General features: G+C 40.6%; 1 protein-coding gene across 4 annotated transcripts; it reads right to left on the bottom strand.

Annotated features, from left to right (window-relative positions):
- Window positions 1–45140: 45140 nt before the first annotated feature.
- On the bottom strand, window positions 45141–125506 carry Nrip1 (nuclear receptor interacting protein 1). Of its 4 annotated transcripts, XM_027412401.2 has the most exons (4): window positions 125377–125506; window positions 105957–106034; window positions 85919–86039; window positions 45141–52416 (listed from the first exon to the last, which is right to left on the bottom strand). In XM_027412401.2, the coding sequence occupies exon 4, from the start codon at window positions 52058–52060 to the stop codon at window positions 48542–48544; it is 3519 nt and encodes a 1172-aa protein (XP_027268202.1). In that variant the 5' UTR covers window positions 52061–52416; window positions 85919–86039; window positions 105957–106034; window positions 125377–125506; the 3' UTR covers window positions 45141–48541. The 4 variants fall into 4 exon arrangements, with proteins under 4 accessions (XP_027268202.1, XP_035300267.1, XP_027268204.1 ...); XM_035444376.1 differs by lacking the exon at window positions 85919–86039; XM_027412403.2 differs by lacking the exon at window positions 85919–86039 and having other exon boundaries at window positions 105957–106037; window positions 125377–125391.
- Between the last annotated feature and the right edge of the window lie 18673 nt (window positions 125507–144179).

The following is a 144179-nucleotide window of genomic DNA, read 5'->3' as shown; positions in this document are numbered from 1 at the left end:
CACACACACACACACTAGCCAGTTATAGTGATCTACTCCTATGACTCTAGAACTTGGGACAGTAAAGCAGAGAGACAGCATCATGACTGAGTCCATCCCAGGCTACACAGTGAGTTCCATGGTAAACCAGACCATCAAGGGAAACCCTGTCTCAAAAAAAAAAAAAAAAGTAATGTTTAACCACTCCATTTTTGCTCCTTTTATAATTATTTTAAAGTGAATTTTAGTTTAAGGGATGAATGATTTTTCTCAAGGAAAATGATAACTGGGCTCAGTCCCCTGAGAGCCACATGGTGCAGCAACTGGGAGTACACAGACATTGGGGAACTGTTCAGAAAAGAGCTGCATCTTTGACGAATCCTCCAGAATGAAAAGGGCAGATTGAAACAATTAATCATAAACAAGTCATTAAAATTAAAAGTGTATTCTTAAATAGTTTCTTGATTAAGAACAAATGCCTCATTAATCTGGAACACATTGACTTGAGCACACAAGTAAAGTCAAGGAGAGTAATGGCCGACATGACACGGAACACAGCACACTGTGTGTTCCCATCTCAAGAGCTTGGGAGGGACAGACACCACAGAAGGTCACTGGATACGGTGACTGAACAGAGAGCCCAGTATTGCCAGAAGCAAAAATGTAAAAGTCTAGCATAAGGTGACCATTTGATAACTAAAACACAGGTACTTTGATCTCTGTAGAGACTCAAGGCATGTTTCCTTTCCTTTAGACAGGAAAATGAATCCAAATTCAAGATCTAAAAAGTAAAAACTAAAAACCATGCTTCATATAAGCAATGAGTCAGAAGTAAAGTATGAATCCTTCCTACCTCCATCCTTTTAAGTTCTAGCTATATAAATAGGTGTTTAAAAGTCAACGCAAATAGCTTTGAGGACATTTTTCACATAATTGAGCATGGATGTTCTTTGGACCATACTAAAGGTAGATTTCTGAAAAGTCTATAGTAAATAGTTACTCATCAATATGAATATAAAATCATGTACACACTTTAAAATTTTTTTCTTTATCCTTGAGACTTTTATACTTATATACATACCTTTGAAAACCTGACTGAACATTAAACACAGATCTGATGATGACTCCAGTCTTTTTGTCTAAATGAAACAATAAACTGTTCTACAGTATCAAAATGTATGGACCATACTTTGAAAAGATACAGAATTTCATCTTTCAGAATATAGTACTATGAGAAAATGGACTTTTTCCATGTCAACCATTACAGCATTACTCAGGACACACCAGACACCCCTGAAAACTTAACCTTCACACAAATTGAGGCTTGGAGTCTTCACACTCAGCCTTGGGACTTCCTATTCTTCAGTGACCCCCTCATCCACATGTCCTCTCTGAGAACAGGAGTCTTCACATTATAGGATATGCCCATGAAGGATTATGGAGTTCTCAAATGAATACTATACACAAGTATTTCCCAAATGCCACTCTCAAAAGTAAATGGTACAAAAATTACCACAGTATTTTTACATCAAAAAAATTCTTCTGAAGGACAACACATTTTGACATAATTTTCAGTTATATTCCAAATATATTTCAATTCTATTGTATATAAATTCTAGCTACATTCAGTTATATGCAATGCGTATGTATATAGTACATTATTTTTACTTAAATAATTAACAATAAAAAAGTATTTACTGGGGTCCAGACCAGGCTGGTGAAATCCACAGAAACAGCTGACCTGAACAATGCAGAGCTGTTGGTCCCCAGACTGATAGCTGGGAAACCAGCATGGGACTGATCCAGATCCCATGAACGTGGGTGTCAGTGAGGAGACCTCGGAAATCTATGGGGCCTCTTGTAGTGGATCAGTACTTATCCCTAGCATAGGAATGGACTTTGAGAGCCCATCCCACATGGAGGGATACTCCCTGAGCCTAGACACACAGTGGGGGGCCTGGGCCCTATCCCAAAGGATATGACAGACTCTGAAGACCCCCTACAGAAGGCCTCACCCTCCCTGGGGAGCAGAAAGGGTATGGGATAAGCAGGCTGTTAGTTGGGGGGGGGGGAGGAGACAGGGGACTGGGATTGACATGTAAAATAATCGTCTTTCTAATTCAAATAAAAAAATTAAAGGCATTAAAAAAAGTTTACTGAAACAAATAACAATAACATTTCATTACAGACTTCAGAATAAGGAAAAGAGATTTTTTTTCCAGAGAGAAGAAAATGTGGTGTGAAGAATAATAAGAGAAAGATCCTTAGCACACTAAATGAGTTATAATTATACTTTGTTTCCTGCAACATTTTAGCCCTGTCTCCTTCAGGGCTTGAATCTCAACATCAGGATGACAAAGAAGAGGACTGTCAAAGGAATAACAGAAGTCCTTCTCCTCTTGGTTTAGATATCAACTCAGCATGGACTGGAATACACACCTCTGCTCAGGAAATAGACAAGCCAGTGGAAGGTATAAGAGCAGTGAACTGAAGAGTGGCTTCACAGCCTTACCTTCTCAGGAGTACTCAATCGTGCAATTAGAACAATTTGTAAACATTGCTCTACCTAGAGATAAGAAGTAATTCCAGAACTTAGCACAGTGTCCAACAAAAATTAAAGATGAAATAAACACTGAGCAAGTAACTAAGCTTTAATGAAAGGATGAATAAACGAGTACATTTAGAAAATGTAAACTCTCTTTAGAATCCTGGAGACTCTCGGCTGGCCTGGGGTCTTCTACAAAGGAGACATGTGAATGTTCTCTGCCCTGTTTTTATGCACATGACAAGGCTGATTCTATATCAGTCTTGTTTAGAAAGGAGAAAGGGTTGGAAACCCAAGTGTCTTCACAGTGGTGGCCTTAGAGACTTCATCTACAAAGCTACTCAATAGGGATGCACAGTCTTGAGTTTCATAGCTAAGGAAACCCATCTCTACTGAGTACAAGGTAGTGATTACACTACCTTGTGATGTACACAGGAATCAACAGACATCAAAGTTAAATTCTTTCTGGCATTCCCATTATAACTTTTTGCTTTCAATTACTCACAATTAAATTGTAAAATGGTTTTCTTTTCCTTTATTATAAAGTTCTCACCTTGGAAGACATATTTTTCTTATTGTTTTCTCAATTAAACTATGTGCTGGCCTTCAGAGTTTTTATGGAAAACAACAATTTTTTAAAAAATGTCTAGAACAAAATTAGAATATTAAGTTACAATAAATTCGTACAGGCGGATCTCTGTGAGTTAGAGGCCAGCCTGGCCTACAAAGCAAGTTCCAAGACAGCCAGAACCCTTATACAGAGAACCCTGTCTTGAAAAACAAAAAACAAACAAACAAAAAAAAAATCAATGGCATAGTGGTTTTGGATAAATCAATCAACTTTCCCCCTTAAAACTCATTTCTCTGGAGTTCTTTTGAATTATTTGAGAAACTATGAAATACCAAGTACAATAATGAAACAAAACTCTTTTTTCAGAAAATCCTACCTAATGCAGGTTTTTGTTAATGTCAGGGAAAACATGGGCCTGGCAATCATTTGAGTCACTCCTAATGAACTGATCCACTCTACCAGAGTACTTTTACTTTCTGAGCAGCCTCATTTAATGGATTTATGGGTTGAAAAGAATAACCCTAACCCTTTTCAGCTTTAACAGAAACTGGGAGCAACTGGTGCAAACTTACAGCGAATAAGGGCCTTATAGCTAAAAGGGGTTTAGCTCAGTGGCAGAGCACTTGCCTAGTGCATAAAAGGAGTCACATTTCAGCCACTAAACCACTAAAAGCATGCAACACTGCTGTGCTCATATCTGAGGCCTCTTCTAGTTCTTGCCCCACATACAATGTTGATATCTCTATGCCTGACTCTCCTTATTCATAAATCCTGTGTGAGAGTAACAAAAGCTAATTGAAGTATGGCACAGAAAACACCCATCACATCACCCGTCCCTCTATCAAATCAAGTACAGTGGGAAGTATTGTACAAATGTAACCTTTTCCCTTTTCAGAGATAACTCAAGCCTAATGTTCAGTATTACAATAGAGAATGCCTTCGGAGCATCCCGCAAAGTGCCTGGGACATTGTACTTCTGTCAACAGACATGAAATCAATGAATGAACAAGGGAGAGAACAAACTAAACCACCACTTGTTAGTAGGGAGCCTTTTCTTCAGTGGTTACGTATGCTCAAGGATCTTTACCACAGTCGCATCCATCTAAACTACTGTGTTGTATGAACAATGATACATCCTAATTCTGGCTGCAGCTGACTGTACGTGAGACAAACACGCAATGGACAAAATGGCTCCTGTATAGAAAAGACAACAACTTGTGGCTTTTGTACCCTGGCCACTCAGTTTGTCCTTCTTAGGAACCAATTCCAAAAGACCAAAGGGCTGTGGCTGGTGAACTGTGAACCCTAGAGCCTGAAGCACTGCAAACTGAGGGCAGCTATCTAAAAGGCATGAGTCATCAATAATTAAGTAGAAGAGCCAATCAAATACTGCATGACAAGAATAAATGCAGATTAGGAAGCAAAGTCCACGAAACACGTGTCTAGAAATGGATCCATGTAGAGAAGGGAACCAGACATGAGAAGATCTGATTTAGTATTGCAATGGTAGTTCATTTTCATCTAGATTTCTCTCAAATTTGAGCAGATTTTATTCACTATGGCTAAAAGAGCCCAATCCAAGTGCCCTTCGTTTCACGAATAAATTTTTTTTCATTGTGCTTTATAAATTTCTTCTTTCCCTCTTTAGTTAACTTAAATACTGGTTCTGGAGTTATTTCTAAAGTCATTTAGCTATTTGCTTAGTCTCAGAAAGCTCACACACTCTCCCAGGAGCTTATAACCACAAAAGAAAAAGATTATTGTTCTTGTGTCTACTCAATCCAAGTTTTCAAATTCACAAATTTTAACTTAAAATAAAACTATCAATAGAATAAGAATACAATAATGTCATGTGTACCTTTGGAGAACATGTTTTGGCTTAGCAGCTAAAAAAAAAAATTAGTTTTAAAGTATTATTTCACTTGTCCTGTGGAACTTTTGGGTGAATTTATCAAGTACAACATTTGTACATTGCCCAAGAAGCACTAGAAAACTTCTGAAAAGGGCTCAAGGGTAGGGTTGTTTCAGATCTACAGTGCAAAGCCAAGGTTGGACAGAATCTTTCTACACATAAACCATCAAGCTGTTGGGTATTGTTTCTTTCCTTTTGCTTTGTTGACACAGCCTAGGGGCTTTGTTGGAAAGCTTGCCCCAGGTAGGCTTCAGGTGTTTTGTGTTTGCTTTGCTTGCCCAAGGGTAGGTACACAGTGGTTTCCACTTACAGTCACGTGAATGCTGTGGGTCCTCTGAAGTAATGGTTGCTCTAAGAAACTCAACGTTCATCCCAGGCATCCTGGACCCAGACCAAACAGGTGAGTCACTGAGGGAAGAAGCCACCTGGCCCTGCTGCCCCTGGGTTAGTGCACTCCCTCCTGGAAGGTGTCATTAAGGAAGTGCATCAGGGTGCATGCTTGATGAAAAGATAGGCCCCAGAGTCCTTCCTTCTCCCCAGCATGTGGGGGTAAGAGGCAAAGGCCTCTTAGCATATGAGGTACATGTCCACAGGCTCAGAGGAAGTGAGCTAAAATTTTAAGAGATATTTTGCTGACTGAAACACCAGGAGAAAACAGAACTCTGGTAGTTCTGTTCTTAGAATACTTATTCCATGAAGATGTAGTAAAATGAGAAAGGCCCAGTGAGTGGCTTGTTAGGTTTCCTGCTTCAGCTCAGCCCCAAAGCATGAAAACAAACATCTCAAATGGACAGGTAGCTTGAGGTATCTGTGCTACACTCAAAAAGGATGTTTCTGTCTCACTTGATAATTATGTACATAGGTAGAATCCATTTGCGTCTATACTTTTCGATACAGCACTCAAATCTAGTACTCCCCCTCTCCCAAAGAAAGCATTTTGGAAAGGTACTCAAGAACTCCAACAGCTCAAGAATTTTGTATTCGCCGTTTCCAGAACGGAGGACATCATATTATCTCGGCAATTCCTACATTTTCATCTTCTGGAGTCCTCTCAGCGATTCAGACATGTCACTTCTACTTTCCTATTCTCTCTTCCCTTTTCTATATGCAGGGGTTTTCCTAGCTTTCCGGAAAAAAAAAAAATTAAGTGAAATAGGGCATGAAGGCGTCACGTAGACACGGGAGATGCTCCAGCTGAGTGAAAGCAGTAGGTACATGGAACTTAATCACTTAGGTTTAGTAGGGAAGAAACTGCTGCTCAACATTCAGTTTATCAGAAGGTAATGAAGAAAAATAGGACAAACTCCCTTATAAACTCAAAAAATAGCACACTACAGTGTGAAATTTCTCTCAGTGAGTTCTTTCAAACTTTTATGGGAAGGTTCACACTGCAGATACATTATCAAGTATTTTTAGTCTTCTTTATATTTATTATTAGATCATTTTGTTACACATTCTGTCTCTTTAAAATTATTATTTTACAAGCTGGGCATTGGTAGCCCACACCTTTGATCCCAACACTAAGGAGGCAGAGGTAGGTGGATCTCTGTGAGTTCAAGGCCAGCCTGGTCTACAGAGCGAGTTCCAGGACAACCTCCAAAGCAATACAGAGAAACCCTGTCTTGAAAAAACAAAAAAAAATTATTTTATAATTCATGATATGGAATTTTGATTACTAATATTTGTATATTTTTCTATGATCTATATGGAACTTTTCATTTTTTGTTGTATTTATATATTTATTTTTTGGTGCTTGTGTTCAAGTACAGGCCTTCTATAACTGGTATATATTCCAGATAAACTTTGAGAGATATAATAAAACAGCTTTACTAGATGTGGCAATTATCATAACACCTTTCTCCTAGAATTATATCAACTCAGCCATCTTTGCTTATACACAGTTTTGTCTGCCTATCATGATGAAAAGGACTACTGACTCAGGTTTTGTAGCTTCTAAAATAATTGTTAAATACAATATTAGGTTGTTGAGTGGAGTTAGAAATCCCTGAAGTCTAGACAGGACCTCAGAGTTTCATCTCTCTTTAACTTTATTATGCAGACAGAGAGATCCTATGCTAACCCTAACTACACAGTTCGCTTTCTCCAATAAAGAATATTTATTTTGAAAGTCCAGCTGCATTAAAGTTAAAAGTGATGGGAATAGTACAATTGCAATAAAGCAAAATTTGCAAAATGGAGTCAGAGGCTAGCATGAAAGACTCTTGGCTGCAAAATGGCAGTACATACATGGGCCAAGTTTCCTGTCGTATTTGTGCATCATGTAGGTACTTTCCTAAAGACACAAAGGGAAGTAATCTCTCTTGGAGACCATCTTCTAGCAGAGTTTTTCTACTTCTGCATTGTTGGCATCTGAGGCTGGCTTTGGTGGTTTGTATGACTAATGTCCCCCATGGGTCCAGGTATTTGAACACGTGGTTCTTGTTGTTGGAACAATTTGGGGAGGCTTAGATGGTGCTCCCTTGTTGAAGGAAGTCCATCCCTCGGGTACTTCAAGATTAAAAGGCTTCCAGCACTAGTTGTCTCTTCTTCACGCTTGAATTTGAAGATATGAGCTTGTTCCATGCTTCTACCCAAAGATGGACTCAGCCTTCTGGAACTATAAGCCCAAATAAACATTTTTTTTCTATACTCTGTCTTGGTCATAGGGTTTTACCACAGCAAAAGAAAAGTAACTATGGCACTGAGTAAGCCTCTGCTAAGGCCCAGTGGTGAAGACGGCATGTTGTGTGTTATAAGATGTTTTGCAGTACTCCAACTCTACTCATTGCCCATCTGATGCCATTGAAAGTCCCCTCTTCCCTAATATGACAACAGAAAGCACTTCTAGACCTGTGAAAGTGTCACTCTGGGACACAGCCCTCCTTCTGTGCTATTACCCCTCCTTATCTGGCAATTTCTGCTCTAAACTAGTTCTACCAATACTTAGAATAGTCTCCTGATGGTGGTTTTGTATGATAAAGTGGGATTTATATCATTATTATTTATTAGTCACATTAACTTGTTGTTTTACCACAAGTAGATTAGGGTCGATGAAATATGTTCTGATCATTGTAAGCTTTTACCCACTGCCAACCTATGTTTCCTTTAAGCCATATTCCACAGTTACCCAAAATATTTAGAAGTAAGGAGTAACATACAGATTATACACAATAAAAATTTAATATGGCCAAATATAGCCTGCACCAACTTTATAAACTACATCATAAAGAATATTTGCAGCATTTCATAGCACCAAAAGTTTCTGTAGAGTAAGTGGGTCAGAATTACCATCAGGAAAGCTGCACTCAAAATATCTATGGATTATTATAAGCCAAGCCAAAGCAAGAAGTGCTCAATTAGAGGGAGGAGGCATTCCTTCCAGACTGTTACAGTCTCACCAGTCAAACTGCATTTGCAGGAAACACAAATCTGAGTTAACCCTGTGAGCACCCAAAAACACTTCACATGTTCTGAAAACCTGACAGGACTTAGGACAGGCAGAATTATCAGATCCATTTTCCTCAGACACAGGTTTTAGTAAGCAAAAACAAACAGATGAACTCCAAATATCAACACTGAAAAAAAATTAGTCTTTACAGACTATAAAACATGTTAGGGCCTTGACTAAAGAAAAACTCTGATAGAAAATGAATTTTTTAAAAGTGCAGCTGCCTTTGCTTCTCCTTGACAACTAACCAAACAACCAATAAGTTTAAAAACTCACAATGTAAAACGTGATGCTCACAAGAACTAAATAATGAAGAGAATCAGGCTGAGTGGCAGTGTTGCAGATATATTCTCGAAGCTTTGCAAGTCTGAACACAGTCACTCAACATTCTGACGAGGAGAGCTTCCCACACATCCTGAAGGCCATGGCAAACTGTGTGGACATTTGCTGGTGGGTGCGAATCTAGCCTAATAGAATGGTAGTTGTAACCTCTGACAAAATGCACGCTGCCAGAGAAGACAGAAAAAGGACAGTCTTTTACTTCAAGTTAAAAATATAGGAATCTGGGAGGCTGTGGCACTTTGTCATCTTTTGCAAACCAGTGGCTTCCAAAGGTAGAGAAGAGCAGCCCCTGGCTGCTCAAGTTTTGATGTTTACTGTCTCATTTGAAACACACTCAAACTTTATTTGCAACTAAGACCTGAAAACGTTTTCTTAATAGCCTAACACTTGTTTCTTAACCAATATTTATTTTCCTGTGGCGGTACTCCACTCTTGTACTAATTGTTCTTGAGCGCAGTATATTTTGTAACAACCTAAGAACACACTGATCCAAAGCTGAACATTATAAATAGTTATAATCAGGCACATCAAAAAGTTGAAAGTAAGAGTGGGCTGAGACAAAAGTGGGAGTTAGAAAGACAGTGTAGGAGAACAGATAAAGCGATAAAATAATGAGGGAAAGAAGTCATTTTGTGGATAAGGTAGGAGAGAAGCTATTTCCTTAGGCTTCGGGGGTGGCGGATTTCCCACACTGAAGGAAAGGTGATACAGACTGTTCCATGCCCTTTCTGGGTGTTTCTGGGATTGTATTTAGGGGTGTAGGGAGAGAAGACTTAAAGGCATTGTTCTACTTTATTTATTCAGACACGAGTATGCACATATATGTGGAGGCCACAGCCAATGTTGGGTGTTTTCCTTAACTGCTCTCATCTTCCTTCTTTTATTCAGAGTCTCTCACCGAATCTTGACCTGATCAATTCAGGGATACTAGCTGCCCAGAAAGGTCCTCTTGTCTCTACCCAGCTAGTGCTCAGATTAAATACATGCATGTCTCATGAGACCCGGCTTTTTACGTGGTGCAGGGGATCAGAACTCAGGTCCTCATGCTTGTACAGCAAGCATCTTTATGATGGAGCCATCATGCTAGCCACCTCTGTTCTTTTGCGGCAGTGTGTGGCTCAAACATCAAACAATATTTTCAGTAGCTAAGAAAAGGAGGGATTCCAAGGAGAGTTTGAAAAAGCTCAAATGTGACAAGATAATGTTCTAAGATTCAATTAAAATTAAGCTCTGTAATGTGAGGCAAACCCACCCTATACAAACCAATCCTCAGATTTTTTTGCACACTCCACCATTCATCCTTACTATATCACCCTTAACGTGAAAACCTTTCCACCTTTGTCTTCTTTTTTTTAATTAGAAAGAAAATTATTTTACATGTCAATCCCAGGTCCCTTTCCCTTCCCTCCTCCCCTGTGCCCCACACCCACACCCACCTATCCCATACCCTTTCTGCTCCCCAGGGAGGGTGAAGCCTTCCATAGGTGGTCTTCAAAGTCTGTCTTATTCTTTGGGATAGGGCCTAGGCCAATCCACTTCTGTCTAGGCTCAGGGAGTATCCCTCCATGTGGGATGGTTTCTCAAAGTCCATTCCTATGCTAGGGATAAGTACTGACCCACTACAAGAGGTCCTATAGATTTCCAAGGTCTCCTCACTGACACCCACATTCATGGGGTCTGGATCAGTCCCATGATAGTTTCTCAGCTATCATCTGTGGACCAAGAGCTCTCCCTTGTTCAGGTCAGCTGTTTCTGTGGGTTTCACCAGCCTGGACTGGACCCCTTTGCTCATCAGTCCTCCCTTCTCTGCATCTGGATTTCAGTTCAGTTCAAGGTTTAGCTGTGGGTGTCTGCTTCTACTTACACCAGCTGTTGGATGAAGGCTTTACAATGTCATATGAATTAGTCATCAATCTCATTATCAGGAGAGGGCATTTAAGGTAGCCTCTCCTCTGTTGCTTAGATTGTTAGTTGGTGTCATCTTTGTAGCTCTCCAGACATTTCCCTAGTGCCGGATTTCTCTGTAAATCTATAATGTCTCCCTGTATTATATTATCTCTATCTTGCTCTCTTCTGTTCTTCCCTCAATTCAACCTCCCTGTCCCATCATGTCTTCACCTTTGTCTTTTGGCTGTGTGGTTTGAATAGGAATGGTTCCCATAGGTTCATATACTTGAATGCTTGGTCTTTAGTACAGCACTACTGGCCTTGTTGGAGGAAGTATGTCAGTAGAGATGGGCTTTGATTTTTAAGAGCTCAGTCCTAACCTCATGGGCTCTCTCTGTCTGTCTGTCTCTCTGTCTGTCTGTCTCTCTCCCTCTCTCTCTCTGTCTCTCCCTCCCCCCCCCTCTCTCTCCTGTCTGTGGATCCTGATGTACAACTCTCAGCTACTTCTCCAGCCCCATGATTTCCTGTATGCCACCACGTTCCCTGCCATGACGATAATGGACTAAACCTTTGAAACTATAAACAAGCCCCAACCAAATACTTTCCTTTATAAAAGTTGCTGTGGTCATGGTGTCTCTTCATAGCCATCGAATAGCAATAGCACACTAAAGACAGTGTGTTTCAAGTATCTCCAGGATATGAGTTTACAGATTCCTATGAACAACACCCAAAGACAGATCTACTTTCTTGAAACTGAACAAATGGAGCAAAGGAAAACAGAAGTAGAAAAATATCAAATTGTACATAAACTATTTTGTGATTAAATCCTAATTCAGTCATTCTAAGTAGCAATTGACATAACCTAATAGTTCGGAGAAACCCTCTCTTTACGAAATTATTTCTTGGGGCTAGAGAGATGGGTGGGGTGGTCACATGCTTATGCTGAAAGCATGGGAATAGGAATTTGACCCTCAGCATCCATGTAAAATCCAGGTGTGGTGTCACATGCTTGTAATTACAGCAATGAAGAATAGAGACAAGCAGGTCACCTGCTGCTCTCTGCTCAGCGACCCAAGCCCAATACCTGAGCTCCAAGCAAACCAGTGAGAGACATTGCCTCAAAATAAACAAGGAAGATAGCTCTTGAGTAATTTGCATGAGTTTGACCTCTGACCTCCACATAAACACACACGTGTGTGAAGTCCGTATACACAATATTATACACAGATACATAATTTCTCATTTCAGTGTCTCCTTTAGGTATGAATTTGGTATTGTTTCTGAAAAATCTGCCCATTTAACATTTTTAATTTGTAATGCCTATCTTGTGTTGTTTCAGTAATATGTCCTAGAGTCCTTAATCTTTTTTCTTTTTTTAACAACTATCACTTTATAAGCATCTTCCTTTTAAAACACAATCTGAAAACTCTTGGTAATAACCTCATAAGTAACAACTATCCAAAACGGCAGAGAATAAGCACATGTAAGTTTTCCTTTTATGTTTACTAAAAACATATAAAAAATATTGACATTCATAGTATCTTCTTGCATTAAGTTCCTGGGAGTCACTGGACATCGGATGCTAAAAGGGCAAAGGGAAGAGACAGATGAGAACAGCTATGAAATGCTGGTGAAAACATATGGTGTCCATCTTGTCAGCATACGGCTCCCTGGTATTGTTGCCACCTTCCCTGTGCTTGGAAAAGCTGGAAGGAGCCACTGGGCAATCTGTTGTCTGGTCAGGAGAGTGCCAGAAACAGGTGGTGCTGACCTCACCCGATCCTTCTCCCTTGCTGAGCCCTGAAAATCCTGTGCTCAGATCCTTGTGCTCCTAAGGCATACTGAGAGGAAACCCAAGAGTGAGCAGTGGCCTGTCACACCCGAAATTCCTTTTTACGATTTTCTTAATTGTGTGGTTTTAGAATTTTAAGAAAACACATATTTCTCCAATATCATGCTGACATCATACAAGTACTAATAAGCAATACATTTTGTTATTTATGCATCATTTTTCTCAGTCTTTACACCTTTAGATTTCATTTTTAAAAACCTGCTGAGTTTTGTTTTCTTTTTAATTGAGAGTATATCAAATGTATAAATGATTTTAGGGACACAGCCACCATAACAAGTTTGAGTTCTCTAGATTCTGAATACAGGATTTGTTTGGATATTTTAAATATCTCTTGAAAATACTTTAAAGTCCACCCATTTTTTAAAAAATATTATTACTACGTACTTAAGGGATTTTTAAAAATGTTACTACAAGTTTTTTTTTTTTTTCTGCTTTTCCTTTTGCTATGGTGCCAGGTCCTCACTGGCTCGTAAGCAGCTGACCACTGAATTATACTCCTGGCTTTTGCAAATCAAATTTGTGTGGTATGCATTGAAAACTGTCATTTTAAAATTTGGTCCCCATTTAGCAATAGGAAATAAAACTGATCTTAAGTATTAGTGCTATCTTAAGACTTTCCAAATTTATCTTTATTAATATGTACATGTGAATTACATTGATTTCTACACTCCTATGTGTCATGTGAGAATGAGGATATGTTCAATCCTTTCTAATGTATGTCTGTCTTGTGGTTCCTTTACTAGACTCCTTTCACTAGTGAGAACTTTATTTCAGCGTTGAATACGTGTGGCAACATGAACATTATCTATAGTTTTTAATTTTTTTCTTTCCTTCCCTTTTTTTTAAAATACAGATTCTGGCTTCCTCATGGTTTAACTTCTATTTAGTCCAAAGAATTTCTTTTAATATTTACGGTGGTACAGATCTACAACAAATTCTCAACACCTCCTGATTTTATTTTCTTGTTCTTTCTCTTTATTTATTTGCTTGTTTTAAAGAAAACAGGGTTTCTTGAGTACTCTGCAAGAGGGATAGGGCTGGGATGTGATGAGAGTCCTGCCCACCTCATCCGTCCTTTTTCCTTCAGAAACTATTTCATCTTCCTCTCTGAAGGTCACCTTTACAGATACAAAACTAAAGTCTGGCAACTTCTTTTTCAATCATCTCAGAAACCTTGCTCAGTTACTTTCTAGTGTTTATTCTTCCGGATAAGAAGGTAGCCATTATTCTTATCACTGTTCCCCACACATAACTGTCTTCGTAAACTGTCTATTTCTAAGATACTCTGTTTTTTCAGTTAGCAGTCATTTTACTATGATGTACCTAGATAAAATAGCTTTCTACCAACTGAACAGAAATTGGTTGTACTTCTTTAGTGTCTTTCAACCACTTTTAGAAACACTTTCCTCATTCTCTCTTCGCATATTTCCTCTACTCCTTCTCTCTTCAGGTTTGAGGTAGGAATATTACTGAATTACCAGACTTTTGATCCATAGCTGTTAGATAGTCTGTTCCATTGTTTAACTGTTTTTCCAACTGTGTGTCACTTAGGTGATTTCTGCTGATCAAAACCCAAGTTCACCAACCCCCTGTCTACATTCTGTTCACTTGTCATAGTCACTCAATGAACAGTTTTTCATCTAAGTGGTTTCATCTTCTCACTGAACTATACAATGTTCACATCCAAAATAAAACTCCTTTCTGTTGATACATGTTTGCCTTTTCTATATTAACTATACTAATTGTCCTGTGTGACAATGTCATCTTTGGGGTATTTATTTGTTGTTTTGATGATATAAGTACACAGTGAGTGTACTTATTTTCAACTTGCATGTATATTTTTTCTTTTGTTGTTTGTTTAGTTTTTTTCTGAATAAAGTTAAGAAGGAACAGAAATGACTAAAGGAAAACAGTATTTCTCATAAAAGAATCATGTCCTTTGTCATGTCTGAGTGGAGTTTCCTGAGTTGAGTCAGTCTGATGTTTAACAAAACTATGTTTGGACTTTTTTTTTTCAGCCTTAATAAAATTCAGTTTACCAAAGGCTTAAAATTATGTGAGAAATGGAGACAGGATTTTCTTCAGCAGCACCTAGAAATTCCAGCACAGATTTCCTTGTAGTAAGGGTGTATGGTAGGAGGGTTCAGGGGTACATGCTGTCCTTGTAGTGTGGGTGCGTGGGGGAGGGTTGGGGGTACAGGCTTTCGGAAGTATGTCAGGAAGTTAGAGGATGCCTTTTGAAAGCCAGACTCTCTTCTCCAAGGATCCAGGTCAAAATGAGGTCATCGTGTATTCAGGATGTGCCTCTGCCCCCTGAGTCATCGAGCCAACCCCATCCTAAGTTTTATTCAGAATCTAGGTTTCTGAATTATGATGTCTCCCTTCTTCTCTTCCTACTCTCTTTCCCTCCCTCTCTCCCTCCCTCTGCCTCCTCTCTCTCTTTTCCCTCTTTTCTATATTCTATAAACCCTCCAGATTTATAGAATTTATATGTATTTTACTAGACTTTTTTTTGTATTTGAAATGTTTTATTTGCATTTCTGCCAGGTCTTCTGACTTTTAATTTTGGACCTACCCATGACTGATTATCTGACTTGAATGAAGCCAGTAAGCTTTCTAATCTTATTAATAAAATAAAATAAAAGAAGAACCGTGATTCTCATAATGGGAATTTTAAATACATTAAATAGCTAATATGCAGATAGAGGAAACACATGATGTTCTGATTGAACTGGATCTGAAAAAGGTCAAAAGTTGATATTTTGGACGTTTATTCTTCTCCCCATCATTACTGCTTTAAAATCCAATCCCGTTGAATCAATTGCTTAGTCAGCAAAATTTATACTATCTTTCTACTGTAGCTCATCACCTTGTAAGTAAGGAAATACTGTCATTCTTATTTATCGTATAGAGTACAGGAGCAATAGTTAAATGAACACTGTATGGATTACTAGATGATTTTATTACTTGCAATTTTAGTGACCCCCATTTATACATATGCTATTTTAGTGGATATAAATTTTGAGAGGCAGGTAGCATGCCATTGTATATCCTTTATGATATAGCCCTAAACACAGGTGAGAATGGAGGGAAAGAAGGAGTAAGTCTATGAAATCAGTATTCAGCATTACTTTATCAGCTATCTACAGTGATCACATCTACTGTCTTAGCTATAGAGAAAGCACAAAATGTCTGTGCTTTCCTTGTAACTGCAGTTAAAAAAAGAAGCTTGCATTGTTGAAATTAGACCATATCCACTGCCAAAAGTACATGATCCGGTGGCTAACATGTAATGATGCTATTTCTGAAATCCGTGTTGTAATTAAATGTCAGAGTCTTGCATATATTTCAGACAACTCAGCATTGAAGTCAAGTCGGGTCACTGATAGAAAGTTAGTGGTCAATGATCCCATTAAGCATGGGAATGGGAGGGGATGCTCTATATTCAAAATGACTTCATCTTCTCTAAGGATAAAACCACCACATAATCCCAAAGGATACATCCTTGTCCTCATGAGAACTCTATTAAAAATTAATACCTCTACCAATTACAATGAACTGGAAGGAGATTTTGCTTTTATTGTGGTGAAACTTTATTATAATGAGAACATTGCTAGGAAATACCATCTCAAAATAGCAGGGTATAAGGTCAAGAGAAGAATTAAAGTCACCTTCTCTTCACCTTATTGTCTTACAGTTAGATGGAAGAAAATATCTGTGAGCCAAGATCACTGTGGTACATGATTTGCCATGCCCAGAGTAAGACCAGAACTGGAAGCTACACGAACTCTTGAATCCAAGGGTCCTCCCTGAACTTGGAGAAAATAAAGTTTACTTTTTGTAAATCCTTCTCATAAGAATGACTCTTAAAAGAGGACAGACTGTGTTTGTATTTACATTTTCCCTCTCACTGGAAAGCTAACTATTTTGAATATTTATTTTGACTAACAAAACATTTTGCCTCCGTATAAAGTGGAATCGGTGAACCACATTTTTATGGGAACCTAGGGAGATGGGAAAGATGAACTATGATGCAAAAATCGAAGGCTTAAAGGAACGAAGCCCGTTAGCAACAGCTTGGAGACGTATGAGCAACTCATACAACAGTCAAAGCGAGCTAATTGGAAGCTGCATTTCGGGAGACGGCTAGGCCTATTCCTTCCTCTCTCCACTGTCTGTGTCTGATGACCTTAACAAGTGGCTAAAGAAGAAGATCACAACTGTGGAGGAGGACTTCTGTAACCAATTCTAAGAATCACCTAAACTTTCACATTTGGAGGAAACATTCAAAGTGTGGCTTATGAACCCTGGACACAGGCGCTGGTAATTTAAAGGTCATGTAACAGTGATTCTCAAATACAAAGCTATTGGCAGCCAAGCCAAGAGTCATCAACATTTTAAAGGCCTTGAAAAAACTAAGAACAGGCCCATCTCCAGGAAAGATGATAACTTTAGCAAAAGGCGTAAGAAGTTTAGTGTGTAGTTAGGAAGACTTGAAACTGTCTGTATGTAGAAGGATTTCTTAGGGATCTCAGTGCTGGCAAAAGGAGAACGGGGCAATGGTGTCGGGAACACACGCTGCCGGGGAGTGCCTGGCTTGAAACACTAAGCTGAGTCATGTTCAGATGGAGCAGAACCCATGGACAGAGGATTTAAGGAAAAACCCCCAAATCTCTACCATAGGAATTTCAGAAGAAGAAGGAAGAGAGTTTAGTACGGTGACATATACAACCAAATAAATATCAAGAAAAATATGCTCAGATGTGAAGATAGACTGGCTCTTCAAATCAGAAGCTCTCAGACAGGCTTTAAAAGAGGCAATTCTACATGTGCCATTGTGGACTTTCAGAGACTGTATCAATTGTCTTTTGTTGTCACTGTGATAAGTCACCATGACCTTCTTTGGTGGTGGTGGCACACCCCTTCGATCCCAGCGCTCCAGAGACAGAAGCAGATGGATCTCTGTGAGTTCAAGGCCAGCCTTATCTACTAAGCAAGTTCCAGGAGAGCCAGGGCTTTGACACAGAGACACTGTGTCTCAAAGAATAAACAAACAAAAATCCAAACAAACAAATGAAACAAAGCAACAATATAAAACAAACAAACAAACCAAAAACCCACCATGACCAAAGCAGCTTACAGAGGGATGGGTTTATTTGAGCTTATGGTTATTATAGATGATAAGAGTCCATCCAGGCTGGGAAGCATAGCAGCAAGCAGCAAGTCTGACCAGAGAAGGGAGCTGAGAACTCACATCATCAACTACAAGCACTTATCAGACAGAGCAAACCAGAAGAGGTGCAAAGCTTTCCAGCTCCAAGTCAGCCCAGAGTGAGGTATTTCCTGAAGCAAGGCTGAAGCATCCAAACTTTCACAGACAGTGCCACCAAGTACCGAACACAGAACCTAGAAGACAATAAAAGGTAATGTTAGAAGATGTTGGCGGAAAAACAAGAAAATTAGTTATAGCACATATATAAAAACAAAACAAGAAAGATCAGTATAACTTCCCAAGAATACAAAAGATAAGAAATAAACCGCTCCCAAACTAAAGGAGGAGTGGTTTTAAGCCTTTCCTCCTATGAACAGCCAAGTGGACAACTAAGTTAAAGAGTACCAAAATCTGCAGGCCCTCACAACTCATTTGAAATATGTGCATATTTGCATAGAGCCTGTACAAATCTTCCTCTGTCTTTTAAATCATCTCTAGATGTATTAGAGTGCCTAACAGAATTTAAATAGCTGTTATACTGTACTAGTTAGGAAATAATGAGAAATGCTTGCTACTGCCAAATATTTTCAATTCATGGTTGGTTGAACTCTTGAATGCAGAGTGTCTACTGCAGGTGATGACGCACAGTACAAAGGCAAAGCCTAATGGAAATAAAACTCACACTAAACACACTGTGGTAAAGGCTGTAGAAAAAGCATTTCCTTTAAGGAGGGATAGATACAGATATTAAATAAGCCTATATATCTATAGAAAAAAATGTAACTTCGTAAAATTAGGATTAAAACCTGAAAGAATAAGATGTATAGCTTCCAAATCAGTGTTTAGAAAGTTATCTTAGGAAAGCATACTTATATGATAGGATCATGTTTCCCATCTTTCTCTTATGCCTTTGAGATTGATGCCAAGTGTGGTTGTTTTCTGCCAAGAGTGCCTTCCCCCTGCTGAAGTGTTTGCTAGCCATTTGTCTGTTAAAGTGTATTATTTTACAATATACGCTGCACCTTGCCAATGCCAAGAATGCCCTGACAACTTACAATTCTCTGAAGGTAAAGGAGGTTATTAAATCTACCTCCGGCTGTCTGAGTCTTTAGCTTTCTTTAAACTAAGCTTAATCCATGGGTTGGCTTCAGTCTCCCATTACAGCTATTGCCAGAGAGGTGGGACTGGTCCCCAACAGGGTTATCAAGGTTTTGAAAGCATTCACCCGACACATTGTGGTACAGTCCCCAGACTGAAAGACACGCCCCTGGATAAGGAATATATCTTGGGATGTAGAATGTACTTTTCTTATATATCATTTTGATACATGAATGCACACATGCTGTCATATGCCCACACATGCCAAACTCAGAAAAAAGAAAATTACGAGTTCTTTCTCTTCCAGTGCATTTCCATAGGCAGTCATTTACAAAAGAAACAGCTCTTTCCAGGGCTGAAAAGACGGTCCTGGGAAAAGGGTGGACGTGAACAAAAGCTAGAGTTCTATGCTACTCAGAAATATTACTTTACTTTTTGGGTTTGTTTTCTGGTAGTGAAGACTAAACCTGGGGTCTCATTTATTTCAGGCAAGTGCTTTATTATTGAGCAATATCTCAAGCCCCAGTTTTTCAGATATCCCTGCAATATTAATGACAATTTTTCTGCCAATAGCTCTATAATTTGCATCAATTTTCACAAAATCCATAACCAGTGTAAAACAAAACCTTCCCTGTGCATTTAATGGAATAAACCAGAGAAACCAGTGGCGTCCAACTGAAAGTGGGTTGTCATCGACCTGCCACTCAGTTCTAGGTATGAGTGATACCTAGAGTTGACATTACTTGAGTAAAACAGAGTGAAGAGCGAGCATGAGTAAGCAGATATTTGGTTTATATCAGCACGCAGGAATCCCACAATAGAAGATCTGTTATGTATTGAATCTAGTCCTTGGCAATAAAATAAGAAAAATTGGAGACTGACTTAATTCTCCTCCCAGCAAGACCCTCCCCATAGGCCAAGCTTTTGCTGTATAACAACAACGCAAGATTAATCAGATAGCAAGAGCGCATAGGTGGGTGCCTTGCTTCACATAAGGGTGTCATGGGGATATGGATCTCTACTTCCTCCTTGACAGTCCCAGGAAATAGGAGATCCAGCATTGTATTTCAAAGGATACCAAGTGTTGAGTCTTTGGGTGTGTAGAAAAGGAAAGCTGAAGTTGGGGTGGGGCCCACTGATTTGTGGAAGCAGAGCAACCCTACACGGTAAATGTTTGCTTTGGAAGATGTCCCAAATGGAAAGGTGAAAGGGTTTACGCTGAGGGGAAAGTGAACAGGCTTGAGAATGTCTACTGCCCTTTATCCCACACTGCTCCACTGTGCAGAGATGGATGCACAGCCACACAGAAACACTCACATCTTATACTGCACAGCGATGCCTCACTAATATATATTTGTGACCCAAATCTGTACTGAGCAGTTGTCTGGATCTGACTATGTCTAGATGCAATTTCAATTAATCATTCATTATATTAAACACAATCTTTGCAGTGATCCCACTGAGACCTGCTATTCCCTTTTTAGTTTCTATTTTTAGTCATGTATGTGCGTGTGCAAGTGTGGGCTTGCACACATGCATGTGATGCTCATGGAGTTCAGAAGGCTATCAGATCCTCTGCAGCTGGAGTTACGGTGATTGTGAGCATACAGACATTGGTGCAGGAAATGGAACACTGGTCCTCTGCAGGAGCAGCAGGTGTTCTTAATTGATCCAGCTCTCCAGCCCCTATGAGCTATTTCTTTGTCTGTTTCGGTTTTCGAGACAGGGTTTCTCTGTATATCTTTGGCTGTCCTGGAACTTACTCTGTAGATCAGGCTGGCCTTGAACTCACAGAGATCCTCCTGCCTCTGCTTTCCAGTGCTGGGATTAAAGGCGTGCGCCACCAATGCCCAGCTGGTATGATCTATTTTTGATGCAACTAAATTAAAGCTCAGAGAGGTTAAGTCACTAATTCCAGTTCTCTCTACTACTAAGTGTAGAAAGCCACACAGTAAAGTGAGAAAGTAGCCTCTAGGAATTTATATATATATATATATATATATATATCCATGCCTACCTTAGTGTCTCAGTATTCTGAACTGCTTCTCAGCAACATTATGAAATTGTGAAATGACACAAATACATTGTTTTTAAAGTAGACAAGAATTAAAGAATGGACTGTTTTCCTATGGGAGCTATTGTTGCATCACAATTATAGAAGGGGAACAAAATAAACAAACAGACAACAAAGCCAAACTTCTCGCTGCTTAGAAAGGGTGCGGGACAGTTTTGCAATCATGGAACAAGTCTCATCAGGAGTGGCATCATTTATGCTCAGTTGCACCACTGAATCAAGTTTCCAAAATATGATGGGTAGGTTCCAAGATCCACTTCTAAATGTTTACATATTCATTTGATTTAATCTTTAAAATTGTACTTACATGGATGGAAAATTAGCTAATTAACTTAAGAGCCTCCCTTCCCCGGACATGATCTCTTTCAAACCAGCAGTACCTGTCTGTTAGAATAAAGGACAGGCACTTTGAAACCTGAATTCTCCTACTGCACGCCTAAGAGAAGGTTTTGTAATCACAGAATCCCAGGGGTTACTTTCCCCTCTAAAAATCTCATCTTCTAGCTCATGGAAGCTTCTATGGACATTCCTATAACTCCCATGCCTATTCTGATATTTAAAAAACAAACAAAAAAGAGGGATACAAACAGTATTGGTCTTGTGCACTGCTGCATTTACAGAACTCAGGAAGGGACCAGCTTTCATATCTTCCCTAAATGTAAATAAAAGATTATTCCTTAAATTGAAAACAAAAACAAAAATCCACACTAAATGTTTCAGCAGGAAGCTCCACAGGGGAATAGATAAATATTTAATCAATAACTGACACTTTTTTTTTTTTAAGGGAAAGACCTGGTAATGATTTCTGCTTCTTCCCATATATTTAGCTTTTAAAAAGTTTGAAAGACCTTTGTGTCTCCGACAGTTCTTGATTAATTCATGGAGTTAGTCAGACTTCTCCTTTTTTTTTTTTTTTTGACAAAATACCTAAAATAAAATAACCAACTTAAGAGAAATGAGGCCTTATGTTAGCTCATGGCCCCAGAGGCTTCTGTCTACAGTGACTTGGACCTGTAGTGGGGCAGGACATCACAGTAGGGAGCTGATAGTTGAACAGAACTCCATACCTCATACAGTCTGAGAAATAAGATGCTAGAAGGCCAAGGTTCCAATATCCCCTTCAAGTACCCGCCTGTCATGTCTTAAATTACTTCACAATGCACCACCTCTTCTAGCCTTGGGCTGATGAAGAAGCCTTGAATGTGTGAGTCTTGGTGGCCATTTAGAGCCAAACATAACATTTATCAAAGACTGACAGTTGCAAATAGACATATCTTACATATGTAGGAAATGTGCTATATCACCCTTGCCCTTGCTTCTACAGCCCAACCCAACAGATCACACTGGGCAACTCACATGCTGTTAGATGTATGCATTGTCTTTTAGTACTCTTGTCTCACCAGTAACTACACTTTATGGCATCTCCTTCAATTTGATCTACCATGGTCAGACTTTGCATACACACAAATACAATAGTGTTCTTGTTATGTTCAGTATTTTATAGGAACTCAAATAACCAATGCAGAATGGTATGGATTCTTCAAAGGTATTCTGACAAATTTCTCCACTAAATACAAATAGCTCAAACTTACTTATGATCAGCATAAACTCTCCCCCTTTCCTCTACATTAAAATAAAAAAGAGCTTGCCTGTATGTGCAATTGGTTTCATTGTATTTGTGAAGGATTCCTTAACTGATGGAGTCTCAGGTATGCAAAGTTCTTCAAACTACTTGTGAGGCAACTCTAACAGGATTAAAAGGAGATAATGGGATTAAGTCTCAAAAATCAATAAGTATTTGTTTTCATATAAGTATTGCCTACAACGTTACATTTTAATGAGGAATAAAATGTTCCTCCAGATCTGCATGGTAAAAATTTCCTGCCATCCATTTTACCTAAAGACTAGAATTTTATATTTAGTGATATTTATTTCGACTTTAATGTGTATGCACTGCCAAAAATGCTAGTACTTAATAACTTCTACTCCAGCATATTAGGAAATTCTCTTGCGGGGCTGAAGAGATGGCGCAAGAATTAAGAGCACGCATTATACTTGCAGAGTCCTGACATCCATACCAGGTTGCTGTCAACTGCCTACAACTCCAGATCGAGGGGATGCAAATCCTCTTCTAGACTTCCCAGGCACCTATATTCACAGGTGCACAAACCCTTGCCTCCTGCCACCACCACCACCACCACACACACACACACACACACACACACACACACACACACACACACACTTAAATTAAAAGTAAAATATTGCAAAACTGTTTCTCTGCCTTTAAAATATATTCAAGAAGAGGAAGTAAAGGAGGAGGGGGAGTGGAGGTGTAGAGACAATGTCTCCTACCCAGTTGAGGCAGAGCTCCCTAGAAGACCAGAACCAATAACCTGCATGCACAGAATTACGCAACTGTAAAGGAGGGGCTTATTGGACTGGAGGCTGGATGGTCCTGCAATGGCTGTTTTCACGCAAGAGAGGCAGCAAACGCTAGCAGCTAATTCAACCTGGAGAAGCATCAATGATGCAGCCGCAGTCTGATGTCGACAGCTTCTGTGCAGCCTCTCTGGTATGAATCTGCCTCAAAAGACTGAAGGGGCTGAAGTGATGCCTAATGTCCAAAGGCAAACCCAACAGGAAAACACGTTTGCACATGAAGAATGGAGCTCTCACGCTCTACTCATTCATCTTCTTTTACTCCACCCGAATTCCCAGACTATCGGGTACCACTGCCTGCTTTCATGGACAGGTCCACTTCAATTGCCGGTCTACCCATTGATAACTGTCATAGTCACATCCTGGGGAACAACTTACACAGATAATAATAAACAGCCACCGGAGCCTTCCTGCTCCAGAAGAAGCAATCTCTGCCCCCCATCTCCCATCCAATCCGCAATGAGAGAGAGAGAGAGAGAGAGAGAGAGAGAGAAGAGAGAGAGAGAGAGAAAGAGAGAGAGAGAGAGAGAGAGAGAGAGAGAGTACTCTGACTCTACCTTCCCTTCCATAGGCACCTGAAGCCACGCCCGGAGGGGCGTGGGCACTAACAACAATTCCCTGACAAGACCAGATGCCACTACACATGTGCCTTACTGATCCTCTAGCTATCTCTCAATGCAGCCAACTTAACAAGAAAGATCAGCCATCGCACCCACTTACATTTATCTTACTGCAGTCCCAATCCAAGAAGGAATTATTTCTTCGTGGGGTGCGCACAATCTTGCATTCCCTTTGCAAGCCGTTAAGTCAATATCAGGTGGCTTTCTCCATTGCCTTCAGTGAACCCCGAACTCACAGAGTGCCTAGGCTGGCAGACCAGCATGCTACTCTGAGGCTCCTTTCTTCACCGCCCTGGGCTGGATTACAGCCGTATGCTGTCACACCTGAGTTTTTGATCTGATTACGTGGGTACTGGCAATCTGAACTCAGGTCTTCCTCCTTCACCCGTAGAGGCTCTACTCACTGCCCACCATGTCAAACTATCTTTTTTTTTTGTTTTTGTTTTTTGTTTTGTTTTGTTTTGGGTTTTTGGTTTTTCGAGACAGGGTTTCTCTTTGGAGGCTGTCCTGGCACTAGCTCTTGTAGACCAGGCTGATCTCGAACTCACAGAGATCCTCCTCCTCTGCCTCCAGAGTACTGGGATTAAAGGCGTGCACCACCAACGCCCGGCCTCAAACTATCTTTAGAAAGCCCAACTCTGCTTCCCAAGAACGTAATTTCTCTACCAGAGCATTGTAATGAGTGATGGGAGTGCCCAGCCCTTCCACTTGCTGTTCGCAGAGAAGGTCAGATATTTTGAAATGCTAACCCAGAGCCTATTGCGATTCTGCTTTATATGTCTGAATGTGATGGTTAGTTTTGATTGCGCATGACTGCATTTAGAATCTTCCAGGAGAAGTGTCTGGATGGTATTCCAGAGAGTTTAACTGAGGGAGAAACACTCATCCTGGGTGTGTATCACACCAGTCCATTGGCTGGGGCCCTCGCCTGAAGGATTTTTAGAGTCAGTCTGAGTACCAGCATTCATGTCTCTGCTCCCTGGCTGTGGATTCAAGGAAACCAGCCTCTTCCTCTTCAAATTCCTGCTATCACACCTTTTCCTCCCATGATACCCCCACTGGGGGAGAGAAGATTAACCCTTTATCTTCATTGCCCACAGAACTAGAAGATAAACAGGGTTGTGGAGGCCACCTCACACCCTGATGGTGTGATACAGAGACTGTGATCCCTGTATCCAATCAAGCTGTGATTGGCCTACGGGCTTCCTCCCTGCTGCCTAGTTTTCACAGTCACAGAAAGTGCTATGTAAATCGTGTGAAGATTGAAAGTAATGTTTTAAGCAGGGCGGGGCATGGTACACACCTTTAATCCCAGCAGTTGGGAGACAGAGGCAGGCAGACCTCTGTGAGTTCTGGTCTACAGAGCCAAGGCTACATGGAGAAACCCTGTTTCTCCAAGCAAAAACAAAACAATAACAAGAATAGTTTTCTTGTTTGTGTTTCTAATATATTTTATTAACTATAGTTAGGTTGTTATAAGAATATCATAAAGGTTTGTAACAGATGAATGCACACGCATGTATATATTGCAATTCTAACTACTGATAAAAAAAAACTTTTGTCATTAAAAAAACTCCAATGGCAAGTTAATGTCATTAGTTTGATAATTCAATAGGGTTAGGGCAGGGCCACATGTCTCTAATATTTTCTTGCAGTATGACTGGTGCCATTCCAGGCATCATACATATAGTCAAGGAAAGAAGAATGAGAAAGGCTATTTTTTATTTTTCCTGGGAGGGGGGGGGATAAAAACTGTCTTTCCCTTAGTGACTCCTACGGATGTCTCACTGGTTTAAGCTTTGCTCCCCGGAACTGGATCCTAGGGTCAACCTCAGGTCCAGAGAGCCAGAGAAGGAGCATCAGGACTCCCATAACCATTCAGACCACTCATGAATCCTAAGTTTCAGGAGAAAACATGGCCAAGGGCTCCACTGAGCTGTGTCCCACAGGGATCAGGGAGATGATGGAGCATTGCTACCACCATGATCTCATGGATTTTGCAAGCAACTTGTTGAGTCAAAAATGACAGAGTGAGTGAGAAATAAAACTGTAAAGAAAGAGAGGAAATTTTGCTTCATTGAGGCTCACAGAAAGGAAGCAATTTGTATGCAATGCATTGCTGATAAAGGTACCGTAGAAGGCAGTTTAGGAGTTTGTCTTCAGATATGTGACATGAGACTCCCAGAAAAGGAGAGAGAGAGACAGAGAGAGAGAGAGAAAGAGAGAGAGAGAGAGAGACAGACAGACAGACAGACAGACAGACAGAGAGAATGCCTTACTTAAGCCTTATTTTTTAGGAGCACTGGCTCAACTTGCACAAGACTTGAATTCAATTCCCAACACCCACATACGACTAGGAACTGTCTTAACTCCAGCTTTAGGTTATCTAACATCCTCTTTTGGCCTCTATGGACATCAAACACACATGTGGTGCACAGACATACATGCAAGGAAAACACTCATATACCTGAAATGAAGCTATAATTTTTAATATTAATATTTATTTATTATGTATACAGTATTCTGCCTGCATGTATCCCTGCAGGCCAGAAGGGGGCACCAGATCTCATTACAGATGGTTGTGAGCCACCATGTGGTTGCTGGGAATTGAACTCAGGACCTCTGGAAGAGCAGTCAGTGCTCTTAACCTCTGAGCCATCTCTCCAGTCCCCTAGTCATAATTTTTTAAAAGTCTTCTTTATCTTAATAATCTTATAAGGCTGATAGACTGGAAAGGGGCTGATCTCCTGATGGTGGAGAGTTTGAATTCTGTATCTCCAAAGTCAACTTTTCCTGGACTATCTTTGCCTCTGCCCACCTTCTCTTAGCAGCTGGTTCCACCTCTGTAGCTGCCCTAACACCATTTCAATTCTCAGGTAAAATTTTTGGAATACTAACTTAATAAATCACTACTTTCTACTAACCCAAAGGCTTAAAAAGTCAACAAGTAGTACCTAAAACCAGTAACAGAGATTTCTTATTTTGCCATACCCCAGATATTCCCACCAACATATTTAAAAAGAACTTTGATTCATGGCTTGCTTCTGCTGTCTAACTCTAAAACCTCACCTAAACCATATACACACTGTACTGTGTTATTTGGTATAGTCTAAGTCCTATTTCTGGGCCACAATCACTCGGACTTGGCCCTGGATAAACTATCTCTCATTCCCGTCAAGGTGACAGCTGTTTGACATGGACAGATAGAAGGAGCCACGTAGTTGAGAATGGGAGTTGGGTGGAAGGAAAGAGAAAACACTAAGTGAACCGAGAACGATGACAGCATTCAAACCCAATTGGCCGGCTATAAAATAAAGTAAAACTACAGCCTCCAAGAAAACTAAAGCCATAGACATGTCATAGGAAAGACAAATGCTCTGTGACCTTTTGTCACCTAAAAGACTCCATGGCTTTCAGTGGCATAGTTGAAAGCTGTTGGCCTAATCTAGGTATTTTTATTGTAAGAATGAGGAAGGTAAATCCCAGAGATGGGAATTGATTTCTTTAAGGTCACGTGGTAGGTAACTTTAATGGAGAAGAGCTGGAATCAGGATCTCTAATAATCAGTATACTTTTCCAAGTTGCATTTAGCACAAATATGCCCCTTTCCAGGCTTCCAGAGACGATTCTATTTTTCTCATCCCGACCTGCCTACTCTCAGTTATGGCTGCCATGCTTGTCAGTAACAGAAATGTGTGTGAGGCTTGGGTTAGCCCAAGTTAAAGAATGCTTAGACATGTGTCAAACAACTCATTGAGGGGAAATTGGGAGAGGAAAACTCAGTCATCGACCTTCACAATCAAGTATCTCACTGTAGATGAAATGGCTACAAAACACAGGAATTGTTTCTGAGAAAATAATTCACTCATGAATATTATCGTAGCCAAGCCATAGTGTCCACACTGCACGTACTAAGAATTTCTAATATTTGCAAGCCGTGGGGGTTGCCACTCTTTACAGTATATTATGGAGTGTTACTGTTTCTTTACAAGATATTGATCTTTTCTTATTTATTCAACTGTTCATTCAACTGTACTGAGTGAAGGGAAGTGCACTGAATATTTTAAAGGCTCTTGTTAGAGGAAGCCAGAGGAAGGGGACAGCATGCATCATCCCACAGACAGAAAATAAGTATTTTAACCAAGAGCCCATTTTGTACTGACCTCAAGCAGGTCCATTTTCCTCATGATTCTGAGTTTCCTAGGTGACTATGATACAGAGATATCTCGTTTTACACTGAATGAAGAAAATGCCTCAAAGGACTGAGGACATGGTGAGGGGAGAGGCCTCAGTCTGAGGTGTTAGGGAATAAAGTCTAACTCAGTTTTCCTTCTTGACTTCAGGCAGATGACTGATTGGGGGGCAGGGGAAGGAGGGAGGCAGGGGCTAGCGACCTGCTTGGAGTTGTTCAGACTGTCATGTGCATCCTGGTTACATGTCATTGAACATGCAACAAAGCACAAGAAAGGAGAGGCTGGAGCAATAGAGGGAAAGTTGGATATCAAATTACCTCCCGAAATCCTGGCCAAACAGAAGTAAATCCTTAGATTCCCGGGAATCCTTCACTTTGAAAACCCAGGTGCACTGTTTGCTTTTCCTGGTCAGGTAGGACAGATTAAGCAACTGTCACCTGGGCTTCCTTCAAATGACTTTCTTGATGGGTCTAAGAAAACATCTCTGGCAGAAACTAGGCCCAGCTTCCTTTCCTCTATGGAATTACAATGACCCCTCGCCTCTTGACAAGAAAAAGCTGGAAGGAAAACCAGGGAACTCAGAATAGAGGGCAGGTGACAGAGTGACTGGGAGCTTCAGGCCCATTCTTTGGTCACTTTTATCTGTGATATTATGACACTATCCAGATTTAGATAATCATCTTCCAGAACCAAGTTCACCTGTGACTTGGGTTAGTCAATATCTTGCCACTAACCCCTTATCAGTCTGGTAGCTGAACATCTAGGACACAAATGGCACCTTGCCCAAGGTGTGCACAGTGCATGTGACACTTGCCACCAGCTCCCTGTTTCCAGGTAAAGTCCTTTCTGTTGTAAACACAGATGAAGCAGTAATCATGTTTATATTTTTTTAAATCTGTTCTTTAATTTAAGAACACGAAAGGAAGACTGAGAAAGGCTATTTTCCCCCCAGGAGACGATAAAAGTTTTCTTTCCCTTAACCACTCCTACAGACTTCTCACTCATCATCAGTTTGTTTGTGTTTTCCTAATTGTATTCTTTTATTCATTGTTTTATTTTTGTTTTTGCATTTGCTCACTCATCCTAACTTCTCCCATCTGTGCTCTCAAGAAAAATCTTCGTGAGTAGAACAGGAAGTCTTGATGCTGACTGTGAAAAAAAAAAAAATCAAAGCACATGACACTTGTCAGATGTGGCCAAGGAGATCCCGAGACATACTGGATCAACTGGAACTTCATGGAGGAGAGTTTAGCTCTGTCTGGAGCCATTGACCTTGGAAAATGTCAACAAGAGCAATGGCAAAAAGATCAGAAAGGAACGAACCAGGAGGAAGATGACCATTAAGCAGGAAGAGCAGCAGCCACTCAGGCTCCTGGACACTGAGGGATTAAGCACTGGAGGTCCTCAGGAAGCTTCTGGCTAAATGCAGAAATATTTAGAATGCCTAGAGAGTAGGATGGACACTCAGGGCCCAAGGGGAAGAACAAGCAATGGCCACAAAGCTAGAAGAATAGGACCTGTGTGGCCTGTTCTTTGACACACTGCTTTCTCAACTCACCATGCTAGGCAAGGCCTTGGTCCCTCCTTCCCTCTAAACTGCTGTTGTCAGAGTGACTGGTGACTTTCTGATGATGTCCCCAGGGGTGATCTTCAGGGTTCATTTTACTATCTTACAGGTCATCACTGCAACAAATTTTGCACAGTGATATCCGTGCACCTTGGATGCAGGGACTCAGGAGGTCCCCTGTCTGCAGAGATTTGTAAAAAATAATAGAAATGATCTGATCAAAATTTATCAGCTTTTTATGATCATGATGCACGAAAATGTCTAAGCAATGCTAGTATAAAAATCTCTTCCCGAACCTCATTGAAGACCATTGTAGTTAGATTTCCATTAAAGAATCCATGTATGCTCCTGTATGACATAGTATACTTGCATCACCGTAAAGTCTCTTAAAAAAACACCACTGATTTTTGCTTTTGATTTCCCTGTGTCTCTCTGTATATATGCATATGTGTGCAACTGCCCCTGGAGATCAATGAGATCTCAGGAGCTAGTTTTAAGATGTTGTGTGCTGTCAAATACCTGGAAGTTGATTTCAGGAGGTTGCAGTTACATGGCCTGAGACTCAACGACTACATATGATCAGGACATAGAGACTTTCAGTTTTCCTCCTCCATACAACCTGTCTCTTTTGTAAATGAAAATTAATAATGACTTGGAGTCACTGCAGCTGCCTTTGGGCTGCGTTAATCTCCAATATTGTGCTACATTACATAATCCAGCAGTGGGCAGCCTATGTTTTATCGATGGTTCCAAAATAAACAAGGACAGCCCAGAGATTGCTAAGACACAGATACAGAAATAGGTTAATTCTGTCCCTTTGATACTAATAGTTTTTTTTCCCTAATCAATATTTGAAATTGAAACAACAAAAGAGTATAAACTGTAAGAAGTCCTTTGTTTACTTGTTGGGTAATGAATCAAAATTCCAATTTGAATCATGTACCAAATGTGAATAAAACCCTTAAAATAGAAAAGTTTTCCTTTGAAAGTGTGTTCATTTTTAAAATAAAGGAAAATAGCAATGATTGCTAACGCATCTATGTTTATGACATAAAGGACTCCATCTAGTAATAGAAACAGTTGAAAGGGCCACATGCACACTGGGCACACCTTTGGTCAAGGTGGCATTTAACAAGTAGGTCACTCTCCAGTCTCTCAACATTCTTTTTCTTTGGGCTTCCTTACATTCCATCAAATTTTCTTGTATTACCTATGTCTCTTATAAAATTCTTTACTCCTCATTCTGCAAAATACAAAATCTATTAAGGTTCTATGTGTTACTGCTTCCCAAGTCTCTATTGAGATTATTTTACCGACTCTCAGTTACACCGTCCGGTACCATGTGTGGTTTTAGACTGTACAGTGCGCTAGGAGTCAACATTTACACGCACCTTTTCTTTCTTTCTCTTCCTTTCCCTTTCTCTCTTTCTTTTTTCTCTCTTTCTTACAGGCTGCTCTAACTCCATTTGGGAGGAGAATGATGACAGTATGCCGGTGTGGACCTAGAAATTACACCTTCTCTGGGGATATCCCATCCATGATAGACAGATAAATGACTTCATTGCTGGGAACAGAAAGGGAGCTGTCATATGCATCCATTGAAGAGCAGTGACTCTGAGAGGGCACACAGGTGTGTTAACTTCATACCAGAAATACCGGATCGAAGAATTTATCCAAGTAGCCATACCAAGGGATGAGTGTAACTCTGTCACCTGCACCCGGTACAATAATGGACACCCAATGCTGAGATGGCATGGCCTCTCAGCAGCCTATCACTGATACCTGATGTGTGCATCATGCAAATCAGTCCAGCTTCCCACTGTTGACTGCTGCCCAACCACCTGTTTGTCCTATTTGAGTTTGGCCATCCCCGGCTGTTTCTCAATCCAGACTATGAAGGATGTTTCACCGTGTACCTGAATTCTGCAGCTTCCTTCTCAACCTGACACCAGTTCATTATCTTTTTAATGCAGACTCTTTCTCAGCCCACTGCTGAAACCACTTTAACTTTTATTCCTTCTGCAACCCCCATCTATGCATATCACTTACACATACACACACACACACACACACAGAGAGAGAGAGAGAGAGAGAGAGACAGAGAGACAGAGAGAGACAGAGAGAGACAGAGAGAGACAGAGAGAGACAGAGAGAGAGGAGAGAGATCTGTTTACTGTGTGATAGCTGATTTGAGAGTTAAATTTTATGAATTAAGATATAAAAGAATTGTTTTCGCCTCAGTCAGGCTACCAAGTAAAATAAATTTTATGACAAATTTCTGTCACTGAAACTGCTAATCCACTAAATTAAAAAATTCTGAGATTGAAGAAAGGCACAGACACATTTGTCTATATTTCTGGCATGCTGGCCTGGTGTGCTTACAACAGTCCCTGAGGGAGCTCTTAGGCTCCAGGACTTTCATAATTGACTGACCATGAGCTGACAGATCCCAAGACTTTATTTAACTTTGGCCAAAAATCTCTTCTGTGAAATCACTTATTTATCCAACTCTTTGCTGAATATCTTTTGAAACTAATTGAGACACATCCAATTTCGCATCTGAAATTGAATTAATCAACATCATCAATTTGGAAAACTAGAAGTCATCCTTAGTATGTCCTTTTCCTGTTTCTCTGCTGTCTCCTCCATCACCAAGGCTTCTGAACATATCCCACAAATACCCTTGCATTCTCCACAGCTCTGCATCTTCAGTATCAGCCATTACCTCCGCTCGCTGACATATATGCTCACCTCAGGCGTCTCCCACATAATGGTTGGAGAATTTTTTATGAATTGCATCACATCAACTCCGGAGTCCCACCATTGGATGACCTCTATATTCCTTCGTTCCTTTACAATAAGACATATACCAAGAGATCTCAGTCACTGTGATACCATTTCAATTCTTTTAATATATGTCAGACCTCCCTCTCTCTCTCTCTCTCTCTCTCTCTCTCTCTCTCTCTCTCTCTCTCCCCTAGGGACCTGATGCAGGACCTTGACCATATTAGGCAAGTGCTACGCTACACTAGTGAGTTATAACGATGCAAACCCAGCCCCACATTTCAGGTTTTCTGTTTCCAAATGGCTAATTCTACTTCTGTTTACTCTGGTCTAAGGCCATGGTTCTCAATCTATGGGTCACGACCCATTTGGAGAGCTGCATATCAGCTGTCCTGCATGTCAGATATTTACATTACCATCCATTGCAATAGCAAAATTACAGTTAAGAAGTAGCAATGAGATCATTTTTATGGTTGCGGGTCACCACACCATGAATAACTCTATTAAAAGGGTGAAGCATTAGGAAGGTGGAGAATTACTGTTCTCAGGAAATACTATTTCTCTGACAAAGTGTGACTATCCTTCATGTTTGGGTTAGATGCTTTCCCACCGGACATTATCTTAACACTAACTGGTGATTAGTTTGGCCTCTCCAGTGTAGGCATAGACACCGGTTCTCTATTTCTAGAACTTGCACAGTGCTGTTATAAAGTAGATGCTAGCTGGCATTTTTGTTGGGTAAATGAATATATGTATGAATTGCTTTTCCTCTGACTAGAATTTTTCTGTACCATGGATCACGGCTGTTTTGCCCATGGCTTACAACATCAATTGTTCCATTTTGACTTATTTCATTCCTAGAGAACTTTTTATACGTTTTATTATTCATAATCATATTAATGATTTATCTCAGAATGTATTACAGTATAAAAATGATACATGCTAAATGAAGTCTGGCAGGTCTTATTTTGCACCCTAAGGAAGGAAGTGGGGGATATAAATACATTTAAAATCTACCATGCGGTGATGGAACACAGGGCTTTGGGCCAATATTAGAATTCTCCTTTTCATTTTACATCCACACACCAACAGAGATGATCACTCTAATTTTCTCTTGGTTCTGTTCTGAACTTCACGGAAGAGGTTTGAATTGAATATTTTCCAATTACAAATGAAGGCATACACAAAATTTGCAAAGTCGAGGCAAATCAGGATGTTTTCTTCATTAAGGAGGCTCCTCTAAAGTCTGAGGCTGATTGATAGAAGGGGGCCTAGTCCCTCACACTGTCTCGTCAGAACAGCTTTCCCTTTCTGTTTATATCAACAGCATGGCTGGCACTAAGGCAGCAGCCTGGTGTTTACACAGAGCTGAGAGACAACTGGCAGCACTGGGCCATGCTGGCCCCAGGCAGAGCTGACAGCAGAGGTAACAGGTACCTGGATGCGGCTTCCCATGGGCCATCCGGGCTTCCGATCAGCATGTCTTAGCCTGCAGATTTTGAACAGTGGGTATGTTCCAAATGTGTCAGGGCATATTTTTCAGACATCACTGCAGAATCATTTGGTATGTCTGGCCTCTTTTAGACTTTGACAATTAAGGGACAGTTTCCATGAAAGAAGGAAAGGGGAAGGCAGTGTGCATTGATGTTTTATGACATGCTAGGAGCCGCAGCGAGATTAACCTATTTCTTTAGGATCTTTGGGACTCTGTTATCTGTGATTCCTTGTGTTTTTTCAATTTCTTGACTGCAATTATATCTCCAAAGGGGAAAGAGTCAAGTTATAGTTTCATGTTATGGACTAAGAATTACCATGTACATTAAAGTGTATGCCTCAGGGAGGACCTTAAGGAAATACAGTACCCAGGATTCTCTTTATTGGGGGGTGTGTGTGTGTGTATACACATGCATGTTTATGTATGTGCATGAGAATCTCAACTTAGAATACAAATACCTAAGCCCACGATCTCATCTTTCTTTATAGTTGTTCCAGGACAGCAAACACACGATGCTAATCCCCGCTCCATACCCATGCACATCTGCATACACACAGCACAAATCTCCAGTGGATGTTGTGCACGCTTCCTAGAGCCTTACCTCCCTGAGAAAGCTTTTTGAGGGATAGAAATGGATTCTCCCATATTTTGTTTCTACCCCATAAAGTAGCAAGTGGTAGATTCTTAGGCCAAACCAAAAGCAACAGAAGTTTTCAGAGGTATTAAGTAACAGACATTCATATCTACAATGTTCTGGAGTTCTGGAGACTAGCTGTCTGAAATCAGTGTGAGTGGGCCAAAGTCAAGGTGCCAGCAGCCACACTTCCTGAAGAGTCACTAAAGAAGGGTATGTTCCTTGCTTCTTCCAGCCGGGGGTGACTCCTGGCATGCCTTGGCATGTATGCCTCCAACAGCTATTCCCTGGTCCATAGTCCCACTGTCTTCTTCTCACTGTTTCTTTCTATAAGAACGCTGGTGATTACATTTGGTACCTGCCTGTCTGGATTGTTTATACTATTTATTCTATCTGAAAGTCTCAACCTTTTGTTTGTTTGTTTGTTTGTTTTGTTTTGTTTTGTTTTCCAGACAAGGTTTCTCTGTGGCTGTCCTGGAACTAGCTCCTGTAGACCAGGCTGGTCTAGACCTCACCTGGCTCTGCTTCCCCAGTGCTGGGATAAAGGGTGTGCACCACTAACGCCCAGCTCTGAAAATCTCAACCTTAATTACATCTCGTTATCTATACCTGATATACTAAAGATATGATAAATATGTATTTATCGTGTATGTAATATATACCATATATCTGTATGGTAATCTAAAGTAAATTTGTAGGTGCCAGTGATTTGTAGAAGGTGTTTGGAGGCCATATTCACCTTACTGCATATGATGAAGACACTGCTTCTTGTTCATTTTCATCTGTGGTACAAACACCCCAAAGAAACATTAATATTGAAGACCATTTTTATTCTACTGGGCCAAAGAAATCAAGTTAATTAATGGAACCGAGGGATGGGAAACATTTGCTTTTATCTTCTAAAATAGGTTCTGTGGGGAAAACAAATCAGAACTGCAGTATTCAGCGAAGTGTGTGACAAGACATTGGTAGCAATCGTATGCATCACCAGCAAAAGGAAAATTGGATGCAGGAGACTGAGGCAGAAGAAGGATGAAAAGTTTGAGGTCAGCCGAAACTGAGGTCAGCAGTGAGGTAACTGCTCAGCCCCTGCACTCAACAACACATGCACACACAACGAGAGGATGACATAACTACACAATAGCACAGAGAGATTGCTAGGGCATGACTGACATGCCCCCACAGTCAGTTGATCGACAACTGTGACGAGCATCGGAAAATGTGCATGCAGGATTGAACTGAAATGATGACGGCATTTGCTTTGCCCATGATTCTGTCATTGTGGCATGGCTTTGTAGGGACACTCCTTTCCATTTCATTTGACTTTAGCGAAAGCAGCCTTAAGGCAGGAATCATCCAAAGCTTGCCTATTGATGATTGCAACTGATAGGTTGGATAGAACAATTCCACACAGTTTTTCCTTGTGACCTAGCCTTCATTACAACATGGTGGCCGGGGTCCCAGGGCCAGTGGCTTAAGCATGAGAGAAAACAGAAGCTACTCTATCACCTGCTATGACTCAGCCTTATGGGCTAATGCAGTGTCATTGCGCCGTAAGCTGCTCATCAAGGCAATCACAGGGTTTGGCCAGGTGCACAGAGAATGAAAAGGAAGACCTTGCTGACGAATACCCTCTGTCCATTTTTGGAAAACAGAGTCTGCCACACAAGGACACAAGTTCCATACACACTGTGTGATCTTCACAGTGTAAAGCACAGGCATAATTATTTAAAAGATTAAAGGAAAATAATAATTCTATTTCATATTAATAGAGATGGTATTCAATCCCAGTGATGGTAGAATTATGAATCTCAATGCTTTCTTCATGTACTCTACTGAAATTTTGAGTTTTCAGCAACAGATACGGCTATTATGATTAAAAACATAGACATATTTAGAAAAGGGAGGACATGAAACCACTTCATCTGACATACTGATCAGAAGTCATCATATACGGGGTACCAAGGTCATTTTCTGATCACGAGTCTGAAATCCAAGGAGATTCACTTTAATTTTAAGGCCCTTTAAATTCAAGACTTCAGAGTCAAAGGCTTCTATTCTACTGAATTCTAGATCCTAAGGCTCCTCCTTAAAATGGGTGGGAGTGGCAGCCACTTCATAGCACACTAGAGGGATAATGGCTCCTGTTTCCTTCCAGCCTACTTCTCTCTAGAAGCAGGTGTTGGGAAAACAGGCAACTGAAAACCCTGGAGAAGTTTCTGGAAAAGCTTCTGTGGAAAAACAGTGAATTTTGGGATAGGATCAAGATATTATTCTTGTGTAGTGGGACCTAAGTAGGAACTCCAGATGTTGGCTCCTATTGAACTGAGACTCAGATGGCACTGGGAGGGCCTGACAGAGACACAGATTGTTCTTGACTACAGCAATGCTGCCATAACATATCAGAAAGAAAGAAGAGAGTCATCGTGCAAGGTCAGCTGGTTAGGGTGGAAGAGAGTTTCCCTAGACAGACGAACAAAGGAACAAACATCTAGTTCTCAGAATGGTTCCAATAACAATAAAGAACTTTCACGAGCTAGATTTTTGTAACTCACAAATTACCAGCAAACATTGTCCAGGAAAACACTTATTTGGGGGAAGAGTTCAAGGGCAGTGAATTGAAATGTCCTATGTAAAACTTGTCTTTTGAATTAAAGTTCTTTAGGATGTTGTCTTAGTCACAGTTCTATTGCTGTGAAGAGATACCATGACCAAGGCAGCTTTTATATATAAAAGAACGCATTTATTTGGAGGCTTGCTTACGACTTTAGATGGTTAGTCCACAGTTATCATGATAGGGAGCATGCCAGCAGGCAGTCAGGCAAGCATGGTGCTGGCCAAGATGCTGAGACCTACATTTTGATCTCAGCATGACACTGGGCTTGGCATGGGCTTGTGAAATCTCAAAGCCCACCCTACTGGCACACCAACAAGGCCACATCCTCTAATCCTTCCCAAACAGGTCACCAGTTGAGGACTAAGCATGCCAGCAGATGAAATTCTAGGGGGCCATTCCCATTGAAAACAGCCACAGATGTGTTTAGAGTCAAACAGAATATATGCCACTTTGAAACTGACAGGAACCTTTAAAAACTAAGATAATAAAATGAAGTATGATAGATACACACTTATATTGGACCACAAGTGCATACCCCTATATTCTTATACTGAACCTAGATGAAAAGAATTTATTCTCATAATTTTGAGTCCTATGGTGTCAGAAATGACAAACTCAATCAATATCTTACTAGATGTGCTCTTCTTCCTTCCAGTAACCCAAAGATCTGTCTCACAAACTGAGCCTCTTCTTGGAATTACCAAACATTGCTTTGAGTCCTTAAGGCTGGATAATTTTTGCATCTAGGCGGTTTTGTCCAGAGTTGGAAGAAGAAAGGCAAACATCAAAGTATAATCAAATTTAATTTAGTAATTAAAAGACCATTATTATGCACTAGAAAACAAAGTATTAAAATGTACTAGTGAACGTTTATAATTATTCTACCATGTAAGTTATATAATTGCACTTCCTATCCCATTGGAGTAAAGTAGAACAATATACTGGTTGTTTTCTCCCCTGTGCCTTTAACTACCCCATTGATAGTTTGAGGTGGTAAATGCACCATATTGCTAACCTCTGTGGTGAGGCCAGGAGAGAAGAGAGACCTGCTGATTCAGATGGACAGGCATCAGGGATATGAACTAGAACTGTGTGGTTCCTAGTCACCAAGTGTCTCGGGTTGTGTAATACTGCAACTGAATTTCGCCTATTTTGATACAGTCAATAAAACTGACTGACTTGGAATGGCAGCTAAGCATCACTTGATTGCCGGGAAGCTGGGAAATTTAAATTTCAGAAAGGCTCAGCTTTCTGTGAGGAATTAGACAGAGAGAGAGAGAGAGAGAGAGAGAGAGAGAGAGAGAAAGAGAGAGAGAGAGAGAGAGAGAGAGATGGAGAAAGCAAGGTTCTCATAAAAATCACACACTAACATTTATAGAAATTTACTTACAATTGTGGGAACTGGGAAACAGCCATTGCATCTTCTAATAGGTCAACACATAGGCAAACTTTGGTATGATTCAGAAATGCATCATTTTTCAACAATAAAAGGAAGTGAACTATCAAACCACAAGATGTGAAAAAAAAAAAAAAAACTTCAGGGCCTATCACTAGAGAAAGAAGCAACTCTGAAAAGGCTAGTATTGAGAGGTTCTGACTATAGGACATTCTAGAAAAGGAGGAAGTCCTGTGCTGCAGTATTGTCTGGGGTGTGTGACAAGGGTGGAGGGGGCCATGGGGCATGGAGGAGTCTCAGGGTAGCAAATCTGTTCTATATGATAAAGTACTTGGGCTATACACCAGACATTCACACAATTCTGTATAATGAATAAATACGAAGATTAAAACTCAATGTAAACTATGGACTTCAGTTGGTAATGCAGTATTATTGACTCATCAATTGTACTAAATGTGCCACATTATTCAAAATGTTACTTATAGAATAGAAACTTGGATGGGGTACATGGTAAATCTTGGCTGCTTCCGCTCAGGTTTTCTGTGACTTTAAATAAGAAAGAGTATTTTAATGTGGTAGATACTGAAAAGCTACTAAAACATTGCGAAGTGTGTAATAAACACCGGAGACAATCGACTTCCAATGCAGAACAGTTTGTTTGGGCCTGTCGATTTAGAGTTGGTCAGTGATTTGGTGGTCCTATTGCTTTGGGTCTGTGATGGGATGACATGAAGACTTTCTGTTAAGTGACATAACATTTGCTAATGCTCCACCCGATTCGGTCATGACACCCTGGGGGCCAGTCACTTAACACATGGGTTTTGGAGGCACATTCGAGATCCAAAGTCTACCAATAGGGCCCTTATGAAGCCCATGGCTTCCGTGAGCCTACACTCTTACCCTAGGACAAAAGACACTAGAAATAAATTTGATTTAAATGTATGGATTCACAACAAACTTCTTATCTTTGAGGAAGGAAGTAGGATTATCCTTTAAATAGTTAGGTCTAAGAGATATCCTGCTTTTCTTAAGTAGAAAAGGATTTTTTTTTTTTCCTTTTCAGTCCTGGAAATCAAACTTAAGGAAATGACCTCACTCTTAGCAAAGGCAGGGATCCTGGGCTTGTAACTGCTTTCCTCATTCTTACTATACCCACATGTCCTCATGGTTCTTCAACTACACAAGAACTAATTTTCAAATATCCCCTTTATTTAAAAAAAAAAAAAAAAACTCAAAGCGAGACACACCCATTCCCTCTTCCTTAAAATGAGGAGAAATCAGGAATGGCACCATCAGTACTGCTTGGCTGCTGAAAGTGAACTATTTCATCTTCATGGAAACCACCTATTCATCCTGAATATGCTCTGGATTTACTCTTCTAGGACCAGTTGCAAAGATTCTGAGTACAACAAAATTTCCAACATGATCATATTTCTTCTCTTGAGGGACAGGAAATGAATTTTTATCCCTATCTCAGGCAAACAGAATGTACATACATATTTATTCCAATTTTGTAGAATCAGAATAAAGAGAAACCATATCTAGCAGCCTGGCTTCGTGTGTGAGATAAGCTTTACATCAGCCCATGTGCATTTATTTGTCATGGACTGGCCACCAAAATCCTAGTGATTGGGTCATCATAGGCAAGTTGCCACATTCAAAACACTCCAACAAGTGAGTAGTGAACAAATTAGTGTTTGGTGCTTGTTGGCATTTCTGTATCCCCAAGAATCTGTATTTCCTTGGGGATCGGAAGCAGGTTAATATTAGTTGCAGTTTCTATGTGGCTGAGTCTTATCATTAAGAACTGTGTTTGCCTATCCATTGCCTTTTAAAGGGAGTCTGAAGTGTATCATTCATTCTAATGAGTGCAATACCAGAAGTTTAGAGAAAGCATTGTGGATTTGCAGAGGGCTCAACAGCACTTCTGTCACAAAGCAGTGAAATATGGAGGGCTTCCTGAAGAAGGCAGGTTTCAAAATGGAATGCTAGTTTACTGCTCTGATACTGGAAACACGTGGGCAGAGGAGAGAATTGTTTGGCAAAGAATGGTGAGGAACTGAATGTACCAATGCCACGGAGGTGGGAGTGCTCAGAGACAGTGAGCCATTTGCAGAATTTCCTATTTGCATGATCGAGAAAGACAGGGAGAAGAGTCTGAGAAGACGGGGAAGTTGAAAATTCGAAAATGCAGACAGGACTAGAAGTCTTCAACCTTGGATAATACGGAGTCATCTAACTGAACTCATGCTAGGTTTCAGTTGTCACGAACAGTCATTGTTTTAACCACACAGTGGGTGCTTAAACATTTTTGAACTATCATGTCTTTAGAGAGACAGGAAGAGGAGACAGCCAAGCAGATGCTGAAGACTTGAGCTGGGATGTGCTAAAGTTCAGAGTCATGGTATAGGCGATGGGCCAGGAGTGACAGGTGAGCAACAGTGGCCCTAAGCTAAAGCTACAGAGGAACAAAAGTTCTAGACACGAATGGTTTTCCAACATGGAGAAAAGGATTGTTAGAACAAAATGGAAGAGAGCATGCACGCTGAATTCAAGACTGGAGAAAGCTGAAGTTCAGATATGAATAACACGGCATACACATGCGTTAGAGGAAACAGATAGGACAGCCGTGTAACTAGAAGGAACTTGAGGTCTGAGCTGTTTGAAGACAGGGATGTTTAGTATCACTGGAAAGAGATACAGGAAGGAAGGAGGCTTAATGGCAGAGAATGTTGAATAGAGATGATGTTAGCATTCTGAAGATGACTGAAAGACAGGGGTCATGAAACTCAACATGCCTACAACTGTCCTAGGCCAGGATGGGAGGTAGTGATAGCACTTGGTGTTTGCCTCCGTTTGCCCAGTTTCTGAGTGGGTGATCTTTGGTTTGTGGAGTCACATCATAGACTTCCCAGCACAACATCGTGAAAAGTGGGCTAGGACTCCTTCCCTGGAGCAGCTCTGTTCTTTCTAAGCACACATTTCCAAAGTGAACAGGAAACTTCCCTTCAGAGGACCATGTTCCATGGCAGAGGACCTGACTTGGTACTGAGGGCATAACATCTAATGAGTGGTAAAGCAATCCCAAATCGGTCTGAAAACCCCATCTCATACTCTTCATATTAGAAAGATGATTGTACTGACCTGGTAATGTGAAGTATTAGGTAACCCTCTGTGAAGATTATCAGAACAATCTACGTGAGATCCTCTTTTAGACTTTATTTAAGATGTATAAATATCTGTGTGTTGTTGCCAGTGGGTTGGAATGGAAGACATTTGCTTCTTATATTCTAACCACCTGCCTTTAGAGAAGCAAGAATGAGCCGGGTGTGGTAGCTCGTGTGAGTAATCCCAGCCCTTGGGAGAATGAAGTAAGGTTGCTGAAAGTTTTAGGGCAGCCTACACTACATGAATACACGCTACACTGTAAGACTCTGTCCCACCCCTTCTTCCTGAAGGCTTTGTAAAAAAAAAAAATGCCCACCATACCTTCTAAGCTTTTAAAATGCTAAAACAGGGTAGGAGATGTTACCAAATACAAAGCCATGATCTTGTGAGGGAAAATTTATTTCCATTAGCAGTAAGCAAACAGTTAGGGAAAGGAAAGGCCTTCAGGGGAAGTTCACAGCTTATGTGTACGTGAGTTGCAGCATTCACTACTCTCTGGAAAGCATCTCGTGACTGGACTGAGTCCTATTTACACGTATGTTTAGTTTCCAGCACTCTCTTTGAATAAGTGAATGATACTTTGCCCCCAGTTGTGGTAAATGAGAAAGAGATCCATAATGAAAAGCAAAGGTAAGCACAATTTGATTTGTGACAGTCTCTTAGGGTTACCATTACTAGGTGACAAAACCCCATGACTAAAGCAACTTGGGGGCGAGGAATTTGTTTGGCTTTATACTTATCACTGTTCATCATCAAAGAAAGTCAGGACAGGAACTCGAAACAGGGCAGGAACTTAGAGGCAGGAGCCGATTCAGAGGCCATGGAGGAGCGCTGCTTACTGGCTTGCTCTCCATGGCTCTTTTAGCCTGCTTTCTTAGAGAATCTAGAACCACCAACCCAAGCATGGCCTTACCCACATGGGCTGGGCACTCCCTTATTAACCACTAATTAAGAAAACACTTTACATGCTTGCCTACAGCCTGATTCTATGGGGGCCTTTCCCAAATTGAGATTCTGTCCTTTCAGATGACTCTAGCCTATGTCAAGTTGACACAGTTAGCCAGCCCACAGGGAATCTTTGAAGTTATGAAGGGGACAGAATTGGGATGCATCTCACTTTCTCCCCCAGAAACAACTAGTTTTCAAAGGTGCAAATATGACTGTAATAGAAGAATATGTAAACAAACTCAAAACATCGTGGCAAGCAGGCACATTGCAAGGTACCATGGGGTGGCTAACACAAACAATGGGGTACTCACGCTCTAGGAAAGATTCACACAATGGGTGATGGGGGAAAGCCTTCAAACTCTGAGCAAAAGAGTAGCTTCCAGATTATATGAAAACCATTCCATTGTTGTCTTTGAATGAAACATACTCAGGCAGCAAGCCCATACTGTCCCTCTTCTCTATGGAGATGTTCACACAGCCTTCCAAAGACAGGACCTATAACTGTGTTACATTTTCTCCTGTACAGTGGCCTCCAAGGTCAGAGTTTATAAGCAAAAGTCAGATAAGAGGTTGATAGAAAAGGACTGCACAGTTTTCTCAAAGTTGGGGGAAAATCTCCCTTATGTCTGGTAAAACCCTGAGGCAAACAGCATCTCCTCTGGGTTTCTGAGTCATTAAAAAAGTGGCAAAAGGGCTCAAAAATTCCAATAGATTTACTTGTAGATGCTCCTAGGAGGGGTCAAGTGTGGCGAGACTCAGGAGATTTTAGGATTATTACCCATTGTTTTGCTAACCCAGGAGTACATTACCTGACTTTCAGAGAAGGGGACTTTAACTTACTCTAGAAGGCAGCATCTTGAAAACATTACTAGTATTGCATTAACTATGCACAGGATTGGAGTATTAACTCAATGCTACATGCTGCCAACAAAAGACCAACCCTTGAGAGTCAGCATAGCATCAGCTTGCCTACAAATTCTGTGGAATGAAAAGCAAAAGGGTAGAGTCCATTTATCAATTTAACATTTAAAATCTGTTTTCCATACCTGAATAGGTTGGTGATGCCAGTGGCAGGCAATGAAATTTCAATTTGATGTTGTTGGTATTACCACACCAGTAAGCATGCACTAGAACCTTGCATAGTGCCAGTAATTCTAACTTGATTTGGTTTCAAAGACTCTTCGAATTCAAGTTCAAAAACCTTATTAACGGGTGGTTCTTTTAAAAATCCATCTCAGGCAATGCACTTAGGCCTTCTCACCTTGTGAATAAAAACACGGCTTTTCCCGTCTCATTAAGAAGCTAGCATCTGTGTGCTCAAGAAGACGTAATCTGTCAACACACGGAGAGTGTACAATAATGACAAGGTGTGTCTTTAAGAGCAGTGGCAGATAGTGGAGCCAGGCTTCAGCTTTGTGCATGCTAAGGAGGGCTCTGCCATTGAACCTAAATGTCTATAAGCCTTTTGGGATTATATGACTATTTTAGTCCCAGGGAATGGAATTTAATGTTGAGTAAATGTCTTCCCCTAAATTACCTGCAACTCCTATGAAGGTGTAAACTGTTAATGCACCAGATCACGAGAGTACACAGGCTTATTTACTTTTGTTCTCCCTAAATAAGCTGGTCTTGGCTGAGTTTTGGGCTCAAATATGTAAATTTTAGCTCCTTAGGAGGCCAAAGCAAGAAAAATTCAAGGTCAAAGCTTGTGTGAACAACAAAGTGAGTTCGAGGCTACCCTAGGCAACTTCCTGGGACCTTGTCTTAAAATAAAATGTAAAAATAACACTGTGAATGTAGCTCGGTGGTAGAACACTTGCCCAGATGGAGGCCTTGGGCTCAGCCTTCATTATTGCAAGTTCAGACAGAAAGGAAAATGCTCTCCTTCATGGACCACATATGTATACCGTTTATCTTATTTAACTCTTTTCCCATATACAGCTTTATTTGGAAAGGGACCTGAACTTTTTCTTGCATTCAAAACAAACAAGACCCATTAAAAATAAAATAAAAATGCCTGATAGAAACTTATCACAACGTCTATGTATCTAATTAGCTTTCTTTTGGAACATTGTACAAACTTGGGTCTAAAAAAACTGAAGTAGTGGTCATTCAGTTACATACTGAAAATTGGAAGACAGACCACAGGCCAACTGTCATTTTGAGCTATGCTTTAATTACATGTTTCTAAATATACTTTCTGGTCAGTTGCCTATTTTTTCCTTTCATTTTTCTGAGACAGACAAAATCTATTGCTTTTATTTCTTTATTTTTCTTTCTAAATGACCTGGGATTTGGACATTTAAATGGAAAACGTAAAAACCAGAGAAAACCCACAAAAATAAGTCATTTCAAATTAGAGACAATGCATTTTTCTCATTTATTCAAATTCACTGCAGGAAGTAAACACTAAGAGATTTAAAAAAAAACAAAAAATTCACACTGCAGTATGTACAATTCATGACATCATATGAACAAATTAAATTTCTAATAAAAATGGCAAATTATGTTACTAAGCAAATTGCATCAAAACTGGCTGTAAACCCCAGAATTCTTACCACGAATGGTACTGTGCCTGTACTCCAGCATTTAGGAATGCTGGACTACTCCTGGTTATAATGTTTCCAGTGGGAATTTAAGATTCGTGAAATCGTTGTGTGAATTCTTTATGTTGAAAAGTGGTTGATTTCTTTTTTTTTTTTTTTTTAATTAAGACCCTGGGATTCAGAGCACATTCTCTCACAAGGCTGAAACCACAGAAGTCATGTCCAGAAATGGAACACTGTCGGGTTGGGATGCACATCTGATCTGACTTGCTAAGACATTTTTGCCAAATGCACAGATGCATAGGGTTCCCCATGCACTCCTCATGCAGCAGGGAATCACAACTTAAATAAAAGGTTTATTTTATACATTTGTCCAGACTTGCAACTGTATACATACATGCACAATTTGTTTAAACCTGTCTGATTATATTTACACTTATACATGGAATATACAGGAACCAAAGAAATTAAAAGGTTTTTCTGTTGCATTAGAACAATACAAAATATGTATTTTTCATTAAGGAAATCACTATTTACATTATCTTTAAAAACCAATTTTAACATCTTCATGTAACAAGTCAATATATATATATATATATACATTATATATATATATAGAAAATATATATTCTCACCAGTTTATTCTTCCGTAAGATGTGACAGAGAATAAACAGGTAATGCTACCTTACTGATGTCAATGAGAGCTGTAGTACCCTTTCACAAATGACTTTATTAGGAAGAAATTGCCTAGATGTAGAAAACAGTCCTTGAAAAATGTGTATGTGTGCAAATTGGAAACTATGTATGCATAAATAAAATAAATTTATGGATGTATGCCCTTTCTCTTCATTAAGATGACTCTAAACTCAACGTGGGGGTATTCTGTAGTAAGTCAGAACAGCATTCTTTATAGTCATATTTATTTCTGTATTACATATTTCCATTCTTCCAACAAAAGCAAACAAACCAAACAAAGCAAAGCTTGCTCTGGACATTTCCCTGACCTAAATGCCGCTCCATGGTAAGAAGCCTACTGCCTCCAAGGGAGGTGAACACCAGCATCATACAATGTATTTCTAAGGCTTCAACCCTTTCACCATAAGTGAGAAAAATGACTTAGTGTAAAGCTTATTTTTATAGTGTAGACAATGAGTTTGTCACAGTATGGACATGGAGTAAAATATCTTCACTGGCCAGTGGAATTTTTCATAGCAGAATAAACACACACCTGCCCCTCCCTCTGACATAATATACACTCCAGTTACCATATAACATAGCCATTAACTATTTACAAATCATCTTGAGAAAAAAATAACCATTTAGAATTTTAGATAATTAAGAAATAATGTCCATTTTCAATATAAAAATCTTAGAAACAACTTCAAGTACATATAACAACTTCAAATAAACTTCCTCCTACTTAATGATTGAGTACACAACATTTTTTTTTTTTGATGAGTCGGTTGCTAACCTGGTTCAAGACTCAAATTAAATGTTGCCTGGTGGATGAATTATGGGCTATAAAAACTGAACTTCAAATCCAACTAGTTTTCAAGATTGAATTCCACGTGGCTCAATTATATATTAAGTTCTTCCAAGACAGTATCAGTGTTTACTTTTAATACATGTTTAAAGTGAGTTGATGCCCTGAAGTTACTGTGTAGACTCTGTCACGGATGTGTGCCCTTTGATCTGTGGTCAGACAATCTGAGTGTAATGTCTTTCTTGGCTTTGAACTGGGATCTTTGTAAGCACTGGTCTGCAGGAGACGGTTTGGATAGAAGGTTAAGGATGTATTCAGGGGAAGTTTCCCAACCACCCTGGATCACCTGAGTTTGCTAAGTGGCCCTGTTATTCCATCCCTAAGGCTAATTAAGTTGATGTTACTAATTAGAACAAATAAATAATCACAGATTTTCCTGAGATGTTGACCCAGATAGGAAAGTTTTCCCCTCTACCTGATTTTTTTTTTGTCATAAAAAGTATTCTGAACCCGATTTCCAAAGATATAACGGCAATATAGGAAAAACAATATTCCAAATTTTGAGTTGATGTGTAACTGCGTTTGGGGAAAATATAGGCATCAAATAGTTTCTTTATAGTCCCATGTTCTGGAAAAGTTGTAGGCCATGGTTTTCAAAAACATATAGACCATGCCAAGGTGCAGGTGGAAGACTCCCAGGTCCAGCAGAGACCCTGTTGTGTAGACCTGAGATGCTGCTTAGCAACCTGCACTTTAAGCAACTGCTCCAGATGGTCCTAATGCAGTTTCTGTGCCCAGAATTAAGAAATCCTGGTCCTAAGAGGTACAGGTACCACAGTAATGGTGAGGATTAACTTTCACAAGAGTTGGTTAAAACCATCCAAAGAAAATCCATTTTTGCTTTTGTTAAAAACTATTTCTAAGTAGTCAATTATTCAGGAAACTGCCTAAAGATGAACATTCCCTTCCCTAATTTTGTAAAAGGAGGAGTATTCATTTAGTAAAGTAGTCAAATATTAAAAAAAAATGGACACCTGCCTTTTATTTTTAAGGATCTATTAAACTCCCCTCTATTGTAATCAATTTTTTACTAAATAGTACAAGGTTTAAAGAAATCCATATTGAAAAGGTCTAGGGGTGGGGCTGACACAATGGGAATCTCAAAACCCCTTCCAAGAGTTAGAAAGAATTTCTGTTTAGCAAAAGTGAAAAATGTAGGGCTTCCTTTTTCTTACTTTTGAACTGATAAGATGTGAAGCAGCGTGAGGCTTCTGGGTTTTTCTTAATTTGATTATCTTTCAAAGAGTTAACAATTTGGACTTTAAAAACATGTTATGTAGGCCGACTTCTGAGATGGGAAATGAAGTACCCTAATAAAGAGAGCAAGCAAACTCCATCAATCCACAATTGATGGAGTTTTGCATTTTAACATGGATGCCTCTTAACTTATGATTATAAAACAGCTTCATTCGTAGGCTACTCACAGTTGTTATCTGATGCATACAGAAGTATTAAACAACCAACTTCTAGCTCAATAGTTTTCCTCATGACATCTAATGTTAAGCAAAAAGTAGTATGCATATTTAAACATCACCAGTAACCAATACTTTCAAAATGAAGAAGCTTCAGTTATACCATGCTTTTCTCAAATCATGCTCTTATTTATACAGATCTCAAGTTCATACTGATTAATTTTAAAAAGCTCCAAAGTGGTATGGGAGGTTCACACTATTCTGACTCTTTTTTTATTGACAGCACATTTCCCAGAAGTCCATAAATTTCTCCATTTGTACTGTGTGGGCGAGGAGCATTATTTCCCATATGGCTACTGTAAGGACTTCTTAGATTAAAGAAAGAACCTTTAGTCTCTGCTACAGGAAGTAACTCTTCTTTGACTGTAACCTGTGAGGCACCCTCAGCAGATGACGGCTCCCTCCAGATTTCTTTGTCCTGTGTTTCTCGAGTGGTAACAGAATTGCCTCCTTTCTGCAGCATGTAATAAAGGATTGGGTTAGTCTTGGTCAGTCTTGGGGAGTCTTTTTCATACTCATTCTTATCCATGTCTGTGATGACCCACTTAATGGGTCCCTTCTCATTGGGCATGGGCATGGAACACCCATTCAAAAGCCCGGGTTCTGGTCTGGATCCCACACAGCCCAAGTGCTCTGAGAAAGGAGGGCTCAGTGGAGTTTTGAGCACTCCTGGGTATGAAAATGTCCTATTATCCACACAACTGCCAGGCTGTGGGGAACTATACATCAATCCATTTAAAGAAGAAATGCTGAATTCAGGTTTGTTATTGGGCACATTGTTTTTGTGGCCTTTCTTTTTGTTGTCGATGACAGAGTTACTCCTGTGTGGGGACAGGTCGCGAACACAGTTCTCAGAGAGAAGCAGCTGTTTGAGGACATTGAAGCTTTTGCTCTCTCTGGCCCAACTCCTGTGTTCACTATCACTGGTTGAACTATGCCCAGCAGGGTATTTATATTCAAGGTCATTTCTGCTAACCTTCAATTCTTCCTGATTAAGTAAGGACCCATAGAGCACTTCCGGGGTACTGTGGTTACCCAAAGTCTCTATGGCACTATTTTTCATTTTTTTAAGTGGATTTTCTAGTGGTTCTGTATAAAGCTTCCTTTTCTTGGGGACCATGCAAAAGCTCTTTGATTCCAGGGGTGTCAACTCACTACTTCTGTGATTCCTGGGTGTCAACTCACTATTTCTGTGATTCCTGTCTGAATCATCTGTTGGGTAACTCTCTTGATTCTGCCTCAGCAATCTACTCAACAGACCATTCTTGGAGAAAGAAAAATCCTGAGGTGAAGCGGGCTCTGATTTAAAGTCCTCGGACCCTGGTAAGGCAGCTGTACTCCTCTGCATGGCGGGAGTGACACCTAAGAACGGGGCGCTCTTAGGATCATGGTTTAAATGCACATTTGTGTTGTGAATCTGGACATCATCACAAGGCTCAGATTTGACTTTCACCATCAGTATTTGTTCGCTTCCAGGTCTCTCTGAATGTTCCTGAGGACCCTCATCTCGAGAAGTCATTTTCTCTTTCCTTTCGCTCTTCCCTTTGTTGGAATTTCCCAGGAGCAACTGGAGGACAGTGCGCCTCTCTAGCAGGTTTTCTATCTCACACCCAGGAAGTGCCGATTCAGGTCCCACTGGCTGACTGCTGAAGGCTTTGTTTTCTTCACCTGCGTTTGTTTTATTTGAGAGCAGAGGGCTATTTAACCTGTCAATCATACCGAGAGGTTTCTCTGGGTTTCCACTTAACAGCGGTTTGCTGGGTCTCTGCTCTTCCGCAGGCATGGAAGACTGCATTCCACACTGCGCCAGATTTTGTAACAGTTTACTGGCACTAAAGGTTGCTGAATTCTGTGCACCTTCACTTGGGGCTGGTTTCTCTGCGGGCGATTCTTTGCTTTTGGTGAGGTCCATCAAGTGGCCAGTCATGGCGTTTGTGAGTTTTGAAGTGGGAGTACTGCAGGCATAGGGTGGGGAATTCCACTTGATGACCAGAGAGTGCTGCGAGAGATTGATGGGTGACTCGGCTTTGGTGGGTGGGTGCAGCAGCGGTGGAGTGCTCACCGGGGTAGTCCTGTTTGTGCTGGGGCTTTCAATGACAGAAGTCCTTGTGTAGTTCTGCGGGCTGAACTTAGTCACATCGCAGTGGACTTCCTGAGGGCTGGCATTCCTTTCAGCATTGTCTTCACTTTTGTGGCCAAGCAGCAGCTGAAGAAGAGTGACTTTCTGGTGGGAATCCAGCTTGGGATTTTTTGAGGTATCTTGATCTTCTTTGATGTCCACCCCAGGGACTTTGGGATCCCATGTGTTCAACAAGGACTGAGTGAGGTTCTCAAGAGACACGGGTCTGTCTACTTCTGGTTTGTGGATTCGGTGTTTGCAGGACAAGTCTATGGGAACACAATTGGAGTAGGAGCTCTCGTCCCCACTGCTGTCGTCAGTAAAACTAGGATTGTTATCAGAATAGTCGTCAATCGTGGTGGGTGTGCTACTCTCCTCGAAACTGCTTCCTCTCTCATTCTGGCTGTGCCCATTCATGGGCGTGGGTATGGTCTGGCTCTTGAGAAGGTGTAAAAGCAAACTGTTATTAGCGGCTTGCTTTATGTTGTTTCTTTCCATTGAGGTTTTATAGCCTGTGTTTTTGGGGGAAGAGGGGACAACACCCATTGGATTCTGAAATGTGGTAGGGTTATTCTTGCTGGCTACCGGTTTGCTTGATGATGATGATGGTCTGGCCTGCCCATTGAGATGGCCAGACAACCCTTTGGGGAGCTGGAAACTGCTTATGTCCTTCTGACCATTTTCCTGCAATCTGGCCATGGCAGCAAGCCTTTCACTTGCTGCCTGGTGCGCATTTTGGGTTTTTAGAGCGTGTTCCCGAGAGTACTGCTGCAGATGCGCCTCGCTGGAAAGCAGCAATGCTAACTGGCTGCAGGCAACGCTAGGCTTGGGTGAGGTGGCAGGGCTAGCCCTTTTTTCGACCATGCTGGCAACGGCTTGTAATCTTGCAGCACATGACAAGGGTTCACTCATGACCTTTGCTCCACTCTGTCCGACATGCGGTGACTCCACGAAGCTATCTCTGATGAGGTTGTTAGTGACATCAGGGAGGGTGGTACCTGACTTCTGATCCTTGGTTTTACTTTTCTTTAGCAGAGTCTTTAAGTGACTTGAGGCCACGCCGTAGCACCTTAAATCCTTTTCCACCTTTAAGGAATCGTGACTGAGGGCATAGCCTTGCTCTTTGAGGCTCTGTCTAATTTGCTGTGACAGAGCAACAGTCTGCAGCCTGGAGCTGAATGACTGAAGCAAAGAGGCCAGTAACGTGCTATCCTGCTTGCCTTTGGGCACATTGTCAACCATGCCAGCTAGCAAAGCTTCCTTCTTTACGTTTAAATTCACGATGGAATCAGACAGCCTCTTCCGCTTTGCCGCATTCCAGTCCTCAGAAGACTGGAGCAGTCTGGCTTTTTTGAGATGCAGCATGCCAGATCCCTGGTATGTGTGTGTACTGAGAGTGGGACCATTGCTTTGACAGGTGGGAAACGCACCGCCAGGGAGGTTAAAGTTCTGCTCTTCTTCGCTGTGGCCAGCAGACTTCTTGTCGACGGCAGTACCTGATCCCCCTGCTGCCTGATGCATTAGTAATCCTTCTAGGTAAGTTAAAACAATGGAATCCTGATGCACATCAGAGCCAAGCTCTTCTCCATGAGTCATGTTCAATACACGTGTTCACAGGGGCGTGGCTTCTATTCACTTTAAGGATGCTTTTCTTCTGCTCTGTGAGATCCAACTCTGGGAAGTCAATGTCAGTCATTCACCTTCCCTGGCTGTGGGAGAGCAGCGGTGTGCTGTTACATTCTGACCAGGGTATCATCTGGCAGTGACAGGTAAGAGGCAGGCAGACTCCAAGGCAAACGCCAGCACTGATCAGCAGCTAGGCAAGGAGCAGCCGGGGAACTCCCTCCTTAATACAGAGCTATGTCGTGGCATGCAGGTAACACTCCTTAGGGAATATGCTGTTTTTCCTTCTTCATCGTTCGTTGTTCACCAAATGCACGTGGTGTCAGTATCTAAAAATATATAAACAAAAATAGTTAAGGAGGTACAGAACCAAGTCATGCTTATTACCTATAAGGAACAGAATATAGCATTGTGAGTTTATGCATTTATGCATATAAATATTTTATATATATATAATGCACACATACACGTGACAGCCACATTGATTTGATATGTGGTTTGTAGGTAAGTCACCTTAAAAAATACTCCATTGCAACTGAAGGATGTGCTAAAGGCTTGTGAACATCTGTGCAATTATTCACAGCATAGTTTGTAAATGGGCTCCAAAGTCATACAGTAACATTCACTTACCTGTCTCATTGTTCATGTCCTACCTCACCAGAAGAACCTGATGTCAGGCTAATAATAATCATTTCCTAAATCGGAAAGCACACTGGATGTTTAGCCTAACTTCAGGAACAACAACAAAAAAAAAATGACACATAAAAACTCCTTAAGTATGAGGCCCTACTCCACTAATTGTATTTAGCACACAAAACACACTAGATACAAAACTTTATATATTAACTCTAGAAAGGAAAATAGTTACAAACACACGCATGCATGAATGATGCTCTTGCCCTCTGCAGTCTGGATGGCCAGCCGTGAACCGAAAGGGCTGAGGTCACAACTGTGCTCTGCAACCTCATCTGCATCACACAGGGGAAGGGCAGAAAGAGGCCATCCTGAGGATTTACCTGGTTCTTTCACTTCTCAGTCTCTCCAATCGCAATCTTCACCCAGCTCTGTGGAATGACACAGAAACCGGAGCCCTGACAGCGATCACTCGCACTGGGTAAGCCGAGTCTGTACCCACATTTCTCAAAGAATCTCAGTATAAAGTCCTTTTCTCCCTACCTCTTCTATTTCTTTTTACATGCCCAATAGATACAGATACATTTAAAAAGTAAATGTGATTCAGAACAAAAAAATTAAGACTGCTTTTTATTTTTAAGTGGAAAATTTAATAAAAGAAAAAAATACTATTTAAAACAGTTTTCATTTCTTTTTTGCCCAAAATGCCAAAGAGAGTTGATAAAGGAAGTGTTCCCATAAAATTCAGGTTCCTGATAAATCAGAACCTGAATACAGAGACTCCTATCCCCGTGGTCATGATTGGCGATGATGCATTGACTTGGATAAGCCACCCCTTGTCTAATGTGTTCAGATATCTTCATATTCAGGTGGTTTTTCCCAAACTCAAGAGTAAAAAGTGTGGACAATGTAGTTCTGAAGATAACAAGAAATATAGTGTTTTCATCCAATTAGGTACTCAATCAGAGGGACTCCATCATTCAGTGTTCTTACTATCTCGAAGCGGGGCCCTCTCTGTCCACCATGAATGACTCTGTGAGCATCTTTCAGACTTTCAAGATGTTGAGCACCAACATTGGCGTGAGACTCTTGACTAAGTGCATTTCAAAAGACGTTGGGGAGGACAGAGATGTGAAAATGAGATCACTTATTGAACTGGTTACTGCGGTTACAGCTAATCTAAAAGTGAAAAACATTTAGCAATTACGAGACAGGTTTTCTGCCCTTCAAGCAGAATAATTAGGTGTTGAAAGTTTTCAAAGGTACACATTATAAGCAGAAAATGAAAACAGTATTGACTTATGACTTGTGCTTAATGAAAACCTTTAAATGTGAGTACCAAAGTAGAATCTTGCAGAGTCTTTACATTCCGAAAGATGATGCAGCAAAATGGGTTACACAATGGCTCTGCAGATGGGTTTTAATGGCGAAGACAATTCAGGATTGCCTCATTTTGCTGGGGACTCAATTTGTTTCCTTTTTCGATTGAGAAACACCTAGATTAGTAAAGCCCATCCCTGGGTGGACCTGTGAGAACATTCCCAGGGAGGATTAACTGCATGGGAAGAGCCACCCTGGATGTGGCCAAGCATCACCTGAGGTGGGATAAAAGTGAAAACAAGATAATGCACAGAGCACAGATTCTGCCCGTGGCCACCGTGCAGTGAGCTGCTCTCCATCCAAAAGACCAAAACCTTTCCAAGTATGAGCTAAAAACAAGCCTAAATGTTTCTATTCTTAAGTTGTTTTTTCGACACCATAGCATCAACAAGGCTCACATCACGCCTACAGCAGCAAAATGGCAAGAACACTTGAAAGAAGAAATGTTATAAAAATGCAAAAAAAAAAAAAAGGCTCCAATACAGTATTCCATTATAAACACATTCCTGGGTTGGAGTCACAGCTCAGTGTTAAATACTTGTACAATGTACAATGCACAGCCCAAGGCCTTGGGTTTGATCCTTAGTACTACATATCAATACGCATACACACGAACACACAGATCTCTGTAACTTTAAAAGTGAATTTCATGCACTGTAATCCCTATTATCAATTAATAAACTTTTAAACAAGTCTTGAAAAATCAGAACTGGGTCTAAAGACCATGATAATGCTCCAGGTACTAATTCATTTCATAGAAATTTAATGCAATCCATGTCATTAGAATTGTAAAGTAAACCCTGCTTTTATTAATTTAAAATTGTTTACAAGCATAAAAATATCTTTTAGACCTTTCTTATGAAAAAAAATCACTGGTTTAGTATGTACTAGAAGGAAAAAATAGTATTTCTGAGTGAATTCTAAAAAAACATAATAAACTATGAAAAAATTTATGGAATAGTAATCATAAGTTTATATCGATATTTCAATACAACGAGTCTTAATGAAATACCTATCAGTGTTTGAACTGTAAAATGTATTTTCAAAAAGAATGTATTTGGGTATTTAACAAAGTATTTGAGTTTGGCTCAAAGTGTATGTGTGTGTGTTTGTGTGTGTGTATGTTTGTGTGTTTTATAAGGGATATAGCAATAAAAAAAGTAGCAAGTAGTTCATATTTGAGGAGTTCACAAGTGGGCACAATATTGATTGCTTGAAGTAAAGAGCAATATTTCATATTCTCCAATTAGAAATTATTTATCAAGAAAAAGAAAACTTTGCTGTAATTTTATATACATTGAAATAGTGAAACCAAATACTGAGGTTTTATTTAGATAATGAAAAGTGTAGCTAACTGAATTCTTATTTGCGAGTCTACCTTTGGTTGAAGACAAGTAATAAAGACCACTAGCCAGTTGCTTTTAGATTCAATATCTTTCTTTCAATCAAATTCTCCATTTAAAAACACACTTAAATGACTTGACATCTATAACGCCACATAGCATGCTATTTAAAATAAGTCTAAGGACACCTATATTGCTCCCTACAGGAAATAGGAGGGGCACATTTACAGATTTTTGTCCAAGGCTGCACTGGTTCCTAACTTCCAGGTCCATGGCTTGACCTTGCCTGTTGGGGACTTGCACAGGTTTAAAGCTGTCATCTAAATCCCCCATTTAACAAAGCTTCCATGGGAGACAGAGCTGCTTGACTAACTCGAGCGTTCACCACAGGCTGGCCCTTAGGAGGACCTTTGCAATTCTCCAGGATCCCAAGCAATTTGTTCAATTGTAGTTGACTGAGAAACATGCACTTTAACCACAAGGATATTTTGTCATAAGAGTTGTACAAAAGATGAAACATGTCTTATGACCTTCTTACTGAATCCTAGAGGAAGGAAATTGTTTGAAGTCCACTCATTCACCTCTAAATTTTTTATTTTCACACTTTTTATTTTCTGAAAGTCATGATATTTTAAATCTGTGTTTATTTAAAAGCTAAATATGAATTTATGTTCACATTAGAACTTTTACTTATTTCATAATGGTTATAGAGTAAATAAAATACAAGAAAATATTCAGGATCTTTAAGTGCCTAGATAAATGAAAAGGAGATGACACAATCATCCTGGTGACAGACGTAAGTATGTCTAGGTTGATGCAATAAAATTCTGAATTGTCTTTAGAAGACTTGAAACAACAGAAAATAATCATGGACAAATTACTTTGGTATCACTACCAGTTTCTTTTCTTTTCTTTCTCTTTAAGTCTAAATGCATAATTACATAGGGGACAGCTTCTTAAGGCTGTCTTCAACATTTCCTCAAAGTAAGGAGTCCATTCTGTTGGTTTTCAAAGTCTATTTCCCATTCTCTTTCAAAATAAGGAGTAGCACGGAAGACGAGCCCCTTTTCTCCTGGCATTGCCTGTTTATAATATGTACACACCAGGACATCTTTTGAGATTGATGCATAATTTCTACTGAACTCAACTACAGCTTCTCCATCCTTAAAATAGATGTGACATGCAGATAGCATCCCAAGCTCAAGGTCACAGATCAGCAAGAAAGATTACGAAGAGAACTGATGTAACAGCTGGCATTTGATCAAAGCTCCCAGGGTTTCCATACACTTCCCAGACACTGTGCCTTAACTCATAGGATACACTCTATTTTAAAAATATTCCTTACATCCTGAAGTCAAGATCTTCATATTCTGTGTTCATTACAAAGCATGATTCTACTAAATATACTGCCTCAAATTAAGAGTAGGGGAATTTTCTGTGTCTCAAAATTGTGAATGTCTACCTGTACAGTTGCATATGCATATCTAGGCTTTTGTTGTTGTTGTTGTTCTTTTGCTGTAATTCATCTTCTTCATGTGATAACTTCGAAAATAAATTTAATTTGCATTTGTCCATAAACATATCCTGCTCCCTTACAGGTTCAATCTATATGAGGTTGAATTTAATACTGAATTTCCCAATATCTTAGACCATGTTAGATTTAATTGTTGGATAGTGGCTCTGCAGGAAGGTTTTGTAATATTTCCATCCCTATTTCCAGCATATATCAGGGATGAAAATTTAGTTATCAACAATTGCTACAAAAGGGCTTTATGATGGAATTATTGTCAAGGTGCAATTATCCAACAAAATCATGGGCATGCAAGGAGCAGAGTACAATCACAGATCTGTAAGTTAACTTCAAAGCCATCGTGTCAGCCTGGGATGCAAGTTTAATGTAGCTGGGCATGGTGTCATATGCCTTTAATCCTAGAGCTCTGGAGGCAGAGGGGCAGCTGGATCTCTGTGAGTTTGCAGCCAGCCTGGTCTCTACATAGCAAGTTCCAGGACATCTAGAACTACATAATAGAAACTGTCTCAAACAAACAAACAAACAACAACAAAAATAAATAAAAAAGAAAGCTTAATGTATAATATACAAATAATTATACATTAATTATCTTGATAAAAACAATAATCTATTTCTGCCAAGTAATGGCCATTCCATTGACAAGTTCTTGTGGAGAACAAGGAAAATTCCTCATAAAACACATCATCCAAGCTGTCTTAGTGGGAACACTCAGCAGTGAATGATGTGTTCCTTTTTACATATTGCCTGGGTAAAAGTGCTGACTTGCTGTGAACAGACCAGACTTTTCCAGAAATGGTAAACATAATGTACCATTGCTCTTGCCAGTGCTGGCCCAGAACCCAAATATCTTTAGATTGAAAGTTTCAGCAGGCTAGCGAAAAGGTATCACTAGACACAATCCCTGGATGAACAGGCACAGTGAGGGCACTTGGAAAAGGGAGAGGCTATCTGTAAACCTGAGCCCAGATGTTAGCTCAGAACAAGAACAAGGCTCTTGGAGAAGTTTTGCGCCTTTAAATACTAGCAGGTAACTGTGTCCTTCAACTGGTAAGTGGAAGCTTCTGGCACACCATTACTAGGCTACTTTAAGTGCTTTCCCATTTATTTAAGAAATTGTGGTGAGGACTTTTCTTTGATCTCTCTCGCTTGCCCATCTGTGCGTAGGGCCTGGTATTTGAAGTGATCCCACAGCTGGAACTGCTAATGTGAAACAGCTTTCCTGTTGTCTCTGCCATAGGTGTGGCTTGCAGATAGCCCTCACCATGGCAGCTGCCACTAGGAAATAGATGCAGACTGGGGTCAGGCATAGGGAGGGGCAGTTAGCAGAGCCCTCTGGTGAGCTGCCAGAGAAACAGAAGAGCAGTAGTCCAAGTGACGTGGATCAGGCTTCTGTGACTTCACAAACGGGGCCGAGAATCTTCCTGAATGACTTTTTATTTAACAATGAAGATAATAAAAATTACTTAACTTTTACTATTTGTATAATTTAACAAAATTAATCATGCCACTGCGAAAGAACTCAATACCTCGGCTTTATGGAAATCGCCCAGCATTGTTCTAGACTGCTTTGTCAGTTTCCGGCAGGACAGTGTGTACAGTGGTAAATAGACTACGGCGATTACTTCACTGTTTAGTTTGCTCGACTCTGAAATTGCTTAAATTCCTGCAGCAAGAGTTCTTCATGTTTACATTTTGCTTCCAGTTTTTGTTTTCACTGTGCTTTCAAACAGAGCATTTATATAAATTGATAATTTGTTTTATGTGTATAAGGAGTAGGGAGAAGAGTCCCATGTTCAGTGATTTTCTTTCACTTAGTTTGACTCAATAAAAATAGTATCTTAACCTAAAGTGATGCCATCAGAATTGTAAAAGCGGAGCTAGGGAGATGGCTTGTGTCTAAGAGTGCTTGCTGGGCAAGTGTTAGGACCTGAGTTCAAATCCCCAGAATCCACTTAAAAGCTGATACATCACAGAAGTATCTGTAATCCTATCACTTGTACAGGAGAGATAGAAGGTAGAGATTATGACTGCCTGGAAGTGTGTGGACCAGCTAGTCTGGCATTCACAGCAGATACACAATGGAGACACATCTGAAATGAGACAGAGGGTGAGGAACCACATTTGAGATTTTCCTCTCACCTTTACATGCTCATCCTGGCATGTGTACACCAGCCTTCACAAACATGAACATGACACACACGTGTGCACACACACTGTACACATGCAAAAGCATACACATACACACATCACACATACACACACAAGAATACACAAGCACACATGAATAGGTATAGATAATCAAGTCACCCTTTAGGTCCTAAATGAGAGAAACTGAAAACCAATTCGACAAAACCAAACATAACCTGAGCTGGACTTTCTTGAATACTACACAGATGATGGGCAAGTCTTTGTTGTGTTTTTAAAACACTGGCCTGTGGCCATCAGTAGAAATACAAGGGGAGCCATTCCCGGTCCTGTATTAAAACAGAACAAAGGTCTGGGTTCACTCTTGTTGGCAGAGTCTGGAATATTACTAAATAAAATTAAGTCTGTGATTTGTAAAAATCCAGGAAAAGAAATAATTAATCTGCAACAGAAAGTACAGACTATTTGTTATTATTATTGCTATTACTATTATTATTATATTATTATTATTATCATTATCATCATCATCATCATCAGTGGTAAACTTTACTTAAACCATAGGCTCAAGGCTGAGAGGTTTGGGTTCAATTTCTGGGTATCTGATTATCAACTGTTTAATCTTGGGCAAATTAGCCATTCTTCACTGTGTTATTATTTATAACTGCACCAAACCATCTTGGGGAGTAAATGTGACCACAAACATACAGCCTGGAAATAGCACAGGTATTCGGAAGGGGCCCTTGATCAGAAAATTTGTTCCATATTGGCACAGATGAAACTATAAAAGTCTCCCTTGTACTGGACCACAATCTGTCTCTTGTTTTATGTGCATATTAATTTATTCTTTCTTTCATTCACTAATGTGTGTGTGTTCACACCTGTGTGGGTGTACACATGCACATGTGTCCGTGGAGGTCAGAGGTTAACCTTGGGTGGTGCTTTTTCTCAGGAGCCATCCACATTTCCCTTTTCAGAGACAGAGTCTTTTAAGGGGAATGGAGCTCACAATTAGGCTAGGCTGCTTGGCCAGTGAGTCCCAGAGGTCCTCTTGTCTCGGCCTCCTCAGTGTGCTGCACTGCACCAGGGTGCTGGGATCCAGCTAATGCCTCCTGCTGAACGCAGCAGTGCGGAGTACACTTTACTGACTGAGCTGCCTCCACAGCCCCTACTCTGGCTTTCTTTAATCTGATTACCAGTCCCTTGGGAAGCAAGGAAAGGATGCCAATCATTTCAAACAACAGTGTCATGCCACTGACTAGCTCTCTCAACCCGGAGGTCTAGGTGTGACAGTAAAAATCTACTGTTGATAGTCTCTATCAAAGGGCACTAAAAAGATGACAAATACTCCAGGTCGCTGGGTGCTGTGAAGTCACAATTGTTTATAAACTCTCAACTGGTCAAAATAGTGACTTAAAAACTCATGGGAACACGGTGTCTTGAACTGTTGACTCCTACTAAGTATGCTGTGCCTTTCCAAGCTCTGCTTCCTCATAGGTGTGCTTCACTGTATCCCCTCCTCCAAGAAACACTGGGGTGTATTTTCTTTGATTTCCCTCAGGAGGTGATTGGTGTATTACTTACCTTCATTAACATTTTACCAGACAAGGACACTAACTTTCAGAACAGCTGAGAGACTGGTTGATGGCTTCAGTCAGTGGCTAACCCAAAACCAAAGAAGATCCTTGGAATTTGAGCCTTTCTTGTTACACACGACCACTACAGACCTGAATCAAAAAAGTGCTGAAAACATTTGGCCAACCAAATGCTTTTGTAGCCCTTGGAAAATTAAAGGTTACTTTTCCTATTTTACAGTCTTTTCTCTGCTACTCTAATGTCTTGGTTTTTATTTCAGAAAGACTAGAAAGTGCAGTGCCGAGGAGAGCAGTCTCTAGATTCTTGACTCCACAGCTCAGTGGCTTAGTGACCCTGGCCAACTTATTGCTCTAGTGTGGGGCTCAGTTTCTTTAAGCTGTAAAAAAGGAATGATAGTATGTACCTCATACACATACACAAATATGTATACATTCACATATACATTTACTGTAAATATTGATTATATTTACCTAGAATTTTCTAGACAACTGCTAACAGTTGTTATTTATAGATGGATGATACAGCACCAAACTAGGGAACTACTCTCAGGTGTTTTGTTTTGTTTTTTTTGAGTCAGTCTTACTATGTAGCATAGCCTGGCCTTGAATTCACAAGCCTGCCTTAGCCCTTCTGAGTGTTGAGATTGCAAACCATGCCTGGCTTTTTTGTTTGTTTGTTTGTTTTTTGACTTGCTAGTCACCACCTATCAAGTTCCTAGATGATGGGTCAACTGTACATGCCTTTGTATTCCCAGGCCTGATATTTTACAGGCACTGAAGATTATCTGTTGACTCTTTCAGTATATTCAATGTGTACCCGTGAGGTGGTATCATTTGGATACCAGTTAGATAATCTAGGAAATTCTGTAATTTTATCATCTCTTGATACAGATTTAAACCAAGGAGAAACTGCATGCATGAAAGATGTTTTCTTTCCTTATATCTTCTTAAACTACTCGCAAACTGAAGCAAAATGGACCAATCATTTGCTCTCCTGGAATGTAGACTGCAGAGAAAGAAAATGGCATTAGTTTTGGCTTTGATAAAGTCACATTTTAGAAGCATATAGAAGAAATACATACAAAGAGAGAAGAGTGTAGTAGTCACACAGTGAGAAGGGGAAGAGAGAGAAAAACAGCCCGGAAATGGAGCCTGGCAGTCCTCATTCAGGGAGCAGCAGAAACCTCCTGTCATGTCCCTGAAGACCTGGTGTATGTCTGTTATAAACTCCCGGGCACTTGAACTTGGTTAAGGGGGTGTCTGCCTCATGAAGTCACACCTTTGCTGAGATACTGTAGCTATAATGTAGAAAACCAAGCACACCTTGAATCTATGATCCTAAAAAATCCTGCCAATGGAAGTGCTATTACTTTCACTTTTCCTATAGTAACTTCCTTTCATGAATGGTTAAAGAGCAATCCACATCTCCACTTCTCAAATAAGGGAAGTTAATGACACAAAGAAGAAAATAAGATGTCCAAGGTCACACTTAAGTTGGGTAGGGGCAAAGTTGATGATAACAGCATTTCAGATATCTTATTCCCAGGGGTCGGCACAAACCAAGAATCCAGCTGCTTCTCCTGATGGAATGAAAGGATGCCAATTACTCAAACTGTGTAGGAAACACTGACCAAAACAGGGGTTAATTGGACATTGGTTGTTTTAATTCCATAATCAGCTCTTTGCCTGCGCTACCCTGGGAGGGAATAACATATCTTTTGCAGGAATGGGAAGGAGGCCAGCACAGGCCATCTGGCTGCACATGTCCTTTCCTCAAGTTATCCCTGCAGCTGTGTGAAACTCAATGATAGTGAAGAACTTTTTACTTTAAATCGTTTTTTTACTATTTCTCTTCTATCCCTGTAAATGCACTTCAAAATTAAATATTACCTTTACAGTAACATCCCCCACCACCAAATCATACAGCACAGTGAAATCAACCAGATCCAAAGTCTATACGTCTCTGTGAATTTCTATGCTTCTATTCTGGAGCTATGGAGCTGCACAGTGGATTCATAGGAGTCAGGCAGTTGTAGTGACTTTGAAGTTACTGCAGACACAGGAAGAGGAGTATGTGTGAGCAGGCGTGTGTGTGTGTGTGTGTGTGTGTGTGTGTGTGTGTGTGCATGTGTGAGTAGAGGTGGTGTTGAGGGAGCTGGGCTTGCAATTTTTTATATAAAAGTCTCACATTCACAAAGAAGATGGTTAAGACTACAGCCAGTAAATACCCAAGTCTCGGGGAACTTTTGTCGCATGAAAACTAAACCTATGGGTCCTCCCCTCAACCCAAGGGAAAGGAGATATGAGAGAAAGCAGACACCCCACTTCCTTGTCCATTTCCCATCTCTCGCTGCGTAAGCCTACTAAATGACCAGAGTCTGGACAATTAAGTTCAAGAGAGCTGCCCAATATCTGAGACCACAGGGACATCCATCAAGGGAGATTCAGTCATGATTTTTAGTGCCACTAGCTTAAGTGCCGCTCCAGCATTAGGCAAGCATCCATTTCTTCCTCTGCTCTATTCCTGCCCCCCCCACTCCTGCTCTTCCATGGTTCACTCTTTTTTTCTCCACTTTATTAGTTCTCAGGGCTGAAACTCCTGCCATTGAGAACTAGAAAGGCTTCTAACAAGAGAAGTGAAAAGCAGTTGAGGAACATTAGCACCTTATTCTAGTTGTCTTGACAAAAAGGCACTTTAAAAATAAATAAAAACATTGAGGGATGGTATACTGGGATGGGTTACTCTTATTTTTTTGGTTGTGAGCTTAGCCTTTAATGGCCGAGCCATCTCTCCAGACTAAGGTCTTCTCTTAAGCAATGCAAATATTCGTGCTTAACTGTGGTTGGGAGTAGGATTTTCTAAGCCTATGTATATAATATGTTCAGGGTCCATGCCAGGAAACAGAAGTAAGAACCAGAGAGGAGGTCATGAGGCCTTAAAAGGAGACCATGGAATTGAAGCTGTGTGGGTAGGCAGATGTGTAAAATTCCAAGTGGAACTTAGAAAAGATGGTGGGTGAATGTTAAGTTGACATTGGCTAGCAAAGGCCAGATGTTTCTTCCTCGGATGGTGAGATAGATAGATCATCATTTAGCCAACTTGTGCTCTCATTAGACAAATATGACCCCATTTTGAGTGGAAAATAGGCCTGGCATCTAACAGCAAGCAGCCCGCACACCATTTCAAAGTTCACCAACGAAGTGGTATTGGAAGAAGGGTTACTCTGGGCCAGGCAAGGCTACCTGTACCTAAGCACTAGAAACAGCTCTTTTTTTGTTGCTGTTTTTCCTGTAAACTACTGGGTCTTTACATGTCTCCAGCTCTTTTAATCTTTGGAAGTTCCCAGTCTTAGATTACAGCCCTGGCCCAAAATGGTTAGACAGTTGCTAAACTACAGAGTTAGGTGTATTAATTGTTCCGTAATAGACTAATTCGGAAAAACAGAGGCAGAAATTCTACTGCTAAAGGGCTCTAGCTACATTGCACTAAATTGCTTCCTTCACGCACCTAGCCTTTCCTAGCAGTACTCAGCTGAGGAGGTGAGACGGAAGTATAGATCGGGCCTCTGGGGCCAAGTTTTTGAACTCTGGCGCTACAAGAGACACTGGAGAAAAACAAAGCATATTATTTTCTCTGTGTCCCTTTGCTTTACTCATTTAAAAGCAGAAGGCTCCAAAAAGTTCCTCTTGATGATTCTGGGCTCTCTGCGTGTTCCTGGGCTCTGGTTATTTTACCTCCTTGTTGCAAAGGGCTAGCACAGCTGAATCTGATCCCTTTAACATAGATGCTCCTTGCTGGCAGAAGCATGCACTCCTACTCCAAAATGCAATGAGACAGCTAGTGAATCTCCCTTCTTTTCTAAAGAAGCAGCAGCACTTCTGGGTAGCACTGCAGACTATCTGTGGTTAGGCTTACTGATAATTATGACCGATATTAAAAGGAAAAATGTTTATATAGGATTCCAAGTTTTCTTCTAATGAAGAAACTACTGCAGGGGGACTGGAGAGATGACTCCATGGCCATGAGTACATACTGCTTTTGCAGAGAACCTGAATATGATTTCCAGCACTCATGGTAGACAGCTCCCAACGGTCCATAACTACATGGGATACCTAGCTACAGGGGTTTGACACTTCTGGCTGCTGCAGCTCTGGAAATCATGTGCACACACCTTCTCTCTCTCTCTCTCTCTCTCTCTCTCTCTCTCTCTCTCTCTCTCTCTCACACACACCACACACACACACACACACACACACACACACACAATTAAAAGTAACAAAATAGCTGGGCGGTGGAGGCGCATGCCTTTAATCCCAGTACTTAGGAGGCAGAGGCAGGTGGATCTCTGTGAGTTCGAGACCAGCCTGGTCTACAAGAGCTAGTTCCAGGACAGCCTCCAAAGCCACAGGGAAACCCTGTCTCGAAAAACCAAAAAAAAAAAAAAAGTAACAAAATAAATGTTTTTTTATTTTTAAAGACATTAAAATGCTCTTTTATGGAAAGGGGGGAATAAAAAGGCATAAAGTGATCACTGTGCTACTCAGTTTCCCCACAACAGTCTTGGAGGCCATGGGTACAGGCCAAAGACTTACAAAGGACTCTATTGGTGAAATTGCAAAATGACTGAAAAGCTTATATTTTAACATTTAACAGGTTAAGAGGCCTCATCCAGGATTAAAAACTGCCTTTCCTTTGAGCCCTCTTTTTTCTTGTTCTCCCTTCCCTGAGATATTTACTCAGAATAAGTCTTCACTCTGAACACCTTGCAGAACCTAAAGGAACTCTTTTTGAAATAGGCAAGAGACAAAGATATCATTTAAACAATCTGCAAATTCACTCTGAGTATGGTTCTTATGAAAATGGTTTTTGAAATAGGAAATGATGAAAGTGGTGAGGTTTATTTATTTATTTATTTATTTATTATTATTGGTTTTTTGAGACAGGGCTTCTCTGTGAGTGGTGAGGTTTCTACATTTTCTTTATACAGAAGAACACCAAACTGCCACAGTAACCAAAAAAACTTTATATTGCCTGCAAATGTCCTAGCTGCAGAAATAAGTTTGGGACAAAATTAGAAAGCTCATTTGTGGAGGAAGATGATCCTCCAGAAGAAGTATGTACAGAAAAAAAGCTTAACACAAAGCAGAGGAACAAGAGAAAAACAAGACTTCATTATGATTAACACCTATGGCTCACTAAAACTGTCCCCAAATCTGGTCATTTGTTTCAGTTTTATTATTTGATACCATGAACATTACAAAGTAGTACTTGATGGACTTTGTATTCAGAATAAGAGGGTCAAGTTGACTTCTGCATAACTTCATAACATATTATGAGATTAAAACAGAAACCTACGATATCGGTATTATTATATATGGTATGGTATGTAGATAAAAATTTATATATTGGTAAGAAATTACTTTGCATTGCCTTTTAACTACGGAATTTCAAAAAGTAAGCAGACAGATGGTACTATCAAAAACCCAGCAGTGTTATCACTGAGAAGGAAAACAACAATTATTTAACTTCCGTTAAATCTCTGTTTCAGTCAGAGATAGAGGTTCATGGAGTAGCATTTGGAAAGCTGAGGCAGGAGGATGACCATGAGCTCTAGAGCAGCCTTGGGCACACAATGAGCTTCAGCCTAGGTCAAAGTAAGACCTTCCAAGATGGCAGCGCCCAACAAACCCTTAAGTAAGGACACACTTCATTTCATACAAGTGTGTTTATATACTATTTTGTAGCAGTAGTGTTTATACTAATGTAAGGTTGTGGGAGTCTGGGAGAGATTGAACTTGAGGTATGCCATGAATATGACAGAAAGGTAGTTCTCACACTTATGAACCAACCCCAGGTCGACACTGACATCTTTATCTGACAACTGCTATGCTGACTGGCTTAGTACTGGGCTTGCAAAAGTGTGTTTTACTGCACTTCTTTCTGGACCTCCGTGATACATCCCACCAGTGCTTTTTTGTAACACAGTCTTATCCTGTCCCATGGTATGCTTCTGACTTCATTTGGGCTAAAGCTGAAATTCCTCTCTAACCTACTAGTGAGAATCCAGGCCCTGACTGCTCCAGTGAAACTGAAGATTTCAGGACACCCAGTCCCTCTCTTCAGGCAATGTTCAGCAAAACTCTAAAGACCACAGACAGGATTTACATTTTCCTAAGGGAAACTCTTTGAAATGTTAAAAGGAAGGGAAAATTAGAGAGGTTTTATTTAACAACATTATCTTATGCAAAAATACTCAAGCTTTACTAATTCTTTTAGTTATATGTTGTGTGTCTTTCATCCTCACTGTGTTCTCCATTGGAAAAAGCCATCTGTGGCTTTCTGCTGTCACACAGGGCCCTGTAGCTCTAGTCACACAGAATCCCTCACATCCTTGACCATGGATAGATAGGGCTTTGCTACCTCAGGCCTGCATGTGTGTCAAGTTCTCTTCCCACAAGTTCCTCGTGGCTCCTCTCATGACTGTCTCCATGGCCTCCATCCTCTAGTCAGCTTAAAGGTCACTTCCTGAAACTAACCTTTCCACAACTAAGTCTCTACACCCAATCCCTGAAAAAGTGCCCAGGAAACCCTGTTATGCTGGGCCTTCTTCATAGTCTAACTTCTGCCTGCTTTGCTTTCTTTAAAAATAGTTACACCACCTTCTACCAACACCAGACTACAGTTGTTGGTATAAGGAAAAGGATGTTTTTATTCCGTTGTTCATAGGACATCTGAGGCACATTTTGTTGAGCAAACGCATATCTAGTCATGAAGTATACACAAACACGTGCACACAGTTCCGAGAAACAATGGATACAGCGCCCATGCAGGGGGTAAAAAGGAAAAGATCTACACAACTGTACGAACTGCCATGCAAAACAAATGGAGGTGTTTTATACTATGTAAGTGAAATGGTAAGTTGTAAGTACCACACTTTTATTCCCCACAGTATTAGTAATTACTTCTTTTACCATCGGGATACTGCAGATAAAAAGGAAAGCAGTATTTAAACTCACAGCAAATCACAAGATAGGTCTAACATCCCCATTCTCTTGCCTGTTGTAGGACTCCACTCAACTGTTGGGCATTTACTCTTATAAAGACATGTCATCCCTATTTTCTTTAAAAATAATAATAATAAAGACTACTCAGAGTTCTTTAATTCCTCAGAAATTTCTACAATTAAAGAAAAAATAAAATAAAAGCCTCAAGTCTGTTAACTGAGCAAGACTTAAAGAAAACAAAGCTACAATTTAAGCCTGTTTTTCTCTACTCCAGTTGCTCATTTTCAAGAATATTATTGTATTTTTGACTGAGACACATAATTCTGACATATGGGGATGTGCTGACTAAAAATTATGTACAGAGTTGATAAGTATCTTAATAAAAACAATACAAATAGAAGTTATATAGCAGAAGCGGGCAGTGATGGCACACCCCTTTAATCCCAGCTCTCAGGAGGCAAAACAGGTGGATCTCCCAGCCTGTCTACAAAGTGAGTTCCAGGACAGCCTCCAAAGCTGCACAGAGAAACCCCATCTCAAACAAGAAATTATAAAACAGATAGACAAAATGTGCTCATTGGGGAGATTCATGTTATTACTGAAGCCACGGAGTTTATTTTAGGTTACATTTGAGCAAAAGGTAAGAGGTAAAATCAGCAAAAACAACGTAAGCAAAAGGGAGAAATTGTCCCAATAACTTTGAAGTTCCAGAAGAGCTCTTGGATGAATAACAAACCCTCTGCAATAAGTGCAAAAACAGTGGACAAGTCTGTCTTAAACAGGAACTGTGACAGCAGAGTCACCAACTCATTTGTGACGCACAGAGACTATTCTACATCTCTCCAGCTGATCCTTGTGGCAACACTGGCGGGGAGGCTGAAACAGCCCATGTGGCAGAGGGGGAAACTACACTGGTAGTTAATTTGCTTGTCCACTTGGCCCAGTTGTTGAACTAAAGGACCAGGCCTGGAGATTTCTTTTCCACAATGAATGGACTGCCAACCCATGCCATGTAAGCTAATCACCGTATCTGTGTTCATGTGATAGGCCAAGTCCCCAACCACATGTCCAGTGCACACTGGTTTCCTCATTTCCTCCTTGCTTGGTTGAGCTGGCTTTCTACAAGGATCTCTTAAATCCTTGTTCTTTTCTCCCCTGTAAATAAAATTTAAATCGTAAATAAATAAAACCTAGTCATAGATATCAAACCAGATGGATGAAGAATTAACACACTCATAGCTAAATTAATTTTTGTCAACTGCTCAAACTTGAACTTCATTTGTGGACCTCCTCAGATTCCTATCTGCAGGGACAGACCTACAGACACCCACTCCACCCCAGCAGCCTAACCTCTCTGAGACCAGAGTAAGCATGCTTCTCGGATTTGACAGCTCACTACTTAACTGGCCTTGGAAGTATCCATGTCTACTGTGTGCTTCCTCTGTCGGCTCAGGGATGAATACACTACTAAAGAAAACACTGCCTAACATTTCAGCTATCAAGAGACTACACTGTGTTTATGAATGTACTATTCAGAGATTTATTACAGGTCTCTATAAACTCTTCGTTAAAGCTTTTAGTGTTCTTACACAATATTTTGTCACCGATCCTGGGCATGAAAGTAATTCTGGTTTATATCCTTAAGAAGCAACCCCAAATAGTGTGTGGTATATATACGCACATAGCACACACACACACACACACACACACACACACACACACACACACACACAGGTGCACGCACATGCATACTGTCATTTTACTTTGCTTTATACTCTATTTAGTCATAAACTAATTTAATTGTAGCTACAGGTGTAAAACTTGAATAGTACTAATTGTAAGGTTTCAGGCATTATGCTGACCTGCCCCTGTCACCTGGCAGAATGCACTCAGGCAGTATCCTGGTCAGCCCAGGGTTCCATGATTGCATAGTTTGCACGCAGGGACAAGGGACCCCTTTAAAAGAAAGACAGGCCCCCTTGGCCACTTATGCTCTCTTCCCACAGTTCCCCTGGGGCAGACAGCACTTTTCCTGTCTCCCTCTGCTCTTCTGTCTTCTCTCTCTGTGTCTCTTCACCTCTTTTCTCTTTCCTCCCCCTCCTCCCCTTTCTAATAAAACTTCTCACTTCAGCTCTGTCTGCCTGGCTTGTTTGTCCCCAGCCCCGGTCACCCTCGCCATGGAATCCATGCAAGGATTATCATAACACGAATATTTTAGTAAAATCAATAAACACAGTTGATATCATATGACAGAAAGCTCCAAGAAGCTAGGTGTTGTTTGTATGTATGTATGTATGTATGTATGTATGTATGTATGCATGCATATATGTCAGGCCCACACTAGCTGCTAAGCTAAGTAGCAACCTATGTGAAGCCTGGAGTGCTCAAAGTTACATGAACTCTGATACCAGTTACTATGACAAGAAACAACGAAACATAAAAATCAAACTTCTCTTTGGTATTTGTATTCTTCCATCTTTATTTTCCTTGGTTCTGGGGACAGCAAGTCCTGGTCCATGCCCATGTCAAGCTAAATGCCAAATAAGAAAAATTTGCTTATTAAGAAGATTTAGGAAGGTGTTACACATACAATATCCTAGTGAATACTTTTCACTTTATGGCTTCAATTAATCATTACAACTAAGTATTTACTTTCTTCCTAACTTAATTACCTAGGCCTCTCTGACTAAAGTTGGCAAACGATTTTCCTGAACTTTTAAAATAACTAGTTGATATTAGTTAAAAGACACGTAAATTCACACATGAAACTACAAGAAAGTTTTACAGCTAAAAAAACAAAGAAACCAGATTTTAAGTCAACATAATGAGCAGAAAAAAAAAAAAAAAGCAGCCAACTGTTATGGAAAAAGACTCCTAAGTATACAATTACAGAGGACCAATGTGAGGCTCAGTCAAAAATCGAAACTAGTAAGCCAGAAAACAAAGACATGGTATCACTACTGGTTCTAAAAAACAGAATTCCCATTTCCCCAATACCTACACTGAGTTCAGCAGCAAAACAGATACTAACAATCCAATTGTCTTGGCATAGTACAGACTGACGATGGAGATGAAGGGATCAGCGCCCCATTTCGGCAGCCATGACAGTCTAACACGTGCTTGCCTGACCTTGCCTTGGTCACTAGGAGGTCAGATGCCTGCCTCGTGGCAAGGAACCAATCAGAAGTTAGCTGGTAGTGCTAGGCTTTACGGCTCTGGGTGTGCTTTAGACAAGCGCACAGCAATGACATGCAGAGCATAGCAACAGCCCTGGGAGGGCCTATGGGCCATAATAACCAGTTGGTCCAATCAACACAGAACAAGTCCTCCAAGCCTGGAGGCACACCAATCCTGAGCCTGTGCATACCCCTAGACACTCCCCTTGCGCTGCCCTATAAGATCTCGGTCAGTGGCTTCTCAGGGTCTTTCGGGAGCCATCCTCCATGGTGGGTGGACGAAAGGCCCCTGCCAACATGGGGTTAGCGAGTTAAACAACGGCAATAAAGCCTCCTGCTGTTTGCATCAAGCTTCCACCTCCACCTGGTGATTGGGTTCCCGAAGTCCTGGGCTGAAATCCTGGGGGCCTGAACCACCGGGGTCTTTCAGAGACAGACAAGAGAAAGGAAAGGATAATTGGTAGGAGAGCTTTCACTGGCCGTCTAGCTTCAGTTGTTCAAACACAATTTACTGAACAGCTATTATGTGCCAGGAAACATGTAAACATTTTGGACCCTCTGAAGAACAAAGCAGTCCTTGTTCCTTGATAAGAAACAAGAAAATGCAAAACCCCAACCTGTCTTTGGTGTTCATAGTCTTCCATCCCTATTTTCCTTGATTATTATGGGATGTATGTACATGCATGCATAATTACACATGTGTATGTGTATATATACAAGCCTGGTATTTGTTTTGAAAGTGGGAAAGAACAAGAACTCATACGGGATGTTTAGGGAATTCTGTTTTAATACCCGTTGACTTTCAGACATGGTATCTCCCAGTCATGTGTGATGCCAGCCCTCTAACTTATTTTTAACTTAATATGGTTTTTAATTGGCTTCAAATACAGCATGTTTCCATGAGGATGTCCTTTAACCCTTGGGCTAACCCTCCCTCCTCCATGCCCCCCTCCCCCAAGCTCCACCCTCAGGCAGTCTTTGTCTACAGTCCCATTGCTAAGGTGAGCCCACCAAGCTCCAATGACCAGTTCCAAACACAAGGCCACACAGTAACCCCAAACACAACCTGGGCTACAAAACAAAAAGACGAAAAGAGTTGCAAGTGGAAATGGAAATGCAATGGTGAACAAGGATCTGGGGAGACGGGAGGGTGGGCGGGCTGGGAAGAGTAATCAGAATGGATTAGATCTGAGTGTGAGACCGTCAAAGAACGAATCTAAAGAAAGGAAAAAATGCTAAGAGGTAAGACATTCCAAAAATTCATCAAAATTTTAAAGTCATTAAAAATTTTTACAGCTAAAAAACCAGGAAAGACTTTAACAACTTTTTTTTTTATTATGGAAAATAAAATATTCTTGTTCTTACTTCTGTGCTTATGTTTTCTCTATCTTTTCTGATAGTAAGAAACCCATAAACTATTTGCACTAAAATACAGTACTAAGACAATCAATGGCTATATTCAATTTATATTATTTATTTTATTTATATTTATAATTACATATATTATTTTTTAAATGTATTAAAATATACTTGATACTGCTAATTTTGCCACGTAATATAAAAGGAAGGTTTTTTGTTTGTTTTTAAATATATCATATCCTTACCATGCATCATGACATGAAAGTGACTTATTTTCTTCACTGATTTATGTCAGAATTTGTATATTTGTGTTTGAGTTTAGCAAATTTGTGAGATGATTCCCTGTTCACCCACTTTCCTTAAAACCACACGAGGGCAAATCTAGATCACTGCCTACGGCCTATATAGGTCCATCTGCATCTGGAAGTCTTTATGAGGTTTAGAAGTTAGTATGCACTCAACAATCATGCGTTTATTTACATGAAAGCAAAATCTAATCTATGGCATGCAAAACAATACATTCATTTCAACAATATAAAAGTCAACAATGAGACAACTTTAATTCATCATTGTATTAACACACTGCTGTTCTGCTCTTTCCTCTAGTGTTAGGACTGTATTCAGCAGACAGACAGGGGCAAGGGAGGCAAAGGACACCCACAGTTCACATGTGGCAAGAGACTTGGACAAGAGGGATCACTTCTCTTCCCTCACAGGACAGATGTGCCCCCCCCCCAACAAGATATTGTAACCATGTTTCATGGACTCCTCAGAATATTGAGGGATCCAACTCCTACAGCAGATATGTGAATAAGATTTTAAAATAGTACAACATCCATTCAGTTCACACAGACAATCCCAAATTGCCCACTACAGGTCCCCATCGGAAAAGAATTTAGTTTTTGTTTGTTTGTTAAACCTATCAGAAACGGGATCATGTCATTTCTTTTCCTACCACAGAAATCTAAGGATATAACAGTTGTACAGAAGAACCATGGAAAGAATAAACTAAATAACACATTTCTTACTGTAGTTTAAGACAACACAACAGCTGTTTCTCTTCCTTTTAAAATGAGAACTCTCTCCCTGATCCTCTGCTCTCCAGTGGACCTTTAAGAATAGGATGTAGTGAAAATAATTTCCTAAACTAATTATGTGCATAACAGTTTCCATGACCCCTCCCACTTCATAGCTAAAATCTCAAGAGTTAGCATGAATCCTGAATCCTGTCTTTACCTAACACATTTCGAGCAAGGAAACACATTAGTGCCTCAAGATTTTCCAGGGTTTCGCTATCAATCAGGTTACGTTCCCAGTGGCTGCCTTTTAGCAAAATTATCTTACTCGAATGAACTCATGGCTGAAGTGAACCAAGCTGTAGCCTACTCCTTCTGTACACTTTCATTCATTTCTCTCTCCCTCTCTTTTTTTTTCTTAGACTTATAGCGCGTGCCACAAAAAGAGCACATGTTAAATATTCCTGGAGTGTCACAATATGTCATACAATCAAACAGATCACAGCCCTACCTTTCTTTCACAGCAGTGGTGCCAAGCACAGGTACACCGGAGCAATCAATTTGTTCTGCAGACAGTAAGGCTTTCATAGAATACTAATGCAAAACCTCTTTTCTTTTTCCTTTCCCTCGACTCCTCAATGCCCGGGTCCCGGCCAATACAAGGAGGAGGGTGGTGTATCTTCTGCTGAGATAACCACAACTACTAATCAAGTATACACGTACAAGGGCACGGGATTCTCCACCACGCCTGAGTCAGGGTTTGAGAACAGCTCAACACATGAACAGCACAGGCAAAATCACCACACACACACACACTCACCCACACACCATGAAAACACACATATGTCTACTTCTGTGAAATAATTATCATACTTTTATCATTCCTCAATTTTTAATCTCAGGGGGATAAAATTTCCCACTGTTCAGCTGAGGGCTTCTACATAACAGCATCCAAAACAATTGGTTTTTGTTTGTTTTTTGTTTTATCTGAAGGGAATCATGATCTGTTCTGTTAAGATATTCCGATGTTCCCTGCTCTTAAAAACAAGACATCCTTACAAATTGTACTATCTACCACATAACTCACAGGTATAGGTTTCAAGGATTATGATAGTGTTAACAGATTCAGCAGAGTCTTCTGATTTTACACTTAGAACAGAATAGCTCAGACCTCCTTCAAAAAGAGCATGTGCCTTAATATTAACAATGACAGAATTTCCATTTATCTTGAAGCTATTACACTAAGTATAAGTCCAGGCTATTTAAAAAAATATTTTCAGCCCTCCGAAATGGTGTAAAGCCTATCTGTAACACTTTATAATTTGGAGGCACAGTAGTGTATTTGATCTCTTAAATCTAGAGTTTTAACATTATTTTTAATTAGGCATTTTCACTTGGCTTATTTTTCTTTTATGCAGCACACAAAAGGTATGCCAGTCATTGGGTAGGGTGATGACAGAAGTTGTTAAATACTTTCATAACAACACACATTACCTCCTTTCAACTTGTCTGCCTTAATGTTGGAATACCTTGATATTTAAAGGGCTGCAAACTAAGCTATAATTAAGAACAGAATAGAAAGCTCCATATAACTGAACAAACTTCATTAGGAAGCTTCCTCAACCAAGTCTATTTTCATATAAACAAATGCTCCAGCACTGTTAAAATACTGCTTATCTGCATTCTTCCTCTTTTACTCTTCGTTCTTCCAGTTTCTTAAAAAAAAAAAAAATCAGTAGCAACAATTAAGAAATACTAGGGAATTCAGTGAAGTATTGCAGTAATGCTTAATCAATACTGATGCCTTTGTCCTTGACATGCTGACCATGTCATCAGGCTACTGTCATGTGATATCATGTCATTTCTCCACCTGGCTCATGACCTTGTCCTCTAAATGACCTAAAGCTTCCCTCAAGTAGCAGGAGGCCCCTCCCCGCTGTCTCAGCAAGGTCGAATGGGTCAGCTTGTCCTCATCTATAATCCACCACCATTTGTCAGCAGGGAGGCAGGAGGAGGCAGGCTTGCTACAAGGGGAGAATGCCCAATTAGGCAGCTGTCACACAAAGCATAGGCTGCAAAATTATCCCCTGTCAAAAGAAAGAGCAGCTGCGGGTGCCAATTACAGCCACCTTTCAACCCTTTAGGTACTGGAAACTACACAGAAGTCAATGAAGAACAATTAGCGACAACCAATCGATGGATTAGGACAGTAAATTAGAAATGACTAGCAGGTGAGCTTGGGTCATATATGACATTTAGGGCACACCAGACTCCAGGCAAGGGCAAGACTCACTTAATCATGCCATGTCCTTGCATATAGATTCCCTTCCAATATGTCTTGTGGCAAACCTAAAATCCTTTAAGATATCCATACCTAAAAATGTGTCTTCATATGTGGGTCCCTTTTCCTTTCATGGACTCAAACAAATGTTTCTTGACAGGAAGAAAATCCTTCAGAAAAACAGGCCTAATGAATTCTCTGCAGTCCTCATGCAATCTACCATGTTATCCACTCAAATATAAATACCTGCTAAAATACTCAAGCTGAAATTACTATGCACCGTTATAAGCTAGTTGGCTGGAGTCCACTTCAGTCCTATTTGCAGAAAAACATCAATTTGAGGAAGCGAAGGGGTCTGAAGTCCAAGGGAACTGTTCTGCTAATATCACAAAACTGAAACAAAATTCCTCTACCCAAATATAATTTTCACATAAGGAAATAACTATTTTAATGGTTTCATATATGTGTGTGCTCAGGCATGCTCACGTGTATATGTATATATATACGTATACATGTGTAAAATATCTATAAAGATAACAATAAAATTACTCTCATTGGGGGCCTCAATACTACAGCAGAGTCACGAATGACGTCTCAAGGAGAACAAACCAACTCTCCTGGACTCTACCCCACTGGGTCCTGGTTAGTTTGCCCTAGCCTACAACAGAAGGGGAATCAGGCAGAGGAACTAGCAACCCCCTGTGGAAAGCAAATCTAACCAAGGCTGCTGAGTATTAACGGACACGGTGTCAATAGCCTTAAAATGTCAGCCTCACTCAGAAACAAATTTTGTAAGGTTCATTCTTCAAAACTTGCAAACCCTGAATGAGATCCACTGGTGATTTTAAAGAAACAGAGGCTAAAATGCTCAGCGAGCCTTCTAAATCGGAAGTGGGTAACGTCGGGAGGTGAAAGGAAGGTGACCCAGCCTTCCGTCCTTTCCTCACCTCCAGTACAGTATAAATAAATCACAGTCGCTAGAGGAAAGGGTACATCTGTAACCCTCACTTCTTCCTCAGGCCATTTGGTTACATTTCCAGGACGTACGTGTCATGGAGAGAAAACCCAATTCAAAGTTTATCTCAGGATTGGAATTACCAGTTATGTTTGGCCTCACAAACATAAACTAGACATTACTGCAAATTTTCTGTGTGTTAGAATGCAGCCCTGTAATGTCAGACATGACGCACGCATAGAAACAGCAAGAAGATGGGCAAGAAGGAGTTAATGTCTTTAGAATTCAGTTTCCATCATACATGGGTGACTATCTCTTTAAATAATTTAAATCCTCTCCATCAACTACAAAGCTGTTTTGAAGCCATTTAGCTTTGTTCTTTACATGTGTTCTAATTAAGAAATGACCTTGTCATCACACACACCAGAAATCCGGGATTATTTCCTCCAGCAAAAAAAAAAAAAAAAAAAAAAAATCATAAAGCCCCCCAAAAAAGAAAGGGTGAAGAGGGGGGGAACAGACTTTTTCCCCAGTTCCTCAGTGAGGAAGTTTTTGGTTGGCTGAATGCTGAAGCAGTTTCACCGCATAATTTTTTTTTGTTGTTGTTGTTGAATGTCACAGGGCGGGTTACTGTGACCTTGAGCTGCATCAGCAACCCAGCAAGGGTCGAGATGCCTGCAGGCGCCCTTGTACTGGATTTGCAAGACAAAAACCTTCAAACTGGCTGAAGGACATCTTAAATCTCTTCAAAGGTTTCCCGAACTAATCTGGGCTGCTCTTAGCAGGATCAGTGCCAGTGTGAAAAGCAAAATTAAAAACAAGGTCTTTGACAGGATGTTGTCTCCCCTTAACCCTTCCAGAGCAGGACAGAACAAATCACCGGCATTCTGGAGAGAGGGCTCACCTCGAAGCAGTCTTTCATAACAAATTATGTAAGCAAGAAATCACAAAAAGGATGGGGCAACTATGAGCCCTCAAAAGTAAACAGTCCTTCCATTTTTGCTTATGATGAATTCAAGCTGGATATTTTTTCTTGACTATAAATTAGTGCCGTAAAACTACAGTTGTATCTTTTAGATTTGTAGCACAATGACAGGATACGTCTAGGGAATCATTCCATTGACATTAATCTAGCAATTTCAGGTTTGGGAAACCAAGCTGTGGGCTGGTTAATGCAATTGTGTATACCTTGCTAAAATGACAATCAAATGCTATCATGTAATTAGGGACAGAAACACTGGGAAGGACCATTAGCATACTGAGAGTGGACATGAAAAAAACATGGCAAAACCCACTCCTGTTTCTTGTTTGAGGTAAATATGCCATTTTTTGTCACTGTTCTTAGGATCTTTACCCACAGGCCAGAGGACAAGATAGTGGCAGTTGAGGCTTGTCATGGTTGGAGTGTGTCTCCCCAAAATTTATGTGTTAGGAACTGCATTCTCAATTTCATCCACTAATGACACTAAGCAGGTGGAGCCTTCCATGCCAGGAAGGAATTAGGGTTAAATGATGTCACAAAGGTGAGGCCCTGTAAAGGAAGAAAACAAGCCTTCACCAGATGCTAAGTAAATGTCAGCAAATGCTCTCAGACTGTTAGTATACAGAACTGTTGGTAAACAGGTATACGGAACCCTGAGAAATACTTTTATTCCTTTTCCACTACTCAGCCTCGGGTATTTTGTTAGAGCAACGGAAAACAGAATAAAACAAAGTGGGTGTTTGGTCTTTCCCGGGCAATGGCTTCGTATTTTAATTTAGTAGCTCCAGCAGACAAGTTGCAAAATCATTATTCTAAAACTAAAATAAAAAGATGATAAAAACCAGTGCTGGCACTCAGAATGCAGTTGAGCAGAATAAACTGGGCACTGTTGTTGCTGGACAGGGAGATGGCTCAGCAGATAAAGGCGCTTGGTGCACAAGGTAGGCTACTTGAGTTTGACTCCTGGAGCCTAAATAAAGGCGGAGAACAAAGTTGTTCCCTGACCTGCACATGTGCACACTGGACCCCCAAAATTAATAAAACAAAGAGCAGTTAGTATACAGCTTGGAATTTATGAAGGCCCAAAAGGTTGTAATTATTCCCTTTTGAAAGAACAGAATAAAAAGTTCAAGATCCTGCTTAAATATCAACCACATTTTCACTCACTTGAATTCAGGTATGTGGTTGCAAAAAATACACAGCGAGGGTTGCAATACCTAGTGGGTATACAACAGGAGTGTACATTGCACATGCAAATCCTTTCTTTGTTCTCTGTGCAAACAGGGAGTATATGCTAGCAACTGTTAGGATGGCCGCATTTAACAGGTGCACTGAACACAACCTGGGTTTGAGTTCTCTGTGTGTATGCAGACAGTGGTGAACGGTGGCTAAAGACAGGAGTAAGTGTTAACCCACCAGAAGAGAATGGCAACTATTCTAGGTCACAGAAATGTACTTGAAGGCAGAGCAGAGCTCCTGTGAAACAGGAAGGAGTGACTGTCTATTGTGACTGGAGATTAAGCTGACAATGCTACTAGGACCAAGGACTTTTGAGTCAAGGTCAGGCCAAGGAGCTTAGGCCTTTATCTGGTGGGAATGGAAGGCTTATAGGAAATGATATGCCTAAATGAAGTTTTACAAACAAAACAAAACAAAGAAACGAAGCTGTAGGGTTGTTGATGGTTTAGAGAGAAGATGAGGTAGACCAGTTGGTGCAGATCGGAAATCACAGTCAAATTAAGGTGGGTGGCAAAGTTAGACACATCTCAAAAAATAATACAATCAGGATTGAATATGTAGGAAGCAATTTGCGTCACAAACAGTTCTACAAAATAGATGCTATTTAGCACCAAAAGACGAAAACAAAATAATTACTAGATCTCTAGCATAGGTGTACAAAATATTGTGTTGATATAATCTGCATGAAATTTCAAGAAAAACAAAATTTTCGGTAGAAGTAAGAATTGAAAGTATTAGCTGTAGGTAATTCAAATACAATATTGCTAGGCAAAGGCTTTGCTTATTATAAAAGCAGTGTATACCAATTTGTGAAGGCATATTTCTGCTTTTCTTTTTGTTTTGTTTATCTGAGAAAGGGTCTTAAATCCTCCACAGTCTGGACTGGCTTTGAACTCATCATTCTACTGCCAAAGCCTCTGAAGTAGCATGATTATAGAATTCACCCAGCTCAAAGGCATATTCCTTTGGCTAGGAGTGAGCATGTAGAGTAGAGGTGTGGCTTAAATTATTACGCAGTTGCTGGAGCTAAGAGTTTTATACAACACTAATGAGGAAAAAATAAACTTACTTGGCAAATATTTACTGAGGGCCTACTATGTTTAGAACAAAAAATTAAAAGATTAAAAGACTCCCAGTATTCCGTGGGCTTCATGCTGTGCTTCGAGATTATCACTGGTAATCATACTAAATCCCCAGGTTCCAGCTCCCATCATGACGTCACCACACAACAAGAGACTATGAGCTGTTAGTCAATCAAGTTTCTGATGAGCAGCCATTTTGGGATTACCATCCAGCTGCAAGGTACATGCTGCATTCCCAGAACTCTCAGGAAGACCCAGTGCTTATTCAGGGAAGTGAAGAGTCGTTAAATACTCTAGAGACTGACTGTCCTGCTAAGACCTCAGAAAGAATTTAACAGAGTATCAGCCAAGGTACGAGAGCAGGGAGTGAAAAAAAAAAAAAAGGCAGGAGTCACTAGGGCCAAAGAAGTATCTGCCAGAGAGCAAAAGAAGAGCCAGCATCCGGGGTCAGACTGAGGCAAGGGGAAGGGAAGGGCACACTGAGGAGAGGAGAATGAAAGACTTGAAGCGAGCCTATCACTGTCCCAAAAGAAGACATAGACTTCATTGTAACACTTCATTAATGACCAAACTTCCACAATCTCTCCAGTGAGACGAATTTCCACACCAGACGGACATGGAGTTTCACAAGTCATAAAAAGGGACAGCTCCTGAAAGCCAGGGTTACTGACAGTGCATGACTAGGAATGACCTTATGAGTATCCACAAATAAAATGACTCCTTGAGTAAGCATCTCTGTCATATGACTGCCAAGCTGACACTGGTAATAGGTTCCAGCACATTCTATGTCTAGACATTAATAGAAGAGTGGGTAACATGATGAACTCTGTTGAAGTTAAGAAGAACACTTACAAATCGGAAACACAAAAGTTAGGTTATATTAGGAAAAAAGTATACAACACTGCCGAAAATTTGAAAAGTCAATTTCACTAACAGTGGTATCAGAATATGGGCCAGCAATGCTCAAGGGGCCTCATTCAGGATGCACAAGAGGTCAAGGCTGCCTTCGTGATACTAAAATGCTATGTGATTTGGCGCATCTTTCTAATGTGTGTGCATGGTGCCATTCAGAAGCCACGGCCATTGTTTTAATGACTAATGAAATGTGCCTTTGGGCATTTTGCATTTCTAAATGTTTCTCAGTTAAAATTTCTCATATGGTAAGTAACAGGTGTTATGGCTGACATAGACAAAAACTCACTTGTTGAATACAAAGTAGTCCTGAGAAGTTTGAGAAGCACTGATGAGACACTGGGGGCAAATGCCAAGAAGCAGCATCATGACCATCCTCACACAGAATATTTGTTTTCTAGTCCACTGTAACTACGGCCTCAGCTCAGGTGTGCTCAATGGTAGAGCGCTTGCCTAAAATGCACAAATACTTAGATAGGTACGATCTCTGGTACTATAGAAGACAAAGAAAAGGGAAAAGAAAGAGGGGCGGGAGGGGGGAGAAATTCTCTATGATAAACTGTTCCCAAGGTTTACTTGAAAGAAAAGGATATTTATTTTAAATGAGTAGATGATGAGGGAGGACTTGAAACGCTTGCCACTTTTGCAGTCTCCATCATTCCGAATTTATCATTAAGAGGGTATGGTCAACGTTGACAAAGAAGCTGCCATGTGGTAGAACTGAGGCAGCAAGGATAACAGATGACCAACCCGTCTGTAACCAACTTCACAAGCTTTTTAATCAACAATATACAGAGATAACAGTTAAACAAAATCCTGATGAAAATGAAGAAAGAACTGGAGCTCTATTTATGGGGTGAAGAGAGGGAGAAACAGGCAGGAACTGCTTCTAAAGGCAGCAGTCTACAGAGGGCATGTGCTGACTTAGGGCTTTGCAAGCTGGAAGGCTTTAAGGAGTGGAAGGACCATAAGAACAAGAAAGGAAGATAGGGGTACAGGTAACAGCACGTTCTAGAAACACTGTTACCTCCTCAGAGAACACAAGTTGTTAGTCATTAGGAACTTTCACAGGGTATGACACTAACATGAGATCCTGGAGTCTGGGGAAAGATGTGGACATAACAACCTGTATGCCTTTTGCTTAATTTCCACTCTGGCATGTCAGAACCCTTGAAAGCCAGAGTGTATGCACTATAGCACTGAAATCATCTGTAAACAGCAGAGAAACCAGGTCTTCACTGCGCACACGCTGCCAAGTTTGGAAGGCCAAGACTGCAGTGATCAAGAAGATTCATTCATTAAGACTCCCAAATGAAAAAGACCAGGGTCTGTGCAAAAAAAAAAAGAAAAAAACAAAAAAAAAAAACAACAAAAAAAAAGTGGGCTTACAGCTGGTTCCGAAGTTTTTCATTGTTTCATTTACGTCACTTGAACCTATCGCAGAATAGCAGAAATTCCAAGCACATCCAGAAGTTTAGTACAGTAGGGATTCCCCTCCCAAATGACGTTAGTCATTTTAATTATTCAGAAGAGTCAAGGAAAAGCCATTCTTTACAGATATCAAATTTAGAAGAAATGTTAATTATGCCTTTTCCCATTGTAATGGTAAGTTAGGATTAATTAAGAAAGTCTTGTTGTTTTTTTTTTTTTGTTTTTTTTTTTGTTTTTTTTCTGTGATCCTTAAGCTTCGAGAATCACTCAAGTATTAAATGTCTAGCAAAACAACACAAATAAATTGGAGTTTGGGGGAAATCCGGTGGTTAAGACATTAGGGCAACTATTAAGTAAAGGGTAAAGGCTACGACTCTGTAGTAAGATGGCTGGCTGTGAGGAAGGGAATTATAAGGAGATGGAAGCAATGTTGGAAATTACCAACACTTCATTTGAGCCAAGCACCTAGATTCTCTTACCGGGGTTGCCCATAGCCAGTGAAGCTCCAATGGGGCAGCCAAACTGGTTGGTGGCAGCCAACTTGACTTATGACAATTAATTCCAATTAAATTGACTGATCTGGGTTTTGCCTGGACCACGTTCCTGCAGCCTTGTGCAGAAGTTGAAATGCTTTCACAAACTGTTATGTGCTAAGCAAAAGGCAATGCATGATGTAGCCAAGGGTTTGCTTTCCAGTTTAAGTCACCTTGGCCCAGCACAGTTAGCACAGGGTAAAGTGCTTCAAGATAAAGGCATCTCCACAAATGGTTTATTACACCATATTTCTGTATTATTCTTCCTTATCATTAGTTATTATTGGTAATCTCTTATTGCAGCTAGCTTTAAATTAGACTTTATCAGAGGTGTGCCCACACAATATGGTGTACAGTACCTAGGGAATTCCGTATTAATTTAATACCTGATGTCAGGCCTCCATGGGGGGGGGTGTCTCAGGATCTGAGGCAGTACTATTCTTTCTGGAGTGTTTATTTTTGTTAAAAAAATCTTTCTTTCCATTTGTTTAATGTATGTGTGAGCACACACATGTCACAGTTTCTGTGCCTCACAGAAGAATTTGTAGGAGTAAGTTCTCTCCTTCTACCATGTGATTCTGGGAGATTGAACTCATGGCAGATGACATGTCTACATACTGAGGGATCACTAGCCCCAGAGGTGTATGTAAGTTTTAGAGAGACATTTCCATTTTTTTTTTCTGTTGACCCAACCAATCCAGCATTCCAACCTGTTAGGAATCAACTAAATCTCTGGTTACTTTTATGACTTTACATGAATCTCTTTCTCTAACCTAAAAGTTGAATATTCAAAACACTGGCTGAAAGTCACCCACAACTTAATCAGACTACAAAAATTACAGTATATACAAATTTTCCTAGTGAAAAAATGTATCACAGAAAGCATGTCCTTCTGTGTCCATATGCTTAAGCTAAACTGACTCAAAGTCGATTATCAATTCTACCCAATATATTCATTTTATTTAATTGCTTTTTTTATAAAAATAAGCTAATGAATATTGGACAAAGAAAGTGAGACGGTAGAACTCTATAAAACTCACCTACAAGGGTAAATTTCTTTTGTTAGTTACTACATAAAATGACTCTATTTTTTGAAAGAGCTGAGCTAACAAAGATGGAAAAACTAGCATAGGACATAAAAAGCTTTATTCATATATGAATTCCATGCTTTATATGGCTCTCAATATTTAATAATCTAAGTTTCTTCAATGTTCTTCCTCTTCATTAAAAAAGACTTCACTGCTCTTAAAAGTATAACAGGTTTTTCTTGAGTGTGGTTATATGATAAACTATGAAAAAGAAAACATATAAATATCTTCAACTTGTCAAACACTGACCTACCAGATCTTGCTTTAGAGTGACATTGTCCACTGTTTGACAGAAAACCTGCTATAGACATTAGAAATCATGACCCTGCAATAGCAAAGATTACTTGACCATGGCTCTGATGAACGAGTGTTCAAATATATATATATATATATATATATTATATATATATATATATATATATAATCTCAGGCTGGCTTGGAACTTACTGTGTAACCAAGCGTGGTTGTCCTGCCTCTGCCTCCAGTGCGCCACTTGGCCCGGTGTTTTGTGCAATGTTAGGATCGAACCCGGGCTTTGTGCTTGTACTTTATCAACTGAGCTACATCCCTAATCCCCATAAACTCATTTTAGAAAATAAAAACCAGATATAATCACCTTAAAAATCTTGAATCATGTTAAGTGTTTGTAAAAGATCTAAAGTAAATAAAATAAATAAGTACATCACTACCGATGCTTTATTTTTGTATTTTCAAAGTCGTCCACTCTTCTCAGAAGGAAAATCTACACTGATAGTTTGCCCAGACCCACTTCTTCTCGTGAGACATGATGTCTCTGACCACTACTGGTGACACCACTACTCACTAACCACTCTGGTCTGGAACTCAATACTGCCCTGTCTTAGCCTCCAGGGTCAGATTACAGGGCCACCACAGCAGCTAAATGTGCTGATTTTCTAAGAATTTCATATTGCCTATATGTTCCCCATCAGTGTCCTGCTCAACTTCAAGTGATTGCAACTTCTGGTAACTCAGTCAAACAAGATCTTGGTAAATGCCAATAAACTCATCACACCTGGGAAGGAGGGGGGCCACCTTCATTTGAACCAACTTAGAAGTTGAGAAAGGAGTTCAATGTTTCACCATATAAACCAACAGATTTCAGTACGGGATGCATAAGGTGCATGAATGAAATAACCATGGTTAATAAATAGAAGCAGAGGTGATATATGTTCTAACTTAGAGGAAGGGAATGTTTAAAAAGGTGAAAAATAACAAGTGACCAAATACATCTGAGTTCATGCAGTTTTTAAAACAGAATGTTGTAAGCAACTTCTTGGTGAGATGACAAGAAAATATGATAAAAATGAGATAAACATTAAGGAGAACAATTAAGCTTCTCACACCTAGGTTTTCTGAACAGAAGTTGCCTCAAAATTACCACCCCTGTTCCCCAGACTCAGTCAGTTAAAACAATGTGAATTTAGCGTGCAGCTGCTACTTTTTTCGACCAGAGTTTCCAGTTCTCAAGCTGAAAGCAAACTCTTCCTGAGACCTTACAAACACAATAATGCATCACTTTGCTTTTTCCTAGCTTGCACGGACTGCTGGAGCCCAGGAATAAATTACATAAGGTCCAAGGCTGCACTTACACTGGAGAAACAGTCCTGTTATTATTTCAACTGGAATTTACTCTTCACTCATCTCTTGTGTTAATGCAAACCAAATTATTTTATCACATCTCAAAAATGCCTTATAGAAGGTAATCAATTTACACAACTCCACATGCCCACAACAATTAAACATTTCTATTTCTTCTCCAAACAATTAACTTTTTCCATGAAGTAGTATTACTATTTCCGATATTAACTATGGGTTTGGATAAAAACAAATTAAATGCCATCAACACAAACACAATTTTCACTCCATCTCTACAGAAGTAATCTACCCATTTCTATTCAGAAGCAGTTTGGTTTTTGTACACTTGACCTCTTTTACCATTTGCTTACATTTCTCTACTGTGAATTCCTTAAATTGGATCTTACCACACTGCCTAAAGAAATAATTCATACAGATAAAACACAGCACACATATCTGGTAACTGTAAGCTAATTTACAACTGAGAAAGAATCACCCAAACACATTAAAGTCACAAAGAGAAGCCAAAGAACGGAGGGAACGGATTCTCACCATCTGTCTCCACGGCTGAGTCTCTGCTGTGTGGGAGAGGAAGTTGAGAAGGTCGATGAAAAGTAGCTCTGATGTCACTGGAGTCTCCAGATTCTCCCGACCTCCTCAGTCCTCTGCACACCTTAAGAATAGGAAAAGGACAGCTTGGCCACTATTCCAAACTGGATTTAGGAATACTATTGTGTGACATTCAATATATGTATTTATCAAAGAATCTTTCTTAGTTTGAATTCAACGCAAAAGTAGTCATTTGACAGGTAAATATAAAAATGTTATGAATGTCAGCTTACTAAAGGAATGAAGAGATCCTTGCTATGGAGAAATACACTGAATTCTTAGAAGAAGCTGCTATGACAAAATAAACCATAACAAGGGTGTGTTGTTGCTATCAAGTGCCTATTAAATTACATTAATTGCGAGCCAGGCGTTGGTGGCGCACGCCTTTAATCCCAGGACTTGGGAGGCAGAAGCAGGCGGATCTCTGTGAGTTTGAGGCCAGCCTGGTCTCCAGAGCGAGTGCCAGGATAGGCTCCAAAGCTACACAGAGAAAGCCTGTCTCGAAAAACCAAAAAAAAAAAAAAAAAAAAAAATACATTAATTGCAAATTTCCTAGTGTGTTCTCATCCATTCTGATCTGCCCCATAATTCTATGTACCCCTAAAGACATCTCCAAAAAACAAAATAAGAAAGGAAAATAACTGTAGGTTTTCTCACTTTAAATTTCTTCAGTTTCAAAATACCAACAATTTAACTTTTCTATCACAGTAACATCAGCTGTCTTACATTTGTACAAAGACAGTGGAGCAAAGTTAGAACCAGGTTTGGTGTTAACAGCATCAAAATGGAAAAACAACAAACAAACAAAAAAAAACTACAATGCCCAGTTGAGGTAAACTATGGCAAATCCATACAACTGTAGAGCCCAGCATTACTATATTATTGATATAAAAATAATAATGACAGAAATCATCTTTGAACACTTAACTAGATAAAAGCAAATAAGGTGAGTGTAATTCCATTTGCATACAATCATAGACAATGTAAATTAATCTACTATGAAAAAAGTTGAGACAATGAGTTTCTGGGAAAGGAGAGTACACACGGAGGAAATTCAACATGTCCTAGCTTAAATTGTGGTGATGGTTTCATTCTGACTTGAAATGCCACAAAATGTTTTATGCTCCTTAGTGTGGTGATTTGCAAACCTAAGGCCTACCCTATTTTAGAAGAAAATAAAGAACAATGGAGAGTATGTAAAAATATTTAGCAAAAAAGAATGTTTATAATAGACATTATTTCTAACAGCACAAATTAGAAATAGCTATTATATGTCAAAAAAGCTGAAAGTAGTTAAATAACAATCTATTACACCATTATATAGCATATATGATACAGTCTCATACAGAGTTTAAGGAAATTGAGTTACACTGAATGATACTTATTAAGAATTAAAGAAACAATCTTGTGTTTAGCATAAATACTGTACAAAAATAAAGGCATTCTTTCTGCTTTCAAAAATAGTATTTTTTTCTTTCTGCTGATAGATATCTCGTAATTTTCGTCAATGAACATATATTACTAACAAATAAAAGATGAAAATAACAACCATGGAAAAGTGTACCCGCCTAGTAGAGGTAGAAAACAAAGGCATCTAAGAGGTAGCCCAAGTCACAGAGGTGGCTCTGCTGCCACTCTGCTCCACCAGCGGCCTAATAAATTGGGAGGGAAGGGTGAACCGGAAACACAGAAACAATCATTAAGTGGCATGTGTTCCCAGTCACAAAGCACTTCAATTAGGCTGCAGCATATTTGGTATTTACAGTGTGGTTACATAGGAACAGCAGACATGGAGGAAGGTCCCAAATTCTATATTCTGGAATCAAATCTGACCTTGACCATAAATTCAACAGGAGTTCTCAGAGAGGTAAGGGGGGGGGATCACTTTTCTTGACTATATATAGAAGGAAGATACCCACATGTGCACTTAAACACCACCATATCTGTGCTTATATTTATTAGAATACCATAGAAACCGTGGGGATTCTCTACATCTTAATTCCTAGCCTTGAAAACTATGCCCAATATAATTTCTAAGTCTGCCTTGCCTTGGAAGACAATATCAAACCACTGACATCCTACTAAATGTAGGTTTTCAGTCTTTTTATATTTTTTCTCTTCTTGAGAATACCTTTTTTTTTTTGCCTTTTAAACTTGGAAGAAGAGCGTGGGCTGACTGTGGGACTTTGTTTGTTTGTTTGTTTGTCTTTTGTTAGTTTGGTTTGATTTGGTTTTGGTTTTTCAAGACAGGGTTTCTCTGTGTTAAAGCTCTAGCTGTCCTGGAACTCACTTTGTAGACCAGGCTGGCCTTGAACTCACAGAGATGCACCTGCCTCTGCCTCCAGAGTGCTGGGATTAGAGGTGTGGCCCGCTGCCATCTGGCTCTGTCTGTGTTTAAGAATGCAGCAATGATGGAACTTTATGATTCTACACTTCAAGCAATCTCTTCCTTAGTACTGTCTCCAAGCACCAATGTTCTATGAAGAACAATACCTGCTCCTGATGAGAGGGAAAGTGGAGATTTGTCAAGGAACATACTAAATGGCTGGCCAGTGTCTGGTGACAGTGGTGAAGCAGAAGGAGCCTTTACAGAACAAATCTTGTTTCCACTCTCAAGGATAGAGAGTTATCACAGTCAAGCACAACTAGAAGCCTTCTGCACACATGCAATTTAAAAGAACCCTATAACATTTTTATTGCTACTGGATGAATAAGAGAGCTGATATTAAGTTATCTCAAGTCACAAATCTAAAGGAAGCTAAAGAAGCAATCAAACCCTGGCCAGGTGTGGCCACACATGCCTTGTACCTCAGCACTTGGAAGGCAGAGGCATACAGAAGAACTGTATTAAAGGGTCACAGCATTAGGAAGGCAGAGAGACACTTTTCTGGCATAGGCAGGCACCTGTGCTCATGTGTACACACACACACACACACACACACACACACACACGAGGCTCCTTTTAAAAACTGAAGTTTTTAAAGGTGAAAGTCAAAAGATGTAAAATCACCTAATACATACACTTAGTACAGGCACAAAGCAAGACCTACACAACAAAACCCAAGGTTATTTTATTTTCGACAAAGGTGCCATAGAAATTCATGGGAGAAAGTGCAATCCTGTAGGTAGTTTGTGAGAAAAGCATAAGAACACATGAGTAAATAAATAAACACTGACCCTTAGTTTGCTTCCTATAAAACTAATTATCTGGACCACTGTCTGAAGCAACAAGAAGACCAATGCTTCTAGAAGAAGGAACAGGAGAATTCAGGTTAGAGAAAGATTCTTTAAGTAGAGTAGTGCAAACACATCCCATAAAAATAAAATAACTGAACCTCGCTGAAGTCCCTAAGAGATATCTGTTATCTAAAAAGCCAGTAGCAGAGAGGGAGAAAATGTTTGCAACTCATATCCACGATTAAAGACATTGCATCTGGCACGTATTAAAGCTGTAGGACTAAAGAATGAGATAATCTAACCAAAGAAAACTAAAAAACTGGATGAGGATGGGAGAACATTTCAAAGAAGACTTCACCTCCACATGACAGGGTAACCATCATAGACACTCACTAGAAATGCAGATGAAGTGACAGATCACACTACACAATAGAATACCTATATTATTATTATTATTATTATTATTATTATTATTATTATTATAAAAAAAATCGAAGTTAGCAAAGATGGTGGTGGCTCTTGTACTGACTCACTTTCTATCATGATAAAACACCAACAAAAACACAAAGCGGGGAGGAGCTTTACTTCATCTTACCGGGCTAGGGTCCATAAGTGGGTGGGGGAAGTCAGGACAGGAGCTCAAGCCGCACTGTCGCAGACGCAATGGAGGAGGGCTGCTCACTGGCTTGCTCCGCCTGACTTTCTGAGTTTGCTTCCCAGCCCAGAACCACCTATCCAGCGGTGGAACCACCCACAATGGGCTGAGCCCTCCCATACCAATAATCAAGAAAATGCCACTGGCATTGCCTGCAGGCAATCTGGGTAGAGGGTTTGTTGTTGTTGTTGTGTTTGGGGTGTTTTTTTTTCTCAACTGAAATTCTCTCTTCTCAGAAAAGAGGCCCTAGCTTGCTTGGGGCAAGTTGACAAAAAAGTGACCAGCACCCTCCTACACTCCCTGTGAGATATGAGGGGCCTGGCCACTGGGGGGAAAGAGCTGTGCAGTTTCCTGCAGTCACATGCATGCAAACATTCACAACATCCAAACAACGTCGTGCATGGCTATTTAAGTAAGAGAAATCAAAGTATGTCCAAAACTTGTATGCAAATGAGATCAGTATCGATCCAGTTAGCCCAGAAGGTAAGCAAAGCAAACATCCCTTGATGAAGGGATAAGTCTATAGTGGTAACCAAAAACAAAACAAAAACAAACCGAAGGCGCTAATGGCTAGGGAACAAGGCTTAGACATTAAAGACAATCAGGGGAGGGAGCTCCATGATGGTACTGCCTTATTCCCCAGACATGGTACAGTGAGAAGAGCTAAACTGAGGTACTGAGAGTAGAAGGGACGTTGCTGGAGATGAACAGAAGAACACTGGGGAGACCCTGGTCTTCTGTGACTGACATCTGGAAACACTACTTGAAATCATCAAACTCAATACCGTCAGTGTTGTGAAGTACGTGGTGTCTCAATCACAGTGCTAGCTGGAGCAAAGACTGAAGGAAACACACAACAACATTTAGCAAATTAAACTGCTGTAAAAGGGATCTGACTAAAATAAGCCATACTTTTTTTTTCATTATTTAAAGGAAAAACACCACAATCTAACATAAGCATAAGGTATTAAAATTATTCCTTGGGGAATTCCGGTATGGCCTGCAGCTGACTCTCCTTAAACACTGCAGGGGAAATGTAGCCTACGGTACAGCAGATCTGCCAAGGGTTAAACAGTTCCTGAAAAATTAACAGTTGCTATATCCCCCAGGAATTCTACTCCTAGGTATACGGAGGAAGGAAATGAAAACTTTGTTCACACAGGGATTCCCATTATCCCATTGATGTAAGTCACAATAGCAAATAGCTGGGAACAAACTAGGTGTCCCTTAACCGAGCAGTGAATGACATGTGTTAAATCAGACCAGTGGAATAGTATCCAGCCATAAAAAAGGATGAAGTATTTCTGCATTCGACAAGCTTTCTTACACTTACTGAAAACAGTCCAAAAAATTGTATGAAATAAAAACACAAACTGATATGAAGACAACAACCAAACATACTTAAAAAAATACAAGTACGTTTTCAACACTGTCCACTCTTGTCGGGGAAAGTATGCTGCAGACGTTAACAGCAGAAACTAAACAACCCACCTTATGGTAAGCAGGACGACCCAGTGGAAGAAAACAATTCCTCTCAAACCTAGCCAATGCATATGCATTCCATATAATGTCAACCTAATTACAAAAGGCTTTATAAAGTGATTCTAATCGGACCTGAAACAGTCAATCACATTACTCCATTGAGTCACAAAGACTACAGAGGGGCCTCACTCTGCCGAACACCAGGGTTCACTATGAAGCTCTGAAAGTTAAGCTAGTGAGGTTAGCATGCTCTGGGGAAATAAATACACAAGCTGCACCGAGATGATCACAACAGAGGAAATACGTCAGTCACTGTGTCCTGAAACCATCAGTTACCTATTGACTGAAAGAAACTGAATCCCTACTGCTATCGAAAAACACAAATTCCAGAGGAATTAGGCTATCAAAGATGAAGGCAAGAGACTAACATTTTACAAACAATACATAAGAGATTATGAACCCTGAGCTCAGTAGTGGTGCAGGCTGAGACAGAAGGACAGGGGAATCAAGGTCATCCTCAGCTACTGCAGTGGGTTGGAGGCTAGTTTGGACTCCAGTCTCAGAGAGAGAGCAAGGGAGTGAGATAGAAAGTATCTGAACAGTCACGGAAAGGCTTCTTAAGACACAGAAAGAGCAAGTTAGAAAACATAATAAATTCAATTGCATTAGCATTAAAAACTTCCATTCATTAGTAACTATAATAAAGGAAAAAAACCCACAAAACTCATAGTCAAAAAATGGTATCTATACTATCTGCAACTGTACGTGTGTTTCTCACAAAATTTTATTTTAAAAATAAAATGCAGACAGTAGTTTTAAGCAATTTTCAATTTGTACATGCATTGTTGAATGAAAAGTTGTAGAAGACATGAATAAGCTTTCCTTTCTTCCCTCCTCTTAAAAAAACAAAACAATAGACAACAGAAAAAAAAAAACCTTTAAGTTATTATTATTTGTAGTGCTGGGGATTGAAGGACCTGGTGATGAGCAAGCACTGTACCAACTGAGCTCTATCCCCCACCCATAAACAAACACTCCGTGAAGAGTATAACAATCTCAGACAGCGATGGGAAACAATGCTCAACACCTCACTAGGAAGCATAGAAAAGCAAATGAATATTACAAAAGATGCCACCATCTCCCAGAACCCTCTCTTGATGCCCTCAGGATGTGCTACCACCATCCTTTAAAAAATAAATAAAGAAGACACTTCTTAATAAATTGTAACCGGCTTTAAAAAAATAAAAGAAAAAAGAAAAAGAGAAATCCTATTTGCTCCCACTAAACTGGGAAAAGTCAAGGTCCCTGAAGCCAATTTCTGGCAAGGCCATAGCTGAGTGGCAGCTTCTGCTATAATACTGGAAACATATATTGGTCTAACACCTCCTAAAAACACTTTAGCACAGTCTCACACAATTGAATACTGTCTACACTTCTCTTCTGGGTATGTAACCTAGAGTCTTATCTGTGTGAAACACACAAAACCAATGGTTATTCCATCAATGCTTTGTAACAGCTAGTGTGTGTGTGTGTGTGTGTGTGTGTGTGTGTGTGTGTGTGTGTGTGTGTGTTTATGACTATATATACATATGTGCATCTTATGTGTGTATCACTCTATCAATACAGACATAGCTGTTGTGTTCATAGTGAGGTATGTCCTACACAGGCTCACAGACTGTCCCCAGTTGGTGGCACTGTTTAAGGATGTTAATGAAACCTTTAGATGGTGCAGCCTTGCTGGAGCCTGGAGGAAGTGCATCAATGGGGCAGGTTTTGAGGATTTATAGCCTCCCCTCACTTCCTATGTGCACTCCCTCCCTCCCCTGCTTTCCAAATATGGATGAAAGATGTGACCTGCTAGCTTCCTGTGAGCTTCCTGCTCCTGCTCCTGCTCCTGCCACCTGCTGCTTTGTTCTCATTTGCCACAATGGACTCTACCCTCTGGACAACCCAAAGCTGGAGTAAACTCTTTCTTCAGTGAGTCGTTCGTGACCACAGTATTTTATCACAGCAACAGGCAAGTAACAAAACCAAAATGAGCCACCCAGCAAACAAAAGCACCCACATATCAACTCACAAGGGAATGGATCTATTCACACAGTATCATATTATCCAGTAGAGAAAATACATGAACTATAAATAAAGCAGTATACATGATTTCCAAAACAAACAAAAACAGAACAAACAAACCAAAAAATGCACAATGAATTAAAAAGAACAAATCTCAGGAGACTATGTACAAAATACCATGATTTCATGAGACTTAACAAAAGCATAAAATTAAATTTCTTACTATTTAAGCATCCAGGTGGGAAAAAAGGAAACGCTATTAAGAACAAGCTAAGTTATTTACATAAGACTCAGAAATGGTCCGGGGTTGCAAAAGGTGGCAGTGGCAGTGGTGAGGCTAAGGTGTGGGTATGGAGAGAGGCTGGTTGGTAGAAGCAATGAATTAAGGAAGGTCTATCTGCAGAAGGTGGCCGGCTCTTAGGAATGTGTTTCATAATGTGAGCACCATTTGAGAAGGATGCTCTGAAACCCAAAATGCTTCACACCTAAACTTCTTAAGCCTCTGACATGACATCAACGACATTCCAATTTGAGAGCAGCTTGTATTGTTGGGTTGTGAGCCCCTATAAAATCTACACAAATATTCGAAAGCAGCGGGAACTCTGAAGTCCGGAGCACTCCTGACAGCAGACAGTCAAGTGTACCCCATTTAGAGTGAGTCATGATTATAATCAAATAGGTGGCTGCATTTGGCAAATGCAACTCCATTGTGATAAGAAGTAATTGGGGTACGCATCTCAAAAGTTTTCACACATTAACGGGCAGGCAATGGGTTTTTCCTTAATTAGCAATCAGTAATAAATAGAAACAGAAGCGTATGTGAAGAGAAGAACACATGCAAAAGAACATGAAAGCAGACCTGCAGATAAAAGCTTACAGCTTTACTAATAATCTAAGAGTGAGGCTAACCCATTATCATCAGCCACTGAGGACTCCAAAGTATCCAAATGCTTGCTAGATTGTAGCTCATGGAACAGGGACATGGGAGTCACCAAGGCTCTTCAGGGGCTCCCAGGTCTTCACAGGCTTTTCTTCCCACTTGGTGTCACAGGCCACCAGTTAGAGACATGTCATGATGAGCGAAAGGGTCATGGGAGAAGCCTAACTCAGCCTTCACAGCAAAGTATTTGCCCAACAAAGAATTCCTTTTAGACTGCTTTTAGCCCCAAAGCAATTAAAGTCCAGTGTTCCCTATGGCACTGCTTTAGAGGTAGGGCATATCACTCAAGGAAAACTACTGTACAACACCTATTAGTAGTTTTGAAACTTTAAATAAGAAATGATAATAATGTTCTAAATCAAGTTTTCTATTTAAATATTTCCACAGTATCTATCACGTGACAGGTATTTTGAAATGCTCTGAACAGGTCATGGAATGTGTACAGTCAAGTTTTTAGCCACTGTCCCTGTCAGGTTCAAATGAGTGCAGTGATCTGACATCTTGAACTAACTCCTCTTCAGAAGAAAGGGAAGAAATGCCACTCATTTCACCATCACGGGGTGATGCAGCACTGATTCATTCTGATAGCTTTCATTTGTTTTGAACTGTAGGTGAGCATCCTTCATCCTATACTAGTGTTCTGTGACAAAAACATTTCCTGGAGACCCAGCACACACATCAGTTGGTCTTCCAAGCAACTCAGCGGGTTTCTGCTTCTCCCAGGGTCTACAAGTCTTTTTTGTAACTTGGCTTGTCTGCAAGAGACTCTTAGCTTTTACTGCTTACTCTGAGCCTTGGAATGGGGTGGGAATGACTACAGATGTCAATAGGCTATTGTGTCCTATTGACAGTCACGTGCTCTCAGTAGCATCACCAGTGGTTATGTGGTGAGGCTGACAACAACAGTGATCTACAGGTGTAAACACACATTTATCTTGAAGAAACATGGTTGTTGTACTACTGGGTTCTATGACCTATCCAGGCACAGGTTTTTATCCTGGCTTACAGTACCAGACATGGTGAACTCCTCCTTGTAGAACAGGCCTTAGATTCCAATAGCAGGGTATTGGTCTTACCCTTGATAACTGAGCCATTATTGCACAAGCAGGCACTTCCTGCCTGGCATGTGGTATTTTAGCACGCAGGGGTCACAGCCGAGCAATAATGTTGGTGAGTTTTCTACCAGCAGCCCCCATGGCAGGAGTTTCCAGTTCAGTCCCAGCCTAATTTCTTCATGTCTTGGAACCCAAGCAAGCGCGTGCAGCATCCTCAACAATAGGACTTAGCATCTCATTTGGCATACAACACCGCAGTAGCAATAAAAAAGTTTTAGGGGCCTCGGGGGCTTCCCTGACCAACAATTTATAAGGAGATAATCTATCTCTGGCACCAAGGTTTTTATTCAGTAGCCTTATGGCTTCTGGGAGTGTCCTGTCCCACCCAGGTAGAGTACCTCTTGGGTTTTTTCTTTTTCAATTAGCCTAGTCCCGGTAGGGATATGAAGTAGGTGGGCACACCATTGAAACTGGCTGTCTCTGACAATGGCTTTCCAAATCTGGGAAACACTCAGACATTATCATTACATCATCTATATAACAAAACCTTTTTCCAGAGGACAGGCCAGACAAGACAACATCCTGAACCACCATCCCATGACAAATAGTGGGGTCACAGGGATAGCCTTGGAGAAGCACTCTGAAACTCTGTTGTCATCTGTTCCAAGCAAGGGGTCAGGTGACCCCAGAGTCTCGACACTAAGATTATGCTAAAGTTGAACAAAGCAAGGTCTAATACAGCATGGGGAGGTCGTAACCACTTTTATTACTTGCTTCCTCCACAGATCAAAGTTGGATTGGAGGCACTCACTTAATTAGTCACTCTCTCCCAAGCCATTATGTTTCCATATCCTGGAGCTCTTCCATGGAGGCCCCCTACATTTCTCCATGCATGATGAACTTCAAGGGTGTGACTTCATTTGCTCAGATCTACTCAGAGCCAAGGAGGAAGGGGGCCCTGTTGCACCTGTGGCTCCCCTGGTCGGAGTGGCCCTGGGTTGGCACGGTGACTATAGTTGAAGCTGCTGCCCCCTCTCCATTCACCGTAATTGGCTATCGGGGAGTTTCTGGATCAGGAAAACAACTCCATCCCTAGCATACTCTCCTACTGGAGGGAAATGTAGCCTTCCTTACTCTGGATGGATACCGCTTCTGAGATAGACTTAATCATTTTCACCCGTATTGTTCTATCATGGGTGTCTTCTATGAACTGTTCATGCCTTCCAGCAAGCCCTTAGCACACAGCTTGGCTTTATATCAATTTTTTACATATCAACTCCAGCTCGACACAAATCTGTCACATCTGCCTTCCAGCAAGTCAGACAGACCTTTCTCCATTGTACCTTTTTCTTATCTCCTCTTGGGTGGTCCCTCACTTTACAAACTCTCTTTACATATTGGTCTAAGTTCCCTAGATCTGCTAAAGCCGTCCCTACTTTGTAAAAATCTCATGCCACCAAAAGACCCATGGAAGCCACTAACCCTCAACACCAGTCTTGCCCTCCTTTCTACATCTATCACCTTTTCCTTAATTCCCCTGTTGGCACTGTTCTATATGGCTCAGTGATTCAACACAGCTTCTCTTATTCTTGATTTCCCTCAGTAGCTTCGGTGCCTCCTCTAAGAGCCTCTAGCCCTTGCTATTTGTGGGGACCTCAGATGGAAATAACCAAGTGGGTTTAATAAGCCAGTTAGTTCATCAAGTACTGATTTCCCTCAGATTGTCTCAGATTATAGCGCTTTTGTCTTAAGGGAGGGTGGAAAGTTGTATATTACTGTTTTTCTGCCTCCAAAGCAGTCAGAAGGATCCCCTCTGCTGCATGGCCCACAGCCTCACTAGCCAGGCTGTGTGTGACAGGCTTTATTGCTTGTATAACAGTCTTCCGTAATTTCAACAGTGCAAGGCCTGAGTATTCCTCATCACACCTGTTTCTTGTACTGGACCATCATAAAGGTCTCCTTTTATACAATGAACTACAGTTATCCCCGATTTTTCTCCTGAAGGATGGGCTTGAGAAGTATTTTCTATTGCTCTTTACAGGCTCTCTCTTAGATAGAAAAAAAAAGAAGAAGTTTTATCTAAAGTACTTGCCAAATCAGAAGCTAACAAGGAGGATGCTAGCCACATGTTCCTTACTGCAATTGCTCCAGTACACAAACAAGTACAGCTAAGTTGCAGCCTCAGGTCCATTCTGAACTACACACAACATCGGCCAGGCAACTTCTGCTGCTGCTGGCTGACCAGCCCCACCCTTTTGCACTAAACTTAAAGACTGCAAAATTTTCTCTAAACCTTTGACTGTTTCCAGGGTCCCTCCATTTCACATGGTAGACCCCACTCGTCCAGCAAGCATGCCACCACATGCCCCATAGACAAAGGCTGCCATCTTGGGATTCTTCCCCCATACGCTCCTAATCCTCAGGGCTCAGCCTTGCCAGCAGGTCTCACTACACAGAGCAAGAACCAAGCAACCCCTGTCATAGCACAAAAGCATATTAACACACACCACATAGAAAAAGACAACTGTGCTAGAATTTCTCCCGGGGATGCTCTCCCTTCAGGCTGCCTGGCCTTGGTCGCATACCTTGCTACCCCTTAGCCAGGACCATCCATCCACTCATTCCTCCAAACTCATCTTTGGCTCTGTTATGTCTCTGCCCTGGTGCCAATTATGTTGTGTGACAAAGCTTTTCCTGAGGTGATGCAACATGCTGGTCTACTCACTCCAGATAAAGATTGAGATCCTATGACAGACCAAAGTCCAGAAACCACCAAAGTTCAACTTGGTGAACCAATGAGTCTTATTGGTTGCTTTATGGGTGAGGGGTTACTTACAGAAACAGGACTGACTCCAAGACTGCTGCTTTACTAAGGCCTACGTTAGTATGAGTGACAGCTTACAATGGGGAGAGCCTGGAACACACTGCACAGCCTGCAGGAAGCTTAGCAGGTTGGAGAATGCCCTTTCCAGGTGCCCCAGTGAAGGGATTTTCCGGCACAAGAGCATCTTGGCAGTCAGGAGCCAAGGGATACCACAAAGCCAAGCCAGGCCAAAATCTTTACATAAGAGATTGGGAAGAACAGAACAATAGCTGCTTCTGAACATTGGGAAGAGAAACAACAGGGGTCTGGTTAGAGGGGAAGGCTTTTATAGGGTTTTGGATCATGTACAGTGAGCTTAGTGAGAAAGTATCCTACTATAGGAAAGAAACATTGGCTGTTAACCCTGAGTCTGAGTCAAGGGCGTTGGGATTTCCAAGTCTCAGGGCTCTGGGTCAAGCCAGGGGCAGTGTTTTTTTTCTTTGGCCTATGTCTTGGGCTTGGGGTTAGGTCAGGGTCAGGGTGTTCTTTCCTTGGCCCAGGTGCTTTGGGCCAAGTCCGGGTCAGGGTGTTCTTTTCTTAGCCCTGGTCTCAGTGTGAAGTCAGGGTCATCATGTTCTTTCCCTGGTCCTTTTACCTTCCACTCAGTGGGTCTAAATCTCTTCCAGGCAGCTTGGCTGGCTTGCTTGTCCTTGGGTCTCAGAATCTTTTTTGTAGCTTGGTGTGTCTGAGGGCCTCTCAGTTTTTGGGTTTTTGTTGTTGTTGTTGTTGTTGTTGTTGTTGATTTGGGCAGGAAGGGGCCTATTGAATCTGGTCTGTTTCAGGGACTTCCTGAAACTATTCTGAATTCCTGACCATGCTGCCTAAGGAGTTCCAAGGCACTGCCTAAGGAGTTCCAAGGCAGGATAGAATGTTTCAATCTCAGAGGAAACTGTTAAACAACAACTAGGAAAGGCTGGGTGTTTATACTTTAGAAGGTTTACGGCATCTCACTACTGTGGTAAAGAATATAAAAACAATTCCTACTATTGGAGCTGAGAGGTTTTTAAAAACCATGTCTATCACAAGGTTTGTTCCTTCAAAACTATGTCACTGATTCCAATAAATACATTTAGTGTGTAATTTTTAAGACTAGAATAAAAAGAGGCACCAAATCTGCATTCAATATCCTAATGCTTTGCCTACTTTAAAGTTATTTCCCTTGCTTCCATTTATTAAATGGAGCACAGACTACTCACTCCTGTAAAACTTCTTTCTTTTTTTTTTATTTACATTGGATTTTTTGGAAATGTGTATAGTAGGTTTATTTATGGTTTTACATGCTGTGAAACTGATCCATTAAGATGCTATATCGGGTCACTCTGCTGCTGCAAACTGTCTAACAGCTTCATTTCCTTCCCCCTTCATCCCCTGTGACTCCTCACTCACCCAACAGCAGCTACACACCTCCTGACAGCAGTGCTCCTATCCAAAGAGCTGTCTCCAGCTTCCATGTCTCAGCCTTCAGGTCAGAGAGACCTTCAGGAAGACAGTCTAAACTTGTACTTGTTATCCTCCAGGTCTTCCATGCTGCATTCGTTCTAGGTTTCTGTTTCTACCTAGCACTTAATAAGGTGGAATTGCTTTGTCTGTCTCACCAACAACAGAAACGCTCTGGGAAGACAGCAAACCTTCTGGCTTTGGAGTTCTCTATCCCCACAGCCTCAAAGAACAACTAGAAGAGTAGTCACTGCTTGAACGTCATGGCATTTCGTGATCGCACAAGACAAATTCTGGAAATCAACAAGCCAAAGTCTCCACCATGAAACGCTGGTGTCCCTCCCAGACTAGCTGGCCAAAATCTGGCACCTTTGCTCAGGAGAGGAATCCAAATAAGTCCAGCTACGTCGGGCTACCTATGATTGACGAGTATTATTTTCTCTGATCATAAAAGTCATAGTATGAGTAGATAATGAGACTTTGCCCTTGAGTCTATGGGAATTGTTTTCTCGCTCTTAAATAACTAGGGAACAGCATAGACAACGATGAGTTTCAAAGCGGAGACAATCAATGTGGCAGGTCATCAAGAGGGAAGCACCCAGGCTCCATCATCCTGGAAACTTCGATGCTCACACTTTCCACTCACTACCGAAGCAGCTTTGAAGACGGACTTCCATCGCATGCATTACAGTTAGCACAGGAATATTTTCCAATTCTGCGGGTTCCCACAATGTGCTAGATCAAATTCAAAAACAGACACATTCACCTGATAGACATTAGCTTTTTAATTAACTTTTGGCATGGTGCATGCCAATAGAAGATGTCCCATGACAAGGAAAGCAAGGTATTTTTAACAAGAATCTGTTTTCTTCTGGTACTAATATAAATGTCCCTACGATGTTTACTGTCTGGCTTAGGAACAGAAAATTTGCAGAGCATGGTGGTGCATGCCTTTAATTCCAGCATTCAGGAAACTGAGGCAGGTGAATCTCTGTGAGTTCAAGGCAGCCAGGACTGTATAGTAAGTACAGGCCAGTCAATGCTATATAGTGAGACACTATATCAAAAAATAAAACAAACAAACAAACAAAGAGCTGAAAAGGAAAGATGACCCCGGAGCAGATACCATCCAAATGCCTAATTTAACATAACTTAGATTGCAAAATCATGCTCAAATCCCTATGTGCTTAAAACATTCTGCAGAACGGGAAAGGCTCATTCAAAGGGGAGGAAAGGAGACAGGGCATGTTGAGAACACAGGAGGGGAGGTCTCAAAGCCAAAGGAATAAGGAGATGAAGAATTAAACAAAGCTAAAGGAGATAATTATGTTCCCCATGTGTGTGTACGCTCTTTAGAAGGCAATGTGAGGGCATTGCCGTTCCCTACATGCACCACCCTTCAACCCAAAGAAATCCTAGACTGGAGACATGGGGTGGGGGGGTGAGTAAAAGTCACTTAAGAGTCAAAAGAACCCTTTGACTGCTAATTTCAAGTCAAACCTTCATCTATCTAAACAGGTTTAACAGGTCTCAATAAAATTACTGAAGCACCACGATGTAAGAAAAATCTTTCAAATTTATATAATTCTTATACTAGCAAAAGAACTTACTCTAGACATAACTGAACCAAAATAGGCAATGTTAAAAAGGTCTACTATAGGTTCAACTTAACCCTACATTTATGGTATCTGTAAATTTAAGACCAGGGCTAGTTATCAATATTTTATTTGCTCTCATGTTTAACAGCTATTTGATTATATTTTATAGTTATATGATTCCATTTTAAGTGTGTGTGTGTGTGTGTGTGTGTGTGTGTGTGTGTGTGTGTGTAGGTGGGTACATATGCAGACGTCACAAGAGTCAGTTTTCTTGCTCCAAGATGTGGTCCCAGGGATGAAACTCTGGTCATGAGCCTTTGTGGCAAGTGCATTTACTTACTTGCTGAGTCATTTCACTAACCCTAGGCTATCATTTAAAAATATATTTGGCTAACTATGGCACAGAGAAAAATATTTAAGGCCAATATTTAAAGCAGAAGTTTCCATCAATATTTTCTCATCATATTGCTCTGATAGCAAGCAGAGGCATGGAGGTAATTCTGTGGTATATGCAACTTTAAAACACTCAGTCTGTTTAGGAAATCAGACTGAGGAAGCCAAGGGGAGCAAGCCAGTCAGCAGCAGCCCTCCATGGCCTCTGTGTGAGCGCCTGTCTCCAGGTTCCTGCCCTGTGGGAGTTCCTATCTTGACCTCCATCGATGAGACGATATGGAACTGTAAGCCATATAAACCCTTCCCTACCAAGTTACTTAGGTGATTTTTTTTTTTCATCAGAGTAATAGTAACACTACCTAGGGCCATATTAACCATTGCCACTAGTGCTAAGTCAAATACTGCCTCATTTAACTGTAAAATAGATAGTACCCAAGTATAAGGACCAAAACCAGTAAATGTGAGGAACTCGTAAGGAAAAGGTAGAGCTAGGACTTGAACTTAAGCCAGTTTAGTTTTGTAAGTCAAGTCACAGACACCACAAATAAATCTTCCATATTGTCCCACCAGAATTGCCTGGGTCAGCCAGTCTCCCATTCATTTCATCAGGGACTAACAACTTATTCATAAAACACTGTGTTCTATACCAAGAGCAGTGCCCCAAACACAGATACACATTCAAGTCCTTGCAGACCCCTCTAGACACCATGAATAAAAACACATTCTTAGGGTACTCTAGCTTCCGACAATTCCTACCCGAAAACTTAGCAAATATATTGCTTCTGTTACTACCAGGAATTACACACTCTGGATTTTCCTTACTGGAGTAAAGCTGGTTAAAACCCTCTTGGAGGAAAATCTCCAAGACTTTTTGTAAGTATAAAAAAAGAAAAGAAAAAATTCTGAAAAAAAAAAGGTTGATATTTTAAAATACATCTTGACCCAGTAAGAACTATGGGGCCTTTCGTTTTGTTGCAGTCAGCAAAACCATAATCCTATAAGAATGCAAACAGTAGTTCAGGGCATGCGTTTTGAAGCAGCTCCATGTGTGGTAAGCCAACTTCCAAACTCACCCTTTACACTAAGAAACTTCTTTTAACCTGGATATGTCAGAAGAAATCACCGAAAACCTGCAACCCATCATGAGAGGAAAATCAAATCCAGGTGAGAGTCTACTAATTATTTACTTGAAAATGATTTCCTGGGAAGAAAAATGAAAAATCATCTTTCTTTCCAATATACCGCTTTGTTTACTGCTCAAACTCAGGAAACTGCCATCTCTAGCCCTGTGCGATCTAAATATTTGCAGAAATGAAAGGAGGGCTGGTTTACACACCGAACACACAGTCAGCAAAGGGACACGAGGACAGAAACTGTCAGCAGTAGGCAGACCCTCGCAGGTGCGAACTTGAATCCCCAGCACAGAGTAGCTGGGGTTGGGACAACACTTAAAAGTACAAGAAAAGAAAGAAAGGGTGTGATGTGTGGAATGACAAATCCTGATTTAAAGCATGGGCAACTGAGTCACAGTGATCGTCTAAGATGCCAAGTTAACTACAGTATCGGAAGCATTTTCTCTTTTTCTAACAGTACACTGAGGACAACACACTCCATTTCCCTGTTCATTTCTCACAATGTTCTAGTGATGTATGCTTTAGTCTCAGTTTACATACCAGGAAACTTAAGAACTGGTTAACGAAGAGTCCATATGACACACTTGGGCCAAATGTAACTCTTCATACTTTAATATAGTCCAGCATTTGCCACAGATTATATTAAACGTGATGTGGTTACCCACATGGCTACACAGGTCAAAGAGAAATATTGTGGATGTCCACATCCCCATATATAAAGGTTTTCCATCTGTGGATTTAGACAAATTGGATGGAAAATACTTAGTGGGGGTATTCTATTTCCCAAGAATATACAGACTGTCTTGACCCCCAATACGGTTTAGAAAGTAATGACATTATTATTATATAATGATATTAATAATATTAATGAGGGCAATAATAATTATGACATTATTCTCTAAACTATAACACACATAGTTGTTTACACTGCATTTGTATTACTGGGTACATTCTAGAGGTGACTTGAAATACACTAAGAATGACGTGGGCTCAGTGTCAATGCTACAACACTTTGTAAGATGTGTGAGCATCTGTGGAATTTCATGGAAGATCCTAGAACAAATCAGAGTTTCCCTCCCTGTGGATTCACTTTTCTCAGATCAACTACGGTCTGAAAATATTAGGTGGAAAAGTCAAGACAAATAATTCCTAAGTCTTAAAGTACACATAGCTGAAGAACATGCTGAACTGTCTATTTCCACAAAGTGAGGCCTGCTTTTGTCCAGCATAACCACTTTGAACATGTAACCTGCCGGCTCGGCAGGAAACCACTTGGTATCAGAGTCACTGTCATAGTATCATGTTATTTACTTAGTAATGGTCCTTTGTGCTTCAAACCATAAAGTGCTTCCTTCAGTGGAAAAGTAAAAGTTCTTTACTTAATTAGGAAAAAAATCATATTGAGGTTACTACAGTGGTGTTGGAGAAAAACAAATCTACCAGCGAAACTGTGAAAAAGAAATTTGTCAGTTTGGCTGTAACACTTCATACAGCAAAAGTCATGGGTAAAGGAGTGCTTAATTTCAAGAGAAAAAGCACTGTACTCATGGACATACAGGGGAAGGCAGAACATAGAAATCAAAAGTACTGTTCAGTGATCCACTAGGGGTTGGCACAAATCCACGGCCAAAGAGGGAAATTGTATTTGTTCCACACCATTTTGGCATAAAAGTTCAGTTCCAATGATTTGACATCAAATCCAGTGATTTGACATCAAAGAAACCACGATGAAGAGAGGCCCTGCTAGTAAATGGCTGAAAGGGTAAGGAAGGGACGTCCTGTGCTCACCAGATGGAATTTCAGTCATACGTGACTTTCAACACGTGCCAAGACACTGCTTTGCATGCTGCATAGAAGAAACCTGGGCACACCCACGGAGCCTGACAACTGAGGCACACACTTTACACAGAGTTCCCAAGGAATGAAGGCTCCTTCACGGGATGAAGTTACACTTCCAGGAAGAATGCCTTCTAAGTGAGCAGTTTTTCAAAAAAGAGCATGACTCATGTACTGTATCTTCAAAGAAATTACTTCAGAACAATTCCTATTCCGAATTTATAAAGGAATTGTCCACATAACACTTCAGTTCAATGTTGAGTTTCCCTTTAACGGTGGCATCCAGTTCTATGCTCATCACACACAATTCTTCCGAGATCGTGATACATTTTCATAAATGAGGGCTTGAGAAGCGGAAGAATCCTCTTTAGCACTACTCTTGGATCCTTCATCTTTAAGTGTGCAAGTATAATAGTTAATTCTTATCTTCGGTTAATAAAAATAACTCCAAATTCCTTAAAACTCCAAGATTTCTAAGCACATCAATTTTTCCCCCCAAATATTGTAAAAATTCTAAGAATCTTTCAGAGCAAAACATCTCAGAATGAAGATTTCCCATATTCTGGGAAACAAAGCAATATCCATCCTCCTCTCAGTATTCAGGCTGCTTGAGAAATGATTAAGATAATTTCTAAAACTGGTATTTGCTGTTACACATGAGTGTGGACCATGAATATTCAGCTGGTGAACGCATTGTTTAATAGCTCATTACTCAGTATAACCTTAACAGATACATTATGTTATTAATTATATTTATGTAGTCCTCCACGATCTATTTCCAAGCAAGAGAGAGGGCTACGTTTTTTTAAAGAAGTATGGACGGGTCATTAAGAAGGAAACCTTTTCACTGGGGTTTAGCAATGAAGTGGTCCCCAAGAAGGCGCTTTGTTAGAGGCTCGTTTCAGCTCTTACTGCTTTTGAGAGGGAACTAGATCATGAGGGTATTAACTTCATCAACGGATTAAACCCTGATGAATTCACAATGAAATGGTGATTAGGAGGGTGGGCCTGGTTAGAAGTAGGTTACTACAGCTATGTCTTCCAAGGGCATGTCTTGTTCCTATTCCCATCCTCCCCCAGTCCCCCACCTCACACCTGCTCCCTGTCCATAAAAATGTGAGCGGTTTTGCTCCAACACATCCCAGCCATCATAACCTACTGCATCACGTCTCACAACAAGCCAAGAAATAACGGGGCTGTTGATGGGCTGGAAGTATATCCACAGATCAAAATTAAAGAAAAGAACAGAATAAAGCATAATCGTCATAATCGTCCTACCATTGAAAGGCTTGACCATAAGTAATTTATTTTAAAAATGAAGCAATGAGACAAAGTACAATACCTTTTGGATGTGTTTCTGCCAAATGTTGAAATAATGGGTCCTGAGAACTGAGTTCTGCAATAGCTCACAATCCACGCACTTCTGAAAGAAAGAGAGATGTGTGTTACTTTGCGTGCATGTAATGATTTCAATAACGTGTTTGAAAATGGGGTATTAACAATGGACTAAAATAAGCTATCTCAAGGAAGCAGCAAATCCGTACATGTATTGGGAGAAAGTCTCTCACACACAGGCTTTCCTTGAGTGTGGCTGCTGACCACATCTAATTACACCACCTATGTTATAGAATTACTTGCAAAAAGACAACACCTGTCTTCACTCTAGCAGTAGACTGTGCCCTGCTCTCCAGGGTGTAAGCCAATGTTGAGGATACAGAAGAATTTGGACCACGGGAGAATTTCTGGGAGAAAGCACATGGGAAGTGTTTGACATTCCCATTCTTGACATGAAAAGTTTGAAACACCTCGATGCTTCTCTCCCAGTAGGAGCAGTAAGTTAAACTCAGAATTAGAACCATCCTCAATTCAGAATGACAGTGGCAAAGAGAAAGTTGGGTGCATCCAACCTTTCGAAATCCCAACTTAATTAACAAGGTCAAGTTCAAGCACCCAACAACTGACTCTTTCTTTCCCTTTCTTCCTCCCCTCCCTCCCCCTCCCCCCTTCTCTCTGTGTTGCAAGTAGTTAAGATTTTGTGTTGGGCTCTGTTCATAACTATCTTGGGGAGCAGGCAGACCCAACACTACAAAGCTGGATACGCTCAGCTGCTGGAAGCATTTAGCCAGCATAGACATGGCCTCCACTATGATAGTCATTGGCTTTGTAAATGTTATGCTGATCAATGGGCCAGCAAACAAGGCAGTCAGCCAGAGACAGGGAAGGTATGGCAGACACACCCTGATCTCACTATAGCATTATTCCACTGGACTCACAAAGAGTTTACACTGTTGACCTCTTCATTGTCTAATCCATAACTTATGATCAGTACTCCAGGATCCCAGCTGTACTAAAAATAAATCTATAAAGCAGAACAGGAACCTACCAAAATGAAGCAGCTAGCTCATGTTGATTTTGCTAGGATCTCTCAGTCTCCTTAGACTCAGACACACACACCACATTTCCTGGTGGGGTGCTTTCCCGTGCTAACCAAGCCACTTGTAACCACTATATCTCACATCTACACATTTACAGTCGCATCCAGTTCTTTCTCAGTGCAGCCTCCAGTGTCTACAACAGTGCTTGCTCCAACCCACAATCAGCCTACCAATTCGATGGGACTCTATGGGCTGAAAGTCCTGTGCCAACTGTCACATCACACACAAGTCCTCATAGGACATCCACTTAGCAAGCCCAGAGCCACCACCCATCAGCAGTCAGGATATCAGCTTCTATGTGTTAGTCAAAGACATCTAGAATTACAACTCTGAGTATGATGTTCCTTGCATTTTACATGTAATCAAAAGGTGTATCTCCTTAAAAGAGTTTATTTCTGGAGAGAAATAGAGAGTCAAGCAAACAAAACAAAGAATCAACCAACCAAAAGCAAAAACCCGACAAAGGCATCCAGATAATTAGAGAAAGAAAAAAAAGTTATGATTTTTCTATTATGACACTAGTTTTCCATCAGCTAAATAAAAACATTGCTGTATCATTTTATGTAATAAAATATAACCTTATTCTGACCTTCCTCATAAGGCCAGCAAACCTCTCTATCCAGTAAGGTTCCATCTGAACTATGTAAGATGATAAGCAATACCTTAATTGCATTCATTTACATGACTTTGAAACTATTCTGGGCTGAAGTCATGACTGCAAGGTCACAGAATACAAAATGTAGAATGTATGCAATTCACCTCGGAGAAATGATCCACTTAAAACCTCGTGGAAGCACCTTCTCCACCCCTCATTAGGAGACATCACACACTTAATGCAATCAACAGGTGCAGACATCTGTGCACACACACATAAACGCACTGATTCCACAAACGTATACAAGACGACAAGAATATGTTTGAGTAAGTCTATCACATACCGTGGCTTTCTTACTAGAATTTCCATGCCTAAATTGAGGCAACGAATAATTCCATCTACTTTAGCTGCATTTAACAAACCAAAACACATAGCATAGCTATTATTTTCTACCATCCCACAAACATTTCTGGAAGCTAAAAATAATCTATAAAAGCTATAGTTTTAGGAAAAATATTATTTAGGAAGGATGTTGTGTATTATATATATAATATATAATATATAATATATAATATATAATATATATATGCCTTTGTTTCTAATCATTTTCCTAATTGACACTTTTACAAGACAACTCCCTCATCTAAAACTCAGGGAACATTATGGAAGTGTGGAGCTGAAGGATTATGAAAGCCAGAGGCACAGGAACTCTCCTGTGAGATCAGATCTGCTAAAAATGACAGGGAAGCTTCACCCACGAAGCCTCAACAATATGACTGCCAAACGAGATCTGAATGATGACAACACCAATGAGCACGCTAACATGGAAGAGGGGAATTTTACAGGGCCCTACCCAGAAACAAAGAACAACAGATAACTAAGAAATGCTAAGAACAGGAGAAACAGTCTTCCCCTGGGATGAGTCTCCTAACTGGTTAACCGACAGCAAGTGGCCAGGACTGAAATCATATACACACAAGCAATGGTAAAGGGACTCAGCATGGAGTTTTTAATATATGTTTGCATTTATATACATACATTATGCTAACAACTAAAAGACAAAGAGGTCATGAATTGGAATGGGAGCAAGTGGAGGTTCCAAGCGAGGGTTTGGGAAGCCAGTGGGAAAACTGATAATAGTTACACTTTAATTAGGATTTTCTTTCTCCTTTAAAAGGGGATCTTTGAGGCTGTGACCGTATGGAGTTCAGTGGTGGAGTTCTTGCCTAACATACACAAGACCTTTCCAGCCCCAGTTGAAAAAAAAAAAAAAAGCCAAGAGTTTCTGTTTCATTTTTAATAAGTGGAACAAGCATAAGTTCCACTGTCTGACTAGAGGACTGTGCTGCCCATGTCTCAAGTCCAATAACACCACATTAATAAGAGGAAGGAAATACCACAGGACGAAAGAAATCCACTACCATAAAGGACAGGGCACAGGGAGTGCTATTCAACATTCCAGAACATATCAAAACACACTAAAACAACAGCCATACAAAACGGTTCCTTTACTGTAGTAAAATGCAATTCTAAAATAAATTAGATATCACAACACTTGAATTCACCCCTAGAAAAGAAAGGAAACTATAAAGATGGGCTGTAAGATACTTAAAAAAGTACATACACCAGCACCAGTGCAGAGCATCAAGCACTTGTTTGGGGGTTAATATAATGGCACAGGAAATGCTCTCAAGGTGCTCCTGTCTGTTAAGCTGGGGAAAGCTCCTCTAGCTAATTCGCTAACCAAGAACCTTTACATTGTATCACTCAAGCCAATCTTTTGCAATTTAAAAATGACTTAGGGAAAGAAAAACAATGACATTACAAAATCTGTGTGTCTTCACCTTCTCTTGCTGCCTTGAAGGGCGAGACTTTAACTGTGTCATAGGCCCAGCCCACTTCAACCAATGCTTCTCCACAAAGACCATGGTGGTGACTGGGTACTTAACTATTACATTTCTAAATATACTCCAGTACCATAAGATCACATATTTTTTTTTTTTCTGTGTGCTCATGAGTGAGGAGGTCAGAGGTTGATGCTGGATGTCTTCCTCTACTACTCTCCATTGTATTTCTTGAGACAGAGTCTCTCACTGAACTCATGGCTCACCCATCCAGCAAGTCTAACTGGTCCTAGAACACCAGGGACGAAGCCTCCTCATCCCAAGTGTGACAACTGCAGGATCCCAAGTCCTTTTGCTTACACAGTAAGTAAGCTCTTCACCGACTTTTCTGTGCCCCCACCTTATCCTTTTATAATAATAAATTAAAAGGCTTCATTTAAATCTATCCATACATTAATTCACTTTGGATGAGCTTAGTTTTGAAACACAATTCAAGGTCCGGCAATTTGTAGCTTTCTAAAAGGGCCTTCGGGTTCGGATTCTTTTATCAGAAAGAGCATGAGGCTGAAGACAAAAGTCCAGCATGACTTCCAAAGTTCTTGGTTACAGTGTTTCATTTGAATTAACATTAGCTTCTGACAGAAAGGCCATCTTGTTTCTCTGAACACTTCTCACGGCCCATCTCCTGAGACAATGATTCCAGTTTTCTAGCACATCAGTTATGATGATGACACTAACCTAAGTTCTAAAACATCTACACAAAGTCAGCATTTTGCCATTCCTTGACCACTACAACATGCAGTGCATATATGTTACACATTCTACTTTTCCTTTTCTGTGTGTTGGGAGGTTGCAACATCGTAATGATCATTTTATCTTAAAGTCGGCCCCCTTGGAGGGGCAAAGGCCTCAATCCCAGCATGCCTCTGATATGCACAGAGCTCAATCCGGTCTGTGGGGCCCCACGGTCTAGGAGGTAATATTTTTCTGCTTTCTTCACACCACTGAAGCAAGCGAAGACTACTCCTGTATGTCAGTTATATATCTATAGCTAATTCAGAGGCACTATGCAATACCAGCTAGTATACTGTTATATATATAATAAGACGTAGCTCATTAGTACCCAACCATTGTTTACTAAAGCTATCCTATCTTGAACTTGGTTACTCTCTGCCCAGCCCTGCAATGCTTGTCCCATGGAAATGCTAATAAAGACCAAAGAACAGGCTCCCCACTAGCTCCTCATGGGGTCTCTTTCCCACATCACCGTGCACTGGAAAACTTTGAGTACAATAGCTTCACTTTCCGTACATTCCTGATGCAAAACAGTGAGTGTGTGCCCGGTGTGCACACTGTGTGGACTCTTTTCCCTTTTCTCTCTTCCTTTTCTGCCTTGTAAAATGCATACACTGATAGGGGGCTAAACCATCCACCTGACTGAAAAGGAGGTGCTGAAATAAAGATGCCTCTGAATCCTGGACTGACAATGTTGCTCAGGTAAGACAAAAGGTCAAAATGACACAAACTGTAAAGGAGAGGTCAAAGGCATGCCAGACAATTTAGAGGCACCTGCTATAGAATATGTTGAAACACAATTTCATCTAGGAAATATTTTTCCCTTCCTACCTCACCTGTTCACCCGCCCATTTTGTATGCAACCCCATAAACAGCCGTTATCCCCCATTATAAAACAGTTGACGGTTAAAACAATGAGCCAACCAAGAAAGTACAATATGCCATAACTGACATTTACAGCACCGGCCTTGGACTTCTAATCTTTACCAGACGGGCACACAAATCAATCCATCAGCTCATAGAGGTGTGCTTTTTTAACCTCTAAAACAGATGGGATTGGCCAGAAGTGTCTGGCATGTCAAACTGCTAATCACCGCTGCCCTTTGCACAAAATAACCCACTTAAGTTGAGGCATGGTTGCACTGTAACCGACATTAGTCTGTGGGAAACCCATTTAACTGTCACACACCCCTGCCACTCCGGCTCTCCCTTAATTAAGCCTAATGCCTTATGCTTTGACCTTTTGTTCTAGCCTATTAACCCTATCCAGTACAAGTTCAATTATGTTAAACTAAAAACTTTGCTGTAAAATATTAAATGCCAAGCTCCAAAAATCACAAGGGGCATCATCTTAGCTTTAGGTTCTACGCACCTTGATACTCAATGCATAAAAAAAAAAAAAGAAAGAAAGAAAAATCAAGCTCCAAGCTCCCTTCCGAAGTCACGCTGAGTTTTACAGACTTGAGAAGAACCACATTACCATTCTCACCCAACCTCCTTATTTTATAAAAGGAACAAGCCAGAAAACATTAAATGACTCACCCATTTCATAGCTTCGCCACGGCTATCAAACACCACGGTGCCTATGATTAACAGCTAAACTACCCCGCACGGCGTTACGAATACTATTTTACTTCTCAGTGTCCTTTAGGCTACATTAAAAAAAATATATTCCTGAAACAAAATAAACCATGACTTCACTCTAGTTTAGAAGTGATTTTTCCTTTCTCCTCTAAGACACTGACACTTCCTCTTCTGTGTTCACTTCCTTGTCCACTTTAGAAATCCTAAGGCCGGGGTCACCAAGGACTGTCAAGGACTCCCGCCCCCTCCCCCCCCCCCAAGGCAGTATGTGCAAAGGTAATTTCACCGATGCTTCATTGGGAAGTTCAACTGAGCCAATAATTTGAGCTAGAGAATAAAACATCACAACACAGAGTTAGCCTTCATATGTTTCCGAGTGGATCTTTTCTACACGTATATAAATATGGACTTCTGTTCAGTTATAAGAATTACAAAAACCAGAACCAAAATCTTTTTAAACTTCACAGTAAAATAAAAAAACACCTACAGTCCTAGTTGGCATGCTAGCTTTATCACATAGTAATCTGTATTATTTATTCTCCTTCCATGTACTTCACTGCAAAAGAAGAAATTCTTTACTGCTCTCACTGTACCACAACAACTAAAAGATAATCAATGACATATAATTTAAAGTATTTATACCATATAGGAGGAAATGCATATTGGTTAGCTTTGCGGGGCTGTAGAGGTGACTCAGTGGTTAAGGTTGGCCTACTTCTCCTGCAGAGAACTTAAGTTCTGTTCCCAGCATCATACGTGACAGCTTACAAGCCAGGGCAACTCCAGCTGCAAGGGATCTGATGCCCTTTGGCCTCCACCTTCATGCATGGTGCATATAAACTCACACAGATACACATGCACAGCCATACATAAAAATAAATTAATGCATGTTACCTTTAGGCTTTTTACAGAGCTAAAAGGAACAACTTTTAAACTCATTTCTATATTAACATTCTTAACTACTTTTAATTCTGAACTTCACAAGCTTAAGGTTACCTACTATTTAATAGAACGTGTAAGTTTGCAAATGCAGCATCATTTTTGACTTGTGCAAAACAACTAGTAATTCTAATGTTAAGGGTGGGAGTTGTACACAAGGTGAAAATAGTCAGTTGGTGAATTCATATTATTAGAACAACGCCCACAAAGAAAGAATTCCTGGTCATTATTGGGAGGAACATACAAGAATGAATAAAAAGCCTGGTGGTGGTGGTACACGGCCTTAATCCCAGCACTCGGGAGGCAGAGTCAGGCGAATCTCTGGGAGTTTGAGAACAGCCTGGTCTACAAGAGCTAGTTCCAGGACAGCCTCCAAAGCCACAGAGAAATCCTGTCTAGAAATGCCCCCATACACAAAAAAGATAGAATAAAAAGTGAAAAGTGTGGATGAATCACTGGTCAAACTCAAGAAACGCTCTGACAATCACTGATTGCCAGGTACAGGTGAAGTTGTGCTCACTGAATACTGTGTTTTGGGCTGGTGAGATGGCTCAGCAGGCAAAAGTACATGCTGCCAAGCGAGAAGACCTGAGTTCAATCTCTGAAGTCCAAATAGACATAAGTAGATAATGTATGTTTTATCTAGCATTTAAAACCAAACCTCTCAGCAGCTACATATTTCTGAACTGTATTTCTACATAATTTTGTTGTGGGCCTCCCACCAGCAATTATTAATTATCAATCAGCACAAATGCCACTATAACAGGATTCATGGCCAGAGAAGAGCAGACTTATCTTTTAAACCTTACAAAGGGCTCCGTATGCTACTCTTATCCTACAATGTTACCAGGCTTTGGGTCATCAATCATTCTTGATTTGTTAACTTTGTAAGGGTATTAAAAACCAAAATTATCCAAGTTTGGTGACCTACACTTTTAATCCCTGCAATAAGCAGACAGGCAGATCTCTGAGTTCAAGGCCAGCCTGGTGTACATCTATAGTTCCTGGTCAGTCATCGCTATACAAAGAAACTCTACCTCAAAACAAGAAATAATTAATTAATTAAGAAAAAAAAAAAACTCTAGGCAATTACTGTCCCATCGGCCACATTCCTACCCTTAAAATTAAATATATACATACATTTTGCTATTTTGTTTTACTTCAGATAACCCCCCCATAACCTTGGAGAACTCACTCTGTAGACCACAATGGCCTAGAACTCATAGAAATCTGCCTACCCCTGTATCCCTTACATCACCACATCTGGCTAGACATCAAATTTTAAGATACGTTTTAAAGATGTGTCCATCTTCCTAAGCAGTCAAATCCACACGATTAAACACGCCCAGCTCATCTGTCCTTTTGGCTACTAGAAGTGAACTAAGGAAACTGCTTACAAGGTTCAGAAACTCTTTGTTTCACTTCCTCAAAAATAAATTAGGAAGAAAGAAATTAAATGTTGTCTACAGATTTTGCTAAACATATTTTCTAATCCAATTTGTATAATTTGCAGACAGTATTTATTATAAAACAAATTCTCATTTCAATGTCAATTAATTATAATGTCACCAACAGTTTTGTTCACTTTTCTCTCTTGTAATTAATACAACTGAAAAGAAGATATATTTTTAAGCATACAGCATTCTTCCTTTTAGAAGCGCTAATTTAAATAGAGCAAAGAAATGCAGAACAGCTATGAGTTGTAAGTCCCACATAACAATTAACAGTTGCCTTGAACAGAAGGTTGAGATTGGTGCAATTCTAGTCAACAGTATCCATTGACTGGACAGTCTCCTGTGTGGCAGGCCCTAGGGTGTGAACTACCTATCAATGAACAGGCTCTTCTGCATGAAGTTCTTAGTCTACTGAGAAGGAACACCCACCCAACGGGGCTATTGGGATGGGTGAATATATAACAGTGTGAGGGAAAGACCATGCTTGAGGGCGTGCAGGCAGCTTCTGGACACTCTTGCCCACTGTCACCACAAGCAAGACAGTTCCAATTTGCCTTCCAAGGTGAGGCACTCAGTCAGCTTATGGCTTGTGGAAAGGGTTACAGTTAGCTTTGCTCTCTTCCTCTCTTCCAGAGGGGAAGACTTGGCTCAAAGCATATAAAACTACAGCTTTTGTGCTCTCAGTTGACTAAAAAGGCCCCAAGCAGCCCCTTTGATAGCTTTAGAACACTGGTCGACATAAGGCGGGCTGGTTGAGAGTAGTCTGGTCACACCAGTCAACAAATGGTGCCAGGTTCTGCTAAGTCTGCAAATAGGAAGCTCCACTGCTGCTTTTTAATTTTTTTTATATTTTATTATGTTGTTAGGTTATAATCACATCATTTCTCCCTTCCCTTTCCTCACCACAACTCCTTCCATATATTCTGCCTTGCTCTCTTTCAAATTTCATAGCCTCTTTTTCTTTAATTATTGTTGCTGTTGTTGTTAGTGGTGGTGGTGTGTGTGTATTTGTGTGTGTGTCCCTATGTGTGCGTATTCCTAAATACATAAATACAGCCTGCTTGGCCCATATAATGGTACTTCTGTGTACATTTTCAGAGCTGACCCTTTTTGATATGTTAACCAATGGGTATGCTTTTCTCTAGGGAAGACTATTTCTTCAGGTCTCAGCATTCCTCAGTTGCCTCCAGTTCCTTGTCTAGGGGAACCTACAACCATCACTTTACTAAGCCAGCATAATCCCTGACTACATCCTAAATATGTGTCCTTCTACCCACAGATAAGTGTAGTGCCTTATCTAAGTTTCTTCTGGAAACTTCTCTTTGCAACAGACACAGACCACCACAGAAAAACCACAACTGATGAAAATGTAGAGCTCTGCACCAAAGGCTCGGGGATCATTTTGGAAGATGGGGTAGAACCACTCTAAGAGCCAGAGGATCAAGGAGTTTGCTTTGAGATTGTGTCTCCTAGAAATGTCAGAGAAGCTACCCCCTGAAGTCTCACCAGCAGGACTTCCCCCCCCCAAAAAAAAAACACTTGAAAAAGAATGATATCAAAAGACACACTCATGTGGAAGGAAAGCTCAGGAAACCTCAACCCTTTTGCTATTTAAACAGAACTAAAAATGTATGAAGACTCAAAACACAGTATTTGCATGAACCTGTGCTACAAAATGGCTGAGACATTATATTCAAATCATAGGACTATGAAAAGAATCCCAAGGCTACTCAGAGGACCACAAGGAAATGAAATACCAAGACTACAGGGATGTAGCTGTCCACTACTCACCCCTCAAGACCCAGCACTGGCCTTGGCCTTAACTTGCTCTTCACTGATGGATCCACTGCCAAAGGTTGAGTCCATCACACCTGTGACTCCCTCTCTCCACTCCAACCCCTCTCTTTCCTTCCCGACTTCATCAAGAAAACAAAAACAGAAACAGAAGAGTTCAAAGGAAATCAAGGCATGACTTCTCAACCAGGGTCTATCCAACCTCCAACTATGTAATTTTTATAGTTTAACTTAAATTTTTACAGGCTTAGTTTCCTCCTTTGGGGCATTTTGAAGTTAACTATAACAAAAAGTACTAAAAGATTTAGTGATAGTTTGTCCAATTGTAGAGCACGGATCCCTGGGAGTAGGTAGAGGAGAAATTGCCAAATTAAAGGGAAACAACACTAAACAGAAAGGACTGGGATGGAGGGAAAAGAAAATCACGAATAAGTACCAAGCACATGTGAGTACTTGCACTGAGGAGGAAGCAGACAAGAGTCCCTCTAGATGGTGTGCTTAACTTCACCCCATCTATGGTTTTCTATCAGGTCCTCTCCCAGCCTGAAAATACACCACGATATTATTTCAATTTGTGGAGATTCAAAATTCAGTGAAGACTCTATGATCCTGATACACATTAGGGGTAGGGGTTGGGGTTCAAAGTTTAGTGAAGACACTATGACACTAGGGAAGGGGGTAGGAGGATAGGGGAGGAGGGCCTCCTCAGAATCAGAGCTATGCTCTACCTTGGGTTTGGCCTCATTGATACAAAGGCATGTAGACACTAAGAAAGTACCAGATGGTAAATTAAAAACTCTCAATCCACCCCTTATGTTTGCTATCACATAGATTCAGTCTATTTCAATTAAGTCAGTACAGGCATGGAAGGGTTAGAGAAATAATATCAATACATAGTCTGAAACAGAAGACTTCCCTCCCCAGATTGTTCACTTTGAGAGCTCCTCTCCCATTTAGCCAGAATAAAATATCTAGTCTCTTAATAAAAGACAAGCAAACATTCTTTTGCGGCTTTTATGGGAATCTTTTGTTGCCCAACATTTACTTAGCAATTCAACATTCAAAGCACACTAAAAATATTATGCATATTGACTTTATATCTCATTTTATGTCTCCAATATAGTTTGTACCTTTCAGTCTATAGGGAACCACCCCGAGTCGTTTGGGGTTCCAAATATCATACATTTTAAATGTATCAAGTTTTTTGTTGTTGTTGTTTTTTAAGGGGTGGGAGGTTTATAACTCCATTTCTTGTTGCCTCAACAATAAAAGCACATGACCAGTGTGCACTTAAAAATACACTCTGTGCCACCAGCCTCCTAAATCCAAGTGCACCCTCCTCACCAAAGTCTACTCCCCAAATGAAGCCAATTGTAGCTTATCTCTGTCCTTCCAATAAACTCACAAATGCATTCTCCACTTCCTATTTGGAGCTCAGACTGTACTTGATTAACATAGCACAGTCTTTAACAAAATGACTGTGCGTGAAGAAAAGGTAGTAAAAAGAAAACCAGGTGAAGCATAGTCAAGAGCTGCAATTTTTTTATCCAGGAAGACTAACACACTTTTGCTACAGCAGCTCGCTCAAGTGGACGAACACAGCTAGCCTTGGGAACACCGGGACTAAGACTATATGGCTGGCTATTTTAATGAATGACATCAAGAAACACAGCAGCATTCACCACCTTGAAGAACACTGCAATACTTCTGTGGTACACATCCCAAGATCTAGTACTGGGGAGAGAACGGCCAGCTGCCCTTGGGAACTATGTTTGGGGAAAGTAGCCAGCTGCCTTTGGGGACTAAGTTTCCCTCTGGTCAAGAGTAGGCAGCTGGAGAACCCTTAAAAGAGAGGCCTTCCCAGAGAAATTGAGCTGTGAGCATCAGGCTGGCAGGTCTGTCCTTGGAACCTGAGTTTTGAGGCTATCAGGTGGAAGAGCAAGGTTTCCTAATGGCTTCCTGAAAGTCAGCAGGCAGCTAGTTTCCCTTTCTAAAGAGGGCAAATTCTCGTGGAAAATGAAATTAGCTGTGTGACCTCAGGCAAGGGACTCTGGCAACTCACAAACTGGGTTTCTGTATCTATAAACTAGAGGAAATAATCTCTATGAGTCTCTGGGGGAGTTGCAAGGATTAGAAGTGAAAAATGCATGTAAACCAGCCAGAACAGTGCCTGGCACAAAGCAGTTGCCTCCTAAGTATGAGTGCACTTGCTAACCCTGCTCCTGCTCCTGCTCCTGCTCCTGCTCCTGCTCCTGCTCCTGCTCCTGCTCCTGCTCCTGCTCCTGCTCCTGCTCCTGCTCCTGCTCCTGCTCCTGCTCCTGCTCCTCCTCCTGGAGATGGAGAGGCGGGGAAACACCAAATACAAGTTCTGTGCACACCAAGTTTTCATTCAATCATCTCTACTCCTTCTCAAATCACCAGTTTGAAGTCGTGAACAATATGTACTGACATACAGCAGTAGAAACTCAGAATTTAAAATCACATCTGACCTCTGGTGCTAGGGATGTTGTTGCCCAGGGAGACAAAAGGACTTCCCTTTTAGCAGAATCCAATTCTGACTTAGTAGAAGACAGGGCACTAGAAAAAGAGAGGTAGAACAGAAAACAGAAGTACTATTTTTAATGTTTTTTTTTTTAAAAAAAATCAAACCAAATCCTGCATGACCCTTTGTGTAAATGGTCCTTTGGGTGAAATACTGCAAGGGTAATTAATTAATTTGGAGTTTTCTCATGCTTCCCATACTTTTCTTTCTGTCTCCCCTTGTGGAATTTGCTTCTTTGCTGGTGTAGAGATCAATGTCGCTGTTACTACATTACTAAAAGCTCAAACTTCAGGAATCAAAATCCTAAACTTTGTTTTTCCCCATCCAGTTATCATCCACTTCTTAAATGTATCATCTCTGAGGTTGCAGGTGTACTTCTTTGGTGGTAGACCACATATACGCCTAGCATGCACAAGGCTCTAGGTTCAATCCTCAACACACACACACACACACACACACACACACACACACACACACACACACACACACACACACACACACACACACACACACACATTGATCCTAACAGTATATGTTAGGTTCTTAACCAACCCATTAACAGCCCACATTAAAAACTATGTTATAAATATTATTCTCACTTCCAGTGTGTATCTAAGCATAATTCCCCACCTCACTATTATAATGCTAAATTATCATCTGACATATTTAATTATTTATTTTATCTCATGTACATTGGTGTTTTGCCTGCATGAATGAATGTCTTTATGAGGGTACTGGATCCCCTGAAACAGGAGTTATGGACAGTTGTGAGCTGCCATGTGGATGCTGGGAATTGAACCCGGATCCTCTGGAAGAGCAGTCAGTGCTCTTAACCACTGAGCCATCTCTTTAGCCCCACATCTGACATTTTTAATGCAATGATAGTTAATGTGTTTGCACGTTATGTCTAGGCAAATTCAGCCATTAGAAAGGCGTAACCACCAGCAGCCAGCTTAACCACTACAGGCAACCATAAGCTTTCCAACTTATTCTAAAACCAGTCACACAGTGATACCTTGTACCTTCACAGAGCTGGTAAAGGACATGAAGTAAAACAGTCAAAGCAAACTAACACTACAAGCTCCAAATTCCATAGCTCCCAAGTTGCCCACAATCCTTTGCAGCAGATGGAAATTGCAGGCTTCAAAAGGAGTAACCTTGCCTATCCTCAAACAGGCTTCTTAATTAGAAGTCCAAAAGAGAGAGATTCCCTTCCACCAAAGCTCTCAGTAAACACCAGCATGAGGCGCCCAGTCTGGGTGGGAAACTCAGGCCAAGGACTTACGTACCTAGCCAGCTTCTAATTGAACGTTTCTTGAAACTCTGGGCTAGTCACTCAAAATCTAAGGCAAACAAAAGATACTTTCCTTTCATCCTTAAAGGTAGTTTTTGAAGAAACAAAAAAATCCAGAAAATTAAAAAAAAAAAAAACAACTAAATTGCAACAACAAAAGGTGTGTTTTTTGATGTACAGCTTTTCATTTCTAAGTGTGGAAGTGAAAACTTTGAGGGGACAGTGAAATTGTTGAAATTTCAACTACAACTATTGGTGCTATCAATGAGAATTCAGTTTCCAATTTTCTAAACAAAATCCATGGTTTACCCCAGTCCCATTAACTGAATGAGAGAGGGCGATCAGTATGGGTGTACCTTACCAGCCTTTGTTTCAATAATGCCCTACTTGGCATTATTTCAACCAAAAAAACCAAATCAGATGAATCATAACTTATAATTATCTATCGGGTTACCTTCAAGAATAATCTATCTTAAAAACTGACATAACATTAAAAATATTTTTAGCTTACTCATGCAGAAAATATGCTTTGCTTTGGTACCTAAGTGGCTTTTTTTTTTTTTTTCTTGCTCTTTGGGTTGCCAAACTTCTCAATTCTCGGATTTGTTTCTCTCTACAGCACCCCTAGAGTTCTAGACTAAATAACTGTAGCATGATCCAAAATCCTACTATTATTGTAAAATAGATTAGTTTTGAAAATCCACTTCTATTCTCCATTGTATGAATCTAAAGAAAATTGCCTTATTTAAGGCATATCGATGATCGATAACACTGAAAGCTTCATAACGTTTTGGGTGATGTGACTGCAAGAAAGTATAGGGACCAATTAGAATGCCAAGGTCCATGACACAGAATATATAGTAACAGTACCAAAAAAAAAAAGTGACATGACTTCCTATTAGTTCACATACCAGCTTTCACGATGGAAAACGTATCTTTCATACCCATAGAAACACAGAAGTTTTTGTTCAAAATAAAGTCTAATTTTTAGAATTTCTACACATTTAGTATATATACAAATGCAATGTTAAATATCAATGATGAAGAAGGAAAAGAAAAAACGATGGGCAACTATATAAGTTGTTTGCATAAAACCCCTGATGAGACTTCTGGTGTCTTCGCTGTCCATTCCCCCTTGAATAACACAATATACTTAAACAAAGCATTCTTCTTTAGCCAGTCACACCCAGCCATCTCCAACACAATCTGTTAAAAGATGTCCATGTCATCACCCAAACCTCAGCACCCAGTTTTCCATGCCCATAATACTTTTTAAAAGTTCCAGATCTTAACAAGAGATGAAACAAAAAAGGGAGATAATATTCATTTTCTTCCAAGTAAACTGTACCTGCTGGTTCTATTCTGGCACCCAATTTTTGCTTTCCCTTTCAGGTAGACTTAAGGAACATTTCCAAACTCACTGTGAATCTGTACAAGCAGAGAACTAGCCATTTCATTCCCTCCAACAATCGCTATTTATATAATAGTGCTGGCCTCATAGAAGGGAATCCATTACCATCAGCAATCCATGTCCCTGCCTCAGCATCAGATGCAAACAGGAACGGGAAACCAGGTCTCCTCCACTTACTTTCTTTCCATCCCAACTTTTGTGCAGGTCCCAGCTCCATTCCACTGCCCTGCTTCATCCTCTGCTATGCCTGGTCTTCACCTTCCTCAGGTCCACCCTGGTGTTAGGTTTCTGACCATTGTTATCTAGCTACTACTGAATGGACATGCTCATCCCTTAGTTCCTGAAAACCTACAATGTAAGGAAATGAATGCCCAGCTGTTAAACTCACAGACCCAACTCTGTACATCCAGGAAGTCACCCTACCACATTCTGTTGAAAATTCTTCAACTCTTCAACAGCAGTCAAGATATTTTAAATGAAAATACATTTCCAGTTGGAAGATATTGGCACACAGGGTTTTGCTAGTAACAGTAAATGTGTTGTCTTCAGTCGTCCTCCTTCTAAAAGTCAATGCTTACTTGAGAGTACAAAATCCATTCACGTGTGTGTAGCAGCCACCCGAAATGGAAGGCTGAAAAAGTACAGAATAAACTGCACCCAGCCACAGTTACAAAAGAAAGTTCACAAATTAAAGCAATTTTCGTGGAGGACAGAAAAATGGCTAAAGATGTGTAAGTTGTTTATTTTAGAGAGGAGGGGTGAGGGGGGAAGGAAGGGAAGGAGAGTGGGGGTAGAGAGAGAAACTGAGCGACTAGCCTACACTTTGAAACATGTCAGGAAACCTAAATTTTAAATCATAAAAGGGATTCATTGAGTCCCTTTAAAATGTGTAACTTTTACTGATTAAAACTTCAACGTCTTAAACATATTTTTAGCTGGATGATCTTTTAACTTCACACACCAAAGCATTACTGCTTCTCTGGAAGACAGAAGTTGCTCACAATTTTCAGGCTTACAAATAAAAATTATCTAAGACCTTTGACCTCATAGATCCTAGGCCACTCTGATTTAAAATGATTTCCAGGCCATGATCTTCTATACTGGCTTGGCGATGAAATCTACACAATTAATAATAGCCTGCTTTGCTCTCAACTGTCTAGAGAGCCGAGGATGGCAGATCTATCCTCATCTCCCCATGTGTTCCATTAGACTGACATATTTTGCCTCATCTGTCACCTTCGATAAAACTCTGCTTTCAGATATGAGTTAATTCATTTTCAGTTGTCCTCGATGTTCTAAAATAGTGATGTTTGACAGAATTAATCCAGTGCTCTAGTTCTCTCTGTTCAACTGATATTTAATTAAAGATCTTGGAGGCCATCTTTTAGGCTACACGTTACAAGGAGGAGCATTACTTCCTCCTTGGACAATGTGCTGCGCCACATGGCAGAGGCTGCCTCCCTAAGGTGTCCTGTTCAACAGACTGCTCTCTTGCATAGCCACCACCAGCAGGACAGATAATCACTCTGTTTCACATGGCCTGATTCTCACATAGTTGAACCCCAATTCAACTACTGTCTACATTCTCTCTGACCTTTTCAGTGTCTAGAATTTTGTAGTGGCAATACTCCTCCCTCTATATTTTTTAATCATTGCTTTTGTTTCCCTAGAACCACAAAAGGTACTGAGAACACTTATTTCGTAATATTTCTTGAATCTCTGAAAACAGAAAATCTTTTAGCAGTCACAGCCACCCCTAAAGCTCACGCTTAGAAGGCTCTGCCTTACATTTCTGAATTAATATCTTTTGGAGGCCAGCCCACTTGAGTTGATATGTCATAATTTTCTATTCTGAAGGTGGCGTGGATAATTTAAATTGGCCCTTGCTGTTTATGACTTAAGTAATTGTTCTTTTGGACAGCCTTTAGGAAGCCTCAACTTCTCAAATCATGTTTGGACCATGCAGCAACCATAAGGGACCTGGGGATGGATGTAAGCAAACTCCAGGAGCCATAAACTAACAAGCAGACTCTAGGTGGTGGTATAGGTTATTTTTTATCACAATGTTTTGCTCTTAAAACTGGAGGACCCAGAGCAGCCCTAGCCTCAGCCACAAACACTTCTCCACTGCTAACTCACAATATTTCCGGATAGCTCAATTAGAAAAGTACAAGTTTAACAAAGTTTGGAAAACACAGGTTCTCAAGCTTCTCATGGGTTTTAAACCTGATGTTCCACGGTCTCAAAGGCAGCACAGGGACTCTCATCTGTGTAAAGGCAGCCACCGAACTAACTGCCCTCCTTATTTACTTCTTACCTGTTTTCCTCAAGCTCCTCCTGTACTTTGCAGGCTAACTTTGCAAAGAAATCTCCCCACCGGAGTACAAAGTGGCCTGGAGTAAGTATCCAGTCCTAGACTAAGCAGTAGTGCCTGCTATGTTACTGCTTCTCCTTTGTCTATAGGAACTAAGTAAGACCAAGCCTAGAAAGTTCCTATTGGTGTTGAAGCCAGGCTCCCTGAGTCAATTAAACCCTATGGTCATTACCAAACTGCTGGGCAAAACCAGGGCAACTAAGTCACTTGGAAGTAAAAGGACATTTCAACACACCCAGGCAGCAGCCACATTTAGGGGCCATGCGCATGAAGCACTGTTTGCTTAAAAAGTAGACTTACTTCACTGTCTCTTAGACAAAGGTGGCAAACTGGTGACTGAACATTGAATAACAGCATCGGGAAGGTGCCGCCCACTTGGTAAAACCTATGATTCACTAATAAGCAGGTTCAATGTAATTCATAACTTTAAAGAATGAATTCCTGAAGCCCCTTGCTTTACAAAACCCAGGAAATACGAAGACTATACATCATTTACGCATGTATAGGTGTGTACACAGACACAGACAGGCAGGCACACCGATCTTGTTTTACTTTGAGACAGTCTCTCTCTTCCTCTAAAACACGGTTTTCCCTCAGTGTCACAATCATTTACATTAGCAGACAAACTCAAGCCTGATGTCACAAAAATGAGTTAAAAGTTCTTGCACCTAAGAACGTAGGGACTTTACCACCAACTAAAATGACACACTAATTTTTAAAAAGTATCTTAACATAAAATTACCTAACGTTCTGTTCTTCGTTTACGACCGCCAGAATCCAATTAAATTACTGACATGATGGAAGGTAGAAACTCCTGGAATGCCTCAGAGATCAACATGTGTCAGGCTCACCGCCTGTCCGCCTTTTAAACACAGTGGATTCCTTTGTTCCTTCAGTCTGAACATCAACTCCTGATTAAAATTTGGAAACTACTTTGGGAAGGATGGGGGTGGGGGTCCGGAGAGTGTTGCCACGGACGAGGGTTTCCTCAAACCGGAGTAAGGAGGAGAGTGGCACAAGAGAGAAGAGCGTCTCCGAGGACTTCAGCAGGCTCACACTAAACGCAAAGCCCGCTCTCGGATGCTGGGGAAAAACTAGGCTGAGGCCTCCGGTGCAAGGAGCCTCGCCCTCCCTCGGCAGGCGGGGACCTGGTGCCCAGCAGGCCGGGCCTGGGGCTCAGCGCTGTCCCTGTCCGAGTCACTTTTCCCTGCCGGGAATCGGCGAGCACCGCGCAGGGAGGCACCAACTAAAGGCGGGGAGCAGCGCGGGCGCCACCGCGGGCACCGCTGGGCGGCAGGACCGAGCGGCGCAGCAGCCAGCGCCCGGGGCTCGGGGCCAACAGGAGCAGCCGAGCGGGCTCGACCCGGGCCCCGCCACCCGGCCACCCGCGTGGGTCCCGGCTCAGCACACCCAGGGAGGCTGCGCCCCTCGCGCCACGGCTGGCACGGACGATCCCACGGCTGGGAACTCTACAACTTGGCGGCCGCGTCGGCGCGGGGGGGGGGGGCGGCCGCGAGTTCCCGGGGAGACCCGGAGCCGGGCGCGGCGGCAAGCTGTCCCCGGGATCCGTGTGGCCGGCGTCCCCCGTGGGCCTCCCCGGCCTCCGCCGCCTCCCCGGGCCGGTCACCCAGGCCGTGCCCGGGTGGCTCGGCGTCCGCTCTGCCAGCTCTGCACCGAGCCCGGGCCGCGATCGCCACTCACCGAGGCCGCCTCGGCTCCGGGCCGCCGATCCGCGTCGCTCCCTCCTTCCCGGGTGAGCCGTGCCCTGCGGCCGCGCGAGGCCACGGGCGGTGCGCACGGGCGGGCTGGGGCCGGCTCGTCCTCCGCCTGCACCGCGATCGCCGTCGCCTCCCGAGTTCGGGGCTCTGCTGCAATGTCTGCGAGGCTGACTTTGAGCGCCTCGCTCGCCGCCCGCCCGCCGCAGCCGCGCTCCTCCCTCCGCCGCCGAGTTCGCGGCGGCCGGGTCCCTCCCCTCGCTGCTCCACGCCATTCAGCTCTTCAGCCAAGTTTCTTAACCCTTTTCTGCCCCTCCCTCCCATTGTCACCCGGGTTGATCGCGTACCCGGCGGCTCGCTGGAGCTGGGGAGCCTATCCGGCTCCTGCAGGCCTCCTCTCCGGTGCTCCGGGTGGGAGACCCGGGGCTGCGCGGCCTTGAAGGTAGAGAGAGGACACAGTTCGACCGGGAAAGGGGGGTGCCTTGCTCTCCGAGCAGGAGCCCTGGCTTTCCGGCCCCGTCCAGCCGCCTGGACAGATTGTCCCTAGGGACCAGGTGATCGTCCATGTCACCCAGGCTTGGGCAAGCGTTGTGAGCACCGCAGAGGAATAAAGACACCCTGACCCTTCCCTGGGGTCTCCACCTAGGGGCTGGCACCTTAAGGGTCTCCCTTCCTCCCATTTCACCCACAGCACGCGTTCTCTTGACTGCCTTTTACCCACCCTAATTTCCACCTCCTAGAAATCTGTGTCCCGCTTAAAATCAGGAAGGACGGCGCTATAACTCTAGGTCATTTTGACCCCATGCCCACAGCACCTAGTAGGACCCAGTAATTAATGTGGCGTGATTCCAAGCGGAAAACTGGGAAGGAGACCTGAGGAGTGCCCAGCTCAGCTCCCTAGACGGACGCAGGACCCAGGAACCGGGTTTATCTTCAGCTGCTTTGTCACTGCGAAGTCTCCAGCAGGGTCTGTCGGGCCATCTGCACCACCCCCAGGAAGGATCTGACCCAACAGGACTAGGAGATGGGCTGTCACCTCTTTAAGCAGCTGTGCTCGGTTCAGAGTCTCAATAAATAACAATTACATCACGAAGCCAGGGTGGCAGTACAGTGAAACCTGGGTTTCCTGCAGCCTTGTCTTGCTGAACCCGCCTCTAAATTTGAGGGGGGCTACAGATTGGTGAAGCGAAAAAGTGGAGGGAGGAGAGAATAATAAGAAACCATGATCTCGCCCTCTCGTGTTTTCCGCTTTAAAATCCTCTCCTCGCGAACATTACTTGTGAAGACTCCTTCTGACGCCCCTCCCCACCCAGATGTCACGTTTCCTTTTCACTTTAGTATCTCTCCATGAAAAGAATTACCAGCGGAAAAAGAGTGGTTGTAAAAGTTGGTTTTATTTGACATAAAAAAAAAAACAAAAAACTGAAGTACATTTTCACTTCACCCTGAACTGTAAAGTGGTATGGCTGCGTTAAAATACTCACTGGATAAGACAAATTTGTGGATGAAGGTATCTACTGTCATGCATTTTTGGTAGCATTTGGAAACAGTTACTGATGCACATAGAAACCAAAGATGACCTAAGTGATCAAACTGTATTCTTTACTGTTATGTAATAGTTATACAGCCGGCTATTTTTCAAATGAGCAAGGTCTAGAGTGCCTTCCCAATCTTGAAAGCGAAAGCAGTTTTTCAAATTAATTCTTAATAAAGCGATATCCTAGCACAGTCCTGAACCCATGTCAGGAATATTTTGGCTAGTGGTGATGGTACATTTTAAGATACATATTATCTCTCCCAGTGAGTCACCTGTGCAATCTGTTGTCATCTAATGTAGTGTAAATCTCATGTAACAGAGTAGTATTTGTGTATGCCACAGTTCAAAATCTGCTCAAAGCACGTTAGTAAAAGCATCATTTATCTCGGATTGACAAAAAGCAAATAACTGCAATTAAATGAACAGCATAATTGGAGCTTGGCTCCTTTGGAAAAATATTTTTAAATATTGCACAGGGACTTTCTAAAATGTACTAGAAATGTGTCCTTTTTCTTAAGCAGTTTATTGGGCTTTATTTGGCATTTTATAGAAAATTCAATGTCAGTCTCATTAAAAAGCATCATTGTGGTAGATTGTAGTGGATTTGTCGAATGATTTTAGTTAGCCATGGTGGTACTTGACTGTAACTGGAAGGCTGAGAAAGGAAGAGGGACATTGGAGACCAGCCAGGACTTTTCAGCAAGTTCAAGGACTAAGTCCCAAAATGAGAAACCAGTTTGTAAAACTAAGTGCTAGGTATGAAGCAAAGAGTAATTGCACTTGATTAGTGTGTGCAAAGCCTCTGCATCTCTCTCTCTCTCTCTCTCTCTCTCTCTCTCTCTCTCTCTCTCTCTCTCTCTCTGTCACACACACACACACACACACACACACACACACACACACAAAATTCTGAGTTTGCATTTTATTTCAAGCCTCTGTTACCAAGAGACAAACGTTTTCTTCTCTTTTGATTGGCAGTTTCTTCTCTGGAACAGACTAAGAATCCAGATGCCCTGTCACAATTACTGTAAAGTTAAACTAAGTAATAGATTCCATGTAATTGAGTGATGCTCTCACCAAGGAGTAAGGTGCAGGTATCACAGTGACAGACCTGAGGACAGATATCTGAAGCACTCAAATGCCACTCTGGAAAGCATATTCTCACTTCTTAACCAGGTTTTGAATCACTGACACTGCCCAGCAAGCCAAGTCTTGTCCTGCTTGTCCAATATCAGTGCTGAAACTACAACAGCTATATGTTAGATAGTGTACCAAAGCTGCTCACCCCCTCCTAATGTAATAATTAAAATCCTGGACTTTTTGGATAATACATTTGTGTAAAATTAATTGCATACCTCATGTGGAATTCATCTTAATGTACCGTGTGAAGACCATTTTGTGTTTGTTCTTTCTTTAAACAAAATGCCAGTGCTGGGTCAGTAAGATGGCTCAAGGATAAAGTCACTCACTGCACAAGGCTGGCTATCTGAGTTTGCTCCTTGGAACACACTTCATAAAGTTGTCCTCTGATCTCCACAATTGTGCATGGCACATACTTACACACACACCAAACACACTCAATGACATTTTCCTCTGCTCTCAGGGATTGAGTCTCATACATGCTGGCTGGTCAATGTCCCTCCAATTAAGTGACATCTCCTAGTGGTGATACAATAATTGTAAATTTTTTAGAAAGCAATATCTAAATTTCCAGGCTAAGAGGATCATTGCATGGGTGTTGTGGTATATGTAAGATACAATTGTCTCTTGAGTAGTTTGTATTTGAAAGTCAGTTCTTGTTTGAAGCATGTATGATGTAAAAAGATGCTATTCAGTTATACAGATGTATTATAAAATGTTTGTCACTCCTCTGGAGTTCAATATTTTAGCTTATTTCTTATAAATACCTACAAGTAGTCTGAGGAGCATCTGATGTGTTCTCTACATCTCTCATGTCCAGCATCCTTCAAGCCAATTTTGTTTTTATAACCGTTCACTTATCAGCATTCCCTTCGAGAATGAACGTGTGCAGGCGTAAGGTCTAAGCCCCCTATTGCTCACACTGAGCTACCTCCAACACTTACCCTTATGGTTAGCAAATAGTAGGCATTCACTAGATGTTGGCCAAGTCACTGTCATGCCCTTGAAGACAGAGTGTTTATTTCTATCTGAGGTACGGATAGTGAGGCCAGGGAGTCCAGAAAACATTTTACAGGGAAAACGATGCTTCAGCTGGCTGGTGAAAGGTTGGAAGAATTTGCTAAGTAGGCAGAATGAGAGAGGACTGCTCAGGAAGGAAATAAACTGTTAACGGTAGGAAGTTATGAGAGAATAGAAATGTCCATTGAGAGAAGACCTGTACACATGCTGTGTGCTATATGTATCCGTGTCACTGATCACATACAAATGGACCCACTAGTGGAGTTATGCGAGCAGTTTGCCTCTTGAACAGGCTTGGCCAGCAAAAACACTGAGTGACTCACAACAGTGACTTTCATGTGAGATTTAAAATGTTCAGTAGCTACATCTCACAGGTACAAAGAAATGCTGTTCACTTGAATCTTATTCTCTAATTAATTAATTAATTCAACATATTCAAAATGTTTGAATGGGTATACCACAAAAATTAGATAGTTTTTTTTTTTTAAGCAGGATATTGTTATGTAGTGCTGGCTGGCCTGGAACTCATGATAAGGTTATAGGTGTGCACCACTGCGCCCAGCTCTTTTATTCTTTTGAACACTAGGTCCCCAAAATGCAGTGCCTTTTCAACTCCCAACACTCCACAGTTTTAGGGCCTTTTCGTGCTCAGCAGATATGGGTCTGTGGCCACCTACTGCCCTATTGAATCCTACAGTTTTAGACAAGGTCCACTGCAGGAACCGTTAACGACATCAAGAAAAAGAAAGAAAGAAAGAAAGAAAAGCCTGTTAAATGAAAATCTAAAGCTTGTTAAGCATTAGCATTTATTTGTTTATATGGTGTAATAAAGTCCACTTTGCTATGTAGAAGCTTTGATACCAATCAGAGAATCAGCAGAGTGGATGTTTTATGTACTGTGTCTTCATTAACCATACTGTAGTTACAACTCTTGCTATTTCTATTAACTTTGGGTGGAAGACTATAAATGGAAACTTCTTAAAGCAAGAATAAAATGCAATAAATTTGGGGTTAAATAAGCTAAAACAACAACAACAATCCCACAAACGTCTCTAGAACACAGGACTACCCCTGAGCTAGATCCTGTCAGGTATCACCGCAGCTGCAGAAGTGCTAAGATCGCTTCTACCAGCACATGTGTGGACTTCAGAATCCATCCCAACTGCACTGGAGGCAGTCAGTTATCCCAAGCTACCTCCGTGGACGTGTAGCCTCTCACTGAGCACTGACAAAAGTCTCAAGAACCAGAATAAAGACATTTAGACACCCTGGCTGTTTTCTTTCTCTGAAGTTTTCCATAGTGGGACTATAGCCCTTTCTCTTTCAGGGGTACTTGAATCCCAAGGTCTACCAAAATGGGGGTGCTCTGTTTCTGCGCTACAATGGATCCTGCAAATATAATCTCCAAGAAAGTCAAGTCTGGAAATGGTTATCTATGGGCAGCTGAAAGTGCGCAAGAAAAAGGCAGACTCTTCCATGAAATGTGCCTGATGGCACCCATTCTTTCCCCAACAAGGAAATAAAGAGAATAGTTTACCAGGCCAGAAAGCCAAGGTTCCCTTGGAAGCAAAGGAAATCTGCCAGTTTTGATGGTAAATCAGTTTACTATGTATAAACAATTAAAGCAAATATTGTACCAAAGTTTATTTTCAGGGTTTCACAAGCACTTGTGATGATGTATCATGAAATATGATTCATTAAAAACATAATCCTATAAATTTTTGAACAGGTTTTCGGGTAACTATGAACGAAAACAGAATACATGTCTTGTTTTCAAGTTTAAATAATTTAAAAAGCCATAATGTACTACACACACTTATAATTTGTGCAATTGTTTAGTTCTCCAAAGAAAGGGAACTCAAATGGCACATATGTTGTCCAGATTTATTTTGCTAAAAAACCTCTATATAGCCTCTTTAAAATTAGATTAAATTTTAACATGCGTTCAAATAACTTTCAACTAAGACAAAGTACATATCTTGTTTTCCAAAATATTCAGTTGTCTATAGTGAAGAAAGCTGTAAAGGAACTGTGATATACAAATATTATTTGTGCGGTTGCTTAATCCACAAAAGAAATGGAAACAGATACGTGCATATATTCTCCAGATTTACTTTGTTAAAAAGAATCTTAGAAAAATCACCTTTTCACAAATCCAAGCCAATCGTCTTCATTCTTGATACCCATGTACTCCAGAGAAGGCACACGTGTGTGCAAACCTTCCATCAAGACTCCAGACAGTCCACCAGAAAAATAACTTTCAACAAAGGGTGTTGGGACAGTTGGAGATACATGTGCATGTATGTATGTGAAGAGAATAAAATTGGAACTGTTCTTGACCTCATATTCAAAGCAAATGCAAAATGGATCAGAGAACTAAATGTAAGAACTAACCTAGAAGACTCTGGAGAAAATACGGCTTAGTAAATCCTGATGACGTAAGTCCCTGGTGAGGCAAAATCTTGTGAGGTACAAACAAAAAGCACTAATGACAAAAGAAAAAAAAAGAACAACTAAGCATGCTAGACCTAGATGGACAGCCAAGTATTATATGATTTTAGAATACACATACACACACACACACACACACACACACACACACACACACACACACAGACACACACACACACACACGATAACACATGGCATAGCAAAAACTATTTTCAAATATATGTAATAAGGGATTTTATTTTAAGAGAATGTAAAGAACTCTTACCACTCAAAAACACAGAAAGAAACAAATTTAGGGTTTTTTGTTTTGTTTTTTGTTTTTTGTTTTGTTTTTTTTGGTTTGTTTGTTTGTTTTTTGACAAGCAAAGTGTCAGAATAGGCTATTCTCTGAAGAAGATATATACAGAGTCCATGGGAACGTGGTCCACATAATTAACTGTTAGGAACATACAAATCAAAACAACAACATGACAGAACTTCACACTCAGTAGGAAGAGCTCTAATGATGGGTAAAAATAGTGCTACCAAAGACACGGGGAGTAACTGGAACCCTCCGTTTTTATTCCTGGGTGATGCATAACAAGTTGCCTCAAAATATAGTGGCTTAAAACTGCAAATGGTTGTCTCAAAGATTCTAGGGGTAACAAATGCAGGAACTGCTTAGTTTTGTGCTCCTGAGACACTCTGTCTCTTGTGGATGCCAGAAGGATGCTGGCAAGGCTGCAGATATCTGATGGTTTACTTGGGTCTGGAGCACCCAATGTGAAGAAGCCTCCCTGGCCTGACTGTTGGCAGTCAGGACAGCAAGGATGTCTCCACAGGTTGCCTGAATAACTTCATCATACACAAGTGAACTTCCACTAAAGCGAGTTGTCCAAGAAGCTCAATGATGAAGTCACAGTGTCCTTTGTGACCTGGTCTAATTCACACGCAATTGCTTCCATTTTATTATAATTAGAAGTGAGTCACTGGGTTCATTCCATCCTCAAGGGGGAAGCCATCCTGAAGTGAAGAGAATGGAATTGTTTGTAGACATGTTCTCAGACCACCACAGTTTCATGTTGGTATTTCTGCTGTGCTTGGTCCCTTTGGTTTCCCAAACAAACAAACATGCATAGAGCAGGCTCTGTGCCACTTTTAGGACAAAAGGCAAATCTCTTCTTGACAGGGCACTACATCTACAGCTGACCAAGATTATAGGATGTTATTCAGTCCTCTGCCATAGGTCTGGTTTGGGGCTCCTTGTAGGTTGACAACCAAAAAAAAAACAAAAACAAAAAAAAACAAAAAAAAAACAAAAAAAAAAACCAAAACAAAAAACCCACACACTGAAGATATTATCAGCCTCCAGCACATAAATTATCAGTGGTAGAAAATGAAGAGAATCATCACATTAAACCTATCCATTTGGAACGGGGAAGAATGTACCACCGTTCCATGATAATTAGCAAAACCTACTGAGCAGGAATAGTCAAGACTCTGCCCGTCTCACTTGACTGGCTCAATCTCACCAAGTCCTTCTCTCACATGTTCCTTTCCTCTTGCTTTCTGGTGTCTTTGGATCTCCCTTTGGGAAATTCATACTTCACAACCCCCCCATTACCCCCCAGCAATTATACCTGAAATAGGTGCATGGGGAGGATACTTGATCTTGAAGAGCTCACTGATTTGGAAATATCATGACACAGGTATATTTAAGTTTCCACAATCACAAAGTGCATCAGAGAAAGTTGGGGATTTCTTTGTCAAGACAGCTATCTCAACCAGATAGCCAGATTGATGCATTTCCACTCCATGGACCAGCTACCAGAGCTGAAAGTCCTGCCAGATGTGCCTTTCCTGCCTACCAACTCTGCTTTTATTTAGTAGGCTTTGGACTCTGCCCATCCTCTGGTCTTTAAATTAATGGTGGCTACCTTGAGATCATCTGAAATAATAGGCTTAGGTGGAGAAGCAATACAATTTATCACCTCTTGCCTGCAAACTCACTGCTGCTTTATGACAAGGTAAGAGTCTTTCCTCCCACTATGCCTGCAGTTTCATGGTCACTGCGGAGAACTTCTTCAATTTTAGGTACAAAGCGGATCACTTTTAGCACCGCAAGACCCAAATTGCTGGGCTTTCCATCAGAGCAGTTAGCCGTCAGTGAGAGAATGCCTTTCCTAGCAAATGCTTGCTTTCTTCCACGGCTGATTCCAGAACACTTCTAGTCAGACTTCATCTAACTTATCAGCATCTGCAGGAAATGGCAAACTTCTGGAATAAACCACCTCCTACCCGCACTGTGATTTTTATGCCAATTCTTTTAATGTTATAGGTTATATTAGCCAACAACCTGCTTTTCAAGGTAAGAAAACAACAGCCATTTTTTTTTTACCACCTACCATATTAAAAGTGGGTCTTTATTACTGCCTGGGTCCACTAAATCAGCGGTACTGGCATCATGCAGAAACCCAATACTCTGGCTATGATTTTTATTTAACATAAGGTCTCTCTGTTATGTTACTCTGCCTGCCCTGGAACTTACTAGATCAAGTAGGTCAGGTTGGCTTCAAAACTCCCAGAGATCTGCTTGCTTCTACTAGAATTAAAGGTGTATGCCACCGTACCCAGCTAATGGCTGGGATTCTTGATTGCAAAAATAAAATTTACTTTCTCTAATCCAAATAGAAATGGGCTTATTATAACATTATAGTTGTGTAAGCCATGCTGTACAATGATCCAGGCTTGGTGGTACATAGGGAAAAAAGGGTTGCTGTACAAAAAGATGGCCATGTGGCAGCCGTATGTCACTCAGAACTGGCTTTCTATCCCTGCGACAGAACGCTGACTTTGGATCCTGCTTTGAGAAGTTTTTTGTCCATGCATGGTTGTTTGGTCTTGTTGCTTTGGGTTTTTTATCAGCACAGCCTTTGGCAGAAGTACAGCTTGCAGTAAAGCTGTTTGTTTTATGGAAAGAGGTAGATAGATAAAGAAACTGTGACCCCCATATACTCTTCAAATGCACACACTCAGTGATGCATTTCCTTCAACTAAACTCCACCTCCTAAAGTTTTCAGGGACACCCAATCATACCACCAGCCTTTGAGGAACTTCCCAGATCTTGTTAAACACTGGTACCTGCATTACAAGTACACAGAAGCACACACATCAGTCATGTTTCTTGACAAATAGAACTGTAGATTTGGCTTCACAATATTTATACCTATCTTCCAGTGTCATATAGATACATTTGGTTGATAAAAATTAGATAAAACCTAAGTTTTACCTAAGATATAAATGTAGAATCTAGTCCTCCAGGTTCTAGAAGCCAAGAAAGTACACTAGAAAATGTTATTATTCATTGTGTCATTCTCCAGCAACTCTCATGGAAGCCAAAGATTTATATCTGAACTTAAATAATATTTTTATTGATATCATAAAATTTAAATTATTCCAACATGTATCAAAACCAATACATAGCATGAATTAGCCTGACTTAATTAGCCCCCTTTTCTTCAGGGCTCCTTTTGCCCATCTTGTAGGCTAAAGGTGTTACAATTTCTTGGTTTACCTTTCTATGTTAAAGGCACTAGTGATGTTTGAAAAGTGTTTTGATATATGTTTCCTTTTGCAGCCAAATCTCAGTTCACACCCACTGTTTTCTATTCTAATGAAGGGTGCCCCTTTGTATCAAGCGCTTACCCAGTAGAGACATGGGAATGGGAAATAACGTGGTGTTATTGGCATGAATAGCTGAGGACTGCAATTGTCTGGATGAAAGAGAAAAATCTCATACAGGGCAAACACAACACAAACTCAAAGAAGAGCACAAAGCAGAAAGACCAGTATTTAAGGCTTCTGAGGGAAGAAAGTGTTTTAGATCGTCATGTGACTACCAACAACTCATCCAGTGCTCATCCAACTTGAGTAAATTTAATATTTGTATTTAATTGTATTTGAGTTCTTGTAATACTGGCTAATGACTACTAACCAATATCCTGTATATTGATCTGGTTGGAATGAAAAGAAATACTCTACCTGTTTTATTTTTGTGGTTTTTTTCTTTTGTTTTGTTTTGGTTTGGTTTGGTTTTTTGAGACAGGGTTTCTCTGTGTAGCTTTGGAGCCTATCCTGGCACTCGCTCTGGAGACCAGGCTGGCCTCAAACTCACAGAGATCAGCCTGCCTCTGCCTCCCGAGTGCTGAGATTAAAGGCGTGCGCCACCAACGCCCAACTCTACCTGTTCTTGTACAAGGCTCTTTTCATTGGTAAGGAATATCTATGCCAGTGGACATAACAAAATAAACTTATTTTATGATTATTTCAGCAATACTAATTGTGAAAAATAATTGTCACATATTTCACACATATGTATGATGTAGTTTGAACAGATCTTGTCTCTCATTATTGTTTCCAAGGAACCACACTTTTTCCCCCTGATGCCCTATCAGTTTCATGCCTTGGTTCTTTGTTTGCTTGGACCATGGCTATTTGTCTAATTCTCCAAAGGAGAAACTCAATTTACTCATAAACAGCTCTTTTGTAGTTTTGACCAGTGTAGGTCTTCTATGGCCAGGTATCTTCCCTGGTCTACATAACCATATTTAGGGAAGGTGAGGGAAAGTTCACTTAGTACCAACAATTGTCATTACCAAGCCACTGTATAGGGCTACCAAAACAAGTGGATGAGATGAATGTGGTAGATGAATAAACCAGTTTCCAACATAGTCATTATCCTCTATTCCACATTAGCTAGGACCTATGATATTGAAATGGCATTGTCAATCTTATTTATAAACTATCTGCTTGGGAGTTGGTGTGGTGATTTTTCTGTACAAAATACATTAAACATATTCTTTCTTTTACCAAGTGCTTCCCATTTGCCTACGAAGTCTACAGAGTCAACTATATCATGTTTCTTTGATACCCAATAAACAAACCACATTTCTCTGTGGTATCCACATAAGGACACTTGTAATATTTAAATTAATATGTTTTTTTTAATAAAGGTGTAGTTGGGATAGGTGCTATAGGGAATTGGAGAAAGAAGAGACAGCCATACTTTGGAAATTAGAGCAGTGCTTTTTTTTTTTTTTTTTTTTTTTTTTGCTTTGAGTAAAAGCTTTCAAAGAAGATTGTGAATGATGAATTTACTAACCTACTTTATTCTTACAGTTAAAGCTAATCAGCTTTTATATACTTACTATGATATCTTCCCCCATCAAGCTTTGCAGGGGTTATTAATCCTTTCCTTCCTTTCCTTCCTTCTTTCCTTCCCAGTGTGTCAATGTACAGTGAGAAGGTTATTCCCATGAAATGCATATGTGCACTTCAAATGAATGTTTAGTTCTTCTTAAACATAGAGTTTAATCCCTTAGGCCATGGGAAACCACTGTCGTTGATACAGCATTTCTCAAGAGTTCCCTGCTGCTATTTCTGGAGCTTTCTTTTCTAAAAGGAAATCTTTTTTAACATCTCCATTACTGTGTACACATCCAAACTTTGTGTTCTTACCAGCAGGAGTTGCTGCTATAGCTCTGGGTTCTTCTTCGCTATAAGGCTGGCCTTAAACAAAGCTGTAAAACACTCTAAACTTACCTTTTATGCCAAAACATATAATATTTCTAATTTACTTCTAGGACAACACTCACTTAGCTGTCCAGTAACTATAATGACACTGTAAATCTATGTATCATATTTCTTTGACCTTAACCCACCATCAAATATTTCATGGACTCCTCAGAGAGAAGATTGTAATCAATTAAACAATGCCACAGTGCTATTTCTTATTGCATAGAATTCTAATTTTATACTCACTGTGGGGGGGGCTTTTCAATTTATATACAAATGTATATACATAATCTTATAGCACAGTTCCATAACGACACAAGGATAATGTAAGTAAAAGTTCTTGTTAAACATCTTCCTAAAACATTGTCACATTTAGTATGTTTCCCAGGAGATACTTTTTAGATTTAAACTTGAATGTTTAGTCCTCTAAAAAATAAAACCTAATTCTTCGTCTGTCAAGGTATCTTGTTAATGCAGCACTTCTAAATACAATCTGCTAAATCGATGCTCTATGAGGCAGAATCAGAGATAAAGATGTGACATCATCTAAGAATCTCCAAAATGTTAATGTGTACGTTGTATATTGTATGTCAGGTAGACATTGAAAGTCATTTGACAGACGAAGTGCTGGATGACCCAAGATGAAATACCCTGCCCCAATGACAAAGTTAAGGAACCCAAGCTATAGTCTCTTGGGAATATTGATATAGTTCATGGACAGTTCAAGCCTCTCTCAGAGTTTCATGATACAGCTCACCATTCTTCTTGAATCTTCGCAGGCCTGCATACTCTTTCATACTGCAAATTTTAATTCAACACCTCACAAGTTGTACTGTAAAAAAATCTTTGTTTGAAAACTTTCCATTCTTTGAGACAATAGTGGAAAAGTTAGCTCCCAGGTAGCCTTCAAAAATCAGCATTTTCTCATGATTTGTCTCTAGTTTGTGCTACCATTGGGGAATCTAGAATTTTGTTTTCTATGGTATCACATTTACAGAAAGCATAGAGTCTTGTTTAATATAACAAGCACTCAGAGGATTCTGGAGTAAGGGTTCTACAAGTGTTTCATTTCATGAGCAAATATAAGAAACCTTGAGTTTGGTCAATCTTCATGCCAGCTACCCAGGGTGCAGATTTGCTGATCTCTGTTAACAAGGTGGCAAATTTCTGTTTTAGACTCCTTAGTAATAGTCTCTAGAAAATTATAAGATTGTCTTGAAAAGTAGGAATTTGATATATACCAAAAGACAATGGACGACCTATCTTTTGCCTGCTACATTTTAAACAATTCCAATTACACAACATGAATATAAAATTTTAAGATTAGGATAGCCCTAATCAACACTTTTCCTGGACAACTTTTTTTGGGGGGAGGGGGAGTAAATATCCAGTTCTTTATCAAAGAACCAAATTTATAGTTCTTCCTACTCTAGAGATTGATGACGCACTTAATTAATCCATCCAGGAAGCCAGGTGGACTCTCATTACTTCCCTGTGTCTTATGGTTAGAGCGTGTATAATTTAATCCTGTCTGAATGATGTGTGAAAGGGAATTGATATAAAATAGAAAGAAAGCTCTTAAGTGAACTGAACTATGTAATTTGGGCATAAGCATTCTTGATATTCCCTTTAAAGGAACATGAAATGTATTTGGTGGCGGGAGAAATTGTCCTATAGGTTTGAAAACTGTCTGGCAGCATCTGCCGCCTTCTTCATCTTGAAGGAGACATGCTCACAGGGAAAAGAGCAGTTTGACTGGGAAGTCAAACACTAATGAAACATTTGCTAAAATAATCTCTTTAATATGGACAACATTTGGCAATAAAGTGTGCTCAGAGGCTCGGATGGCCTGTGTTTTGAGCCTTCAGAGTTAACTGAGCACAGTTAAGTCTAATATGGTAATGAGCTCTTTGTTGAGACCTGGGCATATGCATTTCTCATGCTCTGCTGTGTTCGACTCTGGTGAAGGGAGATAAGAAGTGCTATTGTGATGGCATTAAAGGTCTCCCATTGACATATCTAAACACCACGAGCTGGAACAGTCTCATTTCATCATGTCCTAGATGTTTCTAGATATCTGCTAGATCAAAGGCACCAAGCCCATAAAAGGTTCAGGTGAATAACGAGGGTGCGTGATATTAACCAAGTCATCCACATAAAAGTTAGTCATTAATGTTCAAATGCTGAAATGCCCTTTGAATTAGTCTACAGTAGTTTGTATGCAAATGCCATATTTACGACAAGTGAAACAATATAAATCCAGTGTATAATAACAGCAGAAAGCAGGAAGAACTCAGATCACCACAATATACTATTTGTAAATTTCTTTTTTAATATTATTTATTTATTTATTTTTATGTGTATGGGTGTTTTGCCTACACACACAGACACACACACACACACACACACACACACACACACACACACACACTTACGAATGTGTGTGCTTTATATTACCACTCACAAAAACTGAGGCAAATAAATGTTCCATACATAAGCAAAACAATCAAAGGCTTTACCTTCAGTTCTTCTGGTACTTTATTGTAACTAGAGCTTCCTCCAGGCCTCCATGCATCCATTTGGAAAAACTGACTTGCCTTTTCCTTCCAGAAGACATGCCTTCATTGCTTTGTGCTATCAAAAGAACGGCAAAATGACAACCTTCTTAGGAAGTTTTGCCATTGTCACCACCTGAGATGGTCTTTCTTTTAGTGTTTGTCACTAAAAATCTTTACATGAATAGTCTGTTCGAATCATCCTGTCAACACATAGTTTTCTTTTCCCTGTGTTTGCTTCTTACATCTCTCTGTCTGTGCTTACTTCAGCTAGGCTGCAACATGGTCACATTTCTGTGTACCTTGGTCATGTTAGAATCTAAGCTCCTGGGAGTCAGGGGCTTTGAGCGTTCTGAAAGCAAGGATGGAGGTAACATCTGAGTAAGTGTGATGCAAATGAGATGTCAGGGCTAGGATGCTGCAGAGGAAATACAGCTGGCATCGCTGGACGGCTAGGAGTTGATAAGGCAGAGATGTAAGGGAGATGGGACTGGAGAAGCAGCCAGTGAGATTGGCTTAGTCCAATAGCAGGAACTGAATCAGATTTTAGTGTGTACCTCCAAGTCCCCCCTCATCATGAGAAATCTGAGGGTGAACTTTGATAATAGCATGTGTTATGTAGGCAGTTAGGGTACTTTTGTCATAGTGATGCTAATTAATTAATTAATCAATTAATGTCAATATTTTTTCTCTGGGTGAGTCCTCCATCATTCTCAAAGTAAAAAAAGCAGTTTCTACAGAATCTGCTATGTGGAGAATCAGACACTCTAGTTGACCGATATATATGTATTCTTACCAGAAAATACCACTATGTACAAATTAATTGGTTAACAGATTATTTCTCTCTTCTTGGCCAAGAATTCCCAAGGTTAGTACAGTGCTCAAGTCACATACGTATTTGTTAATAAGTAGACATTTGCTCGATGATCAACTAACAATGAATAATATGTACTTGGAGCCTATGGATGTCAGACAGTGAAAAATTTTAAGCATTTTGTGTCATTTAATAGCAATTTAGTACATTATAAATATTGTGTCATTTAATAGCAATTACTATTATTCTTATTTTATGGATAAATAACCTGGAACTTGAGAGATTAAATAACTCATTAAATGTTACATGGGTAGTAGATGGCATATTGGATTTGAACCCAAGAGACCTATATCCAAAGACAGACGTCTTAACTGTCTATTATGCAAGGATACAGGACCCACCACTGAAAACACACAAGAATGAATGGTTGAATATTGCATACTTGACAAGAAAAATTAGACTTTCATAACTCAATAAGAGACATTCATGCTTTAGGCCAATGACTATGAGGACAAAACTGGTCAGTGCAATTACAGGGACTCTGGGCACAACCCATCTTTACAAGCAATTTGTTTTGAAATAGCAAATAATTTTTGCTTGTAGTTTACTTGAACTTGGATGGCATGCTCTATCAAAAATTTCCAACATTATTTTTAAACTTACCACATCTACATGATAAAAGGAAATTTAAGATGACGACGACTTCAGCAAAGAATGATAAGTGAAAGACCAGATGCTACATATTTTCAACTGCAAAAATATCACTAGAAGCCAGCTGTAGCTTCTAAAATTTCATGATGTCATCATATGGCTTCAGGATCTATTTAGTTGCTTCATAATCGTATTAGCTTATCTCAGCTTCCAGTCATGCAGTGAGCCTTAATTGCATAGGTTTGTTTATAATATTGTTAGAATTAGAGGTCTCGTGTTTCAAGTAAGAAGCCTCTTACAGGATGGTACACAAAAGCTTGTCACCCTGAGCAATCCTTGGTGACCCATTGCAAACTGAAGTCACTGTAGACTTCGTCCAAAAAGGTCATTGCTTCCTGGCATTGAGTTAGCATCACACAGTGACTCAGTTTTCAATCTTTTCCCAGTTCAGGTCTTGGATGATGACTTCAAAGTATGATGGGTGGAGAGTGCTGCTGCCCAGCAAGTTGCAAGGCCACAGTAAAATTTGCAATGTTTTCCTGGAATATATTACACTCTCGGTGTTTAGAGGGATTTCAATTATAAGAGAGGTGAAAACAATTTCTCCCCAAACTTCTGCTCTGAAATCCACTGTCATTGTCACTGCTTTTTGTTCTTCGCCAACTCTATTCACCTGTTTTTCTTCAGTCTCAAATATATGCTCTCTCACTTGTCAATGTTTTCCTGTGGGTAACTTCTCAAGAGGCTGATGTCACATATTTTCTTAGAGATCTCAAAGGTAAAAGAATGGTCTGTCACTTTTAAGAGCAGTTAAGTAGGACCACCAGAAATCATTGCATTGTAGAAGAGAGGGGTCCCTTTAGTGTCACAGGAGTCAGGTTGAATCTTCAAAGGAAGTGGTAAATTTTCTGTGTAAGACAATATCATAGGCCGTGCTTTCTTTTAAAGACCACATTTCTTTTAATATCTTCTCTGTGTAACACACACACACACACACACACACACACACACACACACACACACACACACACACACATCTATAATCTCCTTCATACGGTGGAAGCAAAATTTACATTGCCTTAAGAAAGAAAAAATCTTGAATTGATTCCCTCATGTTTTTAAAGATGGCAAGAGTAGCATAGTGATGGGTTCAGGTTGGTTTAGGTAATTGCTCAAACGGTGGGCTGTGGGCCCTGGTGCCTTTCAGTCAGTCCTCTTGGCTGACCCTGTTCTCCACTCTGGTGTAGGTATTAGCCTCAGCTTCACTGACAGAGACAATAGCACAGAAATGGCTCAGCACTTTAAATACAGTAACACCTAGTCCAGCTGGAAAGAATTACTTTGATATCTAAAACAGGCAATAAATGTTCCCTCCAATCAGCGTTAGTGGCTCTGATTGGCCTCACTTGTCCCCTGAGCTAACCAGGAACAAATGTGGTGTGTTCTGGTGGTCAATTTGGAGTCATGCACTCCCTTTAAAGTAAGGATGTCATTTTCTCCTCCACAGAGACCACACAAGAAGTCAGAGACAGGGAAATGCAGATTTCCCAAGGTTTTCATTTTTCGTTTTAAAAATTTCCCTCTCTGTATTTAATCACATTCCTCCTTCCTCAACTTCTTCCTTATCTTCCCCACGTCACCAAACCAGCTTCTTGTGCTTCGTCTCTCTGACACAAACACAAAGCTAAACCAAACCAACCAAACAACAACAAACACAAAGCAAAACCATGGAGTCCATTTTGCCTTGCTTGACTGCTTCTGAACATGAGGTCCACCTTGGAGTGTGCTTTATATGTCCCGTGTGTCACTCTACTGAAGAAAACTGATATTCCCGTTCCCGGCAGTCATCAATTGCAAACAGCTTCCTGCCTCCAGATGGGGTGTTGTGCCTATCTACCCAGCTCTGTGGGGATTTTGCCTGACTTGAACTTGTGCAGATCTTGTGTGTGCTGTCACATTCTTTGTGAATTCATATGTGCATTAGTTCATCAGTTGTGTCTGGAAAATGCTCTTTCTTGGAGTCATATATCACCTCTGGCTCTCATAATCTTTCTGCCTGATCTTCTACATAGATCCCTGAGCCTTGAGGGGAGGCATATGATAATTATATCCGAATTAGTGCTGAGTTTTCCAAAGTCTTTTACAGTCTGCAGTTGTCCACTTGGGCCTCCCTATGTTAATTACTGTTTACTATAAGAAGCTTCTCTGATGAGCAAAGGGCAAAGCACTGTTCTATAGGCATAGAAATGTGTCCTTAGCTGGGCGTTGGTGGCGCACGCCTTTAATCCCAGCACTCGGGAGGCAGAGGCAGGCGGATCTCTATGAGTTCGAGGCCAGCCGGGTCTCTAGAGAGAGTGCCAGGATAGGTTCCAAAGCTACACAGAGAAACCCTGTCTCAAAAAAAAAAAAAAAAAAGAAAAAGAAAAAAGAAAAGAAAAAGAAAAAGAAATGTGTCCTTATGCGTTGTTTTGCTGCTATGTTTATTTAGCAGAATAATAGTAATAGGTTTCCCCATAGGCCCATGTCCTGTCCGGTCTCAGATTCTTGGCTTCATTAGCAGTGTCAGCTCCATCTCATGGAGCAGATCTTAAATCATAAATAAGTAATAAAAATCAGTGTGTAAAGAAGAATCCAAGGAGTGGTTGGTTACTCCCACCACACATGTGCCATTAGTACACCAGTGGGTATATATTACAAGCAGGTTGTTGCATAGCCTACAAAATTCATATCTGAGTAAGACTGACTATTAACTTTTCTTCTCCAGGAACATGCATAGTACCTTTCGTCACTACAAACACTAGTCAGTAGGGGTGAAGCTTCTACTTAAGCACCAGCTGGAGTTCTCCATGTTCAATGACCTAATTAAGTGGTATCTTTGATGTTAGGGTCTTCCCATCCCGTTAAGGAGAGTAGCCAGTAGCATTGGTAAGAACTTACAATGCTTGGAGGGGATCTACAGGACCCTGTTAGCCAATGGTGCAAAAAGATGTAACCCATTCTTGGTAGTGGAGATTTTATTTGTTAGCATACGATATCTAGTTAATTGCCTCGCCCATTGTATGGTAACT

The sequence above is a fragment of the Cricetulus griseus genome, chromosome 4, assembly GCF_003668045.3.
Source record: "Cricetulus griseus strain 17A/GY chromosome 4, alternate assembly CriGri-PICRH-1.0, whole genome shotgun sequence".
Taxonomy (NCBI): Eukaryota; Metazoa; Chordata; class Mammalia; order Rodentia; family Cricetidae; genus Cricetulus; species Cricetulus griseus.
This window is presented reverse-complemented; position numbering and strand designations above follow the sequence as displayed.

What these genes read in the sequence shown, in the direction of transcription:
- Nrip1 (XM_027412401.2), bottom strand. Translation starts at nt 52,060, where the DNA reads ATGACTCATGGAGAAGAGCTTGGCTCTGATGTGCATCAGGATTCCATT.